General features: G+C 37.5%; 1 protein-coding gene and 6 long non-coding RNA genes across 7 annotated transcripts; 3 read left to right on the top strand and 4 right to left on the bottom strand.

Moving 5' to 3' along the window:
- Window positions 1-40,772: 40,772 nt before the first annotated feature.
- On the bottom strand, window positions 40,773-41,615 carry LOC137579988 (uncharacterized). The gene is made up of 2 exons (XR_011032913.1): window positions 41,486-41,615; window positions 40,773-41,431 (listed from the first exon to the last, which is right to left on the bottom strand). It is a non-coding gene; the product is annotated as an uncharacterized lncRNA (long non-coding RNA).
- Window positions 41,616-47,394: 5,779 nt separating this feature from the next.
- Window positions 47,395-48,353, bottom strand: LOC137579979 (uncharacterized). The gene is made up of 2 exons (XR_011032909.1): window positions 48,250-48,353; window positions 47,395-48,195 (listed from the first exon to the last, which is right to left on the bottom strand). It is a non-coding gene; the product is annotated as an uncharacterized lncRNA (long non-coding RNA).
- Window positions 48,354-50,306: 1,953 nt separating this feature from the next.
- LOC137580090 (uncharacterized) lies at window positions 50,307-51,065 on the bottom strand. The gene has a single exon (XM_068294003.1). The coding sequence runs from the start codon at window positions 51,063-51,065 to the stop codon at window positions 50,307-50,309; it is 759 nt and encodes a 252-aa protein (XP_068150104.1).
- A 9,004-nt stretch (window positions 51,066-60,069) lies between these two features.
- LOC137579976 (uncharacterized) lies at window positions 60,070-60,991 on the top strand. Its single transcript, XR_011032908.1, has 2 exons — window positions 60,070-60,223; window positions 60,278-60,991. It is a non-coding gene; the product is annotated as an uncharacterized lncRNA (long non-coding RNA).
- A 14,599-nt stretch (window positions 60,992-75,590) lies between these two features.
- LOC137579975 (uncharacterized) lies at window positions 75,591-76,552 on the bottom strand. Its single transcript, XR_011032907.1, has 2 exons — window positions 76,412-76,552; window positions 75,591-76,357 (listed from the first exon to the last, which is right to left on the bottom strand). It is a non-coding gene; the product is annotated as an uncharacterized lncRNA (long non-coding RNA).
- A 6,373-nt stretch (window positions 76,553-82,925) lies between these two features.
- LOC137579928 (uncharacterized) lies at window positions 82,926-83,823 on the top strand. The gene is made up of 2 exons (XR_011032899.1): window positions 82,926-83,041; window positions 83,096-83,823. It is a non-coding gene; the product is annotated as an uncharacterized lncRNA (long non-coding RNA).
- Window positions 83,824-119,349: 35,526 nt separating this feature from the next.
- LOC137579929 (uncharacterized) lies at window positions 119,350-120,291 on the top strand. Its single transcript, XR_011032900.1, has 2 exons — window positions 119,350-119,489; window positions 119,544-120,291. It is a non-coding gene; the product is annotated as an uncharacterized lncRNA (long non-coding RNA).
- The last annotated feature ends 23,888 nt before the right edge of the window (window positions 120,292-144,179 follow it).

Below are 144,179 nucleotides of genomic sequence, written 5' to 3'. Positions count from 1 at the left end.
TGGGAGCTCAGAAATTCTAGGCGTCTATGGACGAACCTCTTTTCATTCTCATTCTCCCCTCCCCACCCACAAACATCTCTCACTCGACGTGACTAGCTCTTTCTGATACTCTCTCGCTCGCTCTGCCTGACTTAGATGCTTGAAAATTATGTCAACGAGCTCTGTTGATTTTCCCATTTTCCTTTGGCTCTGCCATTTCTTTTGCTTTCTGCCACCCCTCGTCCCTTCTGGTTAGCCTTCTGCCCACCGTGTGCCTGCTACATGCTTCTGGTACTTGGTTAATTACATTTTACAAAATTTGCTGTCAAGCAGTTAAGTTGGGTTAACTCGAGCAAACGTTGACTCCTGAGGCTAGGCTTGGGGTAATTTAATATTCGATTTTATAATTTTTATGCGCTGACCTTTTTTCCCCTCCTTCCCCATTTGTTCCCATAACCCACAGCTTTGTTTTGTTGGCAAGTGGAATTTTCATTTTAATTATTTATCAACCGCAGTGGGTGTTTTTTTTCTTTTCTCGTTTTTTGTTTTTCTTTTTTGCTGTGTTTTGTGTTGTCCGCAGATTAAACGAAAATCGTTTTGTATTTAATTATGCAGACAGGTGCTTGTAATTCGCTCGGTAAATAATAATTAATATCGCAAATTTGTGGAATTAAGCCAAATGTAATATTTAGATACAAGTACACCATGTAAAAACACTGGGATCAACATTATCTGGAGCGGAGAAAAAAAGCAACAAAAAAAAAAAAAAAAAGTGGGGAAATTCCAAAAAAGAGGAAAATTCAGAAAATCGAAATTAAGACCACAAAATGAGGAAGGTCTAATGGGACATCTGACGATTAGACAGTCAGTTTGGTAAATACGTTTCAGAAGTAATGAGAGAGTAATTAAATTAAACTGTAACTCATTGAAATCAGAACTTAATTAAACTATTAAATTTTGCTATTTTTTAGTTTTTAAAAACAAAATATAAAAGTTTTTTAGCAGGGTTCTAGCTAAATATAGCTGTTTCCGGCTAATGTAGTGTGGCAAAACGGAATACTACCCTAAGTAAAATGGCTACATGTGCAAAATCAATTTGTTGTGTTTTAAGAGCAGCAAAGTAAGCAATTAGTAAGGAAATTGATATGATAAAATGTATAGTATCGATTCGTAACAGTTTATAGCAAGCAGTTCACAAAAGAAATGGAGTCAAATATAGTTAGTATTATTTATCCGATCAGGAACAGGGATCTGGAAATGAACCGGCACAGAAATACCATTACGTGATACTTCAAGGACCTGGAGCACTATCGGAATCACCACCTAGCAACGAACGGAAAAATCGCCAAATCAAAGCTGAACTGGGATTAGGTGTTACTAGGAACCGAGAGGGTCAAATTTTCAACAATAACTTCGATCTCACATATCAAAACAAAGTCGGTAAACCCCGCTTATCAAAAGACACCTATGCACGGATGGAGTTTTTTTGGATGCTGAGTTGCAAAATATAATATTCAGTGATAAGAAAAGTCTTAATTTGGACGGTCATCATAAATATAAGAGGGATCCACGTCACCCGCGTGCCTCATGTTATAAGCGAAATCATGGAGGTGGACCTTTAGTGCTAAAGGAAAGCCTTCATATGTTTTGTATCCAGTGGATTGAATTCTCAAGCTTATATTGGAGAATATTTTTATGGTGAAGAATAGACTTTTCAACAGGACAATGCGCCAACACATGTTGCTAGAGGTACGATGAATTACTTTGAGGCGCACAACATACCCCTGATAAAGTGGCCCTTACTAAGTCCGGGCCTAAATCCGATAGAGGATCTCTAGGGAATCCTTTCTGCAAAAGTGTATGCATGTACAAAGCAGTGTCATATACTAAAAGAGTTGAAAAACGCAATTGTTAAAGAAAGGGGAAGAACTGAGCTATCAGCTATCCATGCCAAATAGGCTTGTTTATTTTATATTCAGATAGTATTGAAATGAAACTATACACGATTGCCAAAAAACTGACTCTTTATTTTATTTTATTTTATGTCCTTTTTCATTTTTGAGTACCCATTTTAGTTAGGATGGTGAATGGGGAACAAAAACGGCAGGGCTAGGTAACAATGATCTGAACAACAAGAAAATCCCCACTATATCATCGTATAACGGGACAAAAGAGTTGATATGTAACTAAACACGAAAAAAAATTCATAAGTTTTCAAAAAATAAGGGAGACCATTAAAAATTCTTAAGTAAAAATAATCAGAAAATAGGAAAAGTTAAAAGTGAAATGCACTTATACCTATTTTCTATGTATAAAAATTCAAATTCTTGCTTTTGTTGAAAAAAAAAAACATATACGACGTGTTTATTTTATATTCAGATACAAAAACTGACTATTTTATTTTATGTCCTTTTTCATTTTTGAGTACCCATTTTAGTTAGGATGGTGAATGGGGAACAAAAACGGCAGGGCTAGGTAACAATGATCTGAACAACAAGAAAATCCCCACTATATCATCGTATAACGGGACAAAAGAGTTGATATGTAACTAAACACGAAAAAAATTCATAAGTTTTCAAAAAATAAGGGAGACCATTAAAAATTCTTAAGTAAAAATAATCAGAAAATAGGAAAAGTTAAAAGTGAAATGCACTTATACCTATTTTCTATGTATAAAAATTCAAATTCTTGCTTTTGTTGAAAAAAAAAAAAACATATACGACGTGTTTATTTTATATTCAGATACAAAAACTGACTATTTTATATTATGTCCTTTTTCATTTTTGAGTACCCATTTTAGTTAGGATGGTGAATGGGGAACAAAAGCAGCTGGTCTAGGCAACAATGATCTGAACAACAAGAAAATCCCCACTATATAATGGTATAACGGGACAAAAGAGTTGATATGTAACTAAACACGAAAAAAATTCATAAGTTTTCAAAAAATAAGGGAGACCATTAAAAATTCTTAAGAAAGTAAAAATAATCAGAAAATAGGAAAAGTTAAAAGTGAAATGCACTTATACCTATTTTCTATGTATAAAAATTCAAATTCTTGCTTTTGTTGAAAAAAAAAAACATATACGACGTGTTTATTTTATATTCAGATACAAAAACTGACTATTTTATTTTATGTCCTTTTTCATTTTTGAGTACCCATTTTAGTTAGGATGGTGAATGGGGAACAAAAACGGCAGGGCTAGGTAACAATGATCTGAACAACAAGAAAATCCCCACTATATCATCGTATAACGGGACAAAAGAGTTGATATGTAACTAAACACGAAAAAAATTCATAAGTTTTCAAAAAATAAGGGAGACCATTAAAAATTCTTAAGAAAGTAAAAATAATCAGAAAATAGGAAAAGTTAAAAGTGAAATGCACTTATACCTATTTTCTATGTATAAAAATTCAAATTCTTGCTTTTGTTGAAAAAAAAAACATATACGACGTGTTTATTTTATATTCAGATACAAAAACTGACTATTTTATTTTATGTCCTTTTTCATTTTTGAGTACCCATTTTAGTTAGGATGGTGAATGGGGAACAAAAACGGCAGGGCTAGGTAACAATGATCTGAACAACAAGAAAATCCCCACTATATCATCGTATAACGGGACAAACGAGTTGATATGTTACTATACACGAAAGAAATTCCAATGGAATAAGTTTCCCATTTAAATAACGTTTTAATGTCTTGCAAAAAAAAGCCATTTTACTTAGGTATTTGTCAAAGACTAAGACACCTTCACAAATGTATTACCAGAAAACTGACTCTTTTTTTTAGCAGTTAGCATCAAATATGATATTATGATCAAATGTCCTTTTTCATTTTTGAGTACCCATTTTAGTTAGGATGGTGAATGGGGAACAAAAGCAGCTGGTCTAGGCAACAATGATCTGAACAACAAGAAAATCCCCACTATATAATGGTATAACGGGACAAAAGAGTTGATATGTAACTAAACACGAAAAAAATTCATAAGTTTTCAAAAAATAAGGGAGACCATTAAAAATTCTTAAGAAAGTAAAAATAATCAGAAAATAGGAAAAGTTAAAAGTGAAATGCACTTATACCTATTTTCTATGTATAAAAATTCAAATTCTTGCTTTTGTTGAAAAAAAAAAAACATATACGACGTGTTTATTTTATATTCAGATACAAAAACTGACTCTTTATTTTATTTTATGTCCTTTTTCATTTTTGAGTACCCATTTTAGTTAGGATGGTGAATGGGGAACAAAAACGGCAGGGCTAGGTAACAATGATCTGAACAACAAGAAAATCCCCACTATATCATCGTATAACGGGACAAAAGAGTTGATATGTAACTAAACACGAAAAAAATTCATAAGTTTTCAAAAAATAAGGGAGACCATTAAAAATTCTTAAGAAAGTAAAAATAATCAGAAAATAGGAAAAGTTAAAAGTGAAATGCACTTATACCTATTTTCTATGTATAAAAATTCAAATTCTTGCTTTTGTTGAAAAAAAAAACATATACGACGTGTTTATTTTATATTCAGATACAAAAACTGACTATTTTATTTTATGTCCTTTTTCATTTTTGAGTACCCATTTTAGTTAGGATGGTGAATGGGGAACAAAAACGGCAGGGCTAGGTAACAATGATCTGAACAACAAGAAAATCCCCACTATATCATCGTATAACGGGACAAAAGAGTTGATATGTAACTAAACACGAAAAAAAATTCATAAGTTTTCAAAAAATAAGGGAGACCATTAAAAATTCTTAAGAAAGTAAAAATAATCAGAAAATAGGAAAAGTTAAAAGTGAAATGCACTTATACCTATTTTCTATGTATAAAAATTCAAATTCTTGCTTTTGTTGAAAAAAAAAACATATACGACGTGTTTATTTTATATTCAGATACAAAAACTGACTCTTTATTTTATTTTATGTCCTTTTTCATTTTTGAGTACCCATTTTAGTTAGGATGATGAATGGGGAACAAAAGCAGCTGGTCTAGGCAACAATGATCTGAACAACAAGAAAATCCCCACTATATAATGGTATAACGGGACAAAAGAGTTGATATGTAACTAAACACGAAAAAAATTCATAAGTTTTCAAAAAATAAGGGAGACCATTAAAAATTCTTAAGAAAGTAAAAATAATCAGAAAATAGGAAAAGTTAAAAGTGAAATGCACTTATACCTATTTTCTATGTATAAAAATTCAAATTCTTGCTTTTGTTGAAAAAAAAAACATATACGACGTGTTTATTTTATATTCAGATACAAAAACTGACTCTTTATTTTATTTTATGTCCTTTTTCATTTTTGAGTACCCATTTTAGTTAGGATGGTGAATGGGGAACAAAAGCAGCTGGTCTAGGCAACAATGATCTGAACAACAAGAAAATCCCCACTATATAATGGTATAACGGGACAAAAGAGTTGATATGTAACTAAACACGAAAAAAATTCATAAGTTTTCAAAAAATAAGGGAGACCATTAAAAATTCTTAAGAAAGTAAAAATAATCAGAAAATAGGAAAAGTTAAAAGTGAAATGCACTTATACCTATTTTCTATGTATAAAAATTCAAATTCTTGCTTTTGTTGAAAAAAAAAAAATATACGACGTGTTTATTTTATATTCAGATACAAAAACTGACTCTTTATTTTATTTTATGTCCTTTTTCATTTTTGAGTACCCATTTTAGTTAGGATGGTGAATGGGGAACAAAAACGGCAGGGCTAGGTAACAATGATCTGAACAACAAGAAAATCCCCACTATATCATCGTATAACGGGACAAAAGAGTTGATATGTAACTAAACACGAAAAAAATTCATAAGTTTTCAAAAAATAAGGGAGACCATTAAAAATTCTTAAGAAAGTAAAAATAATCAGAAAATAGGAAAAGTTAAAAGTGAAATGCACTTATACCTATTTTCTATGTATAAAAATTCAAATTCTTGCTTTTGTTGAAAAAAAAAAAACATATACGACGTGTTTATTTTATATTCAGATACAAAAACTGACTCTTTATTTTATTTTATGTCCTTTTTCATTTTTGAGTACCCATTTTAGTTAGGATGGTGAATGGGGAACAAAAGCAGCTGGTCTAGGCAACAATGATCTGAACAACAAGAAAATCCCCACTATATAATGGTATAACGGGACAAAAGAGTTGATATGTAACTAAACACGAAAAAAATTCATAAGTTTTCAAAAAATAAGGGAGACCATTAAAAATTCTTAAGAAAGTAAAAATAATCAGAAAATAGGAAAAGTTAAAAGTGAAATGCACTTATACCTATTTTCTATGTATAAAAATTCAAATTCTTGCTTTTGTTGAAAAAAAAAAAACATATACGACGTGTTTATTTTATATTCAGATACAAAAACTGACTCTTTATTTTATTTTATGTCCTTTTTCATTTTTGAGTACCCATTTTAGTTAGGATGGTGAATGGGGAACAAAAACGGCAGGGCTAGGTAACAATGATCTGAACAACAAGAAAATCCCCACTATATCATCGTATAACGGGACAAAAGAGTTGATATGTAACTAAACACGAAAAAAATTCATAAGTTTTCAAAAAATAAGGGAGACCATTAAAAATTCTTAAGAAAGTAAAAATAATCAGAAAATAGGAAAAGTTAAAAGTGAAATGCACTTATACCTATTTTCTATGTATAAAAATTCAAATTCTTGCTTTTGTTGAAAAAAAAAACATATACGACGTGTTTATTTTATATTCAGATACAAAAACTGACTCTTTATTTTATTTTATGTCCTTTTTCATTTTTGAGTACCCATTTTAGTTAGGATGGTGAATGGGGAACAAAAACGGCAGGGCTAGGTAACAATGATCTGAACAACAAGAAAATCCCCACTATATCATCGTATAACGGGACAAAAGAGTTGATATGTAACTAAACACGAAAAAAATTCATAAGTTTTCAAAAAATAAGGGAGACCATTAAAAATTCTTAAGAAAGTAAAAATAATCAGAAAATAGGAAAAGTTAAAAGTGAAATGCACTTATACCTATTTTCTATGTATAAAAATTCAAATTCTTGCTTTTGTTGAAAAAAAAAACATATACGACGTGTTTATTTTATATTCAGATACAAAAACTGACTCTTTATTTTATTTTATGTCCTTTTTCATTTTTGAGTACCCATTTTAGTTAGGATGGTGAATGGGGAACAAAAACGGCAGGGCTAGGTAACAATGATCTGAACAACAAGAAAATCCCCACTATATCATCGTATAACGGGACAAAAGAGTTGATATGTAACTAAACACGAAAAAAATTCATAAGTTTTCAAAAAATAAGGGAGACCATTAAAAATTCTTAAGTAAAAATAATCAGAAAATAGGAAAAGTTAAAAGTGAAATGCACTTATACCTATTTTCTATGTATAAAAATTCAAATTCTTGCTTTTGTTGAAAAAAAAAAAAACATATACGAAATGTTTATTTTATATTCATATACAGAAACTGACTATTTTATTTTATGTCCTTTTTCATTTTTGAGTACCCATTTTAGTTAGGATGATGAATGGGGAACAAAAGCAGCTGGTCTAGGCAACAATGATCTGAACAACAAGAAAATCCCCACTATATCATCGTATAACGGGACAAACGAGTTGATATGTAACTAAACACGAAAAAAATTCATAAGTTTTCAAAAAATAAGGGAGACCATTAAAAATTCTTAAGTAAAAATAATCAGAAAATAGGAAAAGTTAAAAGTGAAATGCACTTATACCTATTTTCTATGTATAAAAATTCAAATTCTTGCTTTTGTTGAAAAAAAAAAAAAAATATACGAAATGTTTATTTTATATTCATATACAGAAACTGACTATTTTATTTTATGTCCTTTTTCATTTTTGAGTACCCATTTTAGTTAGGATGATGAATGGGGAACAAAAGCAGCTGGTCTAGGCAACAATGATCTGAACAACAAGAAAATCCCCACTATATCATCGTATAACGGGACAAACGAGTTGATATGTAACTAAACACGAAAAAAATTCATAAGTTTTCAAAAAATAAGGGAGACCATTAAAAATTCTTAAGTAAAAATAATCAGAAAATAGGAAAAGTTAAAAGTGAAATGCACTTACACCTATTTTCTATGTATAAAAATTCAAATTCTTGCTTTTGTTGAAAAAAAAAAACATATACGACGTGTTTATTTTATATTCAGATACAAAAACTGACTATTTTATTTTATGTCCTTTTTCATTTTTGAGTACCCATTTTAGTTAGGATGGTGAATGGGGAACAAAAACGGCAGGGCTAGGTAACAATGATCTGAACAACAAGAAAATCCCCACTATATAATGGTATAACGGGACAAAATCTTTGTTGCCCATGCAATTTGCATTATTTAAAAAAAAAATTTAAGGGTTTAAGTGGCAAATTGCTTTAAAAAGAAAAATTGACTTCCTAAATAGATGCTTTAAAGTCTATTTAGTTCGGAGCAGTTGAGTTTTAAAACTTGTTTGCTCATTGAAGTCCCGAGATAAACTAAATTTTCTCTCCAATGTGTCTCAGTTATATAGCCCCATGGCAGACATAAATTAGAGCTGGAAGACCCATCGATTGGACCATCGATTTAATCGATAATTTTTACATTTGAAAAACTATCGATTAATTTAGCTTAAAAGAATCGATAACGGTGTTACCATCACGTTTTTAAATCATTCATTTCTTGCCGTATTTAAAAGAAAATAAATGCCATCATTCGAAATTAATAAATTCATTGTTTTTTAATGTATTTATGACAAATCCCTTCCGAAAATTTTTCTAGGCGATTTATTTTATGATATATGTATACATAAATATCTGAACATACTTTTTTTTTTGGCTTACCGAGTAATACAAAAAGTTTTTATTAAAAAAAAAAAATATGTATATACACATATTTCTTATTTCTGAGTTGTTTATTGGATTTTAAACGTTATAAAAAATAGTTTAATGTTCCAATCCATTGGTGAAGGACATATTTCATATCGCCCGGTCCAAAAAAAAAAAACCTAATTTAATAGGAAATCTGTTTTGCAGTTTGTTTCAGATAAAGATTTTAAAGAACTTATAAAGTTTTAAAAAGCCGGCGTACTTTTTAATTAGTAGTACCCGAAAAGTGAGGCACATAAATATGTCATCTTCAACACTATCTCGAAATTTGGCAGTGGTTTTTAACCAGAAACCGCTGTATATATGTAGCTGTGAGTTGGTAAATATTTAAGCTACTCGAAATTCTGATGTTTAAAAGTGAAAAAATTTGGCAAAGCTAGATTTAGTGTTGACAAACGCTATGTTTTATGGATTGTAGCGTTGCCAGTCTGTTGTTTTTTTTGGCACGTTGTCGGAACTGTGCTTAATTTGGCGTTTAATTTTGAAAACTGGTAAGTTAAGACTATTTTTGCACACAACTTGATTTTATGAAATCGAGGAATAATCGGCTGCTCTGGCACTAATTTTCATCCAATTGACCGCTTGCTGTTGACATAAACAAACGAACATGGGTTAATTGACTCTGCTTTTTATGGTGATCGAGAATATATAAACACTTTACGTTTTAGGAAACGTATCCTTCTCTTCATCTGAACTGTATTATAGGAGAATAAAAAAGTCAATGTATTTTACTAAGTTGATCAATGAAGTGATTAATGAAGAACAGTTTATGCAAATTTTAAAACAAGCAAAGCAAACAACATTTGTTAAAAGTTCAATAAAATCTCAAATCAATTAAATTCTGTCACATTTAAATTTAAAATCAATTTCTCAAAGTATTGTAATACTTCAGATAAACTTATACTTTAATATATATATATATATTTATATCTTCCTAAACATTTGACAAACAAATTCTCTTATAATTCTCAAGTGGTTAAGGCCAATGAAATTTATTCAACGAACTGTCCTTATTCCAAACATTCCTTCAACTATGAGCCACACAAAAAGGGGTAGAGCAGGGCAAACAACTTACAAAAGCAGAGAAACCAAACAAGAAAAAAAAAAAAGGAAAAACGGAAAACCGAAAAGGAAAAATTGTGGCGCAAAATGTTACGCTTGCATCACTTTACGAGAAGAAGGCAAAATGTTGAAAGGGTGAGAAGTAGGAGCATGTTGCTCCTACAATGACTGGCTGCAACATCAGGCAAAGGACGCCGAGATGTATGTAGTTGGGGACAAGGCACTGGAGAGGTGGTAGAAATGGATGGTGGTGGACCCGACGTGTTCGGTGGGTTGGTGGAGTAAAAACAAGATGATGGCAAAGGCATTAAGCTGGCTCCCACATTCAGCAGGAGACAACAAGGCGAAGGATGCGTTTTGCCATGAAATACGCACACAGATATCTATACTTATACACTACACACACACACCCACAAACACACATGCAAACAGGCGACATACTTTCAACCACACACACATACAAACACACGCACACAGAAGAAAGCCAAAGCAGAGCACAAAACTCTTGGCAAGAAAACTTTTTGCGCGCGGCTTTGGAGCCATGGAGCAGGGATATGCCAAAAAGCAAAATGAAAAAAAAAAGAATACATACTAAAAAGACACACATACACCCAAATACATACGTATGCACATACCTACATATACTATATATATATGTACAAGAAAAAAAGATGGTAAGAAAGAAGGAAAATGGCAACATAACTGTAGTGAAAATGTCAAGAGAGAAAAGATATTAAAACGTATTTGACTTCTGTGAGTTGGGCGATGGCGAGAGAGGACATGAGGGGCAGACGCGGCGGCGGTAGCAGGACGAAGGACATGAGCAGGATGTGCGCCAGTGTGGCACAATGAAAAATATATAAAGCGCATACACACACACACACACACACACATTTACACAGGGACAAACGCGGTGCGGCTTAGGACAAAAAAAAAAAAAAAAAAAAAAATAAAAATAATAATAAAAATGGCTCAAGAAAAGAAAATGACAGAAAAAACCGAAGCAAATGTAAAATAAAAGTGAACAGAGGAGAAGAAAAATACAAGTATAAAAATGAATTTTAGATGACAGGCAAAATAAGGGGCGTGGCAAGATACTAGGTTGAGGTGGAGGCGGACGCCAAGAGATGGCGATGGTGATGAAGGGCTTGTGCGGCGGCGGCGTTGTGTTGGTTGGCGTCGGAGGGAATGATGGCAACAGGAGAGCCTGGCAGGTTTGTCTTTGCAGTTAAGCAGACGAGTAAATGTTGTCCTTGTTGCCTCACTGACGAAGCGAACGTCGACGATGACGATGAGGTTGAGGTTGAGAACGAGGATGAGGATGAGGAAGGCGTGGCATGGCAGTAGCAGCATTGCAGAAAAAAAAAATATGAAAAAAGTAGAAAGTTTTATGGCCAACAGCAGCAAAAATTGCAATATACCCAAGGCATGGCAGAAACGGTTGGATACGAGTGTCAGAGGAAGGAACAGGGGTGTTAGCCTGATGTTGATGGTTCTGACAACGAAGCCAAGGCGAGGCAAGGCAAGGCAAGGCAAGGATATGCCAGGCGAACGAAGAGCCAACAACGAGACGAGACATGGAAGAGTACAGAAAAAAAAAACCATCCAAAAAAAAGGGAAAGACAGAAAATGAATGAACAAAAAAAAAAAAAAAAAACACACACACACAAAAAGGGAAAATGAAAAAAAAAGGATGCAATGGAAAACCAATTTCAAGTGGCACCCCAGATATGAATACACTGAGAAAAACCGAAAACAGGACTCAACAGAACAGAAACCTTTAAAGAATGTGTTCATCATTACTCAATTAGTTTTCCCTCTAAAATTACATCCAAGTCCTTTGAGGCATTTATAATTCATCAAGATCGAGGTCTCTCTCTATTATTAAAATAAGCTATTAGTCTCGTTTCCAACTTCTTCAAAAGTTTTGAAGTCAGGAGGTGACTTTTGGTATACCATGCACAGATGTGGAACATCTAACCATATTATGAGGTAACAAATACAAGCTATCCCGTTCATCATTGAAGCCCTTTGATATTTCTAGAGGAGAACAAACGTGCTATGGATAAAACTTCAAATTAAAATTGGTACTCCTGGATGATAAGAGATATAAATTGGAACTACTTGTTAAGGATGCCATTATCATTCGTATATGACTGATGTAGTTGGGGGCTAACCGCATTGACTCAGTATACTATGCAATTTAATGTCAAATGTTGCATTGACACCATCCGCTATATCGCACCCTTCTTGGCCAAGTCCGCTACTACTATATCATTATGAAGGATGGTTCGAAAACAAAGTCCTAGATCAAGAATAGATAAAGAAATCTTTATTTTGTTTTGTTTTTATTAAAGCTAGTAAAATGTACAAATTTATGGTAAAGTATTTGAAATAGCAAAATGATATCTCTAGGGGAGAAGGAAAAGAGATGTGGTAGATTGGGGATTAACATATGTTGAAGTCCCTAAAGAGGATGAAACTTAGCACAGATCTGAGACCCCGGCTCTGGCCCAAAATACGCACACCAATCCCAATCCCAAAAAAAGAAAGAAGAAAATAATAAATAACATAAAAATAAATCATACGCCTCATCGGCCCCATGAAAAAAAAGAGAGCCAATACCGTAACCATTTTCCCAAACCTTGGCAATCTTTCCACAAAGTCTTCATCCCTCGGCCGCATCCTTCATCCTTCTTTTGTTGCTTTGCCCCCCTAGCTCATGGCGCTAATAAATGCTTATCGAAGACGCATAAAGCGAGTAAATTCGCAGCCATTAAACGGGCATAAAACTCAATGCTTCTGGCCCGACCAGCCAGCCAACAACAAAATTGTGGGGCCGACAAATCAAAGTACAAACCAAACAACCTCCTCCCGCCCCATTTCTCCCCTCACATTTACCCATCTGGCCGCCTATTCCTAACGCCGCAAAAAGCTGTGAAATAAAACCGAAGCAACAATGAAACCCAAAGCGGCTCCCAGGCGATTTCGGTCCAAGGAATCAACCGAACCCAAGGAGCCCATGCCCTACCCCCCCCCACAACACACCCAACTCAACGATCCCACCCCCTGGAACCAAGGACCAACGACGTTGACAGCATACAAAGTAACTTAAATCGAAACAATAAAGCGGCAACTTTGTTCAGAAAAAATGAAAATCAAAAAACGAAAAAAAATGAAAAGAGAAAAAGGAAAGCAAAAGAAGAAAGCATAAAAAAGCACGAAGAAGCGCATAAAAGTTGCCAAAGATGGGCTAAAAGAGGACTCCAAAAAAAAAAAAAAAAACACAAGGAATGTAGAAAAGCGCAAATAAATGAATGAATAAATGCTGCAAGTGGGCAGAGGAAGATGGCAGAAGCAGAAATAAGAGCATGGATCCAGACTTCAACAAAGAAATTACAAAAGAACAGAAATAAAAAAAAAAGGAAAAATACATGGATAAAAGGAAAGAGAAGAAGTAAGAGAAAGGACAGCAGCAACGATGAAAATATATTAATAAATCCAAGCCATGGGCCATGGTGGGGACTCCTTCCATAGCTGTACAACGTGGCGTATGTGCAATATACATATGTATGTATGTACATTCTATCTACTTGATGAAGAGGTAGAGATCTTTTATCAAACAAATTGTCATAATGCCATTATATTAACCCACACTCGTATACACTTACACACACACAAACACATATCCCCACCTTTAACCCTAGCCCATGCCCCCCTGTTCAATAGAACATTCTCTTCTAATCATAACGATAACACCTAATCAACCGCAAACCGAAACTCTGCCTCGTACACGTTTCCTCTCTTTCTATTATTCACAGTAGCCAAGGACGTACCACCCACCCGTATCACCCCCCTTCACAAACAGAGAGGTAGAGAGAGAGACAGAGAGAGAGAGAGAGAGAGAGTAAGAGCAAACCAAAAAAAGGTTTCAGGCTAAATTAAATGAAAAGTTGATAAGGCGCAAAAGGGCGCACACTAAACGATTAAATCGAATCGAGGCGAGCAAATGAGTGAGCGAGTGAGTGAATGTAGTGTAGTGCTTTGAGTGACTGGGAGCAAGTGGGCGGTTGGGCGTGGTAGGTGCAACCCCCTTTTAATACACAATAGTGACCTCGCCGGCCGGCATTGCGGACGTGCCCGACTGACTTTCGGCACAAGTGCGCAGCGATGGCGAAAAGTGAATTTTCCGCTGAATGAGTGACTGGGGCGAGTGGAGGAAATTCTTACGCCACTGAAGGAGAAAGATACCGTGAGTGAGTAAGTGGGTAAGTGAGAGAGAGAGAATGTCATTGTTGTAAATGCGTGTAGAACCCATGTATGTATGTATGTGGGTATGTTAATCGTGCAGTCGTTCGTCCATGTCGTTCGTCGCTCATCGCTCGTCGCAGTTCGTTGTATCTCAGAACACTTCACGTGCCATTGCGCATGTTGGGCCAAGGAACGTAGTATGTAGTTGTTGTAGTGCCTTGGGGTTATTTCTGAGCGCCTATTCCACAGTCAGCGCATTGCGTTCGTGTGTGACGTTCTGTGTGCAAAATTCTCAATCTGATTGAGAGTGTCTCTCTCTCTATCCCCAACCAGCCAGCCATCGTTTCCAGTTGCCACATTTGTTCGAATGAACTTGTGATTTAGAGCTCAGACATATTATTCATTGTGTTAATTATTGTTTCGAACTTACCAATGATTCTTTCTCGCCTGCTTGCTTTCACTCCACTCACTTATCTTTTACAGTTAATTTTAATTGCATTTTAACCATTTAATATACCAATAGACTACCATTTGGATAAAAATCAACTTATTGTCGAAGTATTTGACTTCTAGATGCGTTTATCTAATTGATAGTCCAAGTGCCCCGTCCTTTTGGGTTCTCCCCTTGGGTCTTTCATTCTTCAAAGTGAAGTTAAAGTTGTTTCTGACTCACTGTCGTTGTTATTCCTGTGCTCATCTGGCGCGCTGGGGTACTGGGCAGCAGCTCTATATGAAAATGATGTAAACCTAATTAAATTTCCAATAGCCCCGCCCACCGCCGTCCCCATCTCAAGCTCAAAGTAAACTTTAATGTTTGAGCACAGTCGGAAGATAATTGCTTGATTGCGTCATGAGAGTGACTCCAAGATTGCCAATCCTCCCCAATCGTTTTTTCGTTTGGAAACGATTCTACCACGGCAAATGGCAAACTGCCTATGGTAACAAGTGTATAAGACACGACGAATGCCCTGCAGTGCCGAAATCACAACTAAAAGAATAATTTCCCTCACTTTTGCAATCTTGCTGCAATTATTCTTATATCTTATCAATTTCGAAAAAAACTAATCACATTTGATCTGATGCCAGGTGTCATCTCCTCAAAAATGTATTTGAAATTTCTTTGGACATCGTGTTAGCCGGGAATAGCTTTAATAGAGCCGATATTTGCATATCTTTCCCTTTTCCTTGAAACCCACAAACTTGTGGCGAAATTATGCACTGAAGTCGAAACATGCAATGATATAGGACCTACCTCCTTTAGTGGGAGCTTATGTTGATCCAGTAGAAACGACAGACAGGTCCTGAATGACCTATATGAACTCATCTAGTTCATATAGTCATGCCTAATAGTTTATATTTAAACCAAAACATTATTGATATCCCAGTTCCTATTAGAACTAGCAGGAAATCCTTTATAACGACATTAGGGTTTAATTATATAAGTTTTTGGCAACACGTTTATCCTGATACCTCTAAGGACTTGTGAAATATTGGTTGATGTTTGACTTGAGCGTTTTATTTACTTCAGATTTCTGCAGGACTTTCCAGTATCTGATATTAGCAGTCGATGTTAATCGAAAGGGACTAGAATCTAGTTTGGACTTGTGAGATATTGGTTGATGTTTCTGCAGGACTTTCCAGGACTTGACAATAACAGTCGATGTTAATCGAAAAGGACTAGAATCTGGAATCCATTGGAATTCACGTGCTTTCCTTTATTTTTTTAATGAAACTATTTTATTAAATTTATCTTCATTCTGAGCCAAATAAGAAAACTTGGTATCCTTTTTGGGCATTCAATCAAGCCCGCAAGGGCTTGAAACTTTTCAATTTTTGTCAGTGTTGTCATAAAAGGAAAATCCAATAACCAACTGGGCGCAAATTATCGAAATGACAAAGATGCTGTTGTGTGAGAGTAAGTGGACCTTCAGACATATCGACACACACGCACACGCATACATACACTCAATAAAAACAGGACAATACTCTGGAACGTCTCCATTCAGTATTTATTGACGATTTTCGTATGGATATATGTACATATGTATGTGTATTGTATGTGAACCCAAAAGACAAACACAAATTGAATTATCCCTTAGACCAAATGGTTATAGAGTCTATATGGATGATTGTGTATCTGTGAGACGTCAAAGTATCTTAATTAAATTTCATCCCTTAGAAAAACATAATAAAAATGTGCAGCAATTTTGTCTCTGCGTTTTCACACACCCACACATACATACATACATTTACACCCACACCCACATCCCCATCCACCGACCGGTTCACTGACTAATAGACAATTTACGCCCACATATGTATGTGCATGTGTGTGTGTTTGGATGTACATATAAACCAAGCCAAGACCAAAACCAAGCATAAACACCCACCCACCCGTAAGTTTTACCGTTTAGCAACACTGCTTTCGGAGGAGTTCTCGGCGGTGTGGCGGTGGCGAATGATGAGCGGGTGAAGGGGGGAAAGTCAACTGTTATGCCATTAAATAAAGTTGGCAACACTTAATGCACAACAACAAACAAACTGTTGAGTGAGAGAATCAAATTGTTGTTGGGCTTCTAAGGGAGGTGTGTGTGGGGGTGGGGTGTGGGGGGCGGGTTGTTGGGCTTAGAGCAAAAATCTATAAAATGCAGCAACAAACTGGTAAACTAACTTTATATATTTTCGTTTTCGTTTTTTTTTTTTTTCTTTGTGTAGTTTTTATAGAGAACGGCAGCGAAGAGGCACCCTATGAACATGCTACATTTAGTCTATGCTACGTGCCAAGCCAGCCAGGTAAGTGGTATGAGGGGGGCAGGTTGCAGGGCACTGTGTAGTGCTGACTCCCGTTGAGTTGACTGCATGTGCCAACCAAACATGTGGATTTGCTGACGCCTACCAACACCAATCCCCTACCAAGCATACTGTGTCGGAGTTAACCTTCTCTACCCGACCAAAGTACCGCAATTTGCGCTCAGCAACAACGCGTTACACTTACACACACACACACACACATATACATATATATGTATGTATGTATGTATATATTATATGTATACACAGCCACAGAAAAGTGTACGATAGAATGGCTAGAAAGGGAGAAATCTCCTTCTTTGCTGGTTTTTGCACACTGTGAACAATTTTCGTTATCCTTTAGGAAGCTACCACTCACAGCTACCGTTCCGAATTGAATTAAACTCAAACTTTTACAAATTTACAAAAGCAACACACACACACACACAGACAGAGAAGAAAAGTAAAAGAAGAAAGTTGAGAGCATGAGATGCCGACAACTAACAAGGCGAAGAAGTTTAAGCAGAAGAAGGAACATCAAGAGGAGCAGCAGCTGAAGAGCGGAATTGGAAGCATAGTTTTAGCTATTAGAATCACCCAAAGTAGATGTAGTGGCAGTGATGCGGCGTGGTGGGGGGTTTGGTTGGGGTTGAGTGAAGTAGGGGGGCAGGGCAACTTAAAGCAGCAGCTAAGAAAGCTAACCCGAAACTTTTGCACACAAAAAGCAGAAGCAAGTTTTCAGCTTATTTTCTGCAGCGTCTTTTAGTCTCCTTTTCTTCTTTTTGTCTCTTTGTTTTTTTTTTTTTTTTTGTTCATCCTTTTGCCTATATTATAAACAGAACCCCCATCACAGGGTATTCATGGGGCTTCAGGGATATCGGTGATTGAGAAATCTAAATGTAGAGAAGATATAACTGAGAATAATAAATACGAATAATGGAAACTTCTTTGTAAGAAAGTCTAGTTTAAGCTCGATTAGTGATAGCTTGAAGCTTTCCCTTGGAATTCACTCGAGAAGTCGATTACTGAGTACTTGTCGTGGTCGATCTCATTTTATTATAATGATGAACCTTTTGCCAGTTGCTTTCCCCTACCAGAGCTCTGGTGAGACCATCCTTCTTCTCTTCAGTCCATCCTTCGCCATTCGCCATCCGCCATGCCATGCCATGTAGAAACACAATCTGCCCCGTAAAAGAGCTTAAACCCTGTCAAGCCACCCATTAAGAGAGCCAGGCGAACATTTTGCGTGATGGCATACCAAACAGGCATACCAACACAAGGATAGCAGAATGGATATACAGTGGTGGGCTGAGTGGGGGGGGAGGTTGGTTCAGTGTTAAAGGACAACTTAGAATGAGCCGGAGCGGCGCGCGTGACGTAGGGAGGGGGAAGGGCAAGCTTTTGGCCGCCATGGGTCTTAGTTGTTTGTAGTTGTTGGAATTGTTGCTTTATTTTTTTTTTTGGTTACTTTTGTTGGTTTTGTTCAGCTTGTTGTTGGTGGAAATTATAACATGTCCTTTTTGGACTGGCATTGCTATGGTTTTCCTTTTTTTTATCCTTTTTGTTTTTCTCTTCCTCTCTCTCGTTTTCTATTTCTGTTTGATAGGATGGGAGAAAGCGGTAAGGCTGCAAGGGGGCATCAGGTGGTTGTGCTTTGACTTGGTTTTAACTGTGGCGCTATGTTTGTCATTTGCCTCTGAAATATAATCGAGTCGAAGTGAATGCCAAAAAGCAGGATGGGTACAATGGGCTTGGGTGTGATGAAGGGAATGATATGATGTTGTTATGATAGATTATGATGGGGTTTGAATCGAACAATGTTATTTGAATGAGGTTGATATTATGGCCAACTGAATCTGATCTTAGCTAATATTTACATATGTAAACATATACACTTATTGTTCAGTTATCGTATCGAAAGAATGAGAATATTTCTTTCTATTATTTCCATTAAATGTTTGCGGTCTTTTAAAGTGAAATGTATATTTAACTGAAGATTTTCTTTCTTAACTACCCTTATCATCCCCTAAATGAATGCCATTGTATTTTACCCCCATCTTCTTCATACACACACACAATCACACACACCTACACAAATCATTTTCCACAATAATTTTTCGCCCCTCAAACTGACGACACTGGAAAAGCGTTGCCCCTTATCCTCCTTGAATGTGCCGGGACATGGTCTGGGTCTGGGTCTGTTTTTGGTCATCAGTCTCTGGCGACCAGGCCACAGTCGACCGGGACAGAACAGGACAGAACAGAAATGGACTGAAGGACAACGGGTGGGAGATTGGGAGGAAAAGAAAAAGTAGCTAAAACGAAAAGTTAATAGAGAAAAGCAGCAGAGACAGTCAAAAACGAGAATGTGGGGCCAAGGCAACGCAAAATTGTTGTGGATGGCGATGGCAGCCAAGAGAGATGAGATGCAGAGACAGACCAAGGACAGACTACGCTCCAGTCCAAGTCCAGTCAAGGCAAAAAAGGTCGTTCCGAAAAATGGTCAGCCCGAAAGTTGGTTCAATGTTGTTTTCGTCTTTTTTTTTTTTGCCTTTTTTTTTTTTGGGGGGGGTGGGGGAGTAGGAGGAGGGGCGGACGATGACCGAAAATGTACAAACAAATCGAGCAGACATCGAGCAGTTGCTTGACTAGAAGGGCGCTTGTTCAGTTGCTGGTACTGGGGTGAGGGTCGAGGCAAGCAACAAACAAACAAAATAGACAAACAGACGTTGACCCAAAAGTTGAAGTGCAGATCTAAAAGGACCTCCACCGTCTCATCAAAGAAGAGAGAAAAACAAAAAAAAAAACAGAAAAGTTTGATTTAAGCTGTGTGGAACTTTTTCGAGTATATCACGCATACGCACTGTGGCTATGCTTTCGGTCCTCAGCCTTCTTTAGCTACGTCTCTCGCCTGTCCTTCTATCTTTCTTTGCATTTCCCTCTCTATCTTTTTGTAGATATATGTACATGCATATATAGATATATAAAGATGTATATATTTTCGTGTTGAATTTTAACGTTTTGCCAACTTTTGGGCAAAAGCCAAAAGTTTGCTTCAGCAAAGTATAAAAAGAGTTTATGGCTCTAAAGTGACTGAGAGAGAGAGAGAGAGAGAGAGAGAGGCGGGGAAATGGTAAGGGGTCAGAAGGAGCTTGCTTCCTTGCCTTAGACAGTTGCCTCTGTTTTGCTGGCGAAAAAGGATTTTGTGTGGAGTCATTGCCGTTGGCAGCATAATATTTTCTGCTAACGCAGTCACTTTTCATAAACTTTCCTCCTCCAACAACAAGAACAACAACAACAACAGCATCAACGATAGCAACAACAATAACAACAATGAAAACTCAAACAGCAACAACTTGTAGAAAAAAGGCAGCTAAAGCAAAAAGGATTATAGAAAATTGCCAGCAATATGAGCACGAAGGCAACTGTGCGATCCGCGTTACGATGGCGGGGGAGGCTGGTGGGGTTGAAAGCGAAATGGCTGGGGTGACTCTGACGCGACTTGCCAATGGATGGAGTGGGCACGACGCTAGATATGGCAAGATGCGGCGCATATTGTCAACTGCTGTTGGAGCGTCGAGGACATCATCGTCAGCGTCAGCGTCAGCGTTAACGGCAGCATTGGCGTCAACGTCGGCGCCGGCATCGTTCCTTTCGTCATTGTTATTACAGCCCTCTGGCAGGCCAAAACACTCTTACCCATACCCAAATACACAATCCCAAACTTGTTGTTCGTGTTGTTGTTGCCTTTCTTGTTGTCGCAACCACCCATCTAAAAGCTGGATACCCTCTCAAAAGCAACCCAACCCACCCACGTACATGCCTAAAAGCCGTCAACACAATGTTTAGCTTGGAGTTTGAGTAGCATTCGCGACACAAACCGACATGGCACAGTGGTCCAAAAAGATACTAACCAACAATTCGAATAGTTACACGGTAAATTAATTAGTTGGAAAATTATTTTCAACACAGTCAATGCCGGACAATCGTTAAATTTGAATACCCATGGCTTGAATTGCTTCATTGAATACCAGTTCCAGTTTGTTATCAGGATACCTAGATAGCGAGTACTCTAAATTTGGCTCGACGGATTTCAAATAACTGTTGGACACAAGTGTGTTTTAGCCGGCTTTAGGTCAATAAATCTTATTAATTTATAAGATGTTTAATCGAAGGCAACACAAAAGGTGAGCAGGTTGTCTGTATGGCTATTTCAAGAGTCACGGAGTTCCATCATCAACAGACTTTGCTAAAGAATCCACAGTTGTAAAGACCATCCCATAAGTTTAAGGCTAACAGAAGTTGGGAATTCAAACTATAAAGAATAGAAAGTCAACCTTGGGTAAATAAGTTGCATTTGCCAACTTACCTACCTATGTATATACATATGATGCCTTACTTGTGGGCGGTTTCGATTAGTGCGCTGGTGGTGTTGTACCACTGTGCCTAGGCTGGATACAAGCACATACAATCATACATACATATGTAAGCACCGAAGGTCGTTTAGCGTTGATGACTTGCCGGGCATTCTACTTGTGCAAAAAGGAGACAGCAACAACAGCCACAACAACAACAAGTTGACAAGGAGTGTTGGGGTAGGAGCGGGGGTTAGCCCTGCTTTAAGGGCGTTGGAAATTTTCAGGTTTTTGATTGTGTAGAGTCATGTCAAAATAATAGTCAACTTACATGCCACAGCAGCAGCAGCAGCAGCAGCCCTCGTCAATTGTTGAGAACAAGGCCGGAATGAGCCACCGCTACCCCATGACTAAATTGTTGAATGTGAGGACGTAAGGGACACGGACATCGGGAATCGGGGGAGCCTCTTGCCGTTTGCCAGTTTCAAATTACCCACAACACCCAAAAAAGCAAAATATTAAATAAAAAAGGCAAAGAAAAAGAGATATACAAAAATACTTACAAACATCTAAACGGAAAGAGAGTACAGAAAAGTTGAAAGATGACGAAGCAAAGTTCGAGCTGCTGCTACTTCAGTGGCTGCTGCTGCTGCTGTTAAGTAGCAGTAACTTTGTTGAGAATCCTGTGGCTTTTTTTCCTTTTTAAAATTGTACTTCTTTTTTTTTTTGTGTTGGGTTCTGTTGCCGCACCTCATTTGCATTTACGCATATTTGGCATATTATTTTACAGTTGCTTTTGTCAGGGGCGGGTGGGACGGTAGGTCGGTTGGGCGTGGATGGCAGGGAGGTGTGGGGTCGGTTAATTTTATTTGTTGGGGGTAACTTTTTGGACTCTCTTGACAAGCTGCTAGGATTTTTCGTTTTCATATGTGAAATGAAAAATAAAACGAAAGGAAAAGGCCATGTCATTGTCATCAGACGTTCGTCATTGCAACCCCTAGACGGACGGACAAACTTTGCCCACACACACACATCTCCACCCGCCCCCATCCCCATTCATTCACTCACTCAAAGTCAAATGGCTTGTATTATTTTCTTTTGTCATTGTGCGCTTTTCTTTTTTTTTTCTTCTGTTTTTCGTTTTGTTCCTTCGTATGATTTTTCTTTTGTATTTGTATAATTTTTTCTGTCGCCTACCAACCCCCTGGAAGTGGAATATACCTATATACTTATGTTGTGTATGCAACCACCGAGCATACCAAACGAAACCCCCATCCTCCCCCCACCCCATCCTATAGACAGCTGCTGCTTTCGTAGTCGTCCTCGTTCTCGTTCTCGTCCTCGTCCTCGTCTACGTCGCTGTTGTCTGGCACGTCTTTTCGTTTCTTTTTCTTTCGATATTCCTTTTTGCTGTAACTTTTAGCCATCATCATCATCATCATGGTCGTCCGCCTCGTCGTCGTACTCATCGTCTTGTGTGCCCCATCCTTCTGGTTGCCCTCCTCGTCCTCCACTTTACCATTTTTATTGTTCTTGGCACACACAACTTCATTTTTAGCCCACTTTTTGGGTGGTTTATTTTTATGGCTCCATCCCTGGACCCCAGACCAGCCTGCTTCTTGTGTCTCTCACGAGTCGTTGAATTTTTGTGCTATTTGCAGGCTCACACCCTTCCATTTCAGACGTAGTCACCCAACCAACCAACCTCCTACCAAACTCTGTCTCACATTCCGCACTTTACCCACTTCTCTTTCGTATTCGGTTTTTCGGACTTTGTTTTTTTTTTTTTGGTTTTGACTTTGATGAGATTTTTTGAGGTTAATCCCTTGTAGTGCCAGGACCAAAAGCGTCAAGTCCAAGTCCTTGGCACGGCTTTTGTCCTCTACGTGTGTGTGTGTGTGTGTGTGTGTATGTGTGTGCTTGTGCGTATACTGTGAGTGAGTGTGCGTGGGTGATTGTTCCTTGGTGTGGAGTGGAAAATTAGTACATGAAGAAAATACTGCGATTGTTCCTGCTCCATCTCCAGCTTCTGTCAAGGAGACGCTCGACTGGACAAAGGAGGGCACAGACCGTGAGTCGTGCTTGGTTCGTGGTAGGTTAGCGGGGGGGTTAAGGCTCTAGGGGGAATTTTGCTGCCTTTAGATAAAACTCTCTGCTTGGTTGCACCTTTTTTAACATTATGTTGTTGTACGAAAATTAATTTTGTTACTTACCAACTGCTGCCCCTGACACTAGAAAGAACTGTGGACTCTCGGCTCTCTCGACTCTGGGGTGGGTGAGTGAAAATGGCAGTTGGATGGAGCCGGAACGGTTGAGCATCCTGAAATGACACCTTGAGAAATGCCTTGGCAAGAGATGATTGCGGGCAGCAAAATGTTGAAAATCTGCAAATATTTACAAGACCCAGAGGGCATGGCTAATTTTGACCATGCCGAAGTTTGTATACCCTTACAAATAGAAAAGTATTACTCTGCTTAATAGTTTACTATGTGTTATGAGTGATAATTTTCAACCCAAATTGTATTTTGACGGATCGTTCCTATGGAAGCTATATAACAAAGTTGGCATATTCCATTCTCGTCTCCTCGTAATCATCAAAAATGTATGTAGACATTTGTTTGTTCATACTTAATTGGTTTGAAGATGTTTCCCTTTATCCGTTGCACACCTCTGATCAAAAATTTAAGCCCCCCCATTTTGCAAGGGCATAAAAATGACACAAGAGTTGTTTGTGAGAGATAAAGAGAGAGAAGAATAGGAATTGGGATGAGAAGACAAGAGAGAGTTTGATGTTTTGGGAATAAGGTTTGTAATCATGGCTTTTACCTGCTCGGAAATGATGATGAAACGTGCAAAATATTTAAGAGAGAAGAAATTTCCGTTTCCGATTTTTCTACTATTACAGAATTAAACACTTTAATCATAATTAACCTAACCTAAGAGTGAAAATAGCAATAAATATATAAAGTTGTTGCAGAAATCGATAACAAAATGAAACTGATCGATATTAGCGCCATAAATGTAACAATCTGGCATCCCTTGTATGGTTAAGGAGATCTGGCAGCGCTTGGCTCGAGCCCATCAAGTTCTAATTAAGTTCCATATGCATTAAGTGAATCACTTTTTCCTTTGAAATTCGTTTACTTCATAAAGTTATATACAAAAACAAATGAATTTTTTGCATTATACAAATCGATTCAACTGATTTAGAGATAAAGAGATTACCATGACGGCAACATTGCATTTGAAAGAGCTAACAACCAATTGTCTCAAAACCTCTTTGGAATTTCTCTTTTGAGATTTCGACACCTCTGATAAAGCCATTAGTAATGGGAAACACTCTGCTATTGCAACAGATATCGTTTAATAGTATAGTCACCATATCTTCGATATTCAGACACCAGAGAAAGATGGAAAAAACAAGCCACAAACCAAGTGAAATAACCGTTTAACGGCATGAGAATTATGGGTAATATTATAATCAGAGCCTGAAGTGAAATATCAATGAATTCTATATCAACACTGTGTGATTCCGTTGGTTATAAGGGAAGAATACACTAATAAAATATATATTAATATAGCATATTAATCATAATGGGAAAATTATAAAGTTATTAAAAAGAATGTGTTCATCTTTTTGTGATGAAATAATCTTCTTTTGAGGATCCACTTCGAGATGGTTTAAGCCCATTGCCATTTGGGCAACTGAACAACGAGGACCCAGGTTCGAATCCCAGGCTAGTGTAAGGATGTAGTTTTCGTCTAAGCCGAAGGCCTTAGTTGCCAGGGCTTTTAAAATATAATTAGGTTGATCGTTTATAGCTTATCCTATTGGAAAACTTTAGAATGAAACAATGGCATAATCTGACCGATTAGTTATTTATTGTGATTTGCTTTTTCATTTTGGATTTCTTTTAGTTTTATCCTGTTCAAATCGGTTGTGGAAATACTCCCCTAAAGTTCACAATGCAGCGGAGGATCATTCTCTAGAGACGACTATTTGAATGCAAAAAGGATAATGATCCATCCATTTTCAGAAGTCATACATTTCAAGGGAAGTTTGCAAATTACAAATTAATTGATGCACAGGGAAGATTGAAATCTAAAGTCTTTCATTTTTTGTTTTTTTGTCCTTTGGAATTACTTATATTACGAATATTTAGGAAAAACCTTTTTGGCGGAAATACACTCGAGACGAGAGAAAATGTATTCCGTGTGTTGTGCATGAAAACTGAAATTTAACAAAAAAAAAATGGTCGACGGGGACCATGAGTAAAGAGCATTTCGCCTCAACGAATAAACGTAAAAAATGTGAAAAAAGTGCAAAAGCTAAAAACTATCGCCCTTACTTTTGGGTATAAATGTGACTGCATAGTTACACATATGTATACACAAAACTCCTTATATGTATGTATGTAAATATGTTCTGTTCTGTTTTTAACTTCAGATCTGTCCTTTTTATACCATGCACTTGGATAAAATGGTATTTCAAAGTTGGCAAAATGTTTGACCCAAATCAGCATCAACAACCTAATCGATCTACCCATGACAGTCAGAATGTCCGTCAATATAAACGCCTAGATCTCGGAGACTATCCCCAGGTAAGAGCCACCAAATTTGGTATGTAGACTCCGTGTAGTATCTGAATTTATCAATGAGTTCTGTTCTTGTTTGCCGATTCCATTTGAAATCGGGAATGAATTAGTCCAAGAATGAGAAGTATTTGTAAATTTTCTTATACTTTTCATATATGTATGTACTTATGATTTCTTATACTTCTACTTATCTATAAAATGTTAGCCCCAATTCTAAGTATTAGTAAGTATTCCAGAATAGAGATGCACAAAAAAACTACTACTGGAAAGATATCTTAATGGGAGAACGACATTTTATTGTTATAGATATGCATTCTTTCCATTAGTAGCCATTGCATTTCGAAATCTTGTATTTAGATAAGGAATATCTCGAAAAACACCCCAAACGTTCTAGAAATATTTTCGACAAACGCTGATCTGTTTGGTTTAGTTCCAAAACCTAGGATGGAGTTCTTAAAACACTTTCTATCAAATCACTCAAGACCAAAATCTGACATAAATCGTAAGAAAGTTGAAAGGTAGACGGGGGAATTTCTTTATGGACGAAGAGCAAATATCAAAGGATGCTCAGGACTCGAAAGTTTTTCTTCCTATTCATATTTTGTCGATCGCGATATAATAAAAACGCCCAAAGGTATTCCTTATAAATCAGCAGATTCCTAGACAGAGTTAGAGATCTATCAGTAATAATTCTGGGATAAGGTTTGAAGCAAACGTAGAGAAGAACTCTTCGTATCTGTAGAATCATTAACTGATAGCACTTATTTCGAAAAATAAATGAATTTGTATTTGGACTCAACTTTTTTATAAATTTTTGAAATAACAAATACCTAGTTTGTGTGTTGGTTGAATTGACAATCCTATTTCAGTTGACACTTAAAATTGAATTGAACCAATGAATTTGATACTCGAGGAATCGTTCTAAGGGAGTCATTCATAAAGTTTAGCAGTGTCAGAACAACTTTCACTTAATCTGAAATATAAGAGCAACAATTTTTAGCGATTGCAATTAGATCCGTGATACCATCCAATCTCTTTTGGATGAGTTTTACATCGTTATCGATTGAAATTTAACATGTTGTTGCTTCATACTTATTTAACTTTAGTTATCTTTAAAATGCTCAATGTCTAAAGTTTAAATATATTACCGTTCTTTTTTTTCGCATAATATAGAAGTTCAACTAAGTTTGTAGCTAGAAATGAGCAGCACTGTTTAGGTACATATTTAGGTGGGTACCTGTTTGCCTGCTAACTCGTGTTAAACACTGCGTATACTTAATATACGAGTGTATGGCTAACACACACTCAGTCGGACACATAAATATGATATTTATGACGATAAGCGAATGCCGCCCACACACACATATACACATATGTATATGTATGCATGTACATACGAAAAGCCCGTAAAATACCCACATAAATACACGTATACACGCACACACATAGAGACAGGACATACACATTAAATGGCAGATATCCTTTTAACACTTAAAGCGGTGAAAATATTAAAAACAAAAACCACAAAGTCAACAGCAACAACAACAGCAACGGCAGCAACACCACACAACATTTTTATTGATAAATGCGCAGACGAGCACACACACACACACGCACACACACACACACGTGCAATGTAGGCGGTCATATAAAAAAGAGGGGGCGTGGTGGCTGGTTAACGGGCCAGGCAAGCCAAAAGGACTGGTATGGGGAATAGGAAGCCGAGCTTGGTATAATAATGGTGTGCGTGTGTGTGTGTGTGTGAGTGTGTGAGTGTGTATTTATGTGTGTCTATGCCGAACCGCAAACGCAGCGCAAAGCAAGTGTATAAAAAATTATGAAACAGCTCGATACCCACACCATTTTACTTGTCCAATCCAGCCCCATCCAACTCCTGCACAACTCTTCCCACACCCCATTCTATGGAACCCAATGATATGCGCCTGACCATTGCACAGTGGTAACAAGCTGATGGTGCCCAGCTCCAATTATGTAATGTAAAATAAACTTGGCAAAAACGAGAAAAACCTGAGTTAAATACTGTTTCTTTGTATTTATGTACATATTTTGCTTCACTGTACTTTTTAGCCATGTTCGTCCTTGCTGTTCTCATATACTAGTACACACACACACACACACACACGCGCGCGCGCTTACACACTCAGACAAACCTTCTACTGCCTTCTGACATGGTTCCGGCTTGTTTGTTTGGTTTATTTTATGACCATAACCAACCCAACCGACACCGACCGACAGACGATGAGCAAGGCAAAAACCGGGGGAGTGGATGGAAGGTGTAGAGGACTATGCACAATGGAGGATCTGCTGCAGGCCATGTAGGGGTGTCGCTCTCTTTCTCTCACTCTCAACCATTTTCCTCTCTATCTCTCGTTGTATGTGTGTTTAAGTTAGTAGCTTTTGCCGCCTGTTTGACTCGGTTTAAGTTCTCTGTTTGTCGGTGTGTGTTTGTGTGTGTGTGTGTGTGTTTGCCACGCATATAAATTGCGTTGCTCTTCTGCTTCTTCTACTATAGCTGCTACTGCTGCTGCTTCTATGTATGTGTTGGTAGTATCTATGTGAGCTTAGCCTGGTTGCTGGTCCCAAAAACGGCTTAAATGCCATTTGTATGCATTGAATGTTGCATGTGCGCCCAGCATAATTCTCTTTTTTTTTCTTCCTCTCTAGCTTTCTATCTGGTTATCTCACAAAAAAAGGGGAGGAAGAGGAGAAGGATGAGGAGGAGGAATAGGAAACATTCGCGTAGCATTGTTGCCAAATTTCAATTTCCACTGGCCACTCTGCCTTCATATTTATATTTCTATTTTCGTTTCAACTTTTTTAAGCCACAGAGCAGCTAAAATATGTTTTTCTCTTTACTCTCTCTCGTTCTGCCCCCCCGACTGGCCAAAAAAAACTTTCCATTTGCCATTTTCTGATTCGTTTGAAATTTATTTTTTAACAAGCCACCACACACAAAAACCTTTCCTCATTTCCCCCACTCCCCTCCATCACCACCCACCAGGCCATTCCTCTGTTTTCCATTCCATTCTTTCACTATCCACCACAACTGCTACTACATAGTGTCCTTCCCCACTCAGTAGTTGTACATTTAACTCTTGTTTTTGTTCTTCCCCCTCCCCCCACCTTCTTTTTTTGTTTTATTATTTGTTTGCTCCTTTTTTTATTTATTTATTTTTTTTTATTTCTCTGCTGGACTTAAACTTTATTTTACATTTTGCCACACTGCAAAAATTTCCACTCCTTCTGTTTGTGTGTGTGTGTGTTTGTATTGGGAGTCCACAGGACATGGGTCACGGACTTGACAGCAATAACAACAACTACACCAACACTAACAACAACAACAACAACGAAAAACAATAAAGTCTTGCTTGTGTTTTTTTTCCTTTTTTTGTCCAACTCTTTCTTGCCACTTACTCTTTGTTCAATACCCTGCAAAAACAGGGTATATGAAACATTTAGATTAACTAAGGATACTAAATTTTTAGGAAAGGAAAGTTTAAAAGGTCAATCATCATTTATTATCTAAGGACTTTTCAATATTGCTTAAGACTTAAGAAATTTCTTAATCTAAGTCAGAGATAGAAATTAAATGTAGCGTTTAATTGTTCCTTTGTTATATCGAATTCGGTATGGCGACTTACAGTGCTGCTCAGCTGAATAGGTTTGACTTCATTTTGGACTTCAAAGCAAATCGAAGGATTTGTCGCCTCTCTGATGCCGTTGTAACATATTTTATTTGCTCCTTTCATGTTTTTCCCGTAATCGATGAAAATTGCTTACCACGTCTTGGCTTCGACCAATTTTCTTTGCTATTTCATTAGGTTCTAGTCTGGATTCAATATGAACCTTTTTCAAAATCGGTTAAAGATTTGTCGCGACCCATATTAAAAAAAAATGGTTTAAATTTAAGTAGACCCAAGAAATTAGGTGTTTTCAATCGCGCAGTCAATCAAAAAGTGATGTCAAAGTTGACAAACCTAATCAGATGAGCCAAGAATAGACACTTACAAATATCACGATGAAAGCTAAATTCTGAATAACCTTTGCATATAACCCGTTAAATTTTGTTTTGTTATATTATGATTAACCAAATAAAAGTTCAAAACAAAAAAGAAAGAAGAAAAAAAATGCTATAAGAACAAAGATGGAACAAAAAATAGAAGAAATATTTTTCAAACCTATTCAGTTGAGCGGCACTGTACTTACCATAACCTCTCATAGGAAAAACAGATAGAAAATTTAAAATTGCTATATAATAATCTCGATTTTCTGTATATATAGTTACTGATGTGCCCTTTGATTGGCATAGGAACCCATGCTAGGACATTGTTATAAGAAGAAAGAATTAGTTTTTCTGTTTCTTTTGTCTCTTTGGCTTTATAGATTGTAAAATCAAGAGTATGAAAATTTTGTTTTAGAAAATTTAAATTTAGATTTGTTAAGTTTCAACTTTAAGTTTTTATATCATAGCCAATTTTGAGTAGTTCAATTTGCTAAGCTCTGCTTTTCCATCTTTTATAAATCGTATATAAAGGTCCTTATGGATTTCAGCATTGGACACATCTCAAGGTGTAGGTAAAATATTCGATTGGCTCGCTATTCCTTAACATCCAAGTCCGAACGGGTTATATACATGCTCTGTAAGTACGTGCTAATGTTTGTTTTCTAGGCTAAAACGGGTCCTTTGTCATAATAGCCAATAAATTTGGCTGGTTCCTCTATTAAGCTGCTTCTGTTTTTGTCTTGGCTTCAATCAAGATGAACTCTATAATAATTGAAACTCCATATATGTACATATGTAATTGATCTCCCAGATAGACTTTAACATATGTACCTACAGTGGCGTCCTGGGCATACTCTCCACCAATTTTTCTATCAATCCGTGCGATAGAGTAATCCATTCCGCTTGGACTCGACTTCAAAGCTCGCCCATTGTCCTGGGCGGATTATCGTCGCGCGACAGTTGCTTCTTTAGCAGAACCCATGATTTTCGATCGGAATTAGATATAAGCTTTGCATCTTCAGAAAGTTTTGATTTTCGAGCCATTCCTTTACAATTTTGGTCATATGAGTGGGAACACTGATAGAGATGCTCGAGCTATGGAACCGATAATGATCAACCAACCGTAGACAACGCCAAAACAAGGATCACCTTGGACAGAACGGCGGGCACTTCAAAGACACAGTATCGAAACATGTATCCGCATGTGCTCGCCCCTGTAGGTACTTATGTTTATATAGAATAGTTTATCGTAATGGAGCCGACTGTTCCTGCTATGTTTCATGTATTTCCAAGGACAGATTGTAAGTCCTTAAGTATATATATTTAAAAAACTCTTTCAGTATCGGTAATACATCATAAATTATATGGTTTATGATCAGGATGAAAGGAAGTGGGCAAAAGGAATCAAATATCAATTAAAGGCAATCATCTCTGTGTGTTCTTCAAGTCTTAAATGTTTTGTATATAGAGATTGCTTGTTGGAATTATAGCAATAAGTTATGTATATTGATTCTCCAGTCCAGTTCTGTCTCCAACTCCATAGTCATGGGTTTTCAATGGGCCAATCCACTAATTTCTGCATTTCTGCTTATCCTTTGTCTTTATTAGTGTTTCAATATTTCTTTTCCTTTTTTCCTTCAGTTTACTTCGTTGCGCTTTATTGGCTTGTTCCATTTTCCTTAGGTGTTCCTGGCAATGTCCGCTGCCGAGAATAGTTCTAGTATTGTAGCTAGTTTGGTGTGTGTTCAGGCCAGTTGGGTTCGGTTCTTGACTGTACCTACATTTGTTGCTTAAATTCGTTTTTGCCATTAAATGGACAAATGAGGGATATAAAACAATTCGCTCTGGCTTCCTTTTTTGTTCCGGTCTCCTCTTTATTTCGTGTGTTTCTACTTTACTCTCTACTTTTGTGCTTTTCCTACTTATTTTATTATTATATGTATATATTCTGTCTTTGTGTCTGTGTGTGTGTGTGTGTGTGTGTGTGTTTTATATATTGTATTTCCCTTTTTTTTTTTCTTTCTTAGTAGACCCTTTCTCAGGGTTTGGTCACTTTCGTTTATTTCGTTTTTTTCTTTCCGATGCAAAAGTGTGTCCTTTTTGCGCCTTCAATTGGGGGAAGGAGATGGGTTTGGGGTTCTAGTTGAAGATGGGCTTGGGTTTCGGGTTAGGTTTGGGTTTGGCTTTGCTTTTCCTTTCGTTTTTTTTTTTTTTTTTTTCTGTTTTTTGGTGTGAGTTGGATTTATGCTCATGTTGGGTGTGTTTGTTTGGCCCCTCCGTGTTCAGGTCCTTTCGTGTGTCCTGTGTTTATGTAATCGCCCACATTAGTTTCTGACGCCGCCGACGCCGCCGCCATCGTCGTTTGCCTTTCGCCATTTTGCCATGTTTGCACTTGCCATCGAGAAAGAAAGAAGACAGCAAAAAGGATAGACGGTGAGGGGCGATGGGCGGTGGGTTGGGTCAGGAGCTGAAGTATTCGTTACCTTAATTTTCATTCAACTTTGCTATTTTCTTTAGAAATTCGCAATTTTCTCTCTTTTCTTTTTTTTTTTCTTTTGCTGCCTTTGTTTCGTTTCGTTTCGTTTGCTGGCTCAGGGAAAATAAAATGAAAATAAAATGATACTCATTAATTTGATAAATCGTTGGGCCAGCAGCAGCACAAGAACACAAATATCTTTATATACTTATGTACTCCCGCTCTCTTGTGTGTCTGTAGGTATGTGTGTGTGTGTGTGTGTGTAATATACAGAAGGCATCTTCAGTCCAAAAAAGATTTTTCTTTATAAATGACCATGTTGCAAATGAAAAAGTTGACCTTTAAGAGCCATGGAAGATGGAAACAGTGAGGAGCAAGGAGGTGGCGAGGTGAGGCAGATGAAGGAGAAGGCTCCTTGAATTTTTCAGTAATTTTCCTTTCTTCCTTTCGACGCTCTTGAGTTTCTCGGGCATTGAAAATATTTTTTCCTTCTTTCTTATTTTTCATCAAACATTACGCACTTGGTCAGGTCTCGTTGGTCCCCCCTCCCCATCCCTCTTACGACTCCTTCTCCTCCATTTTATTGTACTCCCCTTTGTCCACTGGTCTCTTTCCGCTTACCGCATTGTACCTTCATTTATTTCGTAGCTTCGAAACTTTTATTAGCACACATTTAATAGGGTCACGCGTGTTAGGCTCCACACCTCTCTCGTCCTTCCATTTGCCATATCCTGCTTCGCATTGCTTCTCTTTTTTCTGTGTGTTTTTTTTTTTTTTTTATTATTATTAATTTTCCAGCAAGTTACATGAACACAAAACAAAACAAAAGCAGGATAAACAGCAACAAAAACAAGCAGAAGGTGGAGTAAATGGGCGGCAAATCTACAGCGCCCTCCAATAGCAACAACAACAACAACAACACGAAATGCGAAAGGACACTTAAATATGGAGGAAACAGAGAAAAAAAAAAAGAACCCCCAAGTAGGAAGAAAGGAAGGAAAATGAGGTTCTCTCGAAATGAGGTCACTTTTTCCGTTCCGTTCGTTTCGTTTTGTTTCGTTTCATTTGATTATTTTCTCTAGCCTAGGAGACATGGTCGTTTCGTTTATACATATATACACACATACATACACACATACATATATGTAGGTAGGTATATATAGAAGACATAAAAGCCGCAAAAAAAATATATATAGATAGATTGATGCCGAAAATTGACTCAAGAGCCAAAGCAACAATTTGGTCAACAACTAATTTTGAAGAAATCACTTAATAATAAAAGATACTAACTTCTGTGACGGGTTAGTGCGAAAAAGCCAAATACTAGATTGAGTAAGTCTAGCCAAACATGTCTCCTGGAATACTTAATATATTCAAATTTTAAAATATTCCAGCCAAAAGTCAGAAACATTTTCCTTAATACCTTTTTATTATAGTTTTTCCTTTTTAAAAGGAAACTTGAAGAATTCTTAAGTTAGTGATCCAAAACTCAATCAGAATTTTGGGACTTGAAGGTCAGAATATATAAGGATCCTGATTAAACTCTTTCTCTATCTTTAAGACCATAGACCGTTAATGGAATAGACAGAGTATGCGTTTGATCATGACAGAATGTCGGACATGGCTTAAAGAACTCGACAACAAGGCCAATCAAAAACTGACATTATATATCTTGGATTCAGTGAGAAAAGGTAAAAGAGAAGACATAATACATCCAAAAGCAGATAGAAAGGAGTAGAGTACATCTTGACCAATGCTCTCGGTAAGGATATAGAAAGAGGAAAAGGTGAAAGAGATTTTAGAGATTCGTGAAAATAAACATAAATAACAATATTCTAGACTCAAGGATGAAAATTTGGCAATTGAGAGAGGGAAAGAGATAATGTTCTTTGAAGAGGTTTCAAAGAAAGTGAAAGAAAGTTTTTCATAAACAAAAAATAGAAAAAAATTTAAAGAGAAAGAGAAAAAAAAGGATGAGTAAAGTTATATATATGTTTGATTTCATGGACAGTTGGCAAATTCAATTGCCAGATCCGCTTCTGGTTGAACTTCTTGTCATTCATGGGTGGTTGATGATTCCGATTTGAGTGCGGATTGGCGACGGAGTTTTACGGTCTCTACGCAGTTTCCTCAAGGGTTGGTTGTCATGGTCACTCGATTGCTGCAATTAATATTAAAAATAAAACCATTTTTCCTTTTTGAATTTTGGTTTGGGTGTGATCTGCCCTCTGCACCCTTCCCCCAACCCCCCAAACTCATACCAACAGTCTTTCATTCTCGCTCTCTCTGTGTAAGTCGTTAAGTTCTGAAGTCCTTGGGAGTCGTGGGTCTGCCGGCGTGTTCTTGGCATTGTGGGTGGTTGATTGTTGCGCCGTTTGGGTTCGGTTGTCGGTGTGTTAATGCATATTTCAGACACGTGCGTGCGATGCCTTCTTTGATTTGGTGCACTGTGGGCCAAGACGCGGGACGCGGCAAGCCAAGCCATCGTCTAGAATGGAGTGGGCACATTGTGGTGAGGGCGGCCGAGGCAATGATGAGCGGCTTAAAATATTTGTAAAGACCTTTTTTATGTACCTATGTACATATATACATACATACATATGTATAGATGTATTATTAAAAACAAAAAGCGGGTTTAAAGATTATTTATTTGTGTTGTTGAATGAAATGAAAAGTTGTCTGGGTTGGCATTGGGCATGAGATTTTAATTACGTCTTGGATGGTTATGTGTGTGTGTGTGTGTTTTATTGAGTGCTTTGATCCTTGACTTATGCAGAAAAGGAAATAGGCATAAAAAAAAGGCATTGAGAAAAAGGGTAAGCACAACATTAAGGTTGATGTTCATGAGGCGAATGAGAATGGGAACAATGATGTGGATGGTGGCAACAAAACTTTTCTAATTGGGGATGAAATTCTATAAATGTAATTAAATCATTTATTATCATGATGAAACTGTGATCAGTGGATTAGTTCGATTGATAGATATCACGATATAAAATCAATATGCCAAGTTTCCAAGTGATAGAATTACTGCAATTTCCAATAAACTTTATTTGGGTAGATACAATTACAGGTCTATATCCCAAAAATTCCACATTCAGGATCATTTGTATCGACTGCTTCACTTCCATATGGCCAACCCACTAAACCAGGATCTTCTGAATCGACTACTTCACCTTTAAGCTCAACTGTTTCACTTCCATGTAGCCAACCCACAAATCCTTGTTCACATCCAGGATCTTCTGAATCGACAAATTCACCTTTAAGCTCAACTGTTTCACTCCCAAGTGGCCAACCCACTAAACCAGGATCTTCTGAATCGACTACTTCACCTTTAACCTCAACTGTTTCACTTTCATATGGCCAACCCACTAATCCTTGCGGTTGTTCACATTCAGGATCTTCTGAATCGACAACTTCACCTTTAAGCTCAACTGTTTCACTCCCAAGTGGCCAACCCACTAAACCAGGATCTTCTGAATCGACAACTTCACCTTTAACCTCAACTGTTTCACTTTCATATGGCCAACCCACTAATCCTTGCGGTTGTTCACATCCAGGATCTTCTAAATCGACAACTTCACCTTTAAGCTCAACTGCTTCACTACCAAGTGGCCAACCCACTAAACCAGGATCTTCCAAATCGACAACTTTACACACAACCTCAACTGTTTCACTCTCTAGTGGCCAACCCACTAAACCAGGATCTTCTGAATCGACAACTTCACCTTTAAGCTCAACTGCTTCACTCCCATGTAGCCAACCCACAAATCCTTGTTCACATCCAGGATCTTCTGAATCGACAACTTCACCTTTAAGCTCAACTGTTTCACTCCCAAGTGGCCAACCCACTAAACCAGGATCTTCTGAATCGACAACTTCACCTTTAAGCTCAACTGTTTCACTCCCATGTAGCCAACCCACAAATCCTTGTTCACATCCAGGATCTTCTAAATCGACAACTTCACCTTTAAGCTCAACTGCTTCACTACCAAGTGGCCAACCCACTAAACCAGGATCTTCCAAATCGACAACTTTACACTTAACCTCAACTGTTTCACTCCCATGTGGCCAACCCACTAAACCAGGATCTTCTGAATCGAGAACTTCACCTTTAAGCTCAACTGCTTCACTCCCAAGTAGACGGTTATGGCCAAATCGACTCAGTTGATCAAGAATATATATGATTTATGGGATCGTTAGTATACCTTTTCACTTCATGGTATAAATACATATTCATATACATACATATATGGTTTTCCAATCCCTATGGCTTTAGTTTCTTTAAATCTTAATCAACTCTTTACATTTCGGGCCAGTGATTTGTTTGTTTTTACATTATTATTTGTAATTTTTTTGTAGTTGTTGTTTTTGCTTGTGGGTAATTGTTATATACATACATACATACATATACAAACAGCCGGCAGCTATGTTGCAAAATTGATGAAGTCACAGTTCATTTTTCTCCACTTTGGAATTCCCCGAATTTATGATCGAATGCGTTGCTATGAATTTGATATGTTAGGTTACATAGTCTACTAAGGGATACCCTATAGACGCTCTCTTAAGCTTAACCAAGTTATCAGAAGATCGAAACGTAACACAATTGGTCGAATATCCTTGGATGGCAATTTGTAATCAAAGAGGTAAGTTTTTTGTGTAAATAATATGTGTAATATTCTATAAGAGGGCATCAAGGATTCCACATGGAAATCCATTTCCCAGACTGACTCCCACTCTCAGTTTGGGCCTGTCCTTCTCTCTGTCTGTCAATTACAATGCAAACTATCAACAATAAAATGCAATTTCCTCCACCGCAGCTATGAGAGGTGGGTTATGAACACAACCAGGAGCAGGACCAGCACGGAGGAGGCTGAGTGAGAAAACGTTCGAGGGGGGGAGTCAAAAAAAAAAACCATAAGGAGGATGGGTTGTAGAAGAGTTGTAGTGTAATAATAATTTTATGTTTTATTTTGTATGTGGGTCATGTCCTTATGAAATATTCAAATGTCCTGAATTACGTATTTATGCCATTTCCACTTTTTTTTTTCTCGTCTCTCTCATTTCTTGTTTTTCCCTTTTTTTCCCTTTTTTTTTTTTTTGTTTTCTGTTTGTGCTGTTGCTTTTTATACATTTTTCGAAAATGAATTGTGAATGTGTGTGTGTGTGTGTGTGTGTGTGTGGGTGGATAGAGAAGGGGAGTGAATGTTGGAATGACGGTGGTGAGTGGTGTGTGGATGAATGTGTGTGTGTGTGTATTTGTGTTTCAATTTCGTTATTGAAAATTGACCAAATATGTGAGTGAAAATGGGGGGTAAAGCCAAGTGACAATGACAACAGCAACAGAAGCAGCAGAGGAGAGGGCAATAAAAGCACAAAAGCATAAAAACAAATAAATTTGTAACATTTTCCATACACACACACACACAAGGGAGACGCACACGCACAGGAAGTTGTGCTTTTAAATCGATTTTGATTGATTTTTCTCACTGAACGGCAGGGAAATGCCTTTTGGACACATACAGGAAACTTATATTCCCTCTCCCTCCCTTCCTCACTCACTCTTATTGTGTGTGTGTGTGTGTAAAAAATAAAATCAAATTGTAAATTGTAAATAATCGAGTCGAAATCGTTCTTGTTGCCATCGTTTGTTTTATTTTTAGTTTTGCCCTTTGGCCGATTTTCTCACATGAAATATATTTTTATTATTATATACAAAGTATTTATATTTATACCCTTGTAGGAAGAGTATATTCATTTTGGCCAGAAGTCTACAACGCATAGCAGAAAGGATCTAAAATGGCATAAACATGAAATTCTTGATTATATAATCTATATACAGTGGCGGACACGAAATAAAGATATTTTTTTTTTAGTTCTGATTTTCTCGGATTCTAAATAATTTAATCGAATAATTTTTTTCTTTTAATTGTCGGTTATTGTATTCAGATAATGGACCGTAAGAATGGTCTTGATAGTTTAATCCGTTTTTTTCACAGATGCATTTGAACAAAGAGAAGTCCGCTTTTGGGGTAGGGCATATATTTAAGAGGTTTTTTCCAAAATCTTAAATATTAAAGATAGACGTTTGAAATCTTCGAACAAGGTGTAGATTTAGCAAAACTTAGAAAAACTGCATACCACAAATTTTTATTTTAGCCCCAACTTTAGAGTTAGAGCCAATTGAAAATTTGAATTTTGTATGGAAATTTTTAGTCCTTTGGGCGAGGCTATTGTACAACACAAGTTTGTACTAAAGTACTTGTTTCCTTGAACTACAAAAGAAAGTGAATTGAATTTCCCGTCAAATGACATATTTTTCATTAAAATCGGATAAAAATTAGATAGTTTTTTTTTGCTATCAATAAAGCAAATTTTTTTTTCTGAAAACTGCCCTTCTATTCTCCATCTCTTTGCATGCGTATACCCCTTCTAAAGGCCGCTGCTTAGATTGGCCATATTAATGGGCAATAAAAACGATCTATTATCATCTACATATACCTATACTGCAAAGGTTGGATTGAGGCGGATCGGAGCACCATAACATCCATAACATTCCATCTCTTTCTTTGCACTCATGTATGGGAAATTTTGCTTACCTAGTTCTTTTTTAAAGTAAACGGCGATGAAATTGTTCTAATTTTTGTCGGATTATTATGAAACATGTATCATTTGATGGGAAATTCAATTTACTTTCATACTTTGATTAAGAAACAAGTACTTTAGTTTAAATTGGTATCTTAAAATGGCTTCAAACCAAGAGACCTCAAGAATTACATACAAAATCCCGAAATTTCGATGGACCCTAAAACAAATACTGGGGCTAAAATGTCAATTTTTGGTAGGCAGTTTAACTCAGATTACCTAGATCTACAATTTTTTTAAAGAAAACACATGTCTAACTATAATAATAAAGATTTTTGAGAGACTGGTCTAAACTATTGACCGATTATTGTGTGGGGGCTTTTTGTTCAAACGCACCTGTAAAAAAAACGTCGAAAGCTGGCATGACAAGAATTACGTGTCATCATCTAAATACAATAACCAACAAATAACTGAAAAAATTTCTTCATTAAATTTCTTGAGAGCCGTGAAAATCAAATTCAAAGTCAAAACAAAAAATGGGGCAAACAATCGGTCGAAGTAACTTCCTTCTGTGCTAAGCAATTGTCTATTAATAACTATATTAGATTTGCTCAGGATCAGGATCTTTTACTATATAAATCTTATATACACTTCAAAATCGGATAACTATTTGAAGGTGAGGTAAGAGTAACAAGAAACTTGCAAGGGTATAAAGACTTCGGCATGACTGAAGTTGGCCCCAGCTCTTTGGTTTGTGTTTTGTTTTGTTTTGTTTTCGCTCTCTGTTTGTACTGTAAAAATATTTGCACTAAAATTATTATTTGATTTTATGTATCTATATGTATTTTATGAAAATGAAATAAAATCATTTTACACTCTTGCATTGACATTTTTAATGCAAAATCAATACACAATGGTGGACAAAAGTATTTTGACAATCATTTTTTTTTTCTGATTCAGAATTTCTTGTGGTCTTAACGTATTTCAACAAAATTTCTATCTTTTAAGTATAATTAATATATCGATACTTGAAAATCTTTAAAGAGAAAGGTAAGGATACTTTTGTCTATCATTGTAGGTATGTACATATGAACATTATATACTACATTTGTATGTACATAAATAAAACCAACTATGTATGTGAATGTACATATCTACATATATGTATTTGTGGAACAATTTTTATGACTGCAGGGCTAATAAAACAAAATGCAAAAATTGACATAAAGTGGCTTTAAAAGCAGCATGAAGCCAAAAAATAGAGAAACAGAAAGGAAGGGGGAAGAAGGTTGACTGGATGAATGGATATTGAGGACTAAGTGGCCCATCATCTACGGCTCTATAACCAGAATATGCAAAGGCACTTTCCGTCACTTATCAATTGGTATGATTAAATGAATCGTGCTTTCGGCTATAAAAGATCGATTCCAGTCAAGAATGAAGTTAATAGCAATTCATTCCAACTGTGAGAATCAAATATCTGGCTGGATCGACTCGGCTTCCTTCTTTTGACCACCATTACATGGTGCAATATGGTTATTGAAGATCTATAAACACAAAATAACAGAAATTGAATTGTCCATTACAATAATATGTATACAAGCTCAACAGGTTGTCCTGGTTCCTTTAAGGCGAATAAAGAAAAGCCAAGCTCAACCAAATAGTCATGTCCGTCCATCCGTCTATAGAGAAAAGGGGAAAGGACACCTCTAACCCTCGTTTTCCCCCTACACCCATTGTTCTCATTTCAATTTTATACTTCTGTATTTTCGAATTTAATGATTTCTGTATTTCATTTCTTCAAAAAAACATTCAAACAGGATCTCTTCGTGTTCCGACATCATGTTGGATCAGGTAGTTCCAAGACGAATTGCAGTGGCTCCCGTTCCATTGCATTCCATTCCATTCCCTGCTCAAGCAAGGAGTTACGGTCATCTGACGGCAGCCAGTCCTCTGGTATTGAGCTCTCCTCTGGAGATGTACCTATGGTGGAGGCATGCGGCATGGAGGTCCAACAAAAAAGCCACACCGCGCCCCTTTGAATCTGAATTCGAAGTGGAACCCAAAGAAGAAAATGGACGGCGTCCGTTTATGTTGGTCACCTCGTCGTCTTTGGAACTATTGTAACCTGCTGGAATGCTCGAACTCAATTGTGTGTTGTGTAAAGTGTAAATTCTATAAAAGTCTTTTCTAATCCCAAAACTAGATCATCCAGAAACAGTATTTAAAGCTGACTATCGCCCATTTCTGTCGCTTTATCATATCTTTGGCATCCAAGTGTCTTCAAACGTGGTGCAAGTTACACTTCACTTTCGGCCACGTAAGTCTGGGCGCGGTTAATCGTAGGGACTGAAGAAAAGGGGCCTCGGAGGCCCTCAGGGGCCTCGGAGGTTCTCAGAGTTGCCTGAAACTTGGTATTATAGTTTCCATTCTCTTCATCCTTATTGTTCTCACTTACCTGGATATGTGTCTTTTTGTTTTTGTGTTGTTTTTTTAATTTTTATTATTTTTTATTTAATTTTGTTTATTTTTCTTAATATTTTTTACCGAAAATCTTCGATGTGTTCACATCGTTATGTGATTTGTTACTGAAATGAATCCAAATCGGATCTAGGATATTGAAAATGAAAATGACAGAAGAACACAAGGCCTACTTTTCGTTTCAGTTGAACTTATATTTTTATCGACTCGTATACCCTTCCAAAAGGGTATATTCCTTTTAGTCAGAAGCCTGGAACGTATAGAATAGAGCATCTCCGACCATATAAAGTATATTTATTCATCTGGATCAACGCTAACTCATCATGGACCGTAAGAACAGATTTGAAATATTGCATTTAGGCTCGTTTATACTGCACAGTTTGTATATCTCTGATTCAGCCGGATCGGATCACTATATCAAGTAGCTCCCATAGGAACGATCGGTGGAAAACAGTGACTTTGATCAATATCTTCGTTATTTCCTATGATTGTAGGCCATTCTTTCTCAAGCATAAGCCTTTTTAGATAACTGTTAGATAAAACGTTCTTCCACATTGATGGCTAATAGGTAAGGAAAGAGTAACCAAATACTTGAAAGGGTATACAAACTTCGGTGCGGTCGAAGTCAGCCCCGGGACTCTGGTTAAAAATTGTAATTAGTTTTGTAATCGGTTACTTTGTGTCTTATCGTTTAAGAGAGTACATTGAATGTGTGTTTAAAAAGTCAGAGTTACGAGTTTTATTAACTCTGCGAGAATTATATCTCCAATCTCTAAGAAAGTTTCTAAGCAATATGGATATGAATATCTTCACTTCGTTTGACAGTCATCCTATTCTGATCAATTTTAGAATAGTTACTGCTTATTATGGGTATCTCTATATTATGGAATGATTGAATAAGAAAATTTCACTGAACAAAGTTATTTTTCAGACCGAAAGTCACCTCTAATGACAATCGGGTTTAAGTAAGGTTAAATTTTAAATAGTAACTCTAGTTTAGCATCTATTCTTATGTAATCTGGCAACAGCGGATTGTTTTTCTTTCGAGTTTAGTCTGATTTAACCAGTTTGATGATAATTTCTATTGTGTTTCGATTAAAATTGTCGATTATTGACCGATAAATCTGAGACTGACTTAATTGGCATGAACTATGAAAATGTGTTTAGCTTTCTTCTTGAATATTCCTCATCGCTATGAGTCGTCTGGTCGACGACACTTCCATTGCCCAAACCCCAACCCTAAAAGCCGAGACCCAGACCAAGACTCAGACGTGCGACGCCCAGTGTCGCCATTAACTGCGTCCCTCACAGAGGCGGATCCTCATCGGAAGATAGGGGGTCTGAGGGAAAACCTAGATGTTTCCTCTGAAACTGGTGAATTTTTCCCCCCTAAACATAAGATGAACTCCTCTTACCTTTCTTAATGCAAATGGCCGACTTCCCCCATCTACAGTTTGAGCTAGATCCGCCACTGGTCCCTTAACGACGCCTTCAATTTGGCGTCACTGTCGCCGTTTCCATCACCAGCTCTACCAGACCACTCCTCCCACCCAAGCCGATTCCTTTTGTTTGGCTGCCAAAACACAGCCAACAACAAAAAAACACATAGAGAGAAGAGAAGAAAAGAAACAACACAAACAATCATTATAAATGTGGCAAAAAGAAAAAGAGAGCCACATAAAAAAATTTGTTTTTTTTTACAAAATGTAAGTGTATGCTCAAATATTATTACTAATTCATTATTTTTGTTATTTATTGCAATACCTTGTTCATTGCACCCTTTTTTCAGCTCTTTCCTTTCCTTTCCCTGCCTTTTGACGCCCACGACGCGTCGTTCTCTTAATTCGATTCGCTTGCAGTTTTGTTTATCGTTAAAATGTTTTCAGGTGCACAATGTCTCTCTGGCCACCTCTAGCTCTGCTCGTCACTCTCCCCAGGTTGTTCCAATGTCTTACCGAGTCATAAGTAATTTATCAAGATACAAAATTGCAGTCGACGGCGTCAAGAAGTGCGTCGTCCACCGTTCACGTTCACGTTCGCATCAACATTGTCGATGTCTGTCAATGCCAATCAGTTGTAAATGATATGACTGACTGACTGGCTGCCTGACTGACTGACTGACTGACTGACTGAATGAATGAATGATTCTTGGCGTGAATGAGGAATTTCTTGTTGTTGTCTGGTTTTTGAGGCATTAGGTTTGTCGTCAGGTGGTCGTCATCGTCATCATCGCGATGTTAATGATGATAATCACAGTCAACAATGCCAAGTGATGCCAAAATTGTCGGAATCAGGCAATTATTCAGTTTATCATTGATGGGCGTTGGTCTGAGACCTACTCACCGGAATTGGCCAACAAAAAAATACAACAGAGTTGCCAAATTATTAACAAATTTTATTTGGGTTAACTCCTAAACGTACTCGAAACTCAATATTCTTAGACTCTTGCTATTGTCATGCATTAATTGCTAGCCATAAATGAAATACAATATTTCAAATCACCTTGTTTGGCATTAAGACCAAACTTTTAGTAGCAATTAGCCCCGATCGTTAAACAATTGTTTAAAGTACGCAGTAAATATCGGTTTAAAGTCGCAACCAGAGGGCAGGGTGAACCTCGGCCGTGCTAAATCGTTCCCCTAGTGCCAACTCTTTGCCCTTCCTACAGATACACTCCCGTACAGCCGATTAGGCCCACCCATTGCCAGACTGAGTTTAAGCTGAATATCTTCTGATCAAAGATCAAAGAAGAAAGAAATAAGTGAGAACTGGAGTATTTATTTGTCATTATTTATTTATTCCAACTTGAAGTTCTATAAGAGATATTCAATATTTCCCTCAATTATACGATTTAGTTTCTAACCATTTTTATACCATGCACCCATGGGGGAAATGGTATATTAAAGTCGCCGAAATGTGCAACTTTATCGCATACCTATAATAACATTATTATTATTAACCTCAACAGCGCCGAAGTTTGTATACTCTTGCAAGTTGTTTGTTACTTTTACCTTACCCATAGCCGTCCAAGTGGAAAACGATTCATCTAAAAAGGCTACAATTTGCGAATGAATGGCCTGCAAACTTAGCATAGCAAATAACGAAGTTATTGACAAAAGTCACTATTTTCGATCGAATATACCCTTTTTGGAAGGGTATACGAAACGACAAAAACATAAGTTCAAATGAAACAAAAAGTAGGCCTTGTGTTTCTTCTGTCATTTTCATTTTCAATATCCCAAATCCGTTTTGGATACATTTCAGTAACAAATCACACCTCAAAGTGAACACATAAAACAGTTCGCTAAAATATAGTACAAAAAATAAACAAAATTAAATAAAACATAAAAAAACAACAAAAAGACACATATCCAGGTAAGTGAGAACAATAAGGATGAAGGAAATGGAAACTATAATACCAAGTTTCAGGCAACTCTTCAGGACTTTAGTGAAGTGGCCGAAAGTGAAGTGTAACTTGCACCACGTTTGAAGACACTTGGATGCCAAACATATGATAAAGCGATAGAAATGGGCGATAGTCAGCCGTATAAACTTATTGCCCATGTCTGATGAGGACGTCACTGAGATTCGCGTTAACGGCCAAGTCGAGATATGGATGGATGTGGAGAGTGCCGATGTGGTCAAGGAGCGCAATCGCTTTAAATACTGTTTCTGGATGATCTAGTTTTGGGATTAGAAAAGACTTTTTATAGAATTTACACTTTACACAACACACAATTGAGTTCGAGCATTCCAGCAGGTTACAATAGTTCCAAAGACGAGACCAACACAAACGGCCTCTGTTCTGGCAGGATGGCCACGTGAATGGACCCCGGCCATTTCCCTTATTGGGTTCCATTTCGAATTCGGATTCAACGGGGCGCGGTGTGGCTTTTTTTTGAACCTCCATGCCGCATGGCTCCACTATGGGTACATCTCAGAAGAGGAGAGCTCAATACCAGAAGACTGGCTGCCGTCAGATGACCGTAACTCCTTGCTTGAGCAGGGAATGGAATGGAATGCAATGGAACGGAAGCCACTGCGACTCGTCTTGGAACTACCTGGTCCAACATGATGTCGGAATACGAAGAGATCTTGTTTGAATGTTCTTTTGAAAAATTTAAATACAAATTCAAAGTTACCTTAGAAAAGGAAAAAACGTCTTTTCAATTTCTTTGAGTAAGATTTAACACTCATCGATACTGTCTTCGTAAGTAATTAGAGCGAGTCCCACTGAATTATAAATTAAGCCATGAAATTAGATTCTCGCCTACTGAAATCGAGCCAATTGAAGATTTACGGTAGGCCAAAGAGACTTACACCAATGCCTTACAATTTTAGGAGTATTATTCCACCAGTCCTTACATAACTGGCAGAATTTCATCAATATTGACGCCAGAGAAGTTGGATTCAGGGTGGATCAGACTTATCAGTGCTTTTAATGCTAAAGATGGAAAAGCGAAAGAATCATCCGTGTGCTAGGACGATTTTTGGAAGGTCTAAATCATATAGCTTTCCGGCTTTAGTTTGTAAACGGATCTTCGGCGGAAAGGACTGAGAGGCCGAAGAACTTGTTAGGGTATCGGTCTGGCTTTTAGTTTGTTTATAAATTGCAAGTGTAATGCAAATGTAGTATTATTATTTTATTTGCAATTAATTTCGTTCGCTATTTATCTGTATAATCTTTTTGACTGTTTTTGATTTGTTTGTTCTGTCAACTGCCTGGATCTCTTGCCCCTTCTTATGGCCCTCTTTTTCTCTCTGTTTCTCTTTCGCTTGTCTGGGTGTTTTTAGAACTTTTTCAATAATAAATTTTGCAATGCAAGCGCCGAGGGGTTCTTAAACTGTTTGCCTTTGGTTCATTGATTGTGTTTGGGCAACAGAACACGCGCCGCACAGTAAACACACTTGAAGAAGGAATCATCGCTGGATGGTTCGCCTGCGCCCTGCACCCTCCACCCACCCCCCTTATTATGACAAATGTTGCTCATACTTGAGAGAATTCTTCCATCACTTTGGTGACTGCTCTTGTTGTTGTTGTTGTTGTTTGGCAAACATGAAATTTTCCACTTTTTTTGCCAGTGCACGTGCAACAATAACAAGAACAACTACAATGAGTAAAAGGGAAGAAGTAATAAACAAACAACATTCAGTCAATAAGTAAAATTAAAATAATAACAAAATATTTTTGAAAGAGAAGCAGGCACATTATACACCTCCCCTTCCCCGCGTCTTCACACACTCTCAGATAAACAGCCACACAATTTGTTTGCATTGAATGGAAAATTTCCTTCCATTTAACTCATAAAAATAATTTTCTGTTTAGAAGTCGAACAAGAAGAAAAGATCTCGGTTGTTGTTTTTGATATTATTAAGTAATGTACATACATATGTCCATGTGAATGTGTGTATGTGTGTGTGTGTGTATGTGTGTGTGTGTGTATGTAGTAAACATTTTTTCGGTTTATTTCTGTTTGTTTATATAAAGAGCAACAAGTTGATGGTTAAATGGGTTAAATGTGTTGAGAGAGAGCGAGAGGGAGACTGATAGTGGCGACAAGGGATGTGGTGGGCAAAGTAAGACGAAAAATAATGTCTAACGATTGCCTTTATTCTTTATAATTGCGCAATTCTTGGCACATTCGAAGAGCAAACCACCCAATCACCCACACACTTCCCTTCCAAATAAATCAATACATAAACCATCAAAATACCAAATTCGAATTCTTGCCCCCTGTCAAACACACACACACACAAACATACACACATATCCAGATCGCTTGTGTTCTAACACTAAAAGGGTGTATACCCTTCAAGTTTTGTCAGGGAATCTAAGGCAAAGGAAACCCCTCTTTCTCCCCCCTACACCCATTGTTCACATTTCAATTTTATACTTCTGTACTTTCGAATTTAATGATTTCTGTATTTCATTTCTTCAAAAGAACATACAAAACAGGATCTCTTCGTGTTCCGACATCATGTTGGACCAGGTAGTTCCAAGACGAATTGCAGTGGCTTCCGTTCCATTGCATTCCATTCCATTCCCTGCTCAAGCAAGGAGTTACGGTCATCTGACGGCAGCCAGTCCTCTGGTATTGAGCTCTCCTCTGGAGATGTACCTATGGTGGAGGCATGCGGCATGGAGGTCCAACAAAAAAGCCACACCGCGCCCCGTTGAATCTGAATTCGAAATGGAACCCAAAGAGGAAAATCGACGGCGTCTATTTCCCGCGAACATTCTGCCAGAGAAAATGTCGTTTGTGTTGGTCACCTCGTCGTCTTTGGAACTATTGTAACCTGCTGGAATGCTCGAACTCAATTGTGTGTTGTGTAAAGTGTAAATTCTATAAAAGTCTTTTCTAATCCCAAAACTAGATCATCCAGAAACAGTATTTAAAGCGATTGCGCTCCTTGACCACATCGGCACTCTCCACATCTATCCAGATCTCGACTTGCCCGTTAACGCGAATCTCAGCGACGTCCTCATCAGACATGGGCAATAAATTTATACGGCTGACTATCGCCCATTTCTGTCACTTTATCATATGTTTGGCATCCAAGTGTCTTCAAACGTGGTGCAAGTTACACTTCACTTTCGGCCACGTAAGTCTGGGCGCGGTTAATCGTAGGGACTGAAGAAAAGGGGCCTCGGAGGCCCTCAGGGGCCTCGGAGGTTCTCAGAGTTGCCTGAAACTTGGTATTATAGTTTCCATTTCCTTCATCCTTATTGTTCTCACTTACCTGGATATGTGTCTTTTTGTTGTTTTTTATGTTTTATTTAATTTTGTTTATTTTTGTACTATATTTTAGCGAACTGTTTTATGTGTTCACTTTGAGGTGTGATTTGTTACTGAAATGAATCCAAATCGGATCTGGGATATTGAAAATGAAAATGACAGAAGAAACACAAGGCCTACTTTTCGTTTCAGTTGAACTTATATTTTTATCGACTCGTATACCCTTCCAAAAGGGTATATTCCTTTTAGTCAGAAGTGTGGAACGCATAGGAAGACCATATTAAGGATATATATTCTCGATCAGCACTAACTCATCATGGACCGTAAGAACAGAGTTGAAATATTGCATTTAGGCTCGTTTATACTGCACAGTTTGTATATCTCTGATTCAGCCGGATCGGATCACTATAACAAGTAGCTGCCATAGGAACAATCGGTGGAAAACATTGACTTTGATCAAAATATTTGTTATTTCCTATGTTAAGATTGTAGGTCATTCTTTCGCAAACATTAGCCTGTTTAGATAAAACGTTTTTCCACATTGATGGCTATAAGTAAGGAAATACTAACCAAATACTTGAAAGGGTATACAAACTTCGACGCGGTCAAAGTTTCCCTGGCCCTCTGGTTTTATGTATCATTTAATCAAGTATAGCTTGTATATTCAAAACTTTTTCTTGTGATAATAAAACTTATAAACATTTAATAATTTCAGTAACAATTTTCTGATATATTTTAATTTTATCTTTTGCATGAACAAGCTCTATCTTAAAATGGAAACGACCAAAAGAAAGAAGAAGCATCCCATCATCCCTTAACAGTTGTTAGACCATTTTACCACGTCAAGACTAGAACCAGGTGGGTATCATAACCGTAAAAAGGAAAGCAAAGCGTTCAACGTGAAAGCGTCAGTCAAAAAATAAAAGAAAATGTATTTCAAAACTGCTTAATCGAGTTCTTTAACCAAAAAGGTAGCTAAAAGTATTCAAAGTATTCGAAAATTCTTCTACAAATATTTGCATTGCCCTTAAATCTGTAGGTTTTTTAAACAATTTACAATATAGTTTGCCAATTGATGGTAGTCCTTTGAGGTTTCACATGGCTAGATTAGCAAGAAAGGCATACACTCTATTGGATCGGAAAAATGCCAGGAAGCTCTGATTAACTAGTTTGTGAATTAAACTTCATAATGAACTTTAAATTTGTAGCTTGAGTGGCTCAAGATGAGGAAAAGGGAATATATGGAACCGCTGTGAACTGAAATGAGCCCATGGATCTGTTAGGAGGACAACCATAGAATGGATCATTTCGAATACGTCACAAAGAAGGAAACATATCTGTGTACATATATTAAAGTCTAGAGTAAATATGCTTCGAGATATCTTGATTTTTATTTGACTTCTTTTTAGGTTGTTGGTCTCTAATCAAGTAAGCCGAACACGTTCTTTGGTTAGATTTATATAGAGAATATTTTCACAATATACATACATATATGTATTTGCAATCCAATTGGATTCCCTTTGACTCTTTTTCAAGTCAAGGGTGTGGAGTGGAAGGGTGGCTAGACATTTGCCCTGCCATGATATTTTTACATATTTCTGAACAGTTTTCTCTTTGTTTCTTTTCTTTTTTACATTTTCCTTCTTTGCATTTGCCCTTTTTCTTTTGTTATTTTATTACTTAACGCCTAAGTGGGTGTACGTGTGTGTGTGTGTGTGTGTTTGTGTGTGTGTGTGGGTGTATATAAGAGATGGAATTTCTCCAATGAATCTGATTTCCCCTTTGCATCCCCTGAATGTAACTTTTTCGCCTTTTTATTTCTTCTTAAATTGAAAAGTTGAAAAAGGTTTTGTCCTTTTTCAGAATTAAACACTTTTTTTTTTACTGATTAAAAACTTTTCTTTTTATTTAACAACAACAAAAAACAAAAAAAAAAATACATAAACTGAAATTAAAACGTTTTCGTGGGTGGAGATGGAAATGTAGATGAAGACAATGAAATGTGAGGATTATTTTAAGGTGATTGAAATTAGGAAGGACTATCACAAAATGCTGCTCGATTTACCAGCTGGCACTTCCACCGGGCTGGGACCAGCCACCACTGGAGGCTCCGCCTCCGCCGTAGGACCAGCCTCCGCCCGAGGAGCCGCCTGATGACCAGCCACCGCCAACGCCTGAGGAAGAGCCACCGGAAGACCAGCCACCAGCATCACCGCCAGCTCCAGAATCGCTTTCCGAGATAATTTTGATGATCTTGACGGCTGACACATCGCCGCCGCCGGCGCCGCCATGACCGCCGGAGGACCAACCACCGGAAGAGCTGCCACCAGATGACCATCCACCAGAAGAGCCACCTGAAGACCAGCCACCACCACCACCGTGACCTCCTGCTGGCTGCTGTGAAATGATTTTGATGATTTTCACTTCCTGGGCGCCGCCGCTGCCACCACCATGACCACCATAGCTGCCAGCACCGCCTCCACCAGCTGACCAGCCACCACCGCCTCCGCCTCCCCCGGCTGACCAACCGCTACCGCCGGATGGAGCACTTTCGTGTATAACTTTAATGATTTTTACAGGAGCTCCACCTGCACCTCCACCGCCACCGCCGCCATGATGATGATGTTCATCACCGCCGCCGCCGCCGCCTCCATAACTGTAGCCTCCGCCGCCGCCACCATAATTGTAGCCTCCGCCAGTGCTGTGTGAGGAGCCGCCACCACCACTGTAGCCGCCGTGTGATGATCCTCCACCTCCTCCGCCGCCAATGAATCCCGCATTGACTGCAGTTAGGGCCAGCAAGCAGAGAAAGATTTTCATGTTGAACGAAAAAATGTCGATGACGACTGATGCCATTGCCAACATTGTCTGAAGCTTATATAGAGCACAAGACCCCCAAACACTAAAATCATCAGCAGCAACAACAACAACAACAACAACACCAACAATAACAACATCAGCCACAATATCAAATGTGGGGTTAGGCCCCAACGCCGGAAGCCCAAAAAGCGCGAATTGTGCTGCACCAACTCCAATCCCCATACAGCCATCGGCCACGGCAGATGGCAATGGAGATGAAGTCAGAGCGGTGGCAATGGTTGCCAGTGGTTGGCAGTGCTGGTTCAAGTGGAAACGAAAGCGGGCACACTTGGATCATAAGATGTGCGCTGCACACAAGTGGGAGAGTTACGTCTAGCTGGCCTCCTTTGCCATGGTGCTAGTGGTTGGCTGTAGTAGTTCAAGTAATGCATGAATCAGAGTTTTGTCAATTTCGCTGTGGGCAAAATGTTTATGGCAATATCAATGGGATTGGGTATATACATACAGGTAGGTACATATGTATATGGTAATGTACTTGAACCAATTGCATTGCCTACTTTTGGGGGCATTTACTTAGATATTTGACCAAGAATATCATGAATGTCAATGTTCATACAAATTTCTATGTTTACTTACTTTGTAGAGTATTTGAAATGCGGTATCTAAGAGTTTCAATGAGTGTTTTGTTTATGTTGTTGTTTTCTTTTATAGTTGTTATGAATTTCATGCAGTTTATTATGTTTATTATGATTATGTAATGAAACAACAATCACTTTTTTTTTTTTATGGTTTTGTATATACTTACTTCTTTTTTTTTGTGTTTGTTTTGGTTTGTAGAGCACTTTAGTTGAAGTTTTCACATTGCTTGATCATCTGCATCTTCAAACTGTGATCGAATCGAATGATTAATGGCCAAGATAAAGCGATGTCTCTGTCTCCGTTTTTAGTCTCTCCACTGGCCCTGACATCGTTTTTCAAACAACAACAACAACAGCAAATCGGCTACCGTTTAAAGGTGTACCTACATATACATATTGTTCCTTCCACCTCCCCCTCTGCCTACCACCATCAGATCATCGTCCGTGTCTCTGTTGGGCTGTCCTTCCTGTGGCATTAAGCATACGCCGAGTGGGTCTTGCTTGCCAAATCCATCCATCATTGGCCAGCAACAACAACTCATGAACCGGAAAGTTCTCAATGAAACCCGTAGATTTCTTTTATACTCGTTAACTCATTAAGACAAAACAATATTTAATATTGTTTGCTGGGTTTTCAAAATCAATTAATCAATTTGTTTTGCCAATAAATATGACTAAATATGGGCAATGCATCATCGAGATGATAAATCATCAACATTCTGACTGCCGCTGCTGCTCTTTCTGAGTTTTGTACTTGGTTTTAAGACTTCCAATTTCGTTCTGTTTGCTTTTTTTCTGGTTTTCTTTTTGTCATTTTCATTCAACCAAACAAATTCAATTAACAACAGAACAACAAAAAATGCAAAATTTCAAAAAAAAAAAAAAAAAAAGCAATTCCCAAAAAGACACACAAAAAATGAACGTGGGAATATTTTCGCTTTTGGTGAGCCCCACCGCACTCCATCCTCGGCTCTGCACCACTCCCCTCCCCTTCCCCTTGAACAGTTTTGGCCTCCTCTCACAAATTAGGAATGCACTGCCAAAGCAAAAGAAAAAGTGAAACAAATTTTTGAAAAATCAGAGCAAACGACGCGTGCAACACAAATATGATTGTGTGTGTGTGTGTGTTTGAATGTTGCCTCTGGTCGATGGTTGGCAACATGTTGCCAACACGCGTCTCCCAATAAATACACAAAAAGTTGTTGCTGTTGCCGCTGCTGAGACAAAAATTAGTTTGAAATATTTTCACAAAATATTTGCAATTACAACATTCGTACACAAAAATGTACATATAGGGCTAATGGCATCTTAACCACTATATCGTTTAAAATCGATATATACAGATCATATAAGGCGACAATGTATTGAGATGTAACTACTTTTGTAACCAAAGAGTAAGAGTTTTGGAAAGGATTGCATTTCACCCTTTAGCAATCGTTCAGTGAGTTCAAATGGGACCAAGGCTATCCTGAGATATATACCTATGTTTGGGTTCATTGGTTTTATTACTTTGCAGAATCGCAAGTTCACCCTGATTTGCTAATAAGTAGTAAGATAATGCCTTAAGCATTCTTATCATGAGGTTGAAAACCCCTTTATGGAAAATAATGAACAGCAATTTATGATTTTTAAACTGGGCGCTAAGAATTCTGATGTGATTCGATTGATTTAGACGTAGTTTCTAATAAAATCACTATGGCAAAGGTATGAAATACACGAACTAGTTAAACAAAATGTTTATTTTTCGAAAATGTCAATAATTGCCTATTGTTGGTGACATTAAAGACAGTAAATCCTTTACAAATGATGACTAAATCACGCCCAGATAGTTTAGTTTTAGTTATAGATGTTGGAACTGTTCCTATTTGGTTGGGTTTTAGACTAACTTTGTTACATATCTGCTAATTCATTGTGTGACTATTAATCAATGATGCTCTTAGAATATCTTTGCCAACCATAAGAGACTAAAATTGGTTGTGGCTAAATATCATAAACTGTGGCTAAATTACTGCAAATACAACAAACTCAGAATGACACGGAGCAGTAACACGTGAGGTTCAAAGATCGAATGGGAACTGTGATCAGCTAGGATAATATTCATTCATTTATTCAGTAAAGTTGATATATACAATTAATGTGTTAGAGTAATATTCTAAGGGTTAAGAGTTCATGCTGCATTGACATTTTCTACTTAAATATGATCCTTAACGATAATACATATTAAGTTGGAGAGAAACCCCTTGAATATACATTCAGATAAAACTGACGACTAGAACTAGTAATTATGCTAGTATATTTATATGAGGATATGTTGAATACAAACATCTTTTATCAAAATTATTGTGGAGACGTTCGAGTCTTACGGCCACTTGTTCAACATTTGCTCTGTGGTGTAGTTCGCTTATGGAAAAATGCCAGGTTAGTTTGAGAATCCTTTTGAGTAATTGGTTTTAAGTGACTTGTAGTGATAGTTGGCGATATCAGCCCAGACCGTAGAATAGAACAGTTTGAAATATTGATCTGAATAGATACATTTTGTTTGGAGTTTCTGTTTATAAAAGGGTAAAGAGAGCGAGTTAGGAGATTAATTTTGTGCCTGACTTGAAGAGTGTGTTCATTAAAGGTAAACTTCTTGTCCAAGTTACCTAACATCCTATGTTCCCATTTTACATCCACTTGGTTTAGTCTGATATGAGTTCCTGGTAGGTAAATCTCTTTACGTTTGCTTGTAAACAATATTGCTAGGATATCGAAGGAACATCTAATGATATAAAATTATGATGAGCATCAGTCAGAAATAAGTGAAACATTCAACCTTCTATTGATAAAGCCATTCTTGGAAAATTTGACTTAAAATTGGCTATCACAACAAAGCCGTTTATGTTTTATCTGCCACATTTTGGCGACAGGTCTAATGATTCTAATTCAAAGTAACCTTTCTTGTCTTTTTAGGTGTCTAATTGGAGTTCAGCCATTCTAAAAAGATTTTAAGCCTACAGAATGTACATATTTATGGCCAAGTTCTCAAGTTGGCTATTGTCAAGGATTAAGAGATTTTAGGCAATTGTGGCTCTAAGATTAGGTGAGATACAGGAACTATATAATGTCTATACAAATTCCATCAAATGAAGCGACAAAGATCAAGGACAGGCCCATAGTTGTTATAAGGCAGAGAATCAGAATCAGGTTATAAGGAAAGATATATGAAAAGGAATCATGAGATTCTCAAATGATAGTTTAACACAAACACAGACTTAGACATATCAAATCTAAATAGATTTTCTCATTCAGCTATATATTTATGTATTAGGAGTAAAACGAAATGAAATGACACATTTAATTACTCTGGCAATAGCCACAACGAGAAGTGAAATAACATTTTGCAATTAAATGAAATTGCATTTTACTTTTACAAGGCAAAATTTTAGATGACTCTATGGGAAAAATTGGGAAAAAAGAAAACGTTTGCTTTCGCTTGCTAACCAAACCCTTTTCCTTCGTCTTTTTCATTTTCTTGTTTTTGTTTTGTCTGCTTATTAAATTTAGTCACTTTGACATTTTGACGACTTTTTGGATCCCAAAGCAAAAGTGTGTGTGTGTGTGTACCAAAAACTTTAAAATAAAGTTGCAATTCCTGCGATTGCTGTCAAAATGTGGCCGCTGGGTTGTTGCTGCAACTGTAACCTGCCACAACGGTTTCCATGTGAATGCTTATGTATGTATATGACTAGCTCCGTCCGTTTGTCTGTCTGTCTGTTGTCTCATTCCCAAAGCATAACTTGAACTCAACAGTTTTTGGTCTAAACAAGAAAAATAAAATAAAAAGGAAACAAAAACGAAAAAAACACAAACACACACACACACATTTCGACAGTCGCGAATTTTTCACGCTGTCTCATTTGCAGCGATTTTCAATGCGATTGCTGCTGCTGCTGCAGCGGCAACTGTTGCTGCTGGTTCACATAACCATAATTCCACATGGCACCTTTTTCACATACTCACACACACACACACACACACACACATACATACATATCTGAAGAAACCGTTTTTTAGTTGCTTTTTGCCTTTAGGGATCGTGACACTGAGTTGTTGTAGACTTTCCACGATTAGCAGCTGTCCCTAAATATATGTACATATAAGTGTTTCTCCACCTGCCGTCTCACCTCTCTCTCTCTCTCTATCTATCTCTCTCACTCTCTTCCTTTCTATTTCAATACAAATGTCATGAAATGAAATGGAATGGGCTATGTGTGTGTCTGATGGGGTCACTCCATAACATTATTGAGCAATTTTCCCGTAAATATGATTTTTTTTTTCCACCTTTCTGTATTTTGTTGGCATTTTGCCCAGCATTAACCAGTTTAAAAATGCAACTAGTACATTGTTGACCCACGGAATCAACCGAATCAATGAACAACCAACAAACACATGTAAGTCAAGTGGTCAAAAGGCTCATTACGCAGTTTACTTTGCTGAATTTGCATTGAAATCGCAACCGAAATCGAATCCATTCGCATTTGATTTCGTAGCTACCCTGTACAATGTCTTGCTTAAAGTTGACTAGAGCATTTACAGGATTACCCTGGTTACCATGATGGCCACAAAAACAACAATGTGAAGCTCTTTGGTTTTGTTTCGGTTCTAGAAGAGAAATAAATGCTTTTTGTGTTAAGAATTGCTTTCATTTTTCTCCAGACTTTGTGAAAATGTTATAACCAAAACATCTTATCAGGATATCAAAGTGGGGAATAAAACTTAAGGTTTCATATCAATCAAAAAGGACACGTTGGTTGTACAATAAAGATTCTATATATATGTATGTATCTACTCATATTCAATTAAGATTTACAATGCTTTTGTCAAGATATCAACTAATCGATTATTTTGCTTAATCCAAGATCAGTGTAAAGGACATAACAGGACAATCATTAAACCATATATTTATAGACCAATATATATATACATAACATTAGTTTCTTTCGATCCATCAATACTAGCCACTTTGTCAATAAATGTGACCTTTATGCCTCTTCTTGATAAGAAGGGCAAAGCCTTTGTAACTAAGCCGCCAAAAAGGTCAAACAGCCGATTTTGGCCATAATTTTTGATACCTAACATTTCTTAAAAACTAACTTACTAACAAAACTAACTAAATAGTACATATTTTAGTAAGTTATTGCAAAATTGACCACGATCTGATCTGAACGATTATTACAATGGATTCTCAATCTTCATAATACAATACAATTCATAATGTTAACTTACAGATCTCTAAGGGGTATGGGTAGGGGGTCAGAGTAAGAGTGAGAGTAGAAACCTTCTGACACTTGTAATAATTTAATCCATACTCTAGAAATTAAACCATTGATGGCCATATACAAAAATTTCTATATTTTGTTGATTCCGATATTCCATTCGAATGGGAATGGTTTCGATATATCTGTTTGTGTTTGTCTTTCTATATGTATTGTAACTGGCTGGTTATAATTGTCATATACTTGTGTATATATTGACTGCCTGCATTCCATTTTGTTGGGTGATTGTCGATTGGCATTGCATAGGCTTTTCAATCGCGTGCTTAGTGGAACTCGATACAAAATATGTATTATGTGTACGACACGGCGTATGCGCAATGCAACTCTCAACTTAGCTTAAGTTAACTTAACTCAACTCAACTCAACTCGACTCAATGCAATTCAACTGCAACTCTCATGGCATTCCACAATTTGCCTTGTTCTTGTCACATTCGCTTTTCGTCTCAACTCAGTTCAACTCCGAGACGACAAATTGTGCACCTTTGACAGTTGGAATTTGACTTTTTGATTGACAACTTTTTAGATACAGCCAAACTCAACTGTGCTCAATTTTTGTTTCGCTTATTTGTTTCTGTTTTTTTTTGTGGGAGGAACAAAGCATTTGCAGGTTTCCATACCCTTTGCATAAGGGGCATATTAATTATGGTGAGAGACAAATTTTAATATTCTCGACTAATTCATATGCTGTCCATCTTATGCCTTTATATGAAGGGAATGAATCTGCTAGGGTATACAAGCTTCGATGCGGCCGAGGTATGGTCGGCCCTCTGGTTTTTCTTTGGTTTCGGCGACCTCCAAAATAAACAAAATTCAATGAGAAAAACTGAAAAAGAAACCCACAACGAATTCTGCTACAAAGCGACAAATATCAAAGTGTGACGTTCTTGCCCCCCCCCCTTCAATCGACTTCTCTGCCTCCTTCTGCTGCTGGTGGTGCTATTCCCCAGTCACCGCCCTCCACTCTAACCCTCCATCATCATCATCATCATCTGTGAAGAGAAACACAAAAATTGGCAAAGTGAGCGACAGCTAGGCCAGGCTAAAACGGGCATGGCTATTATGCTTGAGTTGGAAATTGCCAAAACTGATCCAAAAACCAAGTGAAAATCAATTGCAGCTGCATTAGATAGAGAAAGGGTATATGTGTGTTGCGCAGCAGAGAAACAATAAGAGCGAGACAGAGATGGAGATAGAGATAGAGAGTGAGAGAAAGACATTAGAGACTGCCATTCTTCTTCAGGTTAACTTGTCAACTTCTTTTTCTTTCTCGTCTTCGGGTCTTCCACTTGAGGCTGCTGCCAGGCCAGCTGACGTTACAGGTTTTCAAATCTGGCACATTAATTTCAAAGACAAATGAAACGAAAATAATACAAGCTGAATGCAAAGATATGAATTTATAAAGCCGACAAATCGATACTCTTAAAAAAAGTCAAATAAATCATTATGATTAGATAGAAAAAACAAGTCTTAACTTATAAATATCTGTTAGACTGATTCTGTTGTTGCTTTGACAATGATTGAGAGGATTCCATAAAACTTCTTTGCCAGGAGAAGACTCTCTATTTAGACTGACATCAAAGTAAATCCTTTCAGGCAAGAAGAATTGTGTTTAATATACGATAAAATATTTGAATGTTTTGTCATTTTGGCCATTTTATTGGCCATTTTTGGCATGCTGTTGCTGTAAGTTGGCTTACTCGTCGACAATGAAAGCGTATAATAACGGGCTCACCTCGATGCTAGATGGTGGACCACCTTGTGCGACCTTCTTTTTGTTTTTTTAGATGCCGCACAAAAACCCAAAAGCGGCAACAATTACTAACAGCAACAACAATAATAAGTAATACTGCTACAACAACAGCAACAACAACAACAACAACAGCTCGCAGATAATAATGGCACAAACAAATACTCGATACTCGAATTTCAAAGCTTGGCCAAGAAGAAAAAGAAGAAGAAGAAGACGAAGACGACTTGGTCAAGCCAACAACAAGAAAACATTTTGCTTTGACTTTGAGTCGCGCCATTTGAAAGTTGCGAAATGAGCGTCAAAAAGTCAGTTAACTTCAGCATCAACAACCCAGACGAGGGGATGGTGTTGGGAGGCAGCAGATGGTGGGGCTAGGGTATGCGGCAGGGGGGGGCACAGAAAGAAAGAGAGTGTGTGAGGGGGGGAGAGCCTTTCCTTTTATTTACGTTCAGCGTTTATTTTGTTGTTTTTTTTTTTTTTTTTTTTTTGGTTTTTGTGTGTCACTTGCTGCGAAAGTGCGCAATGTGAGTTGCGAGTTGAAAGTTGAACTAAGCAATGGATCGCCGTTTTTTGGTTTGTGGTTTTTTGATGGCTTTTGCTTTTGTTTTTCACACATCGAATACATACATTAGCCATGGATTAATATACCCTGGGAGGAGGTCAGAGAGCCCAATATTGGCTATCGTTGAATTAATTAGGTAAGAAGTGAATGGATTATAAATGAATGGAACCGCATTAAAGAAGGTCTAACAGATGGGGGCAACTGTTGGCGAGAGAAACAGAAAAAGAAAGAGAGAGAGCAAGAGTTTTCTCAGTCTTAAATCATGCCAAGTGGATAGAGATTAGAGATTGGATTAGTAATTGGGATTGTTCGATATTTAAAATCAAATATCATTTTATCATCTCAGAATCCAAGTCGACGTTTGATTACAGGATTCACGATCGTAGAACAACAAATAACCCCTAAATGCTTTTTAAAGCTAAAAACAATCACCTGTTAATGACAAAAGGTATTTCCTTTTTTGTCAGAGCTTAAGAGACAAAACTTTGTGATATTATCACAAAATTAGAATTAATTTTTTGTTTTAAAATAATAAAAATTAAATTTGAAAGAGGGCCCAGAGTTGCAAGTTTCCTTACCCATAGCCGTCAATAATGAAAATGACTGATTCTAAACAATATATATAAGCCTGACTAAATTTAATATACCCTTTTAAGAAGGGTATACGAAACGATAAAAACATAAGTTCAATTGAAACGAAAAGCAGGCCTTGTGTTTCTTCTGTCATTTTCATTTTTAATATCCCAAATCCGTTTTGGATTCATTTCAGTAACAAATAACATAACGATGTGAAAACATCATACAGTTCGGAAAAATATAGTACAAAAAATAAACAAAATTAAATAAAAAATAATAAAACATAAAAAAACAACAACAAGACACATATTCAGGTAAGTGAGAACAATAAGGATGAAGAGAATGGAAACTATAATACCAAGTTTCAGGCAACTCTGAGGACCTCCGAGGCCCCTGAGGGCCACCGAGGCCCCTGAGGGCCTCCGATGCCCCTGAGGGCCTCCGAGGCCCCTTTTCTTCAGTCCCTACGATTAACTGCGCCCAGACTTACGTGGCCGAAAGTGAAGTGTAACTTGCACCACGTTTGAAGACACTTGGATGCCAAACATATGATAAAGCGACAGAAATGGGCGATAGTCAGCCGTATAAATGGAGAGTGCCGATGTGGTCAAGGAGCGCAATCGCTTTAAATACTGTTTCTGGATGATCTAGTTTTGGGATTAGAAAAGACTTTTATAGAATTTACACTTTACACAACACACAATTGAGTTCGAGCATTCCAGCAGGTTACAATAGTTCTAAGGACGAGGCGACCAATGGCAGTATATCTACGTAAAAGGGACGCCGTCCATTTTCCTCTTTGGGTTCCACTTCGAATTCGGATTCAACAGGGGCGCGGTGTGGCTTTTTTGTGGACTTCCTTGCCTTCACCATGGGTACATCTCCAGAGGAGAGCTCAATACCAGAAGACTGGCTGCCGTCAGATGACCGTAACTCCTTGCTTGAGCAGGGAAGCTACTTCAATTCGTCTTGGAACTACCTGGTCCAACATGATGTCAGAACACGAAGAGATCCTGTTTGAACGTTCCATTGAAAGAATTAAACACAGAAAAAATTAAATTCGGTAGTACAAAAGTCTAAAATTGAAGTGAGAAGAATGGGTGTAAAATGGGAAAAGGGACGATTTGCATTATTAAACCTCTATAGGCTTCCTTTACTCTTTTCTCTCATATCTATCTTTGACAAAGGACATTTAGCATGACCCTTGAGCGTCGTTATAATTTTGGGATATTTGAAATATAAGATACATATGTACTGATGTCAAAACTCTGATAATGTAAAATATAATAATCAAGGAAATAGAGAAATATTTCGAAGGATTTCTTTGAATGCTTTTTAATAAGTACCGACGAATACTTTTATGACTGACTGTATGTACTTACTTGGGTACCATGAAGTGAAGAAAACACTTATTCAAATGCTTCCAAAGGTTTCGATTTTTATCGATTTAAGATTTGAGCCATTGCCCACTCGATATATGGGATCTGGAGTCATGTGTATGTCCCCTGCCATTCCCTATGCCATCGAGTCTTTCGCTCGTTCAAGATAATTTGCCATCAGCAAGCGCCAAATGTAATCCGCCGTATAACCGTCTAACGGTAAGCCAAAGCAAACATAAATATTCGCAAAGCAACAACAACAACAACAACGACAACAACTCTAGCAACAATCAAGCATACAAACATTTTTAGCTCTTTCTCTGTTTTTTTTTTTCCAATTTTTTTTTTTGTTTTTTGTTTTTTCGTTAACTGTATCCACAATTTTTCATCCAAGTGCAGTAACAACAACAACAACAACAACAATAACACCAACAGGTAACAATGCGAGCTAGAAAGAAGCAGAAGAAAGGTGGCAGCAGAGTGCGTTGTGGGTTGGGTGAGGGGGGTGGGCCAAGAGGGTGACAACAGTGCTCTGCTAGTAGTTGGAGAGAGGTGGTGAAGGGGTGGGGGGGTGTGGCAGAAGAAGAGGGTTGGGGCGGTCGACACTGGCAAGCAAACAAACAACTTCATGGGCGACGTGCAAAAATTCAATTGCTACAACGTCAACGCCGCAGTCACCGTCCTCGCCGCCGTCGTCGTCGTCGTCATCGTCAGCCCAAATCACTGGCAAATGCTTGCAGCTCCAAGAGATCTTTCGAGATCTCTCTCCATCTCGCTCACTCCATTTATCATCTCACTCTTGGTATCTCTCTCTCAGCGTCAAGTTTTATGCATTTGTCAGGCTACACTTCGTTGTCAGAAACTACAGAAACTACAACAACAACAACAACCACAAAACTAGAGAAAAACAACAACAAAAAAAACTGCCGTAAAATGTCAGTCAGTCAACGGCAGCTGCTTTTGTTTTTTTTTTTTTTTGCCATGCCAAGTCTTTGGAGTTGCTTTTTACTTAGTTTTTGTTTTGTTTTCTTTTTGACAAGAGCTGAAATGTATCTTTCACCAATGAAAAAGCTTTTTAGATGCGACTCTATGACCATGGTGACCCCGACGCGCCATACAATCACTTCAAAAAATATGCTCTATTGAGCTGTAGTTTTGCCACTTTGTAATCAAACAGGTTGTCGACTAAATGCCTTAACCCTTGGTTTAATGGATACACTTATGTATGTCCATTTGTAGATGGGTCATAGTTGGATTAAATATTGATTTATCTGCGTGTCTCCCTCTCTCTCTCTCTCTCTCTCTCTCTTTGCATTAATATGCTAATAGTCACTGGGTCCAACTACATGTAGAGCTTTAGTTTGAATCGCAGGTCTCGGATTCTCATTCAGAATGCAGTCCACACACACAATTCATCTCTCAGCTCTGCGCTTCGAGGCTGTTGTCCCTCCGTCCCTCAGTCCGTCTGTCCGTCCGGGGGTTCCGTCGCTAGCCTGTAAACTTTTTGCTCACTCTATTCGAACAAAAACACATTTTCTCCCCAGCTCCAATCGACGCTCCACTTTTTTTTTTTTTATGCTCCAACTTCAACTAAACAATCAACTTTTCAAACTGTGTTTTGCTGTTGTTGTTTCGGTATATATTTTTTTTCTTCTTCATTTCTTTCTTTCTTTCTTGCTTTTCTATTTGTTGTAGTTGTTGCTGGCTGCACTTTTTGACGGCTTTTATTGTTTGCCAATTTCTGGCCTCCGTCGAGACCAACGAAGCGACGCACCGACCGTCAACTGCAGCAGCAGCAGCACCATCTACTACTCTTCCTCGCCTTTCTCTCCTGCCTATATACATGCATACATCTCTCGTACTCTGGCCATGTTTCGCCCAATTCAAGCATCTAACTGGTTAGCTTAGACAGTGAACTCACTGCTAGTCTCCTCCGCTCCAGCGACCAACACTCTGCACTCTCCTCATCCTATATGCATGGTAAATCCGCTATGCAAGAGTTGAGGAAGCGTTTTGTTTAGCTTGTTCGCTGATCGAAGAAAAGGTATGGGATGCAAGGCAGGGTAGGGCAGGACAAGTCAGGGCAGAGCCATACATCGCGGGGTTGGGGGGCTTCAGAGGGTAGAGTTGGGAAGATAATGGTGTTCTCCTTGTTACTTGTTTGCAGCAGTTTTCTCTTCTATTTATTATTGCCAATGCAATTGACTTATTGTTGTTGCTGTTGCTGTTGCTGCTGCTGTTGCCATTGCTGATCGAAGATCTTTCATGTTAAGAAAGAGTTGAAGTAAATCGAATTGGTTGCCGTTAACCTCTCTACTAGCTTTCAAATTGTTTCAACAGATTTCAATGCAGTCCATTTATTTTCTAGGAATTAGTTGCCATGCCACAAAATTGATTTTCATTAGTTCTACAAGATCAGTTTTTTTTTTTTTGTGTTGTGGTATGCCAACATCTAAATTGGAACGATCCAGGAGATCAATATCAACATCGAGAATGGGAGCACTATAAACTGCAATATATATATCTAAGATCAATTTTTCCGTATCCGTAATATCTGTTTTAGTCTATAAGGCTGATTCCATGAAGTTTTTATATTAAAAGTTTTCCCATTTCGGATATTTAAAAATTTGAAAAAAACTTAAGCAAATATGAAAAAGGTTTTTGATCTCTTGTATAGAAAAGAAATTAATCAATCAAGGGACATATTTTGGATGGCATTTTCTAAAGAAACCTTAAGAAAACATAACAACTTGGTTTGAAAAAAACTTCAAAATTGCCTAGACATAGAATTGGCACATTATTTAATAGATAGTTGTCCACTTAAAAACCTTTTGATGACTTCTGTTCATACTCTCCACAAGCTTGTGACATTTCTCCTTAGGTATGGAATGCCATCAGACCACAAATCTTCCAACTTTTTAAACTCTTTCTCTGACATTGTTCCACAGGTTTTCGATGGGATTAAGGTCTTGGCCACTCCATAACATGTACATATTCTTCCTCAAACCACCATTAAACGACTTTTGATGTGTGTTTGGGGTCAATGTCAATGTCAATCCCACAGGAATATTGTCGGAGGCAAAAGTTTCCATATTACCCTACGATCAATCCCCTAGAGTGGGCTCACAACACATGATTCTACCTCCTTCATTCTGGGATTGAGCGCCAGATTTTTTGGCCGACAACGTACACATTGTTTTTCCAACAGGTCATATTCTTTTAATCCTTATTTCATCACTCCAAAACATGTTATTTAGTCCATTGCGAAAAGTAATCGTTTTGTAATATTTGCTTTAGACTAAATCCGTTTTTGTCCTGCTCATGCGTCTGAGAAGTGAATCTTCGTTCAGCCTTATTGGATTATTGGATTATAAAATTGGTCAACTATCCCAGAATGAGCAGCTGAGTCGATATAAATAACCATGTCAGTCTATCTGTCCAATTTCATGCCTCCGATTCGAAAGCTATTGGCTTGAAACTTGGTATGTTGAGCTATTTTTTCCATGAAAATGGTTCGGATCGGACCACTATATTTTTTGGTGCTATCCGAAACATCAAAGTCAATATAAATAGACTCGCCTGGGAGCAGCTTACTACGTCATTGCTCACTGGCCCCAGAGATCGACTTATAGTGTAAGGCTTAAAATGTGAGATATCAAGCTAGAACTTGGCATATATTATTAACCCAAATCGCCTGGAATATGGTTAAAATTTGCACAATTTTGGCCAAGCCTACCCCTACCAGCCATAAGGGCGCACATTGCGTATACGTAATTATATGTAAAGATGCTTTAAAGCCATTTGCGTGCTAAAGCCAGATAAACCCTGATCGAAACTTGACAAATTTCACACAGATTTCGCACTAGATCAGTTTAACCAACATAAATTTCATGTGAAGGCAATTTAGTTATGGTCTAGTGACTTTTAAGACTTAACCCCCTGAAGGCACATATCGATAATTTAATTTTGTTTATTCCTAACCTAAATAAATTTTCCAAATTTTCAAAACAGTATTAGTTTTTATTGAACTATTGAACAATCGGTGGTAGACAGTGACTTTGTTCAACATCTTCGTTACTTCCTATGCCAAGATTGAAGACGGTCCATTAGACGTTTTAGATGAAACGTTTTTTCATTTTGACGGAATGTCATCCCGAATGCCTCTAAAAAAGGTTCACGAGGACGAGGTGCTCTGCAAGCGCTCCTCTCTGGATTTGAGGACGTATCTGAATCGTGAAGAAAAGCTTACTGCTTGATGCAGAGGAGCTGAATACCAAAAGGCTGGCTACCGTCAGCTGACCGTAACTCTATGCTAGAGTAGGGAATGGAATACAATAGAACGAAGTTACTGCAATTCGTTTTGGAACTACCTGTTCCAACATGATGTCGGAACCTGAAGATATCAGCCAATAATTCAGTTCCTTTGGCAGTCTCATGGACCAGGGAATCTAGTCTATGGAAGTGCCTTTGGGATTATTCAAGTAACAAAACCTGAAACCATTCACAAGGACTCCTCTTCCGAAAATATGATAAACAAGGACTCTTCTTTCGGTAACCTGGTCCATGAGACTGCCTAAAGAACTAAATAATTGGCTGATCGCTTCAGGTTCCGACATGATTTTGGACCAGATGGTTCCAAGACGAATTGCAGTAACTTCCGTTCCATTGCATTCCATTCCCTACTCTAGCTAGGAGTTACGGTCATCTGACGGTAGCCAGCCTTCTGGTATTGAGCTCTTGATCCAGATCAAGCAGTAAGATTTTTTAGATTACGGTTCATATAGGTCCTCGAATCCACAGAGCAGCGTTTGCAGAGCACCTTGTGCTGATGTACCTATGGTGGAGGCATGCGGCATGTGAGGCTGCCATAAATTGAATTCGGCGGCCCTCTTACGTGGACATCCTGCCAGAGAAGAGGCCGTCTGTGTTGGTCATCTCGTCTTTGGAACTAGTGTAACCTGCTGGAATGCTCGAACTCAATTGTGTGTTGTGTAAAGTGTAAATTCTATAAAAGTCTTTTCTAATCCCAAAACTAGATCGTCCAGAAACAGTATTTAAAGCGATTCGGCTCCTTGACCACATCGGCATTCTCCACATCCATCCAGATCTCGACTTGCCCGTTAACGCGAATCTCGGTGACGTCCTCATCAGACATGGGCAATAAATTTATACGGCTGACTATCGCCCATTTCTGTCGCTTTATCATATGTTTGGCATCCAAGTGTCTTCAAACGTGGTGCAAGTTACAATTCACTTTCGGCCACGTAAGTCTGGGCGCGGTTAATCGTAGGGACTGAAGAAAAGACGCCTCGGAGCCACTTCATTACATGTTAGGCAGGAAACGCAACTAAAGTCCTTAAATGTTGCCTGAAATTTGGTATGATAAACAAGGTACTATAGTTTTCATTTCCTTTATCCTTATTGTTCTCACTTACCTGGATATTTGATTTTTTTTTTTGTTTTTGTGTTGCTTTTTAAGTTTTTTTTTTTTGTGTGTTTTTTTTTTTGTTTTTTTTTTTTTTTTTTTTTAATTTTGTTTATTTTTTGTACTATATTTTAGCGAACTGTTTTATGTGTTCACTTTGTGGTGTGATTTGTTACTGAAATGTATCCAAGACGGATCTTGGGTATTGAAAATGGAAATGACAGAAGAAACACAAGGCCTACCTTTCTTTTCAGTTGAACTTATGTTTTTGTCGATTCGTATACTCTTCCTAAAAGGGTATATTCGTTTTAGTCAAAAGTGTGGAACGCATAGAAGAGGCAATCTCCGACCACATAAAGTATATTTTTTCGTCTGGATCACCGCTAACTCATCATGGACACAGTTTGTATACCTCTCATTCAGCCAGATCGGAACACTATGTCATGTAGCTTCCATAGGAACGATCGGTGGAGATCAGTGACTTTTGATAAACGTTTTTCCACTTTGACGGCTAAGGTAAGATTGACAAAACATTTGAAAGGGTATACAAACTGGCCTTCTAGATTTAACATTAATTTTCATTCCTTCATACATATTTTGAAGCTTCAATATGCTTTCCCCTTTCCACTTGGGAAACCTTCTTCAGATCAGAACTTTTCTATTGAATCACTCTATTTTCGGAATCGATTGTATTTGAGCCCTGGCCTTGCGATTCTTTCTATTTCCTCATAGGACGTGCAACGTGCAACAGTTGGGAGTAAAAGCAAAGACAAATATTTATGCGGGGGACTGTGCAAGTATTTGGCAAATCAATTGGTTAAACTAATTAATAGATGATCTAATTGCAGATTTGGCTTTTGGCATTTGAAAGCGTTAGAGCCATAAACTTGGAGTGCCTTGACAGTTCGTAAATGTTTTAAGATAAATTTGGCCAAGATAGTCGCTTGCTGGCTTGTTCGTTCGTTCGTTCGTTTGTTTGTTTTGTTTGTCTGGCTGTCTGTTTGATTATTTGTTGTTTTTATTAATTAACAAGTGTTTAAAAATATGCAAATTCTATTTATTACTGGACAGAGTTTAAATCTTAAAAATTGTTGTTGTAGTAGTAGAAGTAGTAGACGTTGAATTGGGGGAAGAAAACGATAGAAAATTATAACTTGTCTGATTTTGTTGTTGTTGTTGTTGCTGTTGCTTATTCTGAATGTCGGTCCGTAAACAAAACTGGCACAACCAAAGAGTCGACTCGAAAACAAAAGATGAAGACGATGATGATGATGATGATGATGATGAAAAAGAAGAAGCAGAAGACCAAGGAGAAGATGAGCCAGCACCAGCAACAGAGGAAGAAGAAAAAACTATTTACAGTTAGTTGATTGTGCCCATTTCTTGCTCATTTTTTGTTTCTTATACATTTTTCTTTTTGTTTTTTTGGTCTGTAAGCTTTTAGATTGTTTTCCCCACGAATAAACCAGCGACACACACAAACAAAAGAAGCCAATGAACGCACTGTCTCCAAAAACAAAAACCAAAACCCACATAGATGAAGTGCGAGGGTGAGAAAGAAAAGTTCCTCAACCTCAAGACCGTTTTTATAGACTTGAAGATACTCTATATTTGATTGCGCTAAACTGAGCAACTGAATGTGTTCTCTCCGTCGATGTAATAGTCAAAATACAATTCAGAATGCTTATGCTAAAAAACTGAACAACTGAATATATGAGCAATGAACAACTGAGCTGCAAGGTGAGCAAGTGAACTGAATGAGTAAGCTGAAGAGTTGATCAAGTTCAGCATAATGAATCATATTCTTATGTTTACCCACTTTAGAACTCAAATTTAAAAAGCATGTAAAATGGTTAATCACCTGCTCCTGCTCCTGCCCCTGAGTATATGTATGTTAATGAGTGGTGACCCCGATTATTTGGTTATTTTAGAATACGAGGTTAACGTTTAAGACATATAGAAAATCAATAAGTTATAATAATAATACATTATAACAAGACCCACTTGGTAGACTCTAGATCTGAGGTCTTCAATATGCCCATCATACCCATTGGCTGCAACAAAAACAAAAAGGGTAGACCATAATTTTGAAGCTCTGCTTTTAGTCTCTGTTCGAATTATGAACCAATTTACAAATTACCATGGCATAAGAAGAAACCAAAAATTAAAAGAGCCAAAGAGTCTGGGAGTCTCAGAGTTCTAGTCGAAGGTTAAGAGCCGGAAAGAAGTCGGGTGACGGGCAATGGGAGTCGTCTTATTCTGAAGCCAAAGAAGCCATTGACCAAGTAACGAGTTGGCGTAGATTTGATCCGTTTGTTTTAGCCTCTTTATACCATGTGGCCCATATCGTAAAATGGTATATATAAGTCGCCAAAATGTATTCAACAGACAGTATAAATATGTACATATATATATTCTTGATCTTGGTCTACTAATGCATGGTATAGCGAAGTCGTCGACTGCATGAGCAATCAAATTTCCCTTTGTCTTCTGTTCTTTACTTCATATCCATTGTGGAACAAATGGTAATCTATTCTGAAATTCTTAGACAATGGTTTTTCTTAAAAAACAATTTATACAAATTTCAGTAGACTTATGACAAACGATGACTAAATATTATTAACACCAAATGACAAGTAGTTAACAATAATTAACACAAAACTTAAGTAAGTTTATTCTCTTTGTCTTGGGGTTTCCATCCAGGACTAATTTGAAATATGCTTTTCGATTGTATTTGTTCTCTTGGTTAGCATATGGAATTATGGATGACTTTTGGTATTGTCGTAAGTGGCTCTCATTTAGTCATCAGACAACTGCTTGAAAGTCGGCTTAAGAAAAGGACATGACCAAAAAATCAACTGTACACAAATTATATATGTACATATATGTATATATATTCTTGTTTTATCCCTCTTACCCCCCTATTACTGACCCTTCTTATCATCGGTTTGGTCTCTTCCTCCTCCGCTTTATCGTTTTGGTTTTTGTGGTGTCTCTTATTATTATTTAGCCGATTTGCTCATTTTCTTTTCCTCTTAACATTTTGGTTTTTTTTTTTTTTTTAATTTTTTTATATGTATGTATGTATATAGTCATTTTATTTGTCTGGCTTGGGCCTGAGCCAGGGCATTTTGGTTGGGCCTGTCGTCGTCGTTTACCGACTTTATGCTTTATTTTTTTTTTTTTTTTTTCTTCTCGTTTTTACATACATATGTATGTATGTATATATATATATATTGGTATGAATGCCTCGATATATACATACATACATATAAGTAAGTATATCTGTGGCAAGTTCTTGGAAATTGTGGTCTGCCAATTGCCGGGTCTCCATCTGCTCGATGTCTCTTGTCCCCCTCTCTTGTTCTTCCTCTCCTTGTGTATGTCTTTCTCTGTGTGTTCAGTGTTCTGTCTGTTCACCTCGCGAATTCAATTAAAATGCCGCTCCAACTTGTACCTCCCCACCCCTCATTCCCCACTCCCCATTCCCCGTTTCCCTTTACCCGTTCCTTCCGCCCATTCGAATCCAAGCACCAAGTGTGTTGAACTCTCGCATCTCGCTGATATTACAGATTCTATATGCTCTCTGCCAAGTTCAAGTTGCTTCTGCTTTTCAGCCACTCCCCCCCCCCCCACCCGCCTCCCGCGCACACCAACTGCCGCCAACCCACTGCCTGCCACTGTTGCTCCAGTGTTATTAATTTGTGAAAGTTCTTCTTGACTTGCCCTGGCTTATGAGCCACGCCCCAAAAACCAAAAAGACAGCCAAACAGCAGGCACCTGCCCCTGCCGAGGTCTCAGCTCAAGTCAGATCGTTTTGTTTGTTTGCAACCTGCCACATTTGAATTACAAAATAAAAGTTGCTGCTATTGCCGTTTCCCCGCTGCCAACACTGAATATAAACTATCCAGGTCCGGATCGATTCCAATGCCAGTTGCCCAACTAATTCTGTATTCATTCTTTCCTTTAAACTATTCCATTAATTGAAATACTTCTCATTTTATTCATTTTTCAATAAAGTTCCAAAATAAACCTCACGATCCAAAACTTTTATTGAAATATTTGGATAGAAGATGTGGAAAACCTTTAACCAGTTTTAAAGTTTTAGTTAGTAACCAGGTTATTTAATTGAAAATTTGTTCTTTTCTTTCTGTTAAGCTTTTTCCTTCTTTTCTTTTAAGATGAAGGATATATCTCTGCTGAGCATCACAACTAAGCCGTGTCGATTTAGCCTTGTTCCTGCATTGAATGAAATAGTTTATGTTTGGCTTAAAGCGTATACATATACAGGTCTGATCTTTTGTTTCTTGCAATGGCAAATCACAACCAATACATAAAACTCAAGTCAATTTCATATGTTTATATAAGAGTTTATCATGATTTATGGTTCAAATGGATACACCCGATGCTCCGTTCCTGTGCAAAGTTAGTTGATCTTGTCTTGTGCATTGATTAAACTAATTTGCTGACACTCACGATTTTCATTGGGTCACCTGAGCTGTGATTTAGCATATGTCACTCCAAGTGGATATCTTCTTGAAAATATCTTCAGTTCGTTTCGGTTGCCATTCTGAATTTCATCATAATTACTCAGCGTAAAAATTTCTATACAGCAACAACAAAAAACAAAACCAATTGTGTTTTTGTTGTGTTATCTCCTGCAGCAGCAGCAGCAGCAGCAGCGGCAGCTGATAAGATTCAGTTTGATGACTCAACAAAAGCTTTGAATTTGTTTTTGGTTTCGGTTTCGGTTTCGTTTCCCTCCAAATGCCTCATATTGTACTTACAGACGAAAACGAACAAACTTACATACATTTGTATATGTAAGTATATATTGCAACAAACCACAAAACTTGTTTTTAATAATTTTTTTTGGACCCAAGCAGGAGATACCAAAATGTTGCAGCCTACAGCCTTACATACAGATATACCATATACCATATATCTATGGTATGGTATGGATGTATGGATGTATCTACATTGTACATAGATAGATACATGTGCGTGTCCATGTCTTTGAGATTGCTCATTGCGCAGTTAATTTGTTCATGCGCTCAATGCGTCAATACAATTTGACTTTCACTTATATTTTATTTCTGTTTTATTTTCTGTCTTTTTTTACCTGCAATGGGGCAGAGAGAAGCGAGTAAAGGGTAAACATGTAGTTGGATTACGCAATTGAACCCAAAACTGCAAAAGATCGAGTTTATTCTTCAATCACTATTTCATCATATTCTTTCTGATCGAACAATATTAAATTAGAGCACCTTATGTCCGTGTTGGGGATCCTTCTTCAAAAGTTAAGGACCAAATACATATGTATACATTAGAATCCCGTTAAAACGACGCTCAAGGTACCGACGATTTTGGTCGTTATATCCGGAAGGACGTTCTAACCGGAGGGTCTTTCATTGGTCTTTGGGACCAACCAATCACTCATCGAACGTTATAACCGGATTCTACTGTATTTCTAAACCATTAGTAATAGTCTTAAGTCGAAATGATGATCTAAGGCCACAACAAAGAAAGCTTTAACTTAGTCTTTAACTAATTCATTACTAAAATCATTTTAATCTGTAACTTTTGATTATATTTTGTTAAATTAAACTCTTATAAATATCTTTAAACAAAATAAGATTGATTCCATTGATCGAGTACCTACTAAAAGTTATAAATATACAGATATAAACATTATTCTATATAAATACTAAATTCCTAAGTTGTTAATTCAAAAGATTTACAAATTTTTAAACAAATTTATACACATTATTCGAACTAAAAATTAAACAAATTATTTGCCAAGCCTTGATTGAGTTTTAGTAAATACAAATACTAAAAATAAAATAAGTAGATTTATTAAAAGCCTCTCAAACGATCATATTATACGACCTGTATTTAATCTTTATACTATTCTAGTAAATAAGTACATATAACTACATATATTAAGCTTTTAATTCAGGCAAAATCAATTTTAAAGTAACAAAGATTAAGTATTAAATTAATATATATAAAAAATTAAGTAAGTAAGTCGTCTCGCCGATTTTGTTTGAAAACCAAATGTATATCTATGTATGCCTCAAAGCATATGCTATCTCGCTCACTCTTACAAGCTCACGTGCACTCTAGCGCCGCCACTAGCCTACGGCCAACTTTTATACGTACATATATATTTCGCGTGTTTCTAGCCCGATTTTAATACAATTTGGTAGATCGGTAGAAATGAATAAGACTAACAAGTCTGTTGAATTTAATTTCGTTAGTCAAAAAAACAAAAAAGAGGCAATTGGGTTTTTTCTAGGCGGAAGTGGGCGTGGCAAAAGTTAAATAAAAACAAAATCTGCGCAAATATTAGACAAATCTAAATACCAAATTTGGTGACTTCAACTTTGTTAGTTTGCGAGAAAATCAGTTTTATTTAATTTTCGGGGGCGGAAGGGGGCGTGGCAAAAATCTGATATAAACTCGATAATTGTATATGCTACACGAGTCTACATAGCAAACTTGGTGGCTTTATCTTCTATAGTCTTCAAGATCTGGGTGTTTACACAGACGGACATATCGTCTCTGCTGTTGATGATGATCAAGAATATATATACTTTATGAGGTCGGAAAAGCTTCCTTCTGCCTATCACATATTGCAGGGCAGAAGTTGAAAATTTATCAATTTCATTTTCTCAGTTGGGAAAGTTTCTTGGGGTTTTCCCCATCTCAAAATTCTTGAATACTCTTATAGAAATTCTCTTAACATATGTATGTATGTATGTATGATTCATATCTAAAATATTTCATTTTTACACTGCTCATTTTCTCCCCCTTCTCTATCTCTATCTCACTCCCTTTCTCTCACACACACGCACACACACTCTTAGTGTGTGAGTTATCTGTAAAGTCTAAATAGCAAACGCTTTGACTTCCAGCTTCGGCCACAGAGATACAGATACGACAAACAACTGAACAACAGAGTAACGAAACTTTTTTTTTTGAAAACAATCTTAGAGATACGATTTCTTTTAGGTTTTGTTTTTGGGTCGACGTTGTTGTTGTTGTTGCTGTTGCTGTTGTTTGGCGCGCGCAATTGATGTTGTAACATGGCTACCACGAGTGCAGCATTGTACACCCCCCTCCCTGATCACCTCTTGGACTGACACTGGAACGCTGGAGGGGCGCGGCGGACGGCGGGCACTCCACTCCCCCAATACACAAAATGTGTGACATAATATGTGCAGCCTTCAAGTGTTGTTGTTGGTGTTGTTGTTGGAGTTAAAGTTAGGAGGGGGGTTGTTGTTGTTGTTGTTGTTGTTGCTGGAGTTGCTGTTGTCTCACTCATTCAATAATTCAGTCAGCAAGCAAAGTCGAAGTCGAAGCCGCAGTCACTGTCCACCATAAGAAAGAGAGGGGAGGTTCAATGAACCGATCTTTTGCCGCTTAATTTTTCTCTGTTTTTATGTTTTTTTTTTTTTTTTTTGTACTTTTTGTTTGTATCAACAACAACAATAACAAAAACACAAAAACTTAAATATTTTTGCCAAGTTTTTTACCGAATATGTTACAAATTTCTGTTGCTTTTCTGTTTTGCTTGATGGCAGCAGCAGCGACGGCTGCTGTGAAATCACTTACTGGTTTTTATTCGCTCAGTTAAAAGGAAAACAAGAAACAACAACAACAACAGCGACAATTTGGTTAGCAGGCGTCAACAACGCCAACAAAACCGTAAATTTTTGGTTGCCAAATTTGGATCTGCTTCACTCAGTTATCCATACGAATACATTTATCCCGAAATTTGCATACAATATTAAGGATATTCTTTTTAATTGTTATATAGTTCAATTTGATCATTAAGGATGTTGGCCATCAAAATTCAATTCTTACTTACCTCTTTTTTGATATAAACCAAAAGCTGGAAGAAAAAAAAAACGTGGAAATTTTCTAGATTTATTGAGAATTTTCAAAGGAATGTGTTAAACCTTTAAAAAGTGCGAGAAATCAAAGGAATGGCCAGCAAATTAAACTTTTCCACATAAAATTTGTACTAATCGTATTCTTTATTGGACTTTTGAGGGTTTTTCCCGATTTCACAATGAGTAAGATACAAAGTAATTTCATATTTGGTAACCATTCTTAAGTTCTTCGTGATGAAATGCTCAAATAAGAAACATTTCCATGTTTAAAGTGGTTAAAGCGTTTGTTTAAATCATTATCCAAGGCAGTTCCTCTTGAGACACCTCCAAAAGATGGTTCTTAAATTCTTCAACTAAACTTTTGATGCTCGTAAATTGTTTATTGGATGTTTAATCAGAATGAGTAATCTATTCTATAAGGACAATTCGTCTTCGGCAGTTTGTTTTAGGAATTTCTCCATACAAATTGTTCTATGGCACTTCGATTTCTAACTGAACATGAGACATTTCGGACGTCCTGAACTACAAATACAATTGAATTTTATAGATAACATATGAATGTTCTAAAATATTAGAGTTTTCATCGGCAACGGCAGTTCCCAGTAGTATGAGAACTACTTTAAAATAACAAGATCAAATTTATTAATGTATATATGTAGATACAACGTTCTTATTCTAACTACAAACAGACAATCTAACAGAACCTCAACACTTTCTCTTTGGTTTCACTTCTGATAAATATAAAATAACTTTCAATTTATTGATTAAGTAGTTCTTTATTTGTAAGCTGTCCATAGATGGATCCGGACAAAAGAGTCTGGGGGACAATCTTTCATATTTTTACAGCCACAGCATGTAAATCGTGCATATTCTATGTTAGTCGATAGGTATAGGAGGAAAAGGGAGAGAAAACCTTTAAATTATACCTCCTAACTAATGCAAATCTTCTATTTTTCCCACCCATACTTCTCAAATTAAGTTTATACTTTCGTACTTTCGAATTTAATGTTGTCTGTATCTCATTTTTTCAATAGAACATTCAAACAGGATATCTTCGTGTTCCCACACCATGTTGGACCAGGTAGTTCCAAGACGAATAGAAGTAGCTTCCCTGCTCAAGCAAGGAGTTACGGTCATCTGACGGCAGCCAGTCTTCTGGTATTGAGCTCTCCTCTGGAGATGTACCCATGGTGGAGGCATGCGGCATGGAGGTCCACAAAAACGCCACACCGCGCCCCGTTGAATCTGAATTCGAAATGGAACCCAAAGAGGAAAATGGACAGCTTCCATTTCACGTGAACATCCTGCCAGAAAAGAGGCCGGTTGTGTTGGTCTCGTCTTTGGAACTATTGTAACCTGCTGGAATGCTCGAACTCATTTGTGTGTTTTGTGAAGTGTAAATTCTATAAAAGTCTTTTCTAATCCCAAAACTAGATCATCCAGAAACAGTATTTGAAGCGATTGCGCTCCTTGATCACATCGGCACTCTCCACATCCATCCAGATCTCGACTTGCTCGTTAACGCGAATCTCGGTGACTTCCTCATCAGACATGGGCAATAAATTTATACGGCTGACTATCGCCCATTTCTGTCGCTTTATCATATGTTTGGCATCCAAGTGTCTTCAAACGTGGTGCAAGTTACACTTCACTTTCGGCCACGTAAGTCTGGGCGCGGTTAATCGTAGGGACTGAAGAAAAGGGGCCTCGGAGGCCCTCAGGGGCCTCGGAGGTCCTCAGAGTTGCCTGAAACTTGGTATTATAGTTTCCATTCTCTTCATCCTTATTGTTCTCACTTACCTGGATATGTGTCTTTTTGTTGTTTTTTTAAGTTTTATTATTTTTTATTTAATTTTGTTTATTTTTTGTACTATATTTTTCCGAACTGTATGATGTTTTCACATCGTTATGTTATTTGTTACTGAAATGAATCCAAAACGGATCTTGGGTATTGAAAATGAAAATGACAGAAGAAACACAAGGCCTACTTTTCGTTTCAATAGAACTTACATTTTTATCGATTCTTATACCCTTCCTAAAAGAGTATATTCTTTTTAGTCAGAAGTGTGGAACGCATAGAAGAAAGCATCTCCGACCATATAAAGAATATATATTCTTGATCAGCACGCGGAGAGGAGTTCATATAGCCACGTACGTCTGGATCAAAGCAAACTTCTTTTAGACCGTTGTAGGCTTGCATTGGATCGGATCACTATATCATATAGCTCCCATACAAACAGCAAGTTCACAAACAGTGACTTTTCTGAATAACTGTGACTGTAACATTGACTTTTCTAAATAACTTCGTTGTTTTCATAAAACTGAATTGTTGTCAGTATATAAAATATCTTATATTGCCTCTGCCATTTTTTTATTGATGGCTATAAGGAAGAAGAGATAAACAACTTGCAAGGGTATACAAAGTTCGGCTCAGCCCTCTGGGTGTTTTTTGTATAATATCTACATATATATATCTATATAGATATTAGATTAATAGCCTTTGGAAGTATTCAGCATTGAGTTGTCATTTAAATGCACTGGAACTTGTATTTTCTATGTTATGGAAAAAAATAAATAAAACGTTTATTATTATTTGTCATTTTCATAAATTTATATATATGTATTTGTTGTTGTTTTCTATAATTACTGAACAAATGTCACCCAATGTCAGGCATTGGCAATGCAATCATAATTATGTTTAAGTAAGTCTTGCCCAAGTCGGTTTGAAGCGGCTTTTAAGCTGCAGTTTCACACTTTTGTTTTATGGAGAAAAAATATTCAACCTAACAACAATTGTTGTTGTTGTTGTTTTTGTAGATTTCAAAAAATAATTGTTGAGAAATTTGTATGGTGACGTTGGGGAGATACAGAAAGAGAGAGAAGGAGAGAGAAAGAGAGTGAGAAGAAGGGAGACTAGGGGAGAAACCTAAAACGTTGCCACATACAGAGGCAGAGAGATACAGCTGCTACTGCTACTGCTACTGCTACTGCCCTCCACATACCTATGCGCTCCTCCTGCCCCTCTCTGTGCCCCCCTCACTCCGCTTAATGACCCTATTTTAATTTCAAGCATCGCTTGTCCATCGCACTTTGCGGAATTTACATTATACGCATACAATATTTCTCAGTTTGTTGCTTTTTGAAATGCCGCCAACGACTATGCACAGTGAAACCAGATCAATTTGTTTTACCAAAAAAGAAATTTCATTTAGACAATTTGACTAAATGCAATTATAAATTAAGTCTTTAAAGGTCTCCTTGTTTAATAAAATTTAACAAATATTCAAGCTAGACCTTAACACTCTAAAAATATATATATATATAATCAAATACCAAGAAGTGAATATATATTCTTCACTTAAATATCTTAATGAACGCATTACAATTAGTGTATATATGATAATAATTATTTGAGAGGAGACAACTAACATAGTTTTGTGACTAATAATAGATAAAGTTAGATTAGATCGATTAGATTGATTAGATTAAGTTTGATTGATTAAGTGTCTGCGCATGTCTGCGGATATTATATATACACATTTTTTTATTACTTCGATTTAATATAGTTGAGTTAACTAGTTGATTGGAATTATATGTCCTTGAAAGGAGAACGAGAAAAAGCAACTAACAACTTTCAGGAGCCAAATCGAAAGGAGTTAGCTAGAAGCAATTACAAAGGAGTTGAAATAATCTTTGACTAAACTCTAAAATCGTTGACTAAGACGAGACTTGGACACTGTGCATAGTTTTGACGTTGAAGAAGCGACGAAACGACGTTGACTTTTGGACGCTAATATGACGACGATCTTGGCCTTTGGGTGAGGCAACAATCGACAGCAGCAGCACCAACAACAACAACAACAACAACAATAAAAAAAAAGTCGAGCAAAGGGAGTCTGAAAAACGTTGTTTTCGTTAAAACAATGGAAATTCATTCGGTTTTCGGTGAGACTGATGTGAGAGACAGGCAGACAGACAGAGAGACAGACAAACAGATGGAGTAGTGTGTAGTGTGTAGAGTCACTGTCTCAGTGAGAGACTACTTCTTGGCCAAAGGCAAGGTCTTGTGCTCAGTTCTCTTCTTCACTTATGCTGAGAAATTAGCTGCTTTAGTTATTATCATTGTTGTTGACTGGACAGGCGTATCCATATCTACAATACGATCGTCACTGCCACTTCATGTTTTGGCTTTCAACTTATCTGTCTGTCTGTCTGTCTAGCAGTCAGTCAGCCAGTCTAACCGACTGACTATCTTCTCGTCTCCTTCTTTGTATTTCTTTTTGCATCCGCTTCCGCAGCCAACAATTATAATTGTTGCTGTTACCCAAGAGAAAAAGAGGTTTTGACCTCAAAACTCGCAGAGGTTGCAAGAAATATTTAATCTAATGTGAAAATCGGCCAAGTGACAATGAGACACAAACCTTTATCTGAATTCCTTATGAATCACAAGCACACACATACACAAACAATTCGATTCGCATTCAATTGTAAAGATTAAATATGTGAAATATTATTTTCGTTGTCGATTAGTCATACGCATAAAAATGTATGAAAACATTCTTAGTTGCATCGAATGTTGGAATCAAAAGCTCAGAGATTTCAATGCAAAGCCTAAATAATATCACGTACAATTAGCTAAAAGCATCGAATTTAAGATGCCCTACAATTTCGACCTTTTCGAACCTTTCGACCATCTAGCTAGCACCTTAATCTATGATAGACAATGAAACACATAACCAAAAAGTTGATATATTCAAGAATCCTTAAACCATGGCGCCACCTAGCGATGGAAATAGCATGCCTTTGGTTTTCGGAGCGACATTTACTTCTTTATCTATAATATTTGATACTTGTTATCCTTAATAACATGCGTATACCCTGCTAACAATTGGGTGTAGAATACCTTAGTCATATGATGTTTGTCATCCCTTTCTGGCACATTTTTCCGTCTCCGTCTTTCCCATGGATCACTACGCCCGCACATGCAACTTGGATTTGCTCATGATCACGATCCCTGAGCTTGGTCATCGTCATCATTGTCATGTGAACATTTGACTGATATACAATATACAATATTCAATAAATATATAATGTAGGAGAACAGAGATGAATAGATGTCGGAGCAGGGGGAGAAATTGGAGGGCATTTGGCGGGAGTATTGAGATTGGGGCCTTGCATTTGCGCAATTTTTATAAATATTTACATTTGTTTCAAACCAATTTGCGCGATTTGTGCAGCTGCTTGAGAAAACAATCTAGAAGAGAAACGTAGCAATGCATAATACTCAAGGGTGGGCATAAAGGGAGGTCGGTTGGTATGAAAAGCTAACTATGCGAAATTATAAGCAAGCGAGGGCTAAACCATAATATGTGCAAAATCCGCTTAACATAATGACAATCACTCTGGCGACACTCTCACTCGCTGCATTTCGAGGACCTACGACCTAGGACCAAGGACTACTTGGTTCTTCATTCAACTCCTTTGAGCCTTAGAAAGGTGTGAAACTTTTCAATCCACTCTCGCAGTGGGTTTTGTCTTGCCATTTATTTATTTGTTATTTTTGTCATCATCGCTTTGATTTGTCGCGCGCTGCTCATTTGGCTGGGCAATTGATGCCATCTGAGAATCGAGATGGAAACTAGTGAGAGGTGTCGATGGGGGGAGGGATTAGGGATGCGAGGGTGGTGACAAAAGTCAACCTCGACATGCACACGTGGCTCGGGCTCGGCCTGAGATGAGATGCGATGAGATGAATGTGACTCAAAATGTAAAGCCTTGCGCTACTACTACATACATACGTACTTACAGATGTATATATGTGAGTGTGTAGTTCCCCACCCATTCAAGTCATGTGACAAGCAGATGTGCGATTAACAGATAGGTTTCAATTTACGCCTTGAACAACAACCAACTCTCTGACATGACACCCTCGGGCTATCCATCCAGTTTCTGCTCCCCATTCGATGATCGTCTTCATTGATATCTTGCTATGATCTATTTTTACCAATTGGCATAATCAAAATTCGAACAAACTTAAAGACAACCAAATGAAACAGAATGCAGAAAGCTGAATAGAAGATTGAATTGAGTTCGAATCAAAAATGGAATTGGTATCCATTGCGTGTACCATGTAGCATAAAAATAGTCAAGAATGCAACTAAATTTAGGCAATACTTGCAAAGGCATTGTAAAAGGAAAGAGATATCCATATAGAGAGAGAATGAAAGAGAGAGAGAGAGAGAGAGAGATAGCGAATGAAGAGAGAAGACCACTTACATATGTTCTACACGCACATTCACACAAGACGAGGGCGCGAGACTCGGCATCGTATTAATAAAAGAAAGTGCAATGAATTCCCAAATATGTTAAATTGTCTACCAAACAAAGAAAAACCAAAAATGAAGCAAATGGTAAAGAGGGCAGTGAATAGGAGGCGTTTGCCCGAGGCAAGGGGGATTGGGGATGGATGCCAATGCCGTTGCCACCCCTCCCCCCCTCCCCTTCCCCACCACCACCAACAACAACAACATATGTGCAACAGATATGCCAAATGGAAAACGTTCTTCTTTCCCCATCTCTCTGATTGGGGGTGCCATGGCATGGCTTTGCGCCGGGACAGAGGCAAGAATCTTCTCTATGCTGGGATCGTAATTAAAATTGAAGTGGAGGCACTAAATTTAACAGCCCTCGATGAGATGGAGATGGAGATGGAAACGGGGATGAGATTGAAGTCGCCACGAGTCGTTCAAGTCTATTTTGAAGAAATCAGAAAACGAAAACCAAAACGAATACTACATGACTGGGAGGGCAAAAATGTTGCATTCACTATATGTATTTGTATAAAGTTACATAGATGTCTGGGAGTAAGAATGAATGATTGTACATAAATAAACCGAGAGTGAAATGTAATAACATACACTGGAACTGGAGAAACGCCATGAACGATGACGGAGGGGTAGGGAAAGGCTATTAAAATGCGATGTTGTCGTTGAACAATTGAACAAATTTTCAAGTATTGTGAAATGAATGAGTGAGCAAAACACAATTCATTGATCAATGAAAAGTCCACAAAAGAAAAACAAAACAAGATAGTTAACTGGAGAGTTGAAATTGATTAACTAACCTTTAACTATATTTCCTGTCACTTGTCCTAAAGATGTCCTGTGAGTATGTGAGTATTTAATTGGCGATAAACAACAGATTGAAAGAGGTACCAGGTATACATATTTGAAGAGCAAGAACCCCTTATTAATGAGGTGTGATAAACTTGAATGGATTTTCAATTGATTCACTAACCTCAGCAAAGGGCACAGAGAAGGAAGGAATAGAAGGAACCATATGTAAAGGATATACTCATACAAGCCTAAAGCAAAATGCCATGATAAATGATCAATTTGTGCCTACGTAAGGGTATACAAACTTTAATAGAGTCAAATTATCACGTCCAGATGACTTCTGGGCCCTATGTAGTGGAGTGCCATTAAAACGATCGAATGAAAGGTCTTAGAGATCAGAAAGTATTATGAAATTGATCACACCTTTCCGACCCCATAAAGTTTGTTAATGTCTTGATTATATTCCTATATTCTATATTGCCATATTCATACTTCGATCCATCTGTTTGTCGGTGGGAATTAACTTCACGCCTTCAACTTAGAAGTATTTGAATTGACACTTCAGCTTCTAAGATAAAGTATCAATAACATCATTTAGTGCTAAAAATAAAAGGTGAAGAAAGAAGTTGAAAAAATGCATATTTCAATAAGAACAAAAATAGAACAAAAAGGCCACAGGACCAATTAATCAGTTGACTCTAGCTGAAACTTGACTTTGCCGAGTTTTAACCGACTTAAAAATAAAAATTTTGCCTCTTCATCGTCTAAGTTTTGTCTCTTCAATTCGTGATTTTCTTGAATGGATAGGAAAACTTACGCAGGTGTCAAATCATAAGGAAGTTCCTCGTAATTTGCCAACGCCCAGGCCAGTAATTTATAGTAGGATATCGGAAATAAATGAGAATCATCCATAGAATCCTTTAATCCATTTTCCACCAAATATGAACGAAGCGGACTGCCGGATATGGCTATTTGAATTCGTCTCGTTGTGGTGATCAAAAATATATATACTTCATATGGTCGGAGATGATTCCCCCTAAGCGTAACACACTTCTGACTAAAATTATTATACCCTTTTTGGAAGGGTATACGAAACGATAAAAATGTAAGTTCTATTGAAACGAAAAGTAGGCCTTGTGTTTCTTCTGTCATTTCCATTTTCAATATCCCAGATCCGTTTTGGATTCATTTCAGTAACAAATCAAATAACGATGTGAAAACATCACAGAGTTTGGAAAAATATAGTACAAAAAATAAACAAAATTAAATAAAAAATAATAAAACTTAAAAAAACAACAAAAAGACACATATCCAGGTAAGTGAGAACAATAAGGATGAAGGAAATGGAAACTATAATACCAAGTTTCAGGCAACTCTGAGGGCCTCCGAGGCCCCTTTTCTTCAGTCCCTACGATTAACCGCGCCCAGACTTACGTGGCCGAAAGTGAATTGTAACCACGTTTGAAGACACTTGGATGCCAAACATATGATAGAGCGAGTCAGCCGTATAAATTTATTGCCCATGTCCGATGAGGACGTCACCGAGATTCGCGTTAACGGGCAAGTCGAGATCTAGATGGATGTGGAGAGTGCCGATGTGATCAAGGAGCGCAATCGCTTTAAATACTGTTTCTGGATGATCTAGTTTTGGGATTAGAAAAGACTTTTATAGAATTTACACTTTACACAACACACAATTGAGTTCGAGCATTCCAGGTTACAATAGTTCCAAAGACGAGACGACCAACACAAACGGCCTCTTTTTTGGCAGAATGGCCACATAAGAGGGCCGCCGGCCATTTTCCTCAATGGGTTCCATTTCGAATTCGTATTCAACGGGGCGCGGTGTGGCTTTTTTGTGGACTTCCTTGCCTTCACCATGGGTACATCTCCAGAGGAGAGTTCAATACCAGAAGGCTGGCTGCCGTCAGATGACCGTAACTCCTTGCTTGAGCAAGGAATGGAATGCAATGGAACGGAAGTTACTGCAATTCGTCTTGGAACTACCTGGCCCAACATGATGTCGGAACACGAAGAGATCCTGTTCAAATCTTAGTGCTATATCAAAAAGTAAAACAGTGAAAAGTAAATTTAAAATTGAAGTGAGAGAAATTGGTGTATGGGAAAAGGGACGATTTGCATTAGTTAGCAGGGATAATATATTTTATGCCTCTATAGCATTCCTCTTCCTCCGATATCTACCTTAGTCAAACGACATTCAGCATGAAAAGGCAAGAGGAAAATGAGGACTATGCTGTGCTGACTACCTCGGAAACTCGAAGTTTTTGATCGATGAAACTTGGAAAAGGGAGGGACATTTAAATGAACGGTTTTTTTTTTTTGCAAGGGCATAAAAAACTTTACTTGGAAAACACCAAAAACTACAGCATTGAAATATAGTCAATTGATGATATAATCATATACGTTATCAAAAAGTTGAGTCATTGTACTTTACTCATACAGAATCAAAGAAGAAGCAACGCGTGGCGTAGAAGGGGTTTAGGGTGCCAGGCAGGAACTCAGCATCCTTTGAATGTTTTTAAGGAAAAGCCAAGGCATTTGGCTTCTTCATATACCGAAGTCGGCGAGAAGACTTACTTCATTTAATATACGTTTATATCATTACATCAGCCAAAACTAGCTTAATTGATGTTTTTAATCGGAATTTGGTTTTTCATTTTAGTCTCTTTTCCCAAAGAATTGAGATTAACTGTGACCAGATTCCCATTACCTATGAGTAGAAATATTGTCTATAAACGAGAAGCTTCTTTTTCAGTTACGTTTTTCAGGTCCTCAACTCCTTTTCGTGGGCCGTTGACTATTTCTGATTATCATTTCATTCGAAGTATTTGCGGCTCAAGGTCAGGGGTAAAGACAAGACTTCTCGTCTTATAAATATGCATACTTAAATATTACATGCTTATCTTAACAAAAAAAAAAAAACCCCCACACCTACACAGATATGAGAGTGCGAGTGTGTGGGTATGAGTATGAGTATTCCATATGAATACAAGTACTCAAACGTTCGTAAATAGTTCATTGCTCCGCTAAGACCGAGACTTGGCGAGACACATGAAAAATTGGAATGAAAGTGGTGGATGGGTCTGGGAGAGGGGAAGGTTGTAGGGTGTAGGGTGAGCCAAGACGGGGGATGGATGCAAGACGAGTGGCGACTTCAAGACGACTCCAAGTCACACACACAGACACAGACACACTCCCCGACAGTGACTGCAGTTCATAAATCTTGGCCCTTTGCCTCGACTTTTCTTTTTGTTGTTGCTGTGGCTGTTGCTACTTCTTCTAGTTCACATTGTACATTGTTTCAAGGCTTTTATCTACAATTTTATTATGACTATTTTAATATTAAACTAATGAATGCGTCGCAGGCATGCCGACGACTGACTAACTGACTGTCTGACTGGCTGACTTCCCCCCCTCCCCTGCCAGTTCGGTTCGCGCCCTCAAAGATATGTTTCTACATATGAATTTTTCCTTTTTGTCTCGCTTACTTTTTGGTTTGTTTGCAAGTGACGACTAGACCCTTTCAGAAATTACAGACCATTGCTAATTTATGCGCCTTTTGTATGATTTTCAGTTAAAGTTGTGTTTTTTTCTTGTGGCTTTTTGGCAGTTTGTTTATGCCGCATGCATCGAAATGAAAAGAAAAACGCAAAAATGTAATGGAATAAAAAACACATGAATAGGGGCCAGAAGACTGAATGGCCAAAAACGTGTGTTTTTCGAGTCTCCATATGTAATTGTGTGATAGAGCATGCAGATGGGCGTGGCATACATATAACATAATTTTCATATATTGTTGTTAATCATGAAATACCCAAACGACAAGTGGAACTAACAATCAGAATTGCAGGGCAAAACAAACAATTCTTTTCTTTCATTTGTTTTTAGACCTTACTCCGGCCATATAAACCACTTGAAGGGAGTCTTAAGTCAAATGAATTCTTTACTTAGCATTTTTTTAAAATCTTAGATTACAAATTAATATGCTTCACCTTGAAAGATAGTTTAATACAAATCATGTGATTATAGATATAGATTCCATAAACTTGACGAGTTTATAAAAAGACATTCCAGAGTATCTGAACTTCGAAACTTTATTTCTGAATCCTTTTGAATGCATTAAGACCACAAAAGGTTCCTTTTAATTTATCTACATATATGTATGTAAATGTGTTTCAAAATGTAAAATACTTTGGGTTCTTTCATTTTCAATTCGCATAGTTTTGGTTTTTGGTTAATTATCAATCGAAACACCAAAATTTATGGGGTCTATGAGAAGTTCATCCGGATGGAGAGGAAGGCAAACTTGTCCTAATAGATCAATGTACCGAAAAGTTTCTTTCCGTTTATCCGTGTACTGGGTATTCAATGTTCTTTTAAGTCATTTACTTCCCTTTACTAACTTCGTAATTGGAATGAAGAGAAGAATGGCTTAAGAAATGACAAGGGATTCGATTTTATTCCTTATTGGCCATGAGTCCTTCTTATATGACCTATATCAAACAGTGAAATAATCTTCCAGGAGTCCTATTAAACAGTAGCGAATCAATACTAGATAAAAACTTATAATTTGAGCTTTGTCGTCCTTGTAATTTGTTGTGCTAATCAAAAGATTATCTTTATAAGTATGTAAGTGCCTTGCAAAGATCGAGAAGAAAGGAGCTAGGAATAGAATAGAGTTTATTTAGAAAAACATAGAAGAAAAGTGTAGAAAACGAAGAATTGGGGACAACAAATAACTATCAACACTTTAGTTAATTAACTAAGTTAAAAGTGGCCAAACGCAAAACTTTGCTTTTGCTTACAAAGTTTTTAATCTCAAGCAAATGAGGATGATAGATCAATTGTGTAGAAAACCTTCGCCCTTTAGCGATTTTAGTTGGCATTCAAAATTATACAGACAGATACGAAGACGAAGAGAGACGGAGAGATGGAAGCATGGACAGCGCGTCAAATGATCTTCTTCTGCTGCTGCTTCAACTTAACAATTGTTTAACCCTCACCTCACATGTTCTACCCCTTCCACGTCTACATACATTGTCTTCATCTTGACTTTTGTTTTTCTTTGCTCCAGTGAATTTTGCTGCCGCTTGGTCTCTCTGGGCTTTTCACCTGTCCATCGAGCATGGAAATCATGTGAAAACATGTGGCCAGTCAAGAGCAGCAACAACGGCAAATTAAAGCAATTTCCTACCCGCAAAAGTTTCCACTTTTTCTTTTCATTTTGTGTTAATTAGGCAATCTTGTTTAATTTTTCAGTTTGTATTCTTTTTTCTTACACCGATTCGTCTCATTGTCATCATCATAGATTTAATTGCTCATAAGCATAAACAAACACAATCCTACAAAAAAATGTGACGCGATTTTTCAGCTGCATTTCCCAACAAGTTTTTTTGTTGTTACTTGTTTACTTCTTCTGGCAAACTATTTTTCAATCAGTCCAAAAATCCAGCAATAACTCTCTGCCTCTTCCAAGGGATCTGTATATACATATATCCCACCCAGGTGCTAGTTTAGAAGAACTTAACCATCTGAATTAACTTTAAGTATTAGTATTTCGTATGGGAACCTGAAGGTGAGCCAACTTTTCATCCATTTTAGAACCGATTTCTACACGATTCATCTATGGGGAAGTGTTGGGATTAACGGTTTTAGAGACAAAAATGCAAAAGCAAATGGTAAGAAAGTCGCTGAAAACCATTGTGCAGTGTTGGACAGTAGTTAAGTATGCAAAGCTAACCCTATCGATTATCAATCACCACCAAGGACAACTCAGGATTAAGCGATTAACACACTTGATGTGCGGCTTGCGATGTAATAGAAGATATAAATCATATCGGACACCGTAAATCTTGATGGCTTTCCACACTTTTCACAAGCTAAACACACCAATTAATGAAATCTCTTAAGATTAGATTCTATTTGTGTTTAATATCATAAACTCTTATTGATCAAAAATGTATTATGAAAATCGTCTCTGGATAGAAGATACTTACGTTTATTTGAAAAGAATATAGGGTATGCTAATAGGCATATAAGAAAAGTGGAATCATTCTTATTCCATTCCATTAGGCAAAGATTAGAGTCGAATTAGCCATAAAGTATGTACATATGTATGTGGCAGGATTAGCCAATGGTAAGAAGTAAAGTTCTTGTCAGGATCAGGCCTGAAGGGTAGTTCTAGAGGGTGCATTCTTTTTAGTCTCTTAGTAAATAGATTCCATTGGCCAGCTGGTTCGGGTGATTAGCCCGATCTATCACTAAAATATTCTTTCATTGTTCATTCATTGACAAGAATACAGTCTGAGCTAAATTTCAATTTGAAAAATTTCGAAAAAGTCCAAACTTTGCGAATCTGTAACTCTGCAAAATTGAAACGCTTTTAATCCTATCAAGTATTTCAAAAGAGCAGCAAACAGCAAAGTAAAGTGAAAAAAACTCTGATTCAAATGTAGTCCAGGAAATTTGCAATTAAATTGTTATATAGCTTTTCGAAATATGGTGAAAATGGCCTCAAAAAACACTTAAAAAAACACATGTTTATATGTAAAATTTTCGAATTTTCTAGTTGCTTTTAGATTAGTATTCAATTTCCAATTTTCATATTAAAAACATTTTTTGATTATCTAAAAGTTTGATTAACAAAACTTATTATTTTCTTCTGGATATACCAAATCCCATTAATATACTCTGATTCCACTTACACGTATGTGAAATGGAATAGTTTCATATCTTCACAAATGAATCATTATCTAGTTAAGCCTATTAACAGGTGTGTACCTTTCGTTACAGGTAAAAAGACAAAGGGATGGTATCAACGAATTTTGTCGGACTGTGTAATGGGCTGGTAATTGAAAGTGTTGCTTAAAGTTTGGTTACTAATGTTGATTTTTGTTTATCATTTTTACAGTTTTTCCAGTTATGCGTCACTAGAGGCAGACTCGGGGGAAGGTATATGTACCTAGATTTTCGTTTTCGTTTTCGGATTTGGTTTTGGTTTTTTTTTTTTTTGGGCGATAGGCGTGGCTGTAGCTCTCCAAGTCTCTATATGCAACTTTGACTGACATTTATCGCTGGTTTTCGAACCGCGTTCAATTGTTGCAACAGCGTTGAGTTGAGTTAAGTTGAGACAACAACAACAACAATAACAACAACGACGACGACGACGCTCAACGTTTTGGAAAATTTAGCACAAGGTTGCAATTGTGGCAACAACAACAACAACAACAACAATAACAGCAACTACAAAAGCCGAAGCCGAAGCTGCAACTTCAATACATGCATTCAAATTGTTGATAGTTGTTGTTGTTGTTGTCATTGCCCAAAATTGTAAATAAATAAATACTTAATTATGTTGTTTTGTCCGCGCACCGTTTTTGGTTGGGTAAAGAACTGGCTTGCAAAAAGAAACAACAAAAAAAAGGGGAAAAAGAAATAGACAACTGCGAAATATTGCGCATACGCCGGGTCAATCGAGTGGGGCGAACGAATTGATATGTTAAATTTGTGCAACTTAACAGCATTCAACAAAAAAACAACAACTATACTAACTAACGACTACTAACTACTACTAACTTATATGAACTAATTATTAAATTATAATCTTTTTTAAAGCCTTTTTTCAACATTCGTTTCTCATTTTTACCATCAAGGTATTTCACATTACAAGCTAAAATTCTGTCAAATTGGATCCAATTCGGATTAGCTTAGTTAATCTTATATTCGTGGGACGTCCTTTAAAAGATATAAAACTAAAGCTTACCTGGACTTGGTTTACCTTTATGTGGATTTCTCGTGGTTAATCAATACTGACTTAAGAAGGGAATTGATCATCATTCATGTCCTTCTCTAGTTTCTACTTGGCGGTTTATTTAATTTCCTATACTATCAATATTTATCTGCATCTGTTTTTATGATATTTCCTCATAAACATTTACTCGAAAAGGAAATACTTTTACCCAAGTCAAACAAAAGCAAAAAAGAGAAGCTAACTTGAATCGTTTAACAGGTAGAACTTTATCTTCTAACTGCTTTCAAATTTGCAACTCCTTTTGGAGAAGTTATGAAATTCCATTCAGCTTAAAGCATAGACGACGACGTCGACGACGACGACGACTGGTTGTAACTTCAACCCAGCAACTGGCAGCAGCAGCATCCGTTGGTGCAAAAGCAAAAACAAAAGGTGTGTGTGTGTATAGGGAGGTGGATGAATGGATGGCGGCGACTAAAGGCAACGACCGCAAACGTGCAACGGCAACAGCAACAACGATGCTCCAAAAACAAAAAACAAAAACAAAAACTACAAAAAAATGGCATGAAAAAATGCACCAACAGCAGCAGCAGCAGCAGCAGAAGCAAGCAAGAGCCAAACAAACCACTCAACTGGGATCGGAATTTCCTCCCCCGCTTTGTACCGACTGCTCCTGCTTCCCAACTGTCATCATCTTCATCGTCGTCGTCGTCACGAACCGGAAGTAAAAAACGCAAAAAAAAAAAAAAAGAAAAACGAAACACAAAAATTGAAAAATGAAGGTTGCTGACGGCGCAGCTGCTGCTGCTGGTGCTGCATCTGCATCTGCGGCGCTCTTTTCAGCAGGAAAACAGCAGCAAGTGCACAGCGTTTTGTGCATTCTTTTAATCTAAACACACACACACACACATTGGTATACGTACATGTGTATGGATAGTTGGTCTTATAGTTGGTGAGATGAAAACTTCTAAAAAAACCAAAGCTCAGACACCCAAAAACATCTAAAGCCGAGCTATTCCGCTTTGGAAAATTCGGAGAGAAGGCGAGAAAATCATTAAGTTCAGAGCACAAAAACACATATCGTTTCGTTTCGTTGTGTTCGGTTCCGTCTCGTTTGGTTTCGTTTCGTTGGGCGTTCAGTGCTGGACGCCTGGTTAAATTTTAAGCTATTTTTATTAAAAATGAGCGACATTCTTTGCCCCACAGAAAGCCAAACAAATAACAAGAGTAAGAATCCAAGCTAGAGAGAATTATTAGAGAGATGGCAGAGAGAAAGAGCAAGAAACAGAGTTAGAAAGTCAAAATATCCAGAGAGGAGAGCATCGTCATGAAAGTGTGTTAAGTGCAATTCCATTTTGCCAAGTCCATTCCGTACCTGCAACCGGAATAACCATCATGATGATGATGATGATGATGATGACGATAACGACGTTCGAGACGTTGACGATGGCTTCATTGTCTCTCTTTGTTCCCTGGCCTTTTCCGCTTCCCCTGGAACTGCTTTAGACGCCTAGCCAAATGAGACAGAGTTAGCTGAGCTGGGAGAATGCTTAAGAAAAGTGCCATTGCACTTATGTAGTTTAGTTTTATCTTCTTCTTTCCTTTAGTGATAAACAATAGTAACAATCTCCCTATTGAAATTATTTGTCATTTTATAATTCTTAACTGGTTGGCAGCAGAAGTGTTAATACAATAATATTTTATGGCTCAGATAAGTCCGCCCTATTAACGTTATATGCTTTTGGCACAAAGTGCAATCAGCAATGTCAGAGTGTCATACACATACATATGTATGTGCATAGGTGTGTATCATTAATATTTTTGACAAAACATCAAAAAGCTCTGAGAATTTAGCGTGTTTTGAAAGCAGAGAGAAATTCTGACTCCCAAAATGCTTTGAGCACGGGGAGGAGCATGAAGAGAAGTATGTATGTATGTATGTGGAGAGGGCTGTTTGAGAGTCAGTGAGATTATTATATTGGTTCAGAGAAATGATTCGTCTACAGTTTATCTTTCTTTGAAACGATTATTAGATGCAGTGTGAAATGAATGGATGGCCTTTTGCATTCGGGATCAGATGGATAATGCATTCAGTTAGGGCTACCAAGTGAAGCTCTTCTCATTCATCCAGAATTCACTCACAGCTGCCAGATTGAGTCCCATGTCTATGTCTCCGTTCTGTTCCATTCTGTGTTGGATGCCTGGCGCTCCTTTCATCTTGTCCTTCCTTCCTTCCTTGCGCCTTAAATTTTGTTTGAGCCTCCTCCATTTCCATTTCCATTTCCAGTTTTTTCGCACATTTCGCTCCATGGTGTGAGTGTGTAGGTACATATATTTGGCAACTTGTGTGTGCGAGTGCGACGCGCTCAGTGTCCGACATCAACATCAACATCGAAACCCGAGTTGCGCCCACCCTCCTGGTCGCACCTCTTTAATTCTCGCTCGCTCTCTCTCTCTCTCTCTCTCTCTCTCGCTTGCTCTTTATCTTTTGCCGCCGCACCGGCCCACTACCCCCTTGGGCGACAGCCTTTGGGGTCTCAGTGAGTGCGAGTGGAGTGCATTCTTTTTGGCTTTGCTGTGCGCCTGTTATGAAACGACTCAAACTGAGAGAGAGATAAAAGCATCTTTTGCCAAGATGATGCTTCTGTGTTGATAAGGCCCCAGTTTATTCCATATATACTTCTAGTTGTGTGTGAAAATTGAGCACAAAATGTCTACACACAAACGCGCACACACACACAGGGCGAGAGAGAAAGACAGTCAGACGGACAGGAATAGCAGGAAAGTATCTCTCAGATACATGATGCTAAACCTACTTAAATGTATTTGCTTGTCAGTAACGAGGAGGCAAGCTGAATCGTAGGCCGAGGTTGAAAGAAGAACTTTGAAGCTATCAATTTATTGTTTCTCTTTTTATTTTTGTCTTTTTTTCTTATTTCATTTTTTTGAGTGAATTATAAAGTTGTCTTTGTTTGTCTCCCAGTGTGTGTGTGAGTGTGTGGGTGGGTGGTTACTATGTCTCGTCTCGTCTTGTTTTCTTTTCAAGTCTCGATTTATTGTTATACTTAAGACAAAACTCAACCAAACTGCACCAATGCAACCGAACTGACATCACACTCCACTCCCAGTCCGGTCCATCTCTAGTGTCTCCTCATTCAAATCTAGGTTTCATTTGAGGCGTTGAAAAAATGCATTTAACCGTTAGCTTTGTCTATTGGTCATAAAATAGAATAGAGAAAGAGGCAGAGAGAAAGAGAGAAGAACGAGAAAGAAACCAAACACGGCGACTTTGAAATGCAACTGACACAAACACAACAAATACACACACCACACACACACACACACACACACAGAAATGGTGATGCTAATGCTGGTCATATGCAAATGCAGCATTCTTTTTGTACAGTCATCAAGTCCACTTTGATGATAACTATATAGACAATCATAATGATCATGACGATGACAATCAATATGATGATGGCGTTGATAATGCAGTCGTTGGTCTCGACTTTGACTTTGTTTTGCGATCGATGCGCTCGACTCTTGTCATTCTCTCGGGATGAAATGTAACTGAAGTTTTAACCATTTCATTTCCTTTCTTAATATTGAGTCAAACCAAGCATTTAGGCAGGCTCGAGGTCAGTCTACAAAGTTCCATCATTAGCAGAATTCATTGCTTAAACTTGTTGGGAATTGCAAGCAAATTAAGCAAGTAGTTTTACTTTTCTTGGTCTCTACCAACTTTGATGATGATTTTCTGGTCAGGTCACACTTTAAGGACGATTTCATGGAGTATTTTGAAACTTCATTTCATTTATAATACCGTTTATAAATAGTCTTTGCTTAAATAATATAGAATATCAAAAATTTCAGTTCAATGGTTGAAAACCTGATATAAGAACCCCTAGAGGGGAACATTATATATGAAAAATTAAAAGTTGGTATTCTAAACCGCTTGGAAGTCGGAAGAAGTCTTCATTTAAATGATCCAACAAATAATACCATCTAACATTTAGTCTGCATAGATTTACTAATAGGAAACTTGCTTAGGACTTATAAACTGCTCAAGGAAAATAGAGAAACATCTTTTAAAAATGGACAACTTGATAGGTCCGGCATAGTCCTTTATTAAATGCTACTTCATACCCACAAGAAATTCAAGGACGATTCATTGAAGAAAGAGAAAAAATGCCTAAAGAAAAAGTGAGCTTAGATTTACCTTTTTATCAAAGGGTAAACAATTAGAAGCAGGACCTAAATCTAAATCTCAAAAAGGACCGTTTCACACTTTACTATGTATATATAGTTAACTTTACTTCTTTAATGAATAGATCAGAGCATGATTTACCCTTTCAAGTCATTCTATATCAGGCGATCCACATCCATTAAAGCTGATTGCGCTGCTGTTTGGAATCCATTTTCCATTAAGTCTTATCTCACATTGGCTTGCCTTTGAAATATCTTAGGAAATCAACCCAAATCAGATGTTGGATAAAAATTTGGCTAGCTTTTGTTAGAAGTCTATATAGGGAATCGATCGGTACACTGGAAGGCACTCTAGGTTTCAGGGGAATGGATCAAAGCTTACTACAAAAGACATAAAGTAGAATGCTTCCTTTGGCATTCCGTCCTTAATGAAAATTAACATTTTAGTTCTTATAAACAACACTCAAGATTATATAAAAACGGGTAAAACAAAGTGAAAACATTCGTTGATTTGAATGATGAAAATTATGCATTAAATTTAGTTAGCCAGGCCCTTAAGACATTGTGGTTAATAGGTATTTTGTATTGTCAATTGAATGGATAGGCTTCACTTTGTTTTCTCTTGACCTTCTTGCTTCTCTTTGTCCTCTGACATATGCCACGTTGGCCATAATTGGCCAATTGCCATGAAGTTTGTTTCAGATTTTTGGATGCAATTTACTATGATACTCGTGTATCTGCCCCCCAGTTGCAGTTGCAGAGGCTTTCACTTTGCATCTGTTTTTCCGTTGTTGTTTTTTTTTACAGTTTGAGTTGTTGCTCTTGTTGTTGGTATTATTGCCTTTTTTCTCCCTCTGCTCTAGTCATAAATTATATCTAATTATGCAGCATCTTAGGCAAAGATTAAGCAACTACTCCTGAGTTAAGAGGCAACGCAGTTTTGCCTATGCAATTTGTTGTCCATGTGGCTCGTCATGTGGGTTTTCAATACCCTGCATTCATAGGACCAGGCTGGGTCTATTAACTGATTAATCTAAGGCAGGCAAAATTAATAACATTTTAGTTGGTTTATTTGGTTATCTCAAACTAAACTTGTTTGTTTCAACAATTGAGTAAATTTATTTTTCAAATCATTTCTAATCAAGCCTATGCCGGGTATGCAGAGTTCGATCTGGCTTCTGTCCAAGCCAAAAAGTTTGTCTGAGCCTATAATAACTTGGTGGCTCTTTGTGATGCAGTTGGCTAAGACTTTGGACGGTGCACTTACAAAATGTTTCTACTTTCATTTTTTGTTTTGTTTTTATCTCTGTTGGTTTTTGTTGCTTAGTTTATAATTATTGGCCGGGCTGCATTTAAAATTAGCTGCAACTTTCAGGTAACTAAAAAAAAAAAAACCGAAATAAAGTAAGCTTATATACATTTTGGCGACTTTAATATACCATTTCACCTTCTGTATGCATGGTGTAAAAAGGAAAGTTGTCAGACTTTTTGCCAGGATGTGTGCCTTATTCAAGGTCAATGCATATTAATTGTCATGAAATTGCCTTGAATTCTCGTTTCTAACATTATTTTATTTTTATATTTTGTGTTCAGCTTAATTAAAAGGCAAACAGTAACGCAACCTCATATGTACGTACATACGTTCGTATATAGAAAGAAAACTGATAAAAAAAATATACGAAAAAAATACAATTTTATCAGCAAAACAGAACAAAAAAGAAACCCACAGTCGAGACATTAACCACGATAATTATACAAAAACATGTGGCCTGTTTTTGGTTTTTATACCCTGCACTCATAGGATAAAATGACATATTCAATTATATATATAAGTTATAGACATCATAGTTAGATCTCGAACACTCTAGGAATTGGAGTCACCTCATAAGATTCGGATAACATTTCTCAGCTGATTGATCCAAAAAGAAGTTGGAGTTGGCCATTGGCCATTACCAATTCAGAACGTTTGTTCCACTCATTGTTAGTGTGCATGGTGTATAGAAGTCGGCATGACAACTTGCCTACTTGCTATTGGACTTGGCCAGACAATCGGAGCGAACCGAACAAAACCAAAGCGAAAAAAATAAGGCAAACCCAAAAGTCGACATAGTTCCCAAGTGATAAGCGACGGGGCACGTGTGGTATATATATTTATACTATGTACCCTATAGATAAAATGTAAAGAAAGAACGCTAATAGAAACAAAAAGCGCAATCCAACCAACTTCACATCTAGTTGAGAGAAATTTCCATTAGGTTAGAATATAGAATACTTTTTAATTTGCTTATTAAATTTATCATAACAAAAGTGTTATGCTCTTATCAATGTGCAGAGATAAGTTTTTAAAGTTAATATAAATAAATGATTTTGAAGTAATTTGCTTAATTTAATTATCTCATAAAGAAGACCAAGACCAAGAAGATTCAAAATGGTCTATAAAGGAATTCGCTAACACTTACCTTTAAATAGACCAGAAATTATTCAGAGTGCAAAGTTATGATCATCATGTCCTTTTAGGATAAGCTATGGTGATTTATTTGATTCGATTATGCATTCCAGAAAATGAGTCTAAAAGCTAATTTGATAGAAGCATCGCCATTGTATATATATATACTCTTGATCACCAGGATCAGACGGGTTTAAAAAGCCATGTCCATCCGTCTGACCCTATGGATTAATCCTTCTGGATTAAGACTTCTTAGCTTAATGTACTACATAAATCCAGCAGGATCGGATTTTCATTACATATACCTTCCATAAGAACGATTCATCGAAAACAATAACTTAGTTATATTCTAAGCGATCCAATTTAAAATAAATACATGTCTATTTTATATGATTTTTAATGACTGTGTAGAATTTCAATAAGCTCAGACGACTTAAAGAAACTTTCGGGCCGAAAAGGTTACGTTAAGTTAGGTTTTTTCTGGTCAAAATAGATTTGCCATAACTGAAATTTTGTAATACTTCTTAAAGCAACTGATTAACAAATTTATTTGCAAGGTAATCGTAGTATGATTCCTTTTAGCTTGACTAAAGAGCAGGACTAACTTTGTTAATCGTAGGTTTTAGCAGAGAGTTTTCCTAGCCTGATAATCACAAGATACAGACCAGTTTTCTCAACCAAAAGTTCATTTTTAGTCTGATCCTTTGTGTTGTTTATTCTAATTCTAATGTGAAACGAATCGTTTCAAAAGGAGCTAAAAACTTGACGTCCTTACTGATAAAAGATATTTGAAACAACCAAAAGGACTTGGGTGTAGAATCAATATATATATTTTGAAATCGCAGCCACTCTGTAACTGAAGGCTGTGAATCCTTTTTCTAGAAATCCCTGCGATGGATAATTATGAATTTCAAGATGTTGAATATAACAGAGAACCAAGTGTAAATGAACATTTCATAAACAAAAGAATTTCATCATATAATTTTTTAATGGCTTGAAAGTGAAATCTCGTCTGTGGCCCATTCCGCAAATTGCTCTTTTAACGCCCCTCCATATCCTTCCCCAGTGGGCTAACTGTTCGCAGTCTCATTATCATCGAACATCCCACAGACAATTGCACTGAGCTGCACTCCATGGCATCGTGTAGCATTGGATGGCATCGCATCGCATCGCATCGCTTCTGTCACCAAACAACGCATTGAATGCACACACACCCATGGACTCATGGACACAGCGGACATCATGGACAAATGGACAGAGTATGTCTCGGAGACGCATCATCAGCTTTGCCCAATTCGACGTGTGTGGCCCTGTGGACTGCCGACTTGAGACCTGGAGACTGGGGACAGGGTCTTGGAGTTCTCTCTCGCTCTCTCTTTCATACACACTCTCTCTGTTTTGGCTGCCGATGGTCGACAATGTGAACGGCGGCGCCGATGGAATGTTGTTAGTTATAAAATGGCCACAAAATCATAACCCAGGCGTGGGCATCAGCTTTTTAGCTTCACCATCGGTGGGAGTGCTGGATGAGGAGGGGGCAAGGGGGACTTCTTCTGGTAACCAAAACCCCCAAACCTGAACCTGATATTGATGACGATGATGATGACGAGTTGTTGCCGCGGCTGCCGTCTGTTCCCCCCAACCAATCCTCTGGCTCATTGGTCTCATCTGCCATCCCATTCCCCACGCATTTTTTATGTCTCGTCTGGACTTTTTCAGTTCTACCGCCGCCGTAGCCATAGAGTGTGAATTAAAATGTTTTTTTTTTTTTTTTTTTTCGTTTTTTTTTTTTGTTGTTATTTGAGTTGATTTTTGCCTTTTACATGTATTCCTCTTTCTATGCAATCCGAAAAATCAAATCAAAACTCGTCGTCGTTGTCGTTGATTGTGTTTTTATGGATTTTCAAAAAACAGAACTTGTTTTGTCTCTGTTTGTTGTTCTCGTTATTATTATGTTTTCTATTTCTTTTTCTAGGCGGCGTTGGTGGCTCGCTTTGAATAATGATGATAAGAGCCGCGTCTACAACCATCCATAGATCCATTCAGTCACCCATCCATCCAACCATCGAACCAGCCATCTATCCATCCATCTCTCCATCCATCCATCCATCCATCCATCCATCTGTCCATCTATCGTTCTCTTTTTGATTATTGATTTATTGTTTTTCTTGGTTTTTCCATTTTGTATTTTTGAAATCGTCGCCAGGTATATAAGTATATCGACAAGATGATAATAAGAAACCTTATGGGATATGCCAAAAAGGCCAAGTAAAAAAAAACCTACACCTATACATACATACATACATACATGCAGATACATTTTTGATGTTGTTGTCATCAATTTATCAATATATACCAGCAACAATTTGAGCCGGAAAGTATGTTGTTTCCATATACCCTGCTATGAAGGCCATGAAGTGAGAGTATATAGAACATAAAGATATTTCAATTTCCACGATGCCAAGAGAAATCGTCAAGTTCTTGACAAGGAAGTGAACTATGTGAGTGAGAAAGTGCCAAAAATGATATGAAAATGAAAAGAAAAGTGAGAGATAAGTGAAAATAAAGATAGCGACTGATAGAAGGGGAAAGCTAGAGAAGAGATTATAGAACTAGAAACTTGGAAATAGTTTTTTTTGGTTATACTTCTATACTCTTTCTATACTAGGGTAGGGTAATGGCAAGTCGGCGAGTGTACATTGAGCATTGAGCAATTGTCGGCGTCGTCATCCTTTGGCTTGATCTCTGAACGTTTTTCTGTTCTCATAATTTGTTTGCCTTTCCATTCTTTGGCCCTTTGCCGTTCTTCTGGCCTTTTCCTTGGCGACTGACTGTGAGAAAAGATTTTATTTCGTTCAAGTGGTTTTTGATTTAACACCAAAAACACCACCAACCAACAAGAACAACAACAACAACAACAACAACAAGTCAAAGAAAATATTTTAATGATGCAACTGATGCAAGCGATGCAACCGATTTCTAACTTGTTTGGTGGCCTTTCTTTTTCTTCTTTTCTTTTTCTTCTTCTGTTGTTTTGTATACATATGTATGTGTGTGTGTGTGTGTCTGTGTGTTAATTTCCTTTCTTGTTCTCAATTTTGTGGTTCATGCAATCAATTGATTAGCTCTTTGGGAAAAGCAACGCTTACAAACCATTAACCTGATCATTTTCAGATCATAAAATCTTGCATTGTTCTTTAGCCAGGGTATATGTAGAACTGGATTTGGATCACGCAAGCCTTCACATCGGCGAAGGAAAAAAATGGTCACCAAAGGAACAACCAAAAAAAAAGGGTTGACTGAACAACGCAGAAATGCAAAGACTCTCGACAAGCTGCCAATTGATCCCTGTTTCTTATTCATACATCCATACATACATACATACATATGTATGTATGTATTTATGTGGTTTAACATCTGTCGCAACTGCTTTTCAGGAACCAAGTGTGCTTAGGACTATTATAAAAGGCAACTGAATAGCTTTTATGCGAGCCATTTACCATAATTGGCACAAACAAACAAGTTTAAAAAATGTGAAATTGTATATTGCCTAAACAATTGATCAATTCAATAAATCCTGTATTCGTTTTGGTCCTTTCAGTCACAGATCTTTTCATAGTAAAGTCCTTGTTTTTGTCTTCAACTATTAAACAAAGAGACTTCAATTCCCAGTCGAATGAGATTAGTCATAAATTTGTGGCCACCATTGTTTATGTTCATATATATTAAACAAATGTTTTCAATTGATCGATAATAGTTTTTATAAACCCATTTGAAAATAAACATATCATAATGACAGATATGTTCTGATTTAACTTAATTTTTGATGAAAACATTAAAGTGATTGTTCTCCCCGTCTAAGTCCTTAATACCTTATTCTTAAGCATCAATATCTAGTAGATTCTTTTATATATAAGTCGTGAATGCCTCTTAACCCTTAGAATCGAAAAATATCCATATGTATGCACTTTATATGGTCCGATGAATACATTAAAACCCAATTTGCAAATATAATTATTGGGGCACTTTTGGCTTCGAATATAACTCATAAGATCATAATCCTTTTCTTGTATATTTACATGTTCATTTGTGAATGTTTATTTAACAGCATTTACATACATATATGGAAATTAACATAATTCTGTGTTTATCGCTAACCCGTTGCACCTTTGCACGATCTGCCTCTTATTAATTTGACACTAATCATGTGACCTCGAGTGTTGCTTGTTTGTTTCGAACCGCTTTGCACGCTGTTTACACACTCGCTCACACGAGACATCAATCCGACAGAAGTTCTACAACATTCTCGACCAAATAAAAGAAATTGCTCCACGATCCATTCATAAAAATGCTTTCTTCGTCTCTCCGTCGATGGCATCTTTTCCTTTGGTTAGGAAAATGCATAGACAACATTTGGTAGATGGGTAGGTAGAGAGGTAGAAAGGTGGAAAGGTCCAGAGATAGATGCAGCTGGAGAACTGGAGAAATAGGTAGAGAAAGAGAGGCCAAACAAAATTTCACCTTACTCTCTGTGCCTTCTGTTTCACTCAAAGAGCATGACGCGTGTCAGCAGGGGCAACCAATTAGCAGAGAGAGAGAGAGCGAGAGAGATAGGCGAGAATGGAGAGCAGAGAGCGAAGTGTAGACATCAGCGGGTGCAACCTTTTGTGTTTTGTATCTTTTATCTTGTTGCTGTTGTTGATCCTCCCGGTGGCTGACGCTGATGAGCCGCAAACTGTTCAGCAAGCAGGAAGCTTCTTCTTTTCATTCCCATTCCCATTCCCATTCTCAATTCCATTCTCAATTGACAGGCGGCATTTAGGGGATAATAATTTTTAGGGGCATGTTTTTGGGTTATCCCCCCGCCGACACTCGTAGCAGGACTCGCTCCAAGAGTATTTTTTGTTGTTTTTTTTTTCTTGTTGTAACAGCTGTCTCTACCTTTTGTCCTGGCCAGTATGAAAGGAAGAAGACAGGACATGTGCGTTTTTAGTTATTGAAATTTTTACTTGTTTTGTCTTCAACTCGACTGTGTGGACTTTTGTGCATTGAGTATTTAATTGCAGATAATATCGACGACAACAACATAAGCAACAGCAACAGCAACATCAACAGCAGCAGGCCAGCAAAAAAGGATGCACAAGAAGAAGAAGAATCAACAGCTGAATGTGGCCCGGAAATGCATCCAAGAGGAGCACACAGAGGGAGCAGCTCAAGTGAATGAGTGTGTGTCTGTTCGACTGCGTGGAGGCGCGCACGTGTCAATAATTGTCCTGAAACTCAGAGACGAGACAGAGACAGCGACAGCAAGAGAGGGAGAAAAAAGACCAAATTCAGCTGTCGAATTTTAAGACAAGGAAATGCCTTTTTCTTTGATTCTACAGGTACATATCTCTTATATAGATCGTCTTTAGCAAGTAAATGTAGGCAAATTTTCAGTTTACATTTCCAGAGATCTTATCAGAGATCCAGTGTAATATTTAATATACTTAAATTAAAGAATTTTTTGAATACATTTCAATTAAAAGATAAAAAATTATTATGTTCCTAATCCCATAAAAATCGATTCCCATAAAGATTTATGTATATCAAACTTGAAAACTCATAAGTTTAGAGACTTTTTGTAGATTTCATGGACAATGTGAATGCAAATGAGTACTTAAAAATGAATTTTTATGAATAAGTGCCAAATATATATTTAAATTATTCATAAAAATTCATTTTTAAAAAAAACTTGTTTTTTAACTTATTTTCTTAAAGAATCCAATAAATTATTAACTAAGTGCCAAATATATATTTAAATTAGTTAATAATTTATTGGATTCTTTAAGAAAATAAGTTAAAAAAACAAGTTTTTTTTTAATTTTGAAACATTAACTCCCATTTTAACTTAGTTGTGGGAAAGTGAAAAGACATTAAAGATACATTTACTTGTCAATCTTTACAGGATAACATGACATATTTTTTTTGGAAAATGCAAAATGGCGGTTTCAAGATGGCGATTTCAAGATGGCGACTTCAAGATGGCGGCTTCAATAAGTCGCCTTCGTAGCTATAGTTTCCGCTTTTTGTAAATTTAAAAGACATATAATGAAAATTCACGTAATTTTCAAAAGTTTGAAACGAATAAACGAATATTCTTTCCCCTTAACTTTTGTTCTCAGTTGTTCTCTTTGAAGGTTTCTTGTGCTAAATTGGATTCAGATATTTCTTTGCTTAGATTGGATTTGATTGAAGCGAATTGCATTCGAATCCTACATATGTATGTGTGTGTGTGTGTGCGTGTGTATATAAAACTTAAAGGAGCAAATTATTTAAGGTCCAATAGTGAAATATATATGTAACATAGATTAAGCCAATATCATCGGCATCAATCAAATAGCCTTAGGAATTTGGCATCGTTGTAAATGCTTTAGATGCAGTTTCACTGATTTTGCAACAACAGCAACAGCAACATGGCTGACGGCATCAACAGCAACAACAACAAAAGTTTACAAAACACTTTGTGCTGTTTGCTAATTATTTCAAATTTTCATTTTGATTTAGATTGAACCTTAGAGCTAATGTTGCTGATGTTGTGGTTGTTGTTGTTGCTGCTGTTGCTGCTGCAACTATGGCAATGCCAGCAGCAACTCGATTTGGCCTCATTATGTTCAAACATATTTCATACGCCAGCAACAATAACTACAATAACAAAAGCAACTCTGCTACGCTTTTTTTTTGTTGGTTTGTTTTTGTTTTTTGCCTTTTTTTTATTGTTTCTCGTCTTGGTTGCTGCTGTTGTCCGGTGAAAGTAATCATCAACAACAACATTAAGCTGAGGTAAACAAACTAAACAAAAATTTAATGTTTTTTTTTTTTCGCTTCAGCTTTTTGAGAGAGAGAGAGAGACCAAAACAGAACCCGATTATGAAGATTTCTAATTGAAAAATGTGTTGTGAATGTAGACAAAACGAAATATCATTAAGAAGAAGAAGCGAACAAAAATTAAATAAAATGAAATGCTTGCAAAACAGAGTAGCTAAAGCAAAGCAAAGCAAAAAAAAAAAAAAAAACTGAAACGAGGTCATTTGAGGTCAACACTTCATGTTTATGTGCCTCCCCGCCCGCCTCATAACCGAACTTCATACTCTACTAAATATTTGTATGACGGCGACGACGACGACGACGACGACGACGAAGTCGACACAGACGATTGCGGAGACGGAGATGTCGAGAGTATCGGACTGGAGGGCCCAGAGATTCATTTACGGTGAGTTTTCTCTGTGTATTGGTGAATGGGCGCTTGGAACTGCATGCATGGCCAGACCAGGCCAGAAGAGAGGCCAAAAGCAGGGTATGGACATGGGCAACAGAGGGGCATATGCAACCTAGTGTGCATATTTATGTGTGTGTGTGTGTGTGTGTGTGTGTGTGTGGTGGGACAGGGGACGGGGGTGTGGCCTGTGAGCATAAACTAAATCAAACAAAAGGCAAACATACAGAGCTAAATGTGGAGCGACAACAACTATGATGACGCTGACGTCGATGCCAACGCCAAAGCCGACGACGACGTCGACGTCGAGCAGGCAATGGGACTACTTCAATTGAGTTTTACATAGATTTGTTGTTGGTGATTTGATTTCCGACTATTTTTCTCTTTTTTTTTTTTTTTGTTTTTTGTTTTTTTTTTTTGAGGGCGACAAATGGACAACAACAAATAAGCAGCGAAAACTCGTTCGTTTCTGTTGCTGCTGTGGTGTCAGGGCGGCAGCAGCAGCAGCAACATCTAGTCGTCGTCGTCGTCGTCGGTCGTCATGACTTGGCAAATGCGCTCGCCAACATTATCGTCTTGACCATCTCGTGAACTTCATTTGCAAGCGCTTTGCAGCACGGGCACAGAGTGATAGCTGGGCCAACTAGGAGGGGGTGGGTGACGGTATCGGGTTGGTTAGGTGAACATATTTCATTTGTGTTGCTGTTGCTGTTGCTGTTGCTGCTGCTATGTATTGCTGTTGTTGTGTGTTGGCATAGCAAGTGTTGCCAACTTTATGGCATTTTACAAACACAATTACATTAGCTGGTCTGGCTTTGGGCTTTGGCTTCTCGTCTCATCTACTGCTATTACTTCGTCTTCTATACCGTCTTTGACTAGTTAGTTGTTCTTCTTCACCCATCCCCGGCCAGCCACAACCTCTGCCACCGAGTTTTGCTATTTTGTTTTGCCGTTAGTTGAGTTGAGTTAACTGTTGACCAAGTGCTTAACCAATTTACATTTTGTTTTGCTTGCAAAATGAAACTTTTCAATGTGATCTTAAGTGCAATTAGCACGTTTTAGATTCGATATAACCACCACCAGATCAGATCAGATCTAGAGTCACACAAATTGCATTGAAATTAATTTCAGATGAGATTGAGTTAATTTGGATTTCTTTCAGATTATATATTATCATGAAAGCAGGGAAAAAGTTAGTTCTTAACCAAAAGATCTTCCTATGTAATTTGACATGACAATTAGAATTAACTTTCTATTTTGTATTTTATAATAACTAAATAATGTTTAATTCTATTAGAGTTCCATCTTATTTTATATAGAGTTTCAGTTCTCGATAGATTAGTTGTCTATAGTCAATTGAGCAACTTTTAAAGACTGTTCCAAAGTTGATCAAGATCGTTTGACTACATCATATATATAGTTCCCATAGGAACAATCCGTAGAAGACAGTGACTATTATTAGTTACTTTGTTGTTAACAGATCGGATGACTATATTATCTAGCTGTCATAGAAACATACGATATAATGTCCTGTTATATGGAAAAGAGTTAAGCTCTGGTTTTTTAGCTCAATAATGTTTCTAGCCTATAGACTTTATTTGATATATGGTTATAATCGTAGGTCTACATCTAAAACTTTCTAATGATAAATGACAATATAAACTTATCTCATGCTTATCAAATTCAAATGTGTTTCTTTGATTCAAAGCAATATCCCAATGACAATTGTTTTTCAGTGGGGACATAATGAAAAGTTTACCTTGCAATAGAGGTCCCTGTTAGGATATAAGTTTTACTCATTTTTCATTTCACAAGATTCATTCCCTGATTATATATATTTAGCTTAAAGGTTCAATGTGTATAGCTGACATTTCAGAGTTAAGACTTATCCGCTGAGATAGAAGAATAATCCTATTATTTGGAATAGTTTTCTACTCTGATTTGCATTTTCAAGGCAGTGGAAAAATGGAATAGACAAGACCTTGTAAAGAATGTTTAATTTCTAGAATATTGCAAGAATTTTTGTTGATTGATTGTCCAAAGGATGCAGCCTAGACTTGTTGACGGCCAAATCGTTGGCTAAGGGATGTGGAGGAGCTTCGAGGCCGTCTCTATAGCGGGTGGGCCCAGTTCGTAGTGGAGAACTGAACGTACCATGGTTCATGGATGGTTTGGACCCTTTTGACAGTAGATGTAGTTGCAGAGCCCCAAATAGGAAGGGCATATGTGAATGTTGGTAATCGCGAGGGATTAAAAGTATACGAAAAATAAATTTAGAGAATCAATCTGGGTTTATTTTGAGAGAAAAAACGAAAACTGAAACTTACCTTTTGAATTCTCTGCGAGATGGGCAAGAGAAACTAGTTAATGGGTTTCTTTTTTTAAGTTAATCTCGAACGCCCTCACACCTCGAATTGCGTCACCCTTCCATCTCCCCAGTCCCCATCTCTGTTTCTTTAGCATTGTGATACTTTCTATTTCCTTGACACGCAAAAGAAGCTAAATAAAAGCAAAACCGTTAAGTAAATGAATTTCAGTGGCAACTACCAAAAAAATAAAATGAAAAACAGAAAAACAGAAAAACTAAAATGGGTTGGCGGTGGGATCTCGGTGAAGAAGGGGAGAGCAAAGCAAGGGGGGACTGGAGGGGGAAGCAGTTGACATGCATCTCACATAATGCGTACATACATCCATCCAGCGATGTCTTTTTCGGTTCACGTCCACCAAAAGAGATTTCATTGTACCCACGCTGCCGTTGGCGAAGCGACAAGCGGAAATGGTAAACATTACCTACACTTAGGAGGAGCTGAAGCAGAGGGTATGGGAAATGGGGGAAGCGAAGACGGTGGAAAGAGAAAGAGACAGAGAGAGAGAGAGAGAAAAAAACAGTTAGTTATGAAACCAAAGCATCACTCAAAGAGCATGCCGCCAAAAGACGCCCGCACAGGCATATAAAGGTTTTTGGTATGTTTTCCTAGGCAAAGGGATGGGATGGGGTAGCGATGAGGCAGGGGGGAGACAGTGACAGCAGTTGCTGCTGGAGAAGCCAAAGCAACTTTCCAATACACACACACAAACACACACACACACTTTGTACATTATTATTTCATTATGATTTTTGTTTCGCTTAGTTTTTTTTCATAAAAAATCTAAAAAGAAAGAAAGAAAAGTAATAAAAGTTGCATGTAGAATGAATGGAGTTGGAGGAAAGAGTTGAAAGAGTTTTGAGGCTATGCAACAAGTAAACCAGCAAACCACCAAAAACCAAAAAAAAAGTAAAAAATAAAACGCGTTTAACTAACTCAAACGGAGCTCAGCCATAAAAACAAACAAGACCCATTTTATTGTTAATAACTTAAGGTTTTAAGTTTGCAAATTTGTTGCCAAGAAACAGAGTGAGAGAGAGAGAGAGAGAGAGAGAGTGATGTCGAGATTAAGACAATGATCGTGGAGGTGACATCGAATGACCGCAGCAACAGTTGCTTATTGCCTCAGCAGCAACAAGTGCTAAGTGCAACAATTGCTGCTGCTGGGAATCTCAAGTACAAGAACATGACCATCCCCACCTGGGGAAGGTAAATTTTATGGATCATTTTTTGACCTGCGAAGAAGATTTATGGAAATTCTCTTATCGAGCTTGTCTTAGATATAATTTGTGATTCTGGCGCCCATTAAAGTTCAACCTATCGACAACTGTTGCTTATTTCTTGTGGTAAGCGGTGGGGGGATGGAGGCGAAAACACACAATTCAATTTTGTTTATGGACAGAACATTTCACTCAAAATCCAAACGCAATCTTCCAATCTTTAACATGTTAAATGGAAATGCATTTGGTTGCCAGCAACATGGGGCAACAGAGTGGCAAACAGAATGTCAGAGAGGTTCGTGGGAAGGGGAGGGGTGGAAGGGGGCTATTGCAAAATAAAACCATATAAATGGAAAATGGTTTGTCCCCCAGCAGGCTAGCCAGCCCTTATGTCTCGACTGTTTCGATGAGTTCATTGCATTTTATGCAAGGCGACGTTGCAGCAGGTAAAATGTAAATACAATAACAGCAACAACAAGGATAACAATATGCCAGGACTACGCACCCAATGGAAAGCAGAAAAAACGAAAAAAAAATACCTCACATACATATAGGATTGGTGGATTCGTGGGTGGATAGCTGCTTCTTGCTTTGTTTGCCAACCATTGCATGTTCGAGTCAGGGAGTTTGGGTTGAATCCTGCGCAACCAAAAAGGCCAAAACACAACTTTCCCACCAAGAATGGTTTTTGGCGGACGGAGGAATGGCAAACGTGCAATGGGCAACAAAGGGAATAGAGGAAGGAGCCAACACCCGCTAAGCAAAAGGGAGAAACGTCAGTTGAGTGAGTTTGACTTTCGTTCAAACGGCATACACAGCCAGCCCCCCTTCCCATCCCAATATATGTATGTATGTATGTACACCCTGCAACTTCCTCTTTGCTTTTGCTTCTGATTCTACTGCTCCACCGACACCAATATCAACAACAAACTTAATCGAGGCATTGCAAGTCATGGCCACAGAAAACAAATCTCAAACATTGATCGAGGCAATGTTGACAAGTGTGTGAGCAGAATGAAGGCACACCAGGGTAACAGGACTGACAGGGCACAAAGGGCTGGGGACTGGGTATTGAGAGCTGGGGAGCACTGAAAGTGAGTTGAACGGATGTCGAGAGCCGGTGCAGACAAGCCATAGGCTGGCTCATCATAGCGATGGAAATGCAATTCGACATTGAAGATGGAGATGGGCAACACGGACATGCACATTCTGCATTCCATGACTCAATTTAGACCCACAATCAGATCGGATGGCTAAAGAATATGAACTAAAAATAGTTGATTTCAGGCCGAGATAGAGATAATTAATAAGCCATCAAAAGTCGATAATGCCAATTTATATAGTTGTTTTCCGATACTAAAGCAGAAACTTGCAGTTCCTGTGATCCTGCGTGAATGATTATATATAGCTTATTAGCTATTTGCAGAGTCCTTCAGTCAGTGCTTATCCGTGTTTATTCCGACTTTTTGCTCAATTTCAAAATTGTGCTCCATTCAAAACATTTTAGGGATAAGCGTGATGATATCACCACATCACTAAGCCAAAATGCGCTACCACACTCACACACACACACATAGGCAAAGTTAAAAATCTGCATGAGGCACATGCACAGGATCTAAAGACCAAACCCTTTTTGCGGACAGGGCAGTGTAATGTTGTTGCTGCTTATGGTTGTTGTGTATGTGTTTTTTTCCTTCTGTGTTTGTTGTTGTTTGTTTTTTTTTTTTTCTTTTTTTTTTTTTTTGGCTGGTCAATGGACACATGGAGATGGAGCTGTACAGTGCAGTTTCTGGCCCGCAGCAGAAATCATAAAACGAAAAACGAGTTACAAAACTGCTGAAAATTCCGCCAGCAGAGAATCCAGGAGAGAAAACCAGGTAGGCAGAAGAGAAGGTCAGAAAATCGGGTGGAGGGAGGTGTGGTGGAGTGGTGGAAACGGGCAACTGGGCGACTTCGTTTGTGGAATGCAAACTAAAAATAGGAAGCCAAGTTGTGTAACGGCTATAGGGAGGTAAAGGACGTGTAGGGGATAGACCAAGCTCTATTTATGCCTTCTGTAAATGTGTGTGTGTGTGTGAGTGTGTGTGTGTGTGTAATGCCAAAGTCAGACTAAGGAGCTGCATGTGGGGAAGCTGGAGGGGACCAGGGCTAGAAGGACTGGCAAAGTCCGACAGTTCAGCTCAGTTCAGTTCAGTTGAGTTCGGTTCGGTTGGGTTTGAGTTTTGGGTCTGAGTTTGGGTTTTGGTTCTAATGTCTGCCCATCGTCGTTGCCATTATATCGTTAGACAAGGCATAACCTCCCCATTTCTCTCCGCTCTAGCACCGATTTCGTCGTCGTCCTCTTGTCCACCAGACACCAGCCAGCAGCCAGCAGCCAACCAGTAACCAGCCTCCATTTGGGTGTCTCGTTCTTGTTGGCGTCGCCAGTTTTACCCAGTTGACTTTGATTGCAAAGTTTACATGGCACCAAAGTGCATTTTCAATAAAAGGAAATATCAAACTTCAAGCTTACCAATGCAAACATCCAACACACACACACACACACACATCTATATATATTCACATGTACATATAATGTGTATAGGTATATTTATCGTGCCTTTAGTTCTTGCACTTGTTTTCTTTCCTTTTGCCCCTTATTGTGGCCCTTCGTTTTCCTTTGCTTCAAGTTGTATTTCTTGTGACAGGACATAGAAGACCTACTGGAAAATTCTATGACCTCGCGCTATGAAACATGTCGCTAGCCAAGCTCCATTTAGCCCCACTTGCATCACCGCCCGCAACACTCACACACACCTCTCTTCCTTTTGCACTCCTTGAAGACATGCCAACTGAACTTTGTGTATATGAACTTAAACTTATATGTTTGTATAAGTATATATAGTCTATGGCAATGGAAATAACAATTCATGCCACCATGAGGGAAACTTAACCCTTAAGACACATGAACAGCGCCGAGTGGGTGGCAAGCTAATCTAAGGCAACCGTTAAGTTACCAAAGCATTTCCGCAAAGAAAATACATGAACATTTCCCTTTATTGATCGATAAGACCTTTAATTCCATATACATTAATTATAAAGTAAATATTATTGGTCGGTTCTAATTTCCTTACCTGCTAGGATAACTATTTTATAAACCAAATATCCACTCCACTGAACTATGGACAGACAGACTTGGCAACTATCGGGCTATCGTTGATCATCAAGAATTTATGGGGTCGAAAAGGCTTCCATCTGTCTGTCACATGCATTTCGATGACTCTAATATACCATTTCATCATCAATCATCAGATATGCCTAACTTTCAAGATTATGAGATATAAGGAATATACCTAATCCTAATCATTTTTGGGCAGGAAGAGCAATCCATTGATTGTAGAGGTTGGGGTAAAGGCGTAGTCAGAGTGTTTCTATTTGGTATAAACATAGAGTTCATATAGCCAAATCAGATAGATATTGGATGGGCATGGTGATGACCTTTCGATTTGGTGAATGTGGCTAAAATCGATCAGGCTGTTTAAAATTTATTAACTAAATGGAAAAGTAAGAAATTCAAAAATTCAACCAAGAGAGTTGCGCGAAATTTCTTTGGTTTTCTCTTGCCCGGATGTCCGGCAGAGCAGTTGTTCTTGAAAATTAGTGGTCGGTCGGGTCGGACAGTCGGTTAGACTGACCACGCCTTGTCGTCATCAAAAATTCACTTTAACTTCATTATCATGGTTATTGTTTTTTATTTATTCCACCTTCTGTTTCGCCTCAAGACACTTGATCGCTCAATTGATTGTTGTTGCCGTTGCTCCTTTTTTTCTTTTTGCTCCTCTTGCTGCTTGCCAGTGGCCGTTGCCGTTGCCCGTTGCCCGTTGCCCGTTTTGCGCTCTTTCGTCTTTTTTATGGGTCTCTGAAGCCCCTCCTGCTGCTTTTTGACGGTTGCGTCTCCACATCCAAGTGGTCGTGGCCGTGGTCGTCATCGTCATCGTCGTCGAGTGTTGCGTTGGTTTTGCCTTCGCTTGGGCTTATTGTCGACACTTTATTGACTACTTTTCTGGATGAATATTTGTTGGTTTCTTAATTTTGTGCTCTCTTCTCATTGTTCGCTTGCTTACTGGCTGGCCGTCTCCCTGATATCACTCATACGCCCCGCTGATACCCCGCTCCCTTTTTTATAATTTTATTATATATACATACATACATACATATAAGTAAGTATATATATTTCTTTTTTTCTTCTTTTCTTTTCTTTATTTTTTATTTTTTTATTTTGTTTTCGTTACTTATGTGTTTAATTTTTTTATTCTTTTTTCCCTTTATTTTGCGGGCCAGACACAAAGACACAAACCCAAAGCAGACAACGTTGGCGACGGCAATAGCAACGTTGCATTGGGGGGCTTCCATATAAAAGAAAGAAGAAGCAAAAACAAAAAAAAAACAACAACCGAAAGACAAAAAAAAGAAAAATAAACCCAGACATACCCAAGCTCTGATTTAGCTGACTTTAAATATGAGTTGAGGTGTTGTCCTCGCTTAAATTAGCTTCAAAGAGCAGCAACTGAAGAGCAAGTGAGCCAGCAGATGCAGACGGAGCAAAGAGTCGAGAACGAAAAAGAGGAAGGGGACGAGGACGAGGACGAGGATTGGGACGAGTCTGGCACCAACTTGGACTTATGTACTATACCATATAAATATGAAATGACTGGCCTCGGTTCGGTTCTTTCCTGCTTTTGATTTTGTTGTCTTTGTCGACCGATCGATGTCTATAAATCAGCTATATATACATATACTTAAGTATGTATACCTTTATATTTTTGGCTTTATAACGGTTCATTTCCATATGCATACATATACACACAGTCTCTGATAATTCTCTTTTGAATCGCATACAAATGTTCATCAAAGTGTGAAAAGTAACATAAACATTTAATTGCCATATAAAACCTGACCACAAATTGTCATTTAAATGATCATAATACGAAAATTATAAAACAACAAACACACACACACATACACACAGAGAGAGAGAGGCTCACATGGAATGGGGGGGTAATTTGATCACTTAACAAGATTGATGCAAAAGCATTATGGCATGTCATATAAGTTTTATAGACTTGAAATGATAAAATCAAAACTCAACTTGCGGCAAGGATGTAGAATATTAAGTGTTGACTTATCTTATACGATGCCATAAATTATCATGATCCTCGTCGAAAATTATTGTTTTATTTTAAAAAATTAGCAACAAATGAGATTTCAGCAAAGGTAAATCAATAATTAAGTGAATAATTATCAAGTTCAAGTTGGTTATTGGACCATTTAAGAAGTAATTTAAAGGGCATCAAGCTGATTACCAAATGAATACAAGTTTTTCACTCAAATTTATTGAGAAATTCCCAAGATAACTCTAAAATTGTGAAAATTTCCAGTTGATCCATTTGTTGCCCAGTCAAGAGAAGTCAAGCCCCAGGATCGATCGATAAAAGAAGCAACACTTTCATATGTTGAAATCGAAGGGCTTCCGGTCGACGGTCTCCCGTGGTTAGATCCTGCTTATATTGATATGCTGCGGCCTCAACACCTTCACCCTTCTCCGCCAGCAAACAAGCAACTTGATAATGACAATCATGTTAAAATAACCATATTTTCGATGACTTGGATTTGACAATTTGGAATTCAATATGGGTACAAGAAGCGAAACCCTAAACAAGGCAAAGAATGAGGAGAAGAAACTCAAAAAAATAAAAAAAAAAAAAAAAGGGATAGCGAACAACAAAAATTATGGAAACAAACACAGATCCTTAACCATGATCTTCACCTAAGGCTTCACAACAGAATGCTTCTTTCACTCTTGCTCTCTCCCATTCTCTCTCTCTCGCGCATGATAAATTTTGCAATTTCAAGTCATAAATTGCCACACAGAGCTTACAAATTTGTATATATGTATATCCCGTAAGAAAACAGCCGAGAAGCTAAAGGAGGCGGAGCCATGCCAATGACAACGCATCCAGCAACAACAACAATGACAGAGCACTGGTTTACCTTCAGTACGGTCAGCAGCAAACAGCACTAGCTACATACAGTATACAGTATACATACATATATTTATATGTAGGCATATGCACATGGATGCCTAGTCCAGCTAGGTCTGGGCCATAACACGTACTGAACGCTGCACGCATCGTCCTCATACTCCCCACCCTTTTTACAAAAAGACAAAGACGCATTGCAGGAACCCTAGGACCAGACCCAGACCCAGAGCGAGACCGAGACCAAGACCCACACCCAGACGAGGATCTCAAAACCATAAGCCCAAATCCACAGTCAGTGCCAGAGACCACACTTTATTTAAGTAGAGACAAAAATGCCTTCTTGGCTCGAGTCTGGCTAAAATGAGGAGGGGAATTGGGAGGCAACAGCAACTGTTGTCTGTAAATTAACGCGGGCGTTAAAATTGCAATTTTTCACTTAATGCACACAGGAGACAACAACTGCAACTGCAACGGCTACAACAACAACAACAATGTGAGGAGTGAGTAACCATCAGAGAGAGAGGGAGAGAGAGGGAGATCCACTGTGTGGATTGAGAATTGCTCTGACATTCATATCTTTAAACCATTTGAGGCATTGTTGGTCATTTAACTAGAGATGAGAATGTGACCAAGAAATGGGTCCACATCTCGAATCCATTCGAAAATCTGAAATTTCCAAGAGTGGTAATAAATCAGGATCCTATATAAGCAACAATTTAAAGTCTGCCAAATATTACTCATACCATTATTAGCCAAATATACAGCTAACTTGATAAATAAAGCCACAAAGAAACGAAAAGATTCTATTACAAGACTTATAAGAGACATGAAAACTTACTTCAAATAGAGCTAAGTAGTTACAAATGCATTTTAATTATTTATTTAGAATTTTCAAATATTTTCTTGCAAAAACCAATTAATGAAAATATTCTACAAGATACAAAACAAAAGAAAGATGTTAAGTAGAGATTATGAAAAGAATCTGACAGCTAAAACTTTAAATAATATGAATACAGGGTGCGTACGGTATTTGAGGACAAAGTGATAGTAAAAATAAAGTGGTTATATATCTATAAATTTATTCAATTAAATTTTCATTGTCTGCTATTTATAACCTTCTCGATCCGATACTAATTCTAAATCGGTGTGATTTGCACATAATGCGACAATAACTGCATGTCTCTTCATTTGTTGAGTTAAGTTGTAGTCCTCCAAAAAAGTGTTTTCTGAAAGATGTACTTAGTAACATATGTACATGTCCTCATATACCATGCGCACTCTGTAAATAATAAACAAACATTTTTTGAATTTCGTGTGATATGGCTCAACAGTTTTAGCCATTTTCTAGGAGGTCCAAATGTTGGCAGTTAATATGCTAGTTCATTCGGATGTCCTTGGACCTTTACTGGTCTCACTTCGAAGTTTCTGAAGTGAATTGACAAGTCAAGGAGCTGCATCTAACTCATCAAACAGATTTCAGAAGTTACAAATCACCGATGAATAAAAAAAAACTTAAAAATTGAATCAGACTTTAAAAAATTTGTTCGATTCATCGATTAGATTCATTTTTGTTCGACTAATCGTGATTTATAATCGCGCACCTTCGATTGATCATATGAGTGGAACATATTAAAATATTATGATCAAATTTTTTAGATATCCCAAAAGTTTTCGGCACAGCCAAAGGGAACTGTTTCAATATAATTTGTTAACTTTTACGATCTTTTAGATCTGTGAATAGTTTGCATAGTAACTAACGGAATCTTAAAGAATCCTATGAAAGTCCTTTTTATGCTACACTCATGTATATGTATGTGTAAGTATGTTTGTTGTATACTTGTTTAGGGTTCAAAGTGATAAGTGAAGAACTTATTTTTGTCACGGTGCCATCTCTATTGTAATTTGCATTTCAAAACTTGTTTACTGGATTCCTTTAGTTAAGTGTCCTTGAAATATTTGTTAATTATGTATGTCCCATTCCTCCTTTGAGACTATAAACTAAGTAAACAGCAATCTCTGAGGTCGGCAATCTCGATTCCTCATCGATTCCCCACCTCCCAACCCTCGTTTTGGCCATATGGCATAGTTGTGAAGCATATGTCAACCCATTTAATCACCCGGCAAAGACATAAATGGCAAATTGAAAATAGCAAATAGAACATTATGATTGGGCTGTTCTCTTTCTGGCCACCTCTTGGCTCTCTCTCTCTCTCGTTTCTATGTGCAACAAATAAACAGATATATTTGAAAGATATATACTATATATATACATATGTAAACTTTTGACCAACCTGTTTAATTTCAACGCTTTCTTGTTGTTTCAATCATTTATTTATTTAACCAACAAGCAGAAAAATACACACACACACGAAACGAGATAGAGAGGAAGGGAAAGAAAGGGAGGAAAACAAGAGAAATATAGAGAAAAAAGATTCTCGACTGGCCAAATTATTTGGCGAATAATCTTTCTCTGCATTTCGACGGCTTGCAATTAAAAACCTATTTTTAAGAAAGCGAAACATACAAATGAAAAATTCTTTGCCTCAGCGAACAGACATCGAACAGTGGGAGGGACCAAAGGGAGGGTGCAGGATGAGTGTAAATTAAATGCACATAAAACGAAGGCAAAAGCCAGAAACTAGCCCACATGCAGCAGCAACTTGTGCACAATTGAGTCGCAAATTTATTTGCAGAGTGCCCCCAAAGGGTGGGTGAATCGAGAGGGGGGCGGCAGGTTGGGCAGGCTGATTGCTGCTTTTGCAGTGCGTTGACGCTTGAAATTGTTGAAATTTGCATTTCGTAAATAGCCAAATGCAAACATTATAAATGCCAAATTAATATATTGCGATCACTAGAAAATTGCAAATTTTTATTTCACTTTTATATGGGGATTCAATTGAAAGAGATCTACATCATGTTACACATTATAAATAAACAAACAGAGCACAAGAAGACAAATTTAATAGTCGAAAATGATTCTCAGTAGGGTATGACTTACTCTCTCTCTCTCTCTCTCTCTCCCTCCTTTCTCTATTTGCCTCCTTTTCTCAATTTGATGATTTTTCAAGATTTTAGTGCAGTTGGAGAACACTTTTTAAGTTTGCTTAGTTAATTAAATGCTTAATTTCCATAACGAACTACTAAATGAAAATGGAAAAACGAAATGACTGAGAACTGAACAGAACATATTATTAAGGCTTCTTTGATTTGTTGACTTCTAAGATCAAATACTGTTATCCCTTACTTTAGTTTTTAGCCCTCAAAACGACTTTGGAACAGACTAAACTTAGTAGATTTGATTTTGACCGTAGATATGAATTCATTAGCCTTGTCACTGTTAGTGACTTTATCGTTTGCATGTGATCTATACACTATAGTGATCCGATCCGGCTGTTTACTCACCTTGGTATGCTTGTTCCAACTATTCAAAATCCTTGTCTATAATGATGATCCTTCCCAGAGTCTTACCTCTGAGTAAACTTGAACATTATATTAAATTGTTTATAAGGATTGTCTATTATTATTATTATAAGGTTTCCATATCTATTGTTTATTGTTATTTGAAAAGAGAAATGAACACGGTTGTTGGCACACATTTTAGACAATTTTTAAACTTAAAACCTAAGCATACTCAATTTGGTTTAAACGAAATTTGACCACACAAAAAGTAAGCCAAAAATTGACATTCCAGATTGAAGACAAATTTGAAGACTTGTCCAAATCATTAAGTTTATTTGGCTTAATAAACAGCTGACTGGTTTTTAGGTATTGCAAAGATTTTCAAAATTTTATTGTTCTATTCGGTCAACCCTTTTGGCTGTCTGTTTTTCTCTGCAAATGTTTAAACAAATTCGCTATGGGGTTTTTCTATTATATATGATGGTGTGGTTCCAACTTTTGTATTTTTCCATCAATTATTTATAATTTCTCTGGCAAATATTAATACAAACATGCATGAATATATGAGAAAGAAGCGGCAATAAAAAAAAGAAAACAAAAATCAAGCACACAGTTTATGTTTCCATATGATATTTGTATTGTATTTTCGGTTGATTTTTTGCCCAGGAATATACACTTACCCCCGATCCGCCCCCTCCCCGCTTGATATAAACATAATATTCTTTTACCAATATATAGAATATCGTATATATATATGTACATAAATGTGTGCATATATAAATTTTTTTGCCACTTTGCTACAGCAACAAAATGGGTTGGATGGTGGGAGGAGGGTGAGGGGGTAACAGGCAAATGAAAAGTAGTTCATTGAATATTTTTCAACTTGATTTTATTTTGTGGCTGCTTAAATGATTTATGCACAGAGCGATACAAAGGCAAATACAAATATACAAACACATGTCATTCAATTGAGGCAGATATGTATATTGGTATACCATATATATACACATATGTATGTACATATGTATTTATGTATGTATTATATTGTATACTTTTATATACATATGTATGTATGCTTGTATTTCGGTATTGGCGCACATTTGCGGCTAATAATAACTTTAAAAATCAAAAACTATTTTGTTGCCTTTTATTCGATGTGTGTTGGCTTTTAATATGATTATTGCATTTCAAGTGTCTGTATGTGTATGTGTGTGTGTGCTGCTGCTGTTCCCAACCCCCTGTCCCCGTCCCCGTCACCGTCCATCATCATTTGATTTTGCACTGCTTTACAATTTGCCATAGCAAATATCTGTATGAACCTTTAGTACATGTATATATAAATTAAATTATATATAGTTCTCAATTGTTTGGCAAATTTACGTGGGCAATTGAAATTTCGGGAACTATATTTTCAATACCATGTAAAGTAAAGAGTCTACAGCATATTAGATTTGCCAAAATGTATCAAAAAACAATTTATAATAAAGATTACGATCACAAATACCCACAGATTTGCGAATTTTCTAAGTAATTAAAGTTAGTTTATGCTAAATTCGAATGCCATAATCTTAAAAAAGTAGTCTACAGTCGTAAGTCTCCTCAACTGGTCACTTATTTTCTAAACAATAGTCCTTTGGAATGTCTAAATAATATGAATGATTTGGGCGTATTTATGGACCATAAGTTAAATTGTAAGGCAAAGGCCATGAGTGTTCTTGGTTTCATTAAAAGATGGTCAAAAGGATTCGATGACTAAAGTTCTTTTTACTTCGCTTGAGCGTCCTATTTTAGAGCATGGATCTTGCATTTGGTCACCTCAATATGAGTCGTACCAGACTAGACTTGAATCCATTCAAAAGCAGCTGGGATCGAAATGTCAATTTGCCTTCCTACTCTAGTAGACTTCTTTAACCTTCCTTCCTTAACTAACCGTAGAATTATGCTTCTGATTGGTGGCATTGACTCGCCTGAGTTTTTGGCTCAGGTTAATCTGTCGGTACCATGTAGACGGAATAGACATCCTATTATACCTCTAACCCTTGGTCGTTGTTCTTCTAACTATGCCATGCATGAACCTTTTAGGGTCCTCTGCTTTGATTACAACCTTCTATTCCCTGTAATCTGTTCAGAGTCTTCTATTAATATACTTAAAACATCTATCCTTTCCTATTCAGTTCATAGGTAGCTATAGTATTATTTGTTTGTCTCTTTTTTCCGTTGTGTATTTGTCCACGTGATTCGGCTGCACTCCTCGGGCGGTCAGGTAGGAGGTGGGCAGCTATCCGCTTGGGTTCGCGCGTAGCAGTCTTTGTCCTGGTGTCTTAAGAACCACTTGAACGTCGGCTAAACATACAAATTAAAGGCTAAAGAATAAAAATTAACAATAATTTCTCAAAAGTGATTTCGAAATTCGAAATAAAACCAGCTAAAAAGTTTCACATATAAAATTATATAGATGGATCGATGATCAAAACTAATGAAATCAGATGAAATGTAAAGAACAGCTTTTTTGGGTCGAGGAATTGAATTACTTTCAAGACTTTCGCAGGACTATCTTGGGCAGATTTCTTAGTTGATGTCCTCCTTGGTATTTCATTTACTTTTGGCTTAGTCAGCACCAAAGTGATAAATGAGGGGCCACAGATTTTGGAGTTACTGTTAAACGGCAGTCTTATCTACGATAACCCTTTTCCAGGCTCCTTTTGTGATAGGAGGAGTTTATTATTCAACTTGAAAGAAAAGTGTAGTACCAGACGAACAGACAGATATGGCTATTTGAACTTGTCTCGAGATGCTTCCTTCTATGCGTTCCACGCTTCTAACCAAAATTAATTACCCTTTTTGGAAGGGTATACGAAACGATAAAAACATAAGTTTAATTGAAACGAAAAGTAGGCCTTGTGTTTCTTCTGTCATTTTCATTTTCAATACCCCAAATCCGTTTTGGATTCATTTCAGTAACAAATAACATAACGATGTGAAAACATCATAAATCTCGGAAAAATATAGTACAAAAAATAAACAAAATTAAATAAAAAATAATAAAACATAAAAAAACAACAAAAAAGACACATATCCAGGTAAGTGAGAACAATAAGGATGAAGAGAATGGAAACTATAATACCAAGTTACAGGCAACTCTCAGAGGCCTCCGAGGCCCCTTTTCTTCAGTCTTTACGATTAACCGCGCCCAGACTTACGTGGCCGAAAGTGAAGTGTAACTTGCACCACGTTTGAAGACACTTGGATGCCAAACATATGATAGAGCGAGTCAGCCGTATAAATTGATTGCCCATGTCTGATGAGGACGTCACTGAGATTCGCGTTAACGGGCAAGTCGAGATCTGGATGGATGTGCAGAGTGCCGATGTGGTCAAGGAGCGCAATCGCTTTAAATACTGTTTCTGGACGATCTAGTTTTGGGATTAGAAAAGACTTTTATAGAATTTACACTTTACACAACACACAATTGAGTTCGAGCATTCCAGCAGGTTACAATAGTTCCAAAGACGACGAGGTGACCAACACAACCGGCCTCTTTTCTGGCAGGATGTTCACGTGAAATGGAAGCTGTCCATTTTCCTCTTTGGGTTCCACTTCGAATTCGGATTCAACAGGGGCGCGGTGTGGCTTTTTTGTGGACCTCCATGCCGCATGCCATGGGTACATCTCCAGAGGAGAGTTCAATACCAGAAGACTGGCTGCCGTCAGATGACCGTAACTCCTTGCTTGAGCAGGGAATGGAATGGAATGCAATGGAACGGAAGCCACTGCAATTCGTCTTGGAACTACCTGGTCCAACATGATGTAGGAATACGAAGAGATCCTGTTTATATCTTAGTTCTATTTCATAAATTAAAGTGAAAAGTACGAAAGTACAAAGTTGAATTGAGAACTATGGGTGGGGAATAAGAGACGATTTGCTTTAGTTAGGAGGTATAATTTAGAAGTTTCCTTTTCCTCCTATACCTATGGACTAACATAGAATATGCACGATTTACCTGCTGTGGCTGGAAAAGTATATAATTAAAATGCGTAAAGGTTAAAATAAACGATTTGCATTAGTAAGCAGGTATAATATCGAGGTTTACTCTCTCTTTTCGTCCTATAGACTAATGGACAAACGGACATGGCTATATAAACTGTTCTCGTCGTACTGATTAAGAATATATATTCATATCCTGTAGTTATTGTCTCTAATCAGGGACTTTCCACCAGCATATAGAGTATCAGATTAACCTGTCCAAAATACTGTATCTTTGTTCAGTATAGTGCCAAAAAGGACTTTTCTAAATGCTCATGTTCTCAAGTCTTAAAGATTTTGAAAATTGAAATAGATCCTTTCCATTTTTGAAGTGATTATCTATCTAAATGGGATGACAGCTTCATTACCCTTTCTGCTGCATGTTCCAATAGCCTTTGTTTGATTTCTCTTACCTTTTGCCCATAGAGCTTAAGATCCTTTTTGTATTTGTAAACAGATCAACCGTAAAATGTCCTTTCTTCTTAGGGAATTTTAATTTATTCATTTTCTTAGCTGTTTGCCACAAAAGATGTGGCAAATTAACTTGTGGCAACTTGAGTTGGTATGTTGTTGTTGCTGTTGTTGCTTTGGCTAATTTAAGTCCATCGGGCGCGACAAATTGATTTGATGTGTCGACAACTTGTTGACGTCATTTTCTGTATGTTGGACACGCTGTTGCTGCTGTTGCCGCCAACATGCCACGCCTACTTTTTTGACGGATGAGGTGGGGCAATTAAAAACGCCTACCTCAAACAGACAAAAACACAAACACAAACACACACACACTCACACACAGAGTGAAGTACAACGGCAGCAACAACAAATTAATATGCATGCAGCATGCAAAAAGTGGGCGTGGCAACTTTGGCAAGTGCCGAAAATTTATGCGCCACATTAGTTATAGATACATACAGTATCTGTATCTCAGTTTTTATATCTTACAGATAGTGGTGAGCGGCGACAGCCCCAAAACGCCTTAACCATTTAAATAATCAAAATAACGAGACAAAAAACAAAAAAAAAAAAAAAAAGACGAAAAAGAAAAAAAAATTATTTATTAATTTGTTAATTCGTTGTTTGTCATTTTGCGGCTTAAACGTTTCGTTCTGCTACAAAACACATAAAATTTATGGGCCCCCACTGTGACAAGGCGCAGAGAGAGGCAGTTAGAGAGAGAGAGGGAGAGATAGAGAGAGAGCGATCGCCACACTTCGGCTGTGCTTCGGGCCTCGCTTCGGCTCGTCGCTCGCAATTAACACGCCAAATTAGCGACGTCGACTGCCGATTTCGTGCTCTCTGCTCGCTTGATAAATGTAAATGTGCCATACCCTGCAGCCTCTGCGCCCCACATCCATGAAAAGAAGAAGAAGAAGTCAAAGGGTATGCCGAATCATGTGTGATCATGTCAATAGATCCCTTTATAGATCCCTATTCAAACATTTCACATGCCTTCTGCCATCCATCTACAGTTGATCTTAACTATCTATGTACTAAGTACATATATTACGAGTATCTCTTAAAGTAATTCTTCTGCTTATTCCCTTAATTAGTATTTCATCCTTAAATCTGCAAATCTAATAAACTATCTGTCCATGTATGCATTTAGCACTTGATTCATCATACTTCCTTGTGTACATCACTTATACATCATATGTACTTCATATGTATTCCATTTCAATTCTAACTTTCTTGCCTACTTAAAAGAGGGTATTTAAAAGTCGTCATTAGGTTTAACCAATAGATTTTTTTTTTGTGTTTGAGGTTCTTTTTTTCGTTTGTTTTGTTTCAGCTTTTTGACTCTACGAATAAAAACTTGTTGAGCATTTTTATTATTATTGATACGTTTTTGGAAGAGATTTTTTTCAAGAATTTATTTTATTTATTTACAGATTTATGAGCTCGTTTTCACTGCTGCTGCTGCTCGGCCATAGCCAACAGCCAAATATTTGTAGAGTTTATTTATGGCAAGAGCAAAAAAAATCAACAACCAAATACAAAAATTTATTAGCCAACTTGAACTGATGATGAAGAGATGAAGATGAATCTGTTGCGATGGCATCAGTGAATGGCGCGTGGGGGACCATTTGGTTTGGGCAAGGTGACTGATCTTGTTGGTCTCTCACATGTGTCAAGTGGTGGTGATTGTTGTTGTTGTTGTTGTTTTTGCTGGTGCTAAATAATTTTGAATAAATCATTTCGTTTCGGTTTAGAAATTAGGGCAAAGATGGCAAACTGATAAAAAAAAAAGTGCATAGGTTTATATAATTTGTAAAAACTGTATTAGAAAATGCTAGGAAAGAAAGGATTTTGGATTGGAGAGGGAGAGAGAGAGAGAGAGAGAGAGAGAGAGAGTGGATCTCTTTGAAAAGCTTTTTCTTTATATTTTTCATAAAAACTGTTTCTAGACCGATTAAACTATGTTATGGGTATAATGGACTTAAGATCTAGATTAAATATGCTTTCCTTCTGACCATTAACTAAATTTGATGCACATTCATATGTACCAACTTATGACGGGCAAAGTTTATTTATATATCTATCTGATATCTTTTGCTAATAGCTTATGAGAAGAAGATTATTAAAGTTTACTTGATATTTTGCACGTACTTCTGGTTTGGTTTGGTTTTTCTTCAATCTGAAGTGAAAATTTTCAATTCTGTTGGCAATATCAGAAACACTAATGTGAAATGTGACATTTCCATTTTCCCCCCACAAACACTTGCTCTGCAAAACATTTACATACATGCTATACGTTGGTGTAAGGGTGTGTTTGTGTGTGTGTGTGTTGTAAGCATTTTCTTGTCTTGTTTTCGTGTGTCACTGCGTATACGTAATGTGACAATTGCTCGCTTCGCTTCTGTTTCATATGGCAACTTTGTTTGCTGTCTATCTTCTTGCCAGTCTTCCATCTGCCCTTTCTCTTAGTCTGTCTCTCTCTCTCTCTCTCTCTCTCTCTATCTAGCTGTCTCTGTCTGCCTATCTAGCTATCTTTATCTCTGTCGGTTCTTCACAACATCTTGTACAATTTTATTACGCTTTGCATTGCATTTTGTTGACAGTTTTGTCAACAAGCGTTGAAAATTGGCTAAATATAAATATATGTGCATGTGTCTCTCCCCCTTTTGGGTTTTCTTTTTCATTTTTTCTTGTTTCCTTCGTTTTTGTTTTGTGTTCTCTCTTTGTGTTTGTTGTTTGTCGCAATGTGCACAATATTTATTACAACGGCAACTCGTTGGCATCGTTTATTTATAAATGCGAATATAAATAGGTGGAAAATGCACAGATTTTTCTTCGTCTTTATCTCATTGAACGAAAGAGAGGACCAAACAACAACAACAACAACAACAAAAACAACTTAGGGGTGCTCAACACTCAAGCGAATTTGCAGCAAGCATGACTTGTAAATAACTGCAAGTTAAGTATCTGGCAAAGTGTAAAGTAGTTGCCAAGGCGCATCACCAGACAACCTCATCCTCATCCCCATGCATCCCATCATCCCGACCGTCCCCAGTGTCCCCACCACCATTTCCATCATCGCCATCAGCATACCCATGCCTGATGCTCTTGCTCTTACATTTCTATATGCTCCTCCTCATAATGAACTGGGCATACGCATTTTGCTTCGCTCGGCCGTGGCATGATATATGTGCAGCTGTACGAATAGATTCGCCTCATGCAACAAATGAGGCTGGAATTCGGAATCATGATGCAGATTGCTATGGGGATTGGCATGGGGATGGGCATGGGCATGGGCATGGGTATGGGGAGGGGATGCTCCTCAAAGGGTAGAGATGTCTATGTCTATATGGCTAACCGAAATTGCAGCAGACACATTTGCTAGAGGTGCTGCTGCTGCTTCTGCTGGTGATGGTGATGCTTGGGCTGGGACTACGACTGCCCTTTATCGCTTTTCCAAGAACTCAGGAACGTTGAATGCTTCCGCATCCAATTGAATGTCTGCAGAGTGTTTTGCGTTTGCTTTACAACATTTTTTTGGGAAAAACTGCCGCGGAAAATTTGTTGGATATGGCAATCACTTAAATGTTTTTCAGATCAAGAATGATCAAATTTAACATTTTGAAAGATTTGTTTTCAAAATCTGTGAAAAGAAAAGTTAAGTCAAGTCAAAAGATCTGGAATAGAAGAGGTAAACGATTGTCTACACTTACAGTCAATTGATTAAAAACTTTTAACTCCCTCTACATGATCCATACCCATTTGGAGACTCATATGGCCTTAGCTCATCCTCCTGGTTTGAAGCAGAGAATATCGCTTTGATACTTTAAAAGTGACAAATCACTCAACATTGTCACCAGATGCGCTGTATCCTTTTGTAATCCTTTTCTTTCTTCTTCTCTAACACATGATATAGAGTTATGGAATCTCGTTTTCCAACCAAGACACTTTCAAAGGTATTAAGTTGTTAACCAGGACATTAGATAGCAAATGGAACCCCTTTAAATAGATAGAACAGGTAATTAAATATAAATTTTACTGACAGGGACTAACTTTGAGCAGATATTTATATCTTAACAGACAAAAGTATGTATTCTTCACTTGAATATGGATTCTCGGCTGGGAAAACCCACCTTAATGGCCAAGTTTACGAGACGAGTTCATATAACCATAATTGTAAGTAATTATTTTTAAGATTAGTTATGATAAGAGCATTCAAATGTCCTTAATATATTAAAGATTAAAGTTGATTCAATCAAGCTAAATCATATTCATTTGGTTATAGATTTTTTGAGTTTTTACTAGATTTTGGACTTTTGGCCATTGTTTAAAAATAGAAGTCCACGCCTTCGTGGTCTATACAAGTGTTGTGTGTGTGTGTGTTTGGCTGCTTAAATCAGTTAAAAGCACCGATTCGCCATCTCATCGAGCGGATCAACGACCAGAGAGACTTGTACTTTTTTTTTCTTCTGTCCGTTCGTTCGTACAGTATGTATGTGTGTGTGTGTGTTGTGTGTGCTGTCTGTCTTCTATGTGAAAAAAAAATAAAATAAAACCCCAAAGACAACTTTCAGGTGAAACACAAACAGCAAAAAAAAAAAAAAAGAACAAAAAAACAAACGTCGCAAAAAATATTAAAATATTTTCAGAGCGATGACCCAGAAGCAGAACCCAAAAACCAGCAACAACAACAACAAAACACTGAAGAACGAAAACAACAACAAAGAAGCAAAGTAAATGAAGAACCAAAACCAAAAAGCAAGTAAAAAGAGTTTAATTTTGTGAGAAGACAACCAGAAACGATGATGATAACAATCTATATACATATACGAAAATATTTAAGCAAAGTTCAAGCCTGATTCAAGAACTTTCCGCTGACATTGACGAATTAAACATTGAATGTTGCTCGCAACATGTTTCCAATTAGTGGCAACATGTTGCTGGGCGTTTTGGCATTGGTTGCCATAAATCTTCTTCTGTCGTCTTTCTCTTTCGTTCTCTCAGGAGTCTCTATGCTTGGGTTGTTAGTTTTATCGTCAAACACTAATTGGTATTAGGCTTTGAGGTCTAATGCTGCCGCCAACGTCGCTGCCGACGTCGCCGATGCGTCGATTAAACAAAAACAAAAACAAAAACAAAAAAAAACGAAAACCGATTAAAAAGCCAACGGTTCAATGGATTAAGTGGAGTTGCCTTTACCTTTTATGGCCTTTGACTTTTGGCGGTACAACTTGGCTAGCAAGCGGCAGCAAAAGGCGTTCACAGGTGGGCGTGTCTTGACTGTCTTAAACCAGTTGTTGTTGCTGTTCCCTTCCAAGGAAACCGACAGCGGCTAAAAGAGATGCGGGAGAGATGGGGGAGAATGTGGGTGGTCGAAATGAACTTTTGACAGGAATAATATAGTTTTTGGTTTGCGTAATTCGAGTTGGATACCCTACCAAATGGAGCATATTAGCTCATAAGTTTAGCCATGTGCTAAGTGGGATTTATTGGAAAAAGAGGAAAAAGAGAGGCCAAGTCGTTTCCGAGGTATCATTTGAAACGGAAATCCTTAAGAAATTTAAGAGCCCTTCGTGCCAAAAGTAAGCAAATTAGTCCAGGCATTCACCAAAAATTTAAAATTTAGGCATTACCAATCCTTGCCAAAAGGATAAAGTTATTCGAAAAGATTGACACGGACCTGAGAGGCTAGTGCAATGATCCTTAATCAAATAATCCATCGCATAGCCATATACCATGCATTGTATACAAGTTTTGAAACAAATTGAATGAATTGAAACTTCAACTAATTTAAGCCATGGAAACCTGAACATCAATCGGCAGCTATGGCTATGGCCCTCACCCTATAGATCGATCGATCTTCCAAAGCAATTCAATTGCAATTGATGTCGATTCGGCTTAAAAACCGAATGTTTACTTTGAGAGGAATATATGTAAGTAGAGAAGAATATGCAGCAGTGTTGTTAAACGCAGTCTATTCTCCTTTCAGTGTTGTACAGTAACAAAAAAGTCAAAATCGATTATCAATGCCGATTTGAATCGATTATAAGTCAAATTGACGGTTTAATTGATCCAAAAACACTTTTTCTGCATTAACCCTTATCGACTGTGGTGGTAAATACATATGTATATAAAACTACAATAGGCCTACGTCAAGTCACAGCCTAACAAACCCCTTCATTACGATTCACAATAGCAAATAGAGGAAAAAACACTTTCTGTGCGGGGGGAAATGGGTTCAACTTAATTTACTAGACAGCGTAAATTCTCTGATTATCAGCAAAGCGAAGCGTCGCTTGTTTGTTGGACCCGAGGTAGAGGTGAGGTGAGGTGTGGTGTGGTGAGGGGGAGGTGGGCTAGCAAGGGGCTAACAATGTGTAAATGCAAATGTGATGGCGACAAGATGTCGATTAGTGAAATGTAAACACCTAACAAAACAAAAATATATATGTACATATTTATCTGTATTCATATACAGAACAATATACATATGTACATACATATATATCTAAATTTTTATTTATGCAAATTGCTGATGTATAGCCACATATATTATCCCCCACACCCCGCCCCAAACACCAACACAAGAGTCACAAATTTCGAATGCATTCACATTTGCCTCTTCACCTATGCAAATTAGCCTGTCAAAAGGTCAAAAAGTGTTTTAGCTACTGTTTGTCTGTCTGTCTGTCTGTCTGTTTGTCTGTCTGTTCCACTGTTGCATAAAATGTTCCAAAAATTTTAATTAACCAGCGTGAAATTTATGGGATTTCCCACATATATCTACATTTTGTATATACCAACATTCAAAATGATTTACAAAAAGAGAGAAAACAAACAAAAAATAAATAAAAAAAAAGTGTATAAATATACAAAACATTTATGTATGTTAATGCATTTATTCATATAAATCATCATTTGTCAACAAAAAATTTCATTATGCAAAATTAAATTGATATCTTTTTTTTTTTTTTCTGTGTGTGAGTGTGTGTGTGTGTTTTGTGGCTTTTGTTTTGGCCATTGCTTAATGTGGCCAAGTGTCAAGTAAGGGCGGCAATGGGGGTGACAAGAATATTATTAACTTTATTATACCCTTCCAAATAGGGTACATTCATTGTGATTGGAGCCTCTTCCTCAGAGGCTTTTGGAGTTCCATTCTGTCAGCAAAATGTTAGTATTCAATTACGATAATACAATTATTAAAGTCTGCTTGAACTAGTTGAAAACTAAAACACTTACTTTGCTTAATTAATGGTTTCAACTTTGACTTGTATTATTATGACTGACTTTATCGGAGTTTGTCTCAGAAGATCATTTTTCGATAAGTTTCCTCAACAATTTCTCGTCCCAGTTGTTAGACTTTGTTGTCCTCTTTCAGTCATATCGTTTGCGACAAAAAGATCCCGACAAAGAGTCCATTCCCCTTTCAAATTTATAAGTCACTTTAGATTTTGACACCTCTGATTCGAGAAATTTGATTGGCAGACTTGAATTCCTTGTTTTCTTATGGTTTAAGGATCGTTTCCTCGACTGCAGATAGAGTCAACTCTTTATTATTTTTTCCTCAGAAGAAACGTTCAAATCAAAAAATGACAAAACTTTGTTTCTTTAGTAATGTAATCCAAATCAAAAAATTGCCTAAGATTCGCAACAGTGTACTACCGTATGGCCACTTGGTCCAGGTTAAAAGTTAGTCAAAGCAATTCCTTGTAATCATCTCCGCTTAGACTAATCCAAGTCTAGTGTAAATTTGTTTGTCTTCGTTGATTTTGGCTGAGATCTTGAAAATCGTTCAAAATTCTGCACTTTTACTCCAGAGGTTGTGAATAGTTTTGTTTCAAAAACGATTTGAAATATAATTTCGACTATTTTGTCACTGTCAAAAAGAGGATATCCTGCTCCAAACAGCAGAAATTCATTTACATATTCACAATAAATGAATATCCTCGAAGAATGATCAAATCAAGCAAATAAATTTCAAATTTCAATGAAATATTACAATAAAATATATAAATGAATATATCAATCGTTCTTCCAAGAATCTTTTAGACATTTTTTAACTTTTTAGCAGACTAGTCTCAATGGGCTTGAAAAGGATGGATTTCAATATTTTCATTGGATGTCCACTATGACTAGAACAAGGACATTCCAAATACATATTGCCAAATATTCATGTTATTTTAGATGTCTATCAACTACTTAGAATTACTTTGTAAGATAAATATCTAGTTTTTAGCAAACCTTTTTTATTTACTTGGAATTGATTTTATCTAAAGAGGCAGTGAATAGAATACAAAAATCACTCCTTACTTTTGACTAGTTTCTATATAAAGTGCAATATGGTTTTCTAGAGGAATGTATTTAAGCAAATGTAATCCCTAAACCTATAAGTAGTTGAAATACTGAAACCAACTTTTGATATACTTAAATTGTATGTGAAACGTTTTGACCAACTTTTGTTTCTTTGCCCTCCGAACTGTCTTTGACTTTTGGCTTGGAACTCACTTCCTTTAGTTAATTTCCATTGTATTTTGGATTAAATTTTTAGTTTTATTGCTTTTCTTAGTGTTTCATTTGGCTGACCATGAGAGGGGTGGGAGGGGTTGGCAAGTGTGTGAATGAGGATTGTGTTTGCACTTGTCAAATTTATTAATTGTATCTGCCGGATAATGCCAGCTCATTAGCATGGGAAAGCCATTTATATTGTCTAAGAGAATAGAAAAAAAAAACCAAGTACAAAATAGAAGAAGAAGAAGCAGAGGTGATGAAAGAGATAAACTTTCCTTTCCTAATATTTCGTGTTATTTTAACACATTAATATCCCCTCATAATGTCGCAGACCGAAATTGAGTTAATAATAAAAATAGGCAACAAGCTGACAAAAAACAAAAAAAAAAGCACTAGAAAATTAGAACACGTCAAAATATTTCAAATCAAAAGAACTTGAGACAATAAAGAACTAAAAACGAAAGAGTGTGGCTAAAATTTTTTGGGGTTTTTCTTCAGTTTCTTGTGTTCTTCTTTGATTTGGAAGAAAAAACAACAAAAAAAATTATGGCATTATTAATAAAGTGGCAGTTTAACAATTTTCACAGGTTTCTCAAAAAAAAAAAAAACAAAAATAAAATAAATGTTTAGAAAGAGGGGAATATTTTGAACATGTCTCAATACCCTGCACATATGTCTCTCGGGGTATACACTAAATAAATGTTTCAATGGAACATAGAATGGACTATAATTGTCCAATATGAACCAAAGGAACTTTGCTCTATTAGAAAAGTTAAGATTTCTATTGAAATGAAGTAGAAAGACCTTTGAAATTTCAGAGAGAGAGGGAGAGAGGAAGAGCCAGAGAAAAGGCAAACAAACTTTGCTTGAAATCGCATTCGGAATATCGTCAAACGTTATCCTTTTGCATCATTACGAGGTATCTCCTCAGTCGACTATCTGAGCTCTTTTAGATATTGCCCTCTTTCGTTTTGCTGGATGACTGGGTGAGGGGGGTTGGGTTTATGACAAATGTGTTCTATTTAGAGTTATGGCAAAGAATAATTTGAAAATGCTCTTCACCTTCACAAGAGAATCTCTCTCTCTCTCTCTCTCTCTCGCTCCGCCCGGAACAGCCACAACAAGTAAAATAAATAGCAAAAACCAAAATTCAAATCGAACCGAAATCTTTACCTACAAAACATACACCGAAAATTGCCCTCCAGGGTTGAATATTTAAACGAGCTACAATATTTATTTATTTATGCCCATTCGGTTCGGTCGGTTCTGCTCTGCTCTGCTCTGCTCAGCTCTGCTCTGCTTTGCTCTGTACTGTTCTCTTCTGTTCAGGCATTCAAAGTCTAATTCATAATAGATTCATGTGTCTATATATGTTTACGGATACATTTTATACATACATACATACATATGTACATATGTACATATTTACAGGTATATATAAGCATATATTTATATATACACTTGTATAGATGCGTGTGTTTTCTCGATTCCCTTTGCGTTCTCTCCACTCTCCTAGCGCCTCATCATACGGGGCGTATAAGTAATAAGTTTTTATTTGGCACTTGCCTGCCAAAGCGATTTGTTTTTGCTGCTGCCGTTGATGTTACTGTTGTTGTTGTTGTTGTTGTTGCTGTTGTTGTTGCTGTTGTTGTTGCTGTTATAGCTGGCGTCATTTAATGGCTAACCAATACGATGTATCTATATCTTTGGCGGGCTATCTTTAAGATACAATCCGCTGTATGTATCCGGCAATCTAAAATTAAATATATATATTTTCTTTCCGTACGGCAAATGAGCTGCAGAAACAAAAAGATAGAAATAATGCGAGATTCTGTAGCCAGCAAATTACGAGAAAATTAAATGTTGATTTAATTTCGAAAAGCAATTTTTCGTTTTTAGCAGTGTTCATAGTCTTCATTGTGCCTGTCGCTGCCGGCGTCTCTGTCAACGTACGCGACGTTCGCTATTTGACGTATGCATGTACATACATATGTACATATGTACATATGTACATACGTATGTATGTATGTATGTACATACATATTATACGTTTCGTTGGGCATTCGTACATATGTGTCCCTGCCTACTTGTCCGGCAGCCCCTCAACCGCAACACACCTAAAGCTTCGTTCTCTACATTTCATTACCCATTTGGGTATACCCTAGCAGAGGGTATCATAGAACTTGTCAGATTTTTGTGGTGACTTTATAGTGACATGTCTAAGACTTCAGAATGTATATAGCGTAAGAATCAGAGTCAATATTAAATATCGGGAAAGGTTCTCCGATTGAACCCCTGCAATACCACATAATACCATAAGAACAATCGATATAAAAGTCTTTATTGGGAGTTCTTTGAGGTCTTGGATCCATTTGTAGTTAAGATCGAACTTAAGTGAATCTTAAAGAAATTCAAAATATGTAAATCTAAATGCAGAAGGCTCAAAGGATATGTTCATGGAAAATTCTGAGAGTTTGTATTGATCAAAGGCCAAAAACCGTAAGGGTATATGATTATCGACATGACCGATGTTATCTTTTTTGATATTTTTATTTTATTTCATTTGTATTACTTCGTTCCATTCCTCCTTTTTCGCCATGGCAATAAATCGCACTTTACACGTCGCCCAAGTTTGGTTAAGTCCGTTGCGAGCTGCAAAGTGAACATATGCATACACAAATATGTACATATATAGATGATATATACATCAATACATTTTCCAAATTACAATGTTCTAAGAAAATCAATTCTAGTCCAGTTTTTGACAGACTTTCGGCTTTCCTTAAGAAAGATTGCTCTCAATGTCTGAAGTGCTAAGTTAAAGTCGCCAAAATGGAAAGTTTTTCCGACCCCAAAAAACAGCCGAGTCGATCAGTCTGTCCTTTCTTTATAACTTCTCACCATTTACCCACTCTTTATCAATAATTTTGAATGGATTTATTTGAGTCTCGATCGAAGTCATGCCGTTTACTGTACTCACATTTTGTTCAGTTCTCCAGAAGGAGAAAGTACATCATATTTTCTTTTCCCACTTAGAGTAAGTGACTTTTGTCAGAGTTAGTATAATACTTTTTTTAGATTTTACGTCACAAATTCAACTTTATAACTGTTAAATGAAGTTTTGTTCTGAATCAGGCTAACTTATTTTTGGAAGGATAAGTAGTGCAGGAGAAATCGACTGACTGTTATTTAGAACTTATGCTTTATATTAACAAAAGAAAGCTAAACTAAAACTAAAACTAAAAGTGTTAACGTTTGATATGTCTGAAATAGAAATAAAGTGAAAGAAAGTTCTTGGGTATAAAAAATTACCATGCCATGTCCGTTTGAAGTTGTGTGAGTGACCGGAAATGCCTCTATGAATATTTTTGATCCTGCCTATTACTTCAACTACTTGAATATACCCTTTTACCTTGCGAAACGAGGTAAAAACAAAAAAAGAAACACAAAAAACCCCAACGACTTTTGATTTTTGAAAACTAAAGGTAACAAAATATTACGTATACGCAATGTGCGCCAGTTAATTAAGCTGACTTCGTTTAAGTAGTTCGTTTTAGTGTCTAATTTAATTGCAATACTCTAATATTGTAAAAGAAGAAGATTCGTTTTTCCAATTAGGGAGACGAACAAAACTTGAAAGAAACTTGATTTGCGTAGCTAAACGAGTTCCAAACGAGTAGATCTATCTATAGATTTATCTATCTCTGCCTACTGATAAATCGGTATACTAATATATAAGTTAATTATAAATATTAAACAGATATAAGGTCGGACTAGGATCATTAAAATCTTCAAATCAAGTTAACCTTTTTGCAATCTCTTTCTTTCATTTGTTTAAATTTCTTCTTTAACTCCTTTAATCAATTTTGTTTATTCAATGCATAATCTCCCTTTTCCTTTGGCATTCAGGAACTAGAAAACAATGTAAAACAAAGCAAAAGAGAAGAAAAGTGAACTCTTTTTTGAATTCCAAAAGAAAACTATTGAATCATTGGCATTTGTCATTAATTTGTACTTAAGGACATTGGAGGAGATCCAAAACGGCGGCTAGTTATAGGTAACAGTTCTCTGATATCCATTTTGTGGGTAAAACAAGTTGTTTGAACAAGTGACAAATTGCCCCTGCATATGACAATGATCATGATGATCTGTCTTCGCCGTCGCCTTCGTCTTTGTCTTCATTGCCGTCCTCCTGCTTCGTTGATGAGTCTTCTGGCTATGCCCATAATTGGCAGCCACGCGCCATCATCTTCACAGCGCCGTTCCACATAGTAGCCGTACGGAATTTGTTAAGGGGAGCGGGAAAGTAAATGTCATTCACATCCACATCCACATCTCGTCCATTATCATCTTTGTCGTCATCTCGTATGGGGGTGGCATGATGATTCTCTCTCAGCTGGCCTTAATCGATTTTGACATTAATTTGCGTTGGCAATTTTGTTAGATTTGCCCTTTTTCTGTCTCTAGACACTTTATGCGTTTACTCCCTTCTCCCTCTCCCTCTTCGCTCTTTGTCTGGCTTGTCTTTTTGCAAGATTATCCACTTAAAATTTGTGACAATTGTCACATTGTTTTCAATTCCTTTGGCTGCCTTGTTGTAAATCATTTAAAATGTGTTGTATTTGTTTTGACAGGGCGACGAATGCTTCATAATATTTAACAATAATTGTCTGAAATTGACTCATAAATTATAGTGAAGCACCACGGGCGCCCCCAAAAAGGGGGTTGCCGAGTAACCGACCAATCTTCACTCAACATGATCAGTTGAATCGTTTTAATCCTTTTTCTCGTTTTGGCTACGCCCTAGACAAATGGCAAGAATCAGATTTCATTCTTAAACTCTGATTGGCTCATTTTCTTAGCACTTTATGCGTGGGTTGGCTAAAAAGTAATTAGCCCAGCCAGAAACAAACCACATATGTATATCCATCAGCAGTGCCCGGATTAGTGTTGAGTTATTGCCTTAACGAACCTGTCACTGTGGACAGAGGTGTTGATCGGTTTCAAGATCGTGCATGAAGCCAACTTGATCAGGTAGAAATCCTCGATAAAGTCAATGGAAAACAATGAATTCTTGAACTGCCCTCGCACCAGTCGAGGTATTCGTATTCTGATCATGTTAAAATATCATCATATGGCCACTCCATAATCGTGATTGATGATCCGATTGATGAATGTTTCGTACCGTTCCATTCTGTCGTTCAGTCTAGACTTGATGAGCAAATGAAATAATTTGATTATCATTTAATTCATTCTACGCAGAATTCACAAATTAAGACAATGAAACGCTTATTTCGTGCCATGATAAAAATCAACTTAAACACCAGAAACAAACAAACAAACAAACAAACAAGCAAGCAGGCGGACAGCGCAGTCGGCAGCGTTGGTAGCAGAGGCAGCATGCTGGGCCAACGCCAAGCTTGACAAAATGTGTGAACAATATCGGCGCACTGATCTCTCTGTCTCTCTCTCGCTCTCTCTCGCCGAGGAAGTCAGAGAGAAGACCTAAGAGACCTGTTCATAAAAACCTGTTGGCCCAGACCGACTCAATTGAGAGACAGAGAAACTGTTGAGATTGAGAGACAGGCAAAACAGTGTGTGTGTGTGAGAGAGAGAACTGCATTTGCTGCGCTTTTTGGAGTTCTTCAACTGAAGCTGTACTTTCCCACATCCGTAAGATAAAGTTCTTGCCTTTTGGTTCGGTTTCTTCGTCAATTTATTTTTATTTCATAAAAAATCCATTCAAAAAGTTTTTCTAAAAAACACATGCCAAATGACCCACAAAAAAGAAGTAAAAAAAAAGATGTATAAACCTCAAATGGAACGCACACAAGCAGTTTCAATTCGGAAAACCTAAAACCAACCCCAACCTCACAAGACCATCCTCCCCCCCCAGCTACCAATTGAATGCCAAACATCTACCCTCCCATCCACCCACTTTGGAATCCAATCAGCCACGCGTTGGTGATAAAATGCGTTAACAATACGTGAAAGCTTTGCTAACAGTTTTTCTTTTCAACCCACCCACCCATCCCCACGCATCCCCTCTCCTTGTTCGCCAAGTTCTTTTGCGGTATCTAACAGATTTTTGTGGGTTAACTACGAGGTTGGGGTAGCAGATTTTTCTTTTTTTTCCGGAGGGTAGCAAAGTTTTTCACAGGGCGAAGGGGGGCGGCGGGAAAATGTGTAAAATTGGCGCTGCCAATGTGTGTATGTTTTTCTTTGAAACGAGAGAGAGAGAGAGAGGGAGAGATGAGGAATTACATACCACACATCTCACACCTGATTTGAGCATCGCTCGGATAATACAAGGTGTTTATTTTGGTAGGAAAGCTTAGAAAGAGTTTTGACCTAAAAAAGGGTGTTTGATATGTTGTTGTTGTATCAAAAATTTAATGATTTTATTCTATAGAAATTTATATATTTGAATATTTTAAGCCTTTTTTTTATTAAATTGTTCGACCTGAAAACAAAACTTAAATAATTTTCAAAAAGCACTAAAATTCACATTCATGACACTAAATACAGACTAAATACTCTTAAATACTGACTTAAAGATAGATAAGGATAATAACTTCCTTATATAATGCCTAACGTTTTATATTTAAGTATAATATATAATTCTTATTGCTAATTAGATGATATTTAAATCACTTAATATTCATGCCAATTCATACAGGGTGCTCACAACAAAACTGAGAATCAGCATTCTTAAACAATTACCAAAGTTAACATAATTCCTGTTATTCAAAACCTGAGCTTGTCATCATAAATCACTTTAGCCAAACCAAACATTCGTCCCACCAACACAGCCACCACGCACACACACACACACACACACACACACAAGCACACATACGCCCTGTAAACGGGCAAAACAAAACAACACAAAAAAATTGTCCACAGGCCAAAAGCAATGCTCAAATAAAAAATAAAACAAAACGTACAAAATGAGCGGAGCGAACTTTTTAAGCAAAATCAAATTCAACAAGCAGCAGCAACAGCAACAACAACAACAACAACAACAACAACTGGCAGCGACAGCAGCAGCAGCAGCAACCTCGACGGACAGCAGCAGCGTCGAGCATGACGAAAGTCCTTTCGCACATTACCACATTTTTGTTGTAGCCACCCAGTCAGCCAGCAACAACAACAACAACAGCAACAGCAACACGAAAGACAAAAGCTAAAAGCGACAAATGAAATAATAAGAGAGCTTAAATAACTCCACACGGAGAGCGCACACACACACACAGACACAAGCGTATATATGTATGTACATATGTATGTATTCATGCACACAAACTTACATGTTTGTTGTTACATTGACTTCCGATGACTGCCAACGTTGATGGGCAGAGACTCCCGTTTCTCCCTACCCCGACCCCGACCCTTCCACCCACTCATCCGAGCAGAGAGTAACAGCGTCGTCAGAAGCTGCGAACTTGTTTGCTCAATATGTTTCACAAACACTGACACACACACACACACACACACAAAAGCTTTTACATTGCACGCTAAATAATGACTGACAGTATGTTGGTGCCCCCTCCCCCAACAGACCGTCTCACCTCGTCTCTTTCTCAACGAAACGGTGACCCCCAATTGCTCGCTCCCACAATGAAATAACCGAACCCGAACCGAACCGAGAGAGTGGCCAGCAAGAGAGTAAAAAAGAGACAGAGAGCCAGAGCAAGACAGAGAGAGAGAGAGAGAGTCAGAGAGTAAGCAAATGAACAAATTGAGAGCAGAGCAGAGCACCTTGCGCTCTGTTGTTGATATTGTTGTTGTGTGCAATCGTCATCGTTGTGTTGACGTATTTTTTTTTGTTGTTTTCTTTTTTTTTTCTCCTTTGCTGTTGTCATGCTTAATCCCTGTAGCAACAGCGGCGCCGCCGCCGCCGACGACGACGACGACGTCGGCCACGATATGTGTGCCTGTATCTGTGTGTATGTCTGCGAGTGAGTTTGAGTGCTTTTGTGTGATATGCTCGGGCCAGAGTGTGTCGACACCCACTTCCCCTTCTGGCCATCCGACCCCACCAACCACCTCTCTGGTCGTCACACGCAAAGCCAGGCAGTCACCGCATTCGACCGCAAAGCGCTGGGGCCATGTTTTCACACAGAGCTTACACACAGATATGTACAAACAAACAAACAAGCGCACACACACACACACGCACATGCATGTATGCGACATATCCATATACATACGCATTAACATATCAAAATCCAGAAACGAACAAAACCAAACCAAACCGAACGAAGCGAAGCGAATGTTTCGTTCTCAATTTTTGCAAATTGACTTTAATAAATTTCTTGTTCTTCTTTCGATCCTGTGGGCCGCGAAAGGATACACTTGATATTTGATCCTTACATACAAAGTTCGGAAAGAAAGGGTATGCCATAGTCGACGCGATTCGCTCAATGTTGTCGCTTAAATTGGTTTTTGCGTTTTAATTTTATGCGATAATTGTTCGTTGGTATTAATTGATATGATAAATAAACCAGAAAACAACAAAAAATATATAAACCAACAAACATATTGGACAAAAAAAAAAAATGGCAAACGAATTTTAATTTATGGCTAATAAAAAATTATAACTTATGGTAATTCAATAAATTCCTCAATTTCAAATACTAAAAATGTCATCTAAATCAAAGAAGAAATTTACATAAAATTCAGAAACAAATGTATGTAAATTTTTCTTTATAAGTATTTTCCACTTGTTTCGGTTTTTTTCGATGCCATTCTGATTGACCAATTGCCATTCTTCCCCTCCTCTGGTGGGGAGGTAGGGAGGGGAAGCTGTCAAAACTATTTAATCTAAATAACAAAATGCCACCGCAGTAACCTCCCCGCGGGTAGTGGAATGTGATGTCTGCAACAACAACACAAAAGCGCACACCAACGCGCACAAGCAACAACAACAACAACAACAGAACAGAGCAGAGCAGAGCGGCGACGGCAGCAGCAACAAAAAGAGCGTAAACACCGCAAAATAATAAACCAGCTCGAGAAGTCTAAATCACACTCATTAGCAAAATCCCTCTCCCGCCACTCCCCACACCACCCACCCAACACGACACCTTCCCCACCGCTCCACATCACACATTCAAATAAAACCAAAAATCTAAATCAAGTGTCGACCTAAAAAATACCCAGTACCAAGTGAATTGTATGAAAATCTCAGAAACAGTTGAGAAGTTCATTTTATTTATTGCCAATGGCCTATAAAATGCAATAAGCCAACAAAAAAGCTATTCCCTTTGATGTAATACTTAAGTACATATGTGTAATTATTACTGGGAATTACTTATTTTACTTCATTATGGGTTTAGAGTCTATCAGAATGTGATCGTTGGACTTGCTAGATAATGTTTATTACGGATAGTTTTCAAATCCTTTCTTCTTTTAATCAGTTTTTCGAATTTTAAATCACAATTATGTGTGAATTACATATGTACATATAAAAAACCTGTGAATATACCACATTTTTAATTCGAGGAATCAATAGTAAGGGAACTTAGCTCCTTAAAGTATGCAATTTGCTGGAAATATATTCATTATTTTCAATAAGTTTCTAATTTTTGTCTATAATCTATGTTGGATTCAAAGATTACTTACTTTGGAATTCTCAATTCTGTCTTTTTTGCATAATTTAGGGATTCACCACTCATAAAACAAAATGGGACACTAAAACTGCATAAATATAGCATACTTTTTAGCGTTTGAACCCCAAAGTATTTTAATGTAGTATAAAAAACCTCCGCATAAAACTAAAAAACGAAAAAAAAATCTGGGAATTCAATTCCTACAAATTTTGGAAGAACTCTTTGGGCCAACTCATTTATAACTACAAGTAATTAACTTTTTGTTGAGCAACAATCGAACAGAAATACATAAAATAACACTAATTGACTGAGTATACCCATTAACCCTTGAATTCGAGGGTGTGACAACAAAAACAGCAACAACAACAACAAAGCACACAAAGTGTGTCCCCTCTTGGGCAGCAGCAACAGCGATGGCCTCAGTTAGCGGCAGCAACAGCAACAGCGGGCAGAACAAAAATCAAAATCACTCACACTCGCACACAAATGTACCCATCCACATCGGCACAAACATACTCACACAGATACAATCACACACACACACACTGGGAGAGCTGACTGCTCCCTCATCATATCTCAAATTGTTAAACGATGAGAATGAGATGAGAACCTAATAAGAAACCGAATACAAAAGATAAACACAAGCGTAAACATTTAAGTAACAAAATTGGCTTTTTGTTATGCTGCTGTCCAAAGGAGGGCGAGAGAGACAGAGAGAAAGACAAAAAGACAACAAGGGAGAGCGAGAGAGAGAGAGAGTAAGTGAGTGAGAGCGGCATAGAGAGAGAGCAAGGCATGCTAAAGAGAGAGCGACTGCAGCTCGGCCACACTGTTGAGTTTGTGAGTGTGCAGCTCGGCCACACCGAAATTGAGAGTGAACAGCTTCTCTGGTTTACTCTTGCTCTTTCTGTTTTCCTCTTTCTCTCGCTCGCTCGCTTACACACTCAAGTAACGGCTTATACATGTTGTATGTGTGTGTGTGTGTGTGTGCGTGTGTGTGTTGGGGCTATGCAATTGTTTTTTCAGTGGGACAGATTGGCAATTGATTGTTGTTGTTGGTGGTGGTGGTGGTGGCACTGTTGCTGCTGTTGCCGGCAGCGCTGCTTGGGGCATGCTGCCTTGCTGCTCTCAGCTCGTCTATTTGCCTCTGTGTGTGTGTATGTGTGTGTGTGCATTTGTATGTTTGTTTGTTACAGTCTATCAGTGTGAGGCTGTGCGTTGCCTTCTTTTCGTATTTTCCATTTCCATATGTTGGCTGTGCTTTTTGTTTTTTCTTTTCATTTTCTTGGCTTTCCCTTCTTTTTTTTTGTTCTTGTTCTTTTGCTTGTTTTTCTCGTTAATAAATTTCTAAAATGAAATTCATCTCAGAATTGCTGATTGTTCGGGGGAGGGGCGGAGTCCCTTAAACTGTCGATCCTCAAACTTTTCCTGGTTTTCAAAGCAAATTTCGATTTCCATTTCATTTCATTTCGATATTTTAATCCTATGGCAAATTAACAATTATATAATAGCTGTCAAAGCAATGGCCAACAAAACAATCGTAAAAAATGATATATTGCTAATTTTTTGAACAACAAATCTCTGTGCGTGGTAAGGCTAAACGAAACAAAAGAAAATAATAATAATAATAAAAATCAAACAGTATCAAAAAACCTTTTGACAAGTCAAAAACGCAAATCGAAACGAGATGCCCATGTGAGTGCGTGGGTCGAGACTCTGAATTCACACGGACACACACACACACACACACACACACACAGACAGAAACTCAAAATTGGAAAAAAAAAGAAATAAAAATTCATCAAAAATTCAAAAAAAAAAAAAAAAATAACAAACAAACAGAAGACAGAAACGAAAAAAGATCAAGCCATAAAAACCGGCTTGAAACTTTTTGACTTTGGGCTATATATTTTTCTAATTTTTTTTTTGTTTTGTTTTGGTTTTTTTTATCTTCGCTTGAATGCCTTAAAACCATTTACACCCGCCAAGTGGTGGCCAAGTGGTGACCCCGACGTCGATAACAACAACAACAGCTACAATTTTGATGTTGATGATGATGATGACGATGACGATGGGTAGAAAGGGGAAGAGGTTGAGAAATATGGAGCAAATTCAAAGCACTCGAGGCTCTCTATTACGCATCGAGTTAATCGAGCCAAATGCTTTTAATAAATATGTTTTTTCTTGGCCATAATAGGCCATAAGCCATCCACTCTCCGCACTCGCACTCCTTCAACTCACATACAGTTCATTGAAAAAGGCAATGACACAAATGTTTTATGGTACTCCACACACACACACACACACATGCACACATACACCCTCAAATGTCAAGCTATTCATTCATTCGTTTGCCTTTTTGTGCCTCTTTCCCATCGTCGCTTTCTATTTCCATTTCTTTCCACAGAAAATGCATTTCTAATTAAGTTAATTGCGGCAAATGCTAAAACTTAAGTCACTAACCTAAATTAATAAATGCCAGGAACAAGGCAAAACAAGACACTGTGTGAGTGTGAGTGTGAGTGTGACTAGTCCTTGCGTGATAAGCCATAACTACCAGTTAGAGTTACGATTGCCCTACAATCAATTCCTTATGCTCTCCTCGTGCTGGAGTCAGTTTTGTCGAGGTGTTAACTTTTTATCACAACCAAATTGCAAGTAGTCACATCGATTAGTCTAGTTCTTCTGCACTTAACTAGTCTATAATTTGTCATCTATTGAATTTTATGGGTAAATATTTCAGATTTATCCAAAAACCACTTCAAAAATGTGTGTTGTTTTTTGTGGGCTTCGATTCAATGAACCATTTTGATTGATATCGAAAAATAAGGATTATAAAGATAAGGGAAAAGTCATCTAAATTGGACGTCGATCGGGTCAAACGACTTGAAAGATTGTTGAGTTTTGCGTCGACCATCATAAAGGTCCTGTTGTCCTATCTTACCAATACAATTCTCACCAAGCAATCGAAGACTATTTAATAAATTGGCATCTTTTGACGTCAGATTGTCATTTGAAGCTATTTAGAAGATATTGTAGATATTAAATTATCATAAAGAATAGTTGAAATACAGTAAAATCCGACTATAATGACTACGCTTACAATGTCCATCGGGTTATAGCGACTAACGTTCGATGAGTGATTGGTTGATCTCAATACAAACTTATATATGAAAGGTCCCTCGGTTAGTCGTCGGTCCTTATAACCGGATACTACTGTATATTATAAAAAAGACCGTTCCATAAGTGTTTAGGATAAGATCCTGTACATTTTTCAACGATATTCGGTGCATTTGATGTTTCTTTAAACAAATTATTCTTGAAACATAAAAAATAATTGCTAAAAAATGTTGGAAGATGCAGAAAGATGTTCAAGAGACTATTGATATATAAAGTTTGTTGTGTGAACTTAAAACTGAATGCATGGTATAACTTAGTCGGTGCGACAACTTAATTAACAACGACTTACTTAATTTTTTGTTGTAATTTTATTTAATAACTGTTTTGTTGTTGTGTATGGGGAAACATTTGCCGACGGCTGTCGCTTCACTTCACACACTCAGGCACACACACACACACACACACACACAGGCACGAAGGCATACATCCTGCTAAGCGGAAGAGGACAAATGGACGAAGCTTGGGTATCGCCCGGTCCGCCCTCCTGTGGTGTCAACAACGAGAGTTGCTTTTGTTGTTTCCCTCTTTTCCTCTCGCTCTCTCCATTGCTCTTGTTGTTGGTTTTCATTCTTTTTTCTTTTGCTTTATACATATATTGTTCCACTTTTCATGTCAAAGTTATTGTAATTGTGTTAAGGCATTTCCCGTGTATATCCTTCGCACACCCAATTCTCGTCTATAAATAAAAATTGGTTTGAGTTCCTATTGTGTGCGTGTGTGTGTCAGTGTGAGGGTGTGTGTATGTAGGTGCGGAAGTGCTGGAACTGTGCTTTTGAGTGTGGGGACTGGTGGGTGGTGGGTGGAAGGGTGTGGGGTAGGTTGAGGTAGCGTGCGACACTTGTTTGACTTTGTCATGGTCGCCATATTTGCTAGCAAGCCTCCCCTACACTCCTCCTCCTGCACTCTTTCTATCGTTGTCTTCCATCTCCATATCTTTGTCGTCGCCTGGCTCTCTCTCTTTCTCTCTTTTTCTCCTTCTCTTTATCTTTCTCCGCCTTCCTTTTTGATCCCATTCAATGGTTCTTATGTATTTTTTAACGCACATCATTATCATTCCGTTTGTGTTTTCAACGGGCGCTCAGCAGTTGAGAGCAGCATGAAGCTAAAGGACGAAAAGGCATCATCATCATCAGTATGAAGCAGCTTTTATTGCTGCCACCCTCCTTACCCTCCCACTTTTGCAGGCTAACAGTCTCTTTCTGTCTCTCACGAATACCCAAAGTGAAAGAGAGAGGGACTTCTCTCACACTATCTCCCTCTCTCTCTCTCTCCTTCACTTGGGCAAAAGTTTTGGCGTTTTTGCTGCTGTTTGCTTTCTACACTTTTGCCAAAAACAAAAACAAAAAAAAAAAACCAACACACACACACACACAAAAGACGTAAAAAAAATGGAACATTCATTTTGGCCACAAGTTTGCAACGCAGGATTTTCGATTATACGAAATTTCTATATATACATAATGGATAATGGTATATCCATAATCGACAATTGAGTCAGAGAAGTAGTTTTATTTATTCAAATTATTACAAAAGAGTTTCGTTTCCAACCAATTTTAACTCCAAAGTAGTCTGGATTCAAGGACTTTTCAGTTCAACTTAGTGATTCTGAGTTCCCACCTTGATGACCTGTTTTAAGGAATCTTCTTAAAGAATCCTTAATTCGTAATTCAAAACACCTATTTCTCATATATCCTTTCTGTTTGTTATCTTTGAATCCATGAGGTAGAGGATAACGCTCTGCTAAGTTTCAGAAGGGGCAAATCATGTATAACGTTCGATTTATAAATAAAATTATTATTTATGATCTATGAAAATGAAATGGCATATGAATTTCCCATTGCAAGAGTCTTGTGAATTCGGTTTAAGAAAAATGAACCCGGATTTTTGGTTTAGATTTATTTTACTTTTCGTTTTTGCTCGGTTTGTGTGCTTGTTTGTTTGTCTGTCTGTCTTCATGTGTGTGTGTGTGTGTGTGTGTGTGTGTGTGA

This window comes from Drosophila tropicalis, unplaced genomic scaffold (genome assembly GCF_018151085.1).
Source record: "Drosophila tropicalis isolate 14030-0801.00 unplaced genomic scaffold, ASM1815108v1 contig_805, whole genome shotgun sequence".
In the NCBI taxonomy this organism is placed as follows: domain Eukaryota; kingdom Metazoa; phylum Arthropoda; class Insecta; order Diptera; family Drosophilidae; genus Drosophila; species Drosophila tropicalis.
This window is presented reverse-complemented; position numbering and strand designations above follow the sequence as displayed.

Coding starts and splice junctions, on each gene's coding strand:
- LOC137580090 (XM_068294003.1), bottom strand. CDS start 51,065: ATGAAAATCTTTCTCTGCTTGCTGGCCCTAACTGCAGTCAATGCGGGA.